This window comes from Parasteatoda tepidariorum, chromosome 9 (assembly GCF_982258835.1).
Source record: "Parasteatoda tepidariorum strain Cologne lab strain chromosome 9, Ptep-v5.0, whole genome shotgun sequence".
In the NCBI taxonomy this organism is placed as follows: domain Eukaryota; kingdom Metazoa; phylum Arthropoda; class Arachnida; order Araneae; family Theridiidae; genus Parasteatoda; species Parasteatoda tepidariorum.
In genome coordinates, this window is record NC_141763.1 from 84,460,609 (window position 1) to 84,572,057 (window position 111,449).

Here is a 111,449-nt window from a genome sequence, read left to right on the forward strand (position 1 = left end):
ATCTAATTGAATTAATTTGATTTGAAAAAAGAAAATTATAAAATCTGATTCTTTAAAATTATTCTTAAAAATTACATTTAAATTGAAAGACTAAATTATGTTTTCGATAAGAAGATAGTGATTATAGAAATCTGATTTGCAAAGAATACATTAGTAAGTTTCGAAATAATGGATAAGTAAAAATGGGCATATGGCTTATATTTCGGCTTAATTTAATAGAATTAATAGAATGATTATCAGAAATCAAAATTTATTAATTCGATTTAAGGGAAAGAGTTCTGATAATCATATTAAATCAAGTTGTTGAAGGAACAAGTATGTTGTTTAATAAATATGTCTAATAATTCAAAGTGTGTGTTTCTGTTAAAAAGTTTTCTGTTCAAATTATTTAGTCAGAATACATAAATATATGGTAAATTCGTTTTCTTTAATTTATGAAACTTCAAATATTCTTAAACGTGTGATAGAATTCATTTCAAAATCTCAAGTTTTCCGAAAAAATGAAATTAACATATCTCACTTTCAATTACATGCTTTTTTAAAAACACAAAAAATATATATTTATAATATTAAATAATAAATAAATCTAATCTCTAAATAAAGCCTCCAAATAAAGTATGTTAATTTTAAAACCCATAATTTTGCTTTAAAAAACAATATGATTTTAGTGTTTTTACCTTTAATAATAAAATATTATTCTTAAATTATTAAATCAAACAAAGGAAAATAATCCTGATATTTTATGCTTTTACTTTATAATTTCCATCTGAGATTTTATGTCTTTCCTTATAAAAAGATGATTTTGAAATTAATGAATCAAAGCAAAATATGTAGTGTTTGTCTTATGTGTATTATTTGAGCTATGTATGATTTTTTATAGGGTTTTAAGTGTTTTATGATTGATATTATGCCTTTAAATGATTAATTGTGATTGCATATTTAGCAATATTATAATTATAATTTCATTATAATTTGTTATTATTTCATAATTTTTTTTATTCTTTGCATTTTTATAGTTGTTAATGAGAAATTTAAACAAGCCAAATAAATATGCATGCTAATTTAACTGAATTTCTGTTAAAGATTTATTTTCTAATTTTAAATTTTATTACCGAAAATCTTCTTAAACAACTAAAATAAAGAAAAAAAATTATTTTAAGACTGAGTTTGTTCTTTGAAAAATAAAACAAATATATTTTACTTATTGAAACTAACATTATTTTTAAAATCACTAATTAAAAAAATATGTCTACATTTAAGAAGATTATTTTAATTGGCTTGTCATTCTTATCATTAAATGTCATCATTTTTAGCATGCTAAAATTTATTAATAACTCTTAAGTGCTTGAATGATTAATGTTTTGTGAGTACTATTGTTGATCTTTCATTTCACTATATTATTGTAATTACATAAAATAACTGTTATAATGTTTCACTCCTTGTATTGTTTCTTTAAAAATTGTAAGCATATTTTTTTGTAAACCTGTTAAATATTTATACTTTATTTTAAACTGATTCAATAAATAAAGACAATTATGATATCATGTAAAGAAATATGTTTTCTTGAAAATTAAAAAATAAAACTCGAATTTTTATGTTTTTTCATTGCTGAAAATTACTGAATAAATATGCTTCATTTTAATGTAACGGGGTTTATTTTATTTGACATATTATTATTCTTTGCAGGTCAAGAAAATTAATATCGTAGCTTTATGGTGAAATTGATGTTGTGTATAATGATATGTAAATTGTGTTTTATATAAATGTGTTCAATTGCTTCATCATTATTTTTATTTACTTATACAATAAAATTTTCACTTATCTATTAGAATTTTAACAAGTAAAGAAATAAGTTTTTTTTAGCTCAATTATTTTAGAACTTTAAATAGTATTAGATACACCGAAAAGCCATTACATTATGACCACCCTGCTAATGACATGTAGGACCACCTTTGGCTCTCAAACCTGCTAGCACCCGCCGTGGCATTGATTCCACAAGGTGCTGATAGGTAGTCTGAGGTATCTGATACCAAGCGCTCACATTGCGAGGGGGTAGCGTGGTAGCACGAATTTGGTTTCAAGAGAAATAAGCAGCACGTAGTAATTAAATGTGCTCTTTCTATGTCAAAGCTAAATCAAAACTTTTATAAAGTTGAATTCTAAGTTCAATGTTTCTCTATTAAGTAATAAATTATTTAAAATGATGTTTGTTTGAATTCACAAATCATTACTTTTAGTGTGCTAAAATTGTTAGTTAATTAGTTTTATTACTATTAAATTCATAGTTTATTTATTTTGTAATAGATGATTTGCTTTTGTTTTGTATTACTGTGATTTTTCATTAATCATGAAATGTTATTTTTATAATTGCAGAATCATTATTTCTTGTTTTTCACACAGCTTTATTATTAAATTTTTCTCATACCAGACCTATATATTCATTAGTTATCATTTCTCTAACTTTGAAAAAAAAAGTTTACTCATATAACATTATAAATTCCTTCAAAATTCTTAATTTGAATAGTGATTTGGTTTCAATGGCACACTTAAATGTCACTTTAGTTATTAGTAAACTGGGATAAATTATTAATTTTAATATACTAAAATCCCTTATTTGAAATTAACATTTTGTTAATTGCAAAAAGTAATTAAATTAATTTTTAAATATAATAATTCTTTCAAAGCCGCTAATTTTGTAATGTTTTTTTTACAAAGTGTATTAAATTTTTTTAGGGATGAAAAAATATATTTTGTCTAAAAAAAGAAACCAATTTTTTTATCAAATTTTTAGATTAAACTTATCGGTCTCAACCGTTGTAAGCATGGGTACGGAGTTAGGGTTTATATTTCAGCTTAGAAAAAGGAGGAGGTCAAAAATCACCCCAGTGAAGTAATTTATGTCCCTCATTGATCGGTTTCCATTGGATTATAATATTGATACAAATATGTACCCTTTTTTTTTATTTTGTGCAGTCTTTCAGTTTTTTTTAATTTTATTTGTATTATTGTAACAAATTAAACAATATTGATTATCGCTGTTTATGACAAGTTTATCAACATCCTCTGTGTTAAGTTATAAGGAGGACATTTAAAGAAATGAAATTTCAAAATTTAGTTCATGAGAACTGAAAATGGATGTCATTCGCGTTTCCGACGAAAATAAAACTTACAATTCTCTAAAAAAAAATCTTTTTTTCATTAATTGTTTAACTATTTGTGGAAATACTAAGCTCAAATTCGAAAAATATTAAATCTGTCGCCTTATTGTCCATTATTTTGCTTGGATGTTTAAATACACTTATATTAGAAATAAGAAATATAATTATTAGGAAATCTGATATCAGAGTAAATTTTGCTTACTTCTTAGGAATGTTATTTCACATTTTCTCGTGGCTTTCATTTAGAAGAAAAAGTGAAATTTTTTTTTTGCTTTTAAAACAATGTGAGAAATTACGCAAACTATTTCATCAGACGCTTAAAAAGAACCATCAGAAAATGTATTAATTATTTTACCTATTCTTTCACCTCTTTTATTCTATGCATCTTTTCAAATATTATTCAATACCATATACAATTACGATTATGACTCTTGCTTTATATATAATCTAAAGATGAATGATGAGCTAGTTTCCAAGTTCTTGGTTTGCTTAGATATGTTAATAAGTTTATTTTGCCAATGATCATCTTCGGTCTGATGTTGGTGTTAATCCTTAAACTCCACCATTCCGCTTCGTTGTTGTTAACAAAGTTCCTGTTTGATTTTCAAAAATCATCAACAACACCAACTTTTTTTCTCTGATGAAAAGCCGTATGGACTTATTAGAAGATACGCTGCCGTTGCGTCTTTCATAAAAGAAGGTCAAGCAACTCTCTCACAAATTTCATGCTTTATCTGTTTCAATTGCATTTGTCAACTGTCTGTGGCTGTTTTTCTCGCTGGTCCTCAACAGTTATTTTCTAACGTAAACTGGATTTTGGCACCTGAATCATGTTTTTTTTTATCGTTTACTACTCGGTGTCACTATTTTTAATTTACAACATTGCAAGTGAAATTCCAATTCAAATGAAAAAAATTAGAGACAACTTTTACACTCAATACATAGATTTGCGATTGTCATCACCATGAAAAGCGCATTTTCTAAAGAAATCTCCTTTAAAAGGCATCGTGGATATGCCTGAAATAACACTGACTGGTTCTTCAGTTTTATTTTACACAAAATCAAATCTTCTAAATTTAATCGGGGCTTTTGTTTCATTCAGCGTAGTCATTGTAAGCTTACAAAAATAAATAGTTATTTTAAAAACAATCAGCTATTTTGATAACTTTTTTTTAAAAAATATGATGCATACCTTTATAAATATTGTTATTATGTATATTTATAAGAAACCCTATTCTTTAAGATAATCATCCCTGTGAAGTTGTGGAAAAACTTTCTTTTTCCACTGATTTAAACATTAAGCACATATTGATACTAGGAAAAACGTAAATGTCACACAAAATAAATTGCTTCCAACAGTGGAAGACCTATTTTGGTTTACAGTTCAAGTTTATCAAGACAGTTACTTTATGACACTCAGCAGAGCTAGATCAAATTTTTTTTGAAGACAATACACTGAATGGATGGAACTGGCCAGGACAGTCACCAGACCTTAATACAATACGATGCAAAAACTGTGCATTAATAACTCCTCGAAAATGAATACAGTTAATATGCGGAACTAGCCAGGACAGTCGTCGTATCTTAATACATTACGATGTAAAAACTGTGCTTTAATGTCTCTTTGAATATGAATACAGTGAATAGAACGAAATGGCCACGACAGTCACCGAATTTAATACAATACAATGTGAAAACTGTGCTGTAGTTTCTCATCGAATATGAATACAGTGAATAGACGGTACTAGCCAGGACAGTATTGGGATCTTAATATAATACAATGTATGTGCTGTGGAATATCCTCGAATATGATGTAGAGCAACCTAAAATATTGCGTGACAGAACAATTTAAACCGGATTCGCATTCAATCGAGCACTCAGATGCGATATTTAAAGGGTGTAATTTAAATCAAAATGCTTGCTATTGAATAATCTTACTCCAAACTGTCGCGCTTTCAAACCATACGAGAATTACTTTTACTTCCGAAAACACCAATGTTGGCGTGCTTTGAATATCAAAAAATCAAGAAACGCCATGTGGAGTATTGCTAGCTTGCTTACGATCTGAAATGAGCTGGCTATAGTTTGCTTTTGCTTTCAAAGGCTGATATTCATCAGTTGGAACGAAAATTCTCCGTTAAAAATGTATGTTTTGCTTTGCGTTAAAAGGATTAACATATATTTTAATTTTTAAACCTCTGAGAACTGTATTAAATGTATTGTATATAAAAATTTTAATTCCTATCTGCTTCCACTCTGTCACGCCTAGTTCAAATTCGTTGTAATATTCTCTCTGTGCTACGTGTATATGTTTGATTTAAAGACTAATTTTATTTTAAGACTTAGCGTATACATGCATTCTAAAGTGACGATTATGCTTTATTGTAAAAATAACTTTACCGACTCAGATTTTCTTTATCTTATTCTACTATAATATATATCTTACCATAATTGAATAACAAAAATGTTGGAGACAACTACTTTACTCCAGTGTGTTTAGTGAAACGTCATACGTAACTCTTGAATTTAGTGTTTCACTACACTGATGTTCTTTTACAAAGCAATGGAACAAAAATATAAAACTTTTAAACAATGTTTCAAATATAAGACTTTCAAACATACAAGAGTTAATTGAAGCTTTGGTTTTTTTTTTGTCTGCAACCGCGTTGCCTAAAAAGGAATTGCTTTTAAATTTGAGGTTTTCTATGCAAGAAATATTTCGAGTCTATAGTAAAGCGAAGTGATGGCCCATGGACAAAAATATTTAACAATGGTATAAACAAGCATTTTTTTTAAAAAAAGCATTGTATTAGTAAATTGTAGTGTTAATATTACAACGTATACCTTTAAATAAATATTGAATGAATAACTTCGTACTACTGCTTACAGATACAGTGGTACCCATCAAGCCCTTAACGGAGATATAAACCCAGGACTTTACAGTGGCAATTCAGAGCCTTAACCACTGAGTATCGAGTCAATAGCTGACTGTTTTTCCCATTTAAAATTTTAGCAGATGGACAAAAGTGTGTTAAGTGACAAATTACAAGCAAGGTGGGAAAGTATATGACTTCTAAATTTGTTTTTTTATTTGCTCATTTAGACATTTTTTATTGGTTAATCTAAAATAATAAAAGATATGATATTATAGATTAATATATTTCAATAATATCATAACTGTCATTTTAGTTTTGCGATATTTTTAATTAACCAACATAAAAAGAAATAATGGCATGAGGCTCCCGTGATTACATGATTGGGGGAGGCTACTAAGGATAAATCTATGTGAAGCATTCTGAGATAATGTGGGTAACATATCACTTATTTGGACATTTATTTAATTTGAAGGATTTCGTAAAATAATTAATTCATCCACACGCATTCTCTAACAATTTAAACGCTAAATTTTTATATTCAATTTGTTCATGTACAGTGAAAGAATGATATAAAGCTAATGCTCAAAGGTGGTTTATGACTTGTTTTTCTCAAAAAGCTAAAGAATATATTCCTACTTTTTTTAAAATAAAGGAAGTAAGCTGGGTTCTTCCAAAACTTTTTTAGCAGTTCGTTAACATGATCGAAATGTCATTTAATATTTATTAGTAAGGGTACTTTATAAAATAAAATACCTAATTAATTTAAATTTAATTAATGTTTTTTATGACATAAATATTAAAAATTAATATGCAGTATTACTTAGAATATAGTTTAATATTAACAAATTGTGATTTATTTTGAACGAAAATATCACTCCTTTACTCTCGTCTTTAACATTTTTTCATTTTTTTAAATAATTTAAATTTACATAAATGATAAATTTTTCTTTAATATGTAAACCAGAATATAATAAGGATTTTCTACTTGCTGGAGATAAAAGATTTAATATGCATTCCAAATTTCTAGTTGTTGTTGTTAATTTACGTCGCACTAGAGCTGCACAATGGGCTATTGGCGACGGTCTGGGAAACATCCTGGAGGATGATCTGAAGACATGCCATCACAATTTTGATCCTCTCCGGAGGGGATGGCACCCCCGCTTCGGTAATCCGACGACCTGCGCGTGAAGTCGAGCACATTACGGTAGCACAGTTTAACGAGGACCAACACCGCACACCCTCGGTCCTTACGCAGACTGATCCAAGTGGTCACCCACCCGCACACTGACCGTAGCCAGTGATACTTGACTTCGGTGATCTGCTGGGAACCGTGTCTTAGCGATCAGTCCAAGATACTATTTCATTTGGTGTTTGAAAAAAATATGAGAATAAAAAAATATATATAAGATAATCAATCTAAAATATAGTAAGTATTCCAAATTATTAAAAGTTTTCAATTTTAGCTAATAAGAAACTGAATGATTTAAAAGTTAAAAAGTATGGTTTAAAAAAATGATGTTTGTGAAATAATTAATATAAAATATGAAACGCTTTCCAAAACAATAATTTTTTGCTAAGAGAGTATAAATTAAAAAAAAGTGTCTTTTTAAGTTAATAAGATGCTGTATCATTCATAAGCTGAAAAAAAGATTAAACTATCAATTTCAATTGTTATATGTATTTAAAACTTCTAGAAATAATCAATTTTATTAATTGATATACTTAAATGCTTAAAAATTGAAAAAAATATTTAAAATAAAGTAAAAAAGTATTTAAATTTGCAGCATCATCTAAAGTGGGAGGGGGGGCAAATATAAGTTTTATCTTGAGTTCTAATTAAGACACACACATTATTCCCCCCCCCCTTGAGAAGGGTTTGTATACTACGCTCAAAACATCCCTTGTTGACTATCCCTCCAACCATCATCCAGTAAAACATTTTCTGATAAAATCGTGATCTCTCCAATAATGTTCGCCAGAAGCAAGTGTTCAGTGGGGAGGGGGGGATAGTCAATTAGTATTCCTTCATTTTTTGGTCAATTTTCATTTGATAGTATTTTTTTATCCTTAATACAGAGTTTTTCTATTTCTATAATTATAAATTCCAAACTGCATTTACATTTTAAACTATATTCAAATATCACTGTATTAATTTTTTGTTGTTGTTAATTTTAAGGTGAGAAAGTGGAATTCAAAGTCTTGAAAATCTGTCTAAAATGTGATTATTCACAGCTTAATAACCTTTATTATGACCTTAACTATATTATAACCTTTTCATGTCGTGGGCCTCTTTTAAAGTACATAGCCTGCAAGAAGCAAGTATTTGAGAAATTTAGGTGTGCGAACGTTTGAAAAATTCGGCCTTATGTTATATTATTGAGAAGAATAAAGCTATTCGAAAATATTTGGATAATTTTATTTTTTAATTTTAGGAAACACTGCACCAATTTGCTAACCGTAATATTATTGTAGTTTATTATTTTATTAGTTCTTACGAAGCTGTGGATAAATAGTTAAATATGAGTAATTTTGTGAGATTATATTGCAGATTATTTGATCTGTATTCTGCACACATTCACTACATAAAACCAAAAAAAGGAACATGTGGTGACGAAATGTGCCTCATTTCTTAAGATTTCTGCTGAAATATATAATTTCTTTTGTAGATTTTTTTATCATTTGTAGTTGTGGGATATTTATTATAAATACGAAAAGCCTATGACTAAATTCGACACTTAAATTGATGATATTCGAAGAAGCGGAAATAATTGATTTATGAAGCGAGTTGGTTATATATTAATTGGGATTTACGTCAAATAAAAATTTACCTAACATATATTGTTCAACTTAACTCCAGTTTTTAGTCATCGTAAACATGCTTCAATATGAATAAAAACAAAATGGAGTTGAAACACAGGTTAATTAACTCATTAACTTTATAAACTATCTGTGTTAAGAAAGTGTTATAGCTGTATTGCGTGCTTAAAAGAAAGATAACTGGAAGAATATTAGCTCCATTACGAAAAGTTTATTCTGAAATGAGACTTTTGAAATATGAGGCTTTATATTATTATGCAAAAGAATTTAACATTCACCATTGTTTATTCTGTAGTCAATTTTATCTGATACTCAATATTAATTTGTTGACAACAATATTGTGCTATTACTTTAGCTAGAAGAATGCAGGCTCGATGATGAGAATCTGTAGTGCGGATTTTAAAATATGAGGTTTTGCATTATTATGTTAAAGAATAAGACTTTACATTCAACATTAGTTATTCTGTAGTCAATCTTATCTGATACACAATATGAATTTGTCGACAGCAATATTGTGCTATTACTGTAACTAGAAGAATGCAGGCTCGATGATGAGAATCTGTAGCGCGGATTTTAAAATATGAGGTTTTGCATTATTATGTTAAAGAATAAGACTTTACATTCAACATTGGTTATTCTGTAGTCAATCTTATCTGATACACAATATTAATTTGTTGACAACAATATTGTGCTATTACTTTAGCTAGAAGAATGCAGGCTCGATGATGAGAATCTGTAGTGCGGATTTTAAAATATGAGGTTTTGCATTATTATGTTAAAGAATAAGACTTTACATTCAACATTAGTTATTCTGTAGTCAATCTTATCTGATACACAATATGAATTTGTCGACAGCAATATTGTGCTATTACTGTAACTAGAAGAATGCAGGCTCGATGATGAGAATCTGTAGTGCGGATTTTAAAATATGAGGTTTTGCATTATTATGTTAAAGAATAAGACTTTACATTCAACATTGGTTATTGTGTAGTCAATCTTATCTGATACACAATATTAATTTGTTGACAACAATATTGTGCTATTACTTTAGCTAGAAGAATGCAGGTACGATGATGAGAATCTGTAGTGCGGATTTTAAAATATGAGGTTTTGCATTATAAAATAATAATAATAATTTGCATTATAAATGTTAAAGAATAAGACTTTACATTCAACATTGGTTATTCTGTAGTCAATCTTATCTGATACACAATATTAATTTGTTGACAACAATATTGTGCTATTACTTTAGCTAGAAGAATGCAGGCACGATGATGAGAATCTGTAGTGCGGATTTTAAAATATGAGGTTTTGCATTATAAAATAATAATAATAATTTGCATTATAAATGTTAAAGAATAAGACTTTACATTCAACATTGGTTATTCTGTAGTCAATCTTATCTGATACACAATATTAATTTGTTGACAACAATATTGTGCTATTACTTTAGCTAGAAGAATGCAGGCTCGATGATGAGAATCTGTAGTGCGGATTTTAAAATATGAGGTTTTGCATTATTATGTTAAAGAATAAGACTTTACATTCAACATTAGCTATTCTGTAGTCAATCTTATCTGATACACAATATGAATTTGTCGACAGCAATATTGTGCTATTACTGTAACTAGAAGAATGCAGGCTCGATGATGAGAATCTGTAGTGCGGATTTTAAAATATGAGGTTTTGCATTATTATGTTAAAGAATAAGACTTTACATTCAACATTGGTTATTCTGTAGTCAATCTTATCTGATACACAATATTAATTTGTTGACAACAATATTGTGCTATTACTTTAGCTAGAAGAATGCAGGCACGATGATGAGAATCTGTAGTGCGGATTTTAAAATGTGAGGTTTTGCATTATAAAATAATAATAATAATAATAATTTGCATTATAAATGTTAAAGAATAAGACTTTACATTCAACATTGGTTATTCTGTAGTCAATCTTATCTGATACACAATATTAATTTGTTGACAACAATATTGTGCTATTACTTTAGCTAGAAGAATGCAGGCACGATGATGAGAATCTGTATTGGTTATTCTGTAAAGAATAAGTGCTATTACTTTAGCTAGAAGAATGCAGGCTCGATGATGAGAATCTGTAGTGCGGATTTTAAAATATGAGGTTTTGCATTATTATGTTAATGAATAAGACTTTACATTCACCATTGGTTATTCCGTATTCAATCTTATCTGATACACAATATGAATTTGTCGACAACAATATTGTGCTATTACTGTAACTGGAAGAATGCAGGCTCGATGATGAGAATCTGTAGTGCGGATTTTAAAATATGAGGTTTTGCATTATTATGTTAAAGAATAAGACTTTACATTCAACATTGGTTATTCTGTAGTCAATCTTATCTGATGCACAATATTAATTTGTTGACAACAATATTGTGCTAATACTGTAGCTAGAAGAATGCAGGCTCGATGATGAGAATCTGTAGTGCGGATTTTAAAATATGAGGTTTTGCATTATTATGTTAAAGAATAAGACTTTACATTCAACATTGGTTATTCTGTAGTCAATCTTATCTGATACACAATATTAATTTGTTGACAACAATATTGTGCTATTACTTTAGCTAGAAGAATGCAGGCACGATGATGAGAATCTGTAGTGCGGATTTTAAAATATGAGGTTTTGCATTATAAAATAATAATAATAATAATAATTTGCATTATAAATGTTAAAGAATAAGACTTTACATTCAACATTGGTTATTCTGTAGTCAATCTTATCTGATACACAATATTAATTTGTTGACAACAATATTGTTCTATTACTTTAGCTAGAAGAATGCAGGTACGATGATGAGAATCTGTAGTGCGGATTTTAAAATATGAGGTTTTGCATTATAAAATAATAATAATAATAATAATTTGCATTATAAATGTTAAAGAATAAGACTTTACATTCAACATTGGTTATTCTGTAGTCAATCTTATCTGATACACAATATTAATTTGTTGACAACAATATTGTGCTATTACTTTAGCTAGAAGAATGCAGGCTCGATGATGAGAATCTGTAGTGCGGATTTTAAAATATGAGGTTTTGCATTATTATGTTAAAGAATAAGACTTTACATTCAACATTAGTTATTCTGTAGTCAATCTTATCTGATACACAATATGAATTTGTCGACAGCAATATTGTGCTATTACTGTAACTGGAAGAATGCAGGCTCGATGATGAGAATCTGTAGTGCGGATTTTAAAATATGAGGTTTTGCATTATTATGTTAAAGAATAAGACTTTACATTCAACATTGGTTATTCTGTAGTCAATCTTATCTGATACACAATATTAATTTGTTGACAACAATATTGTGCTATTACTTTAGCTAGAAGAATGCAGGCACGATGATGAGAATCTGTAGTGCGGATTTTAAAATGTGAGGTTTTGCATTATAAAATAATAATAATAATAATAATTTGCATTATAAATGTTAAAGAATAAGACTTTACATTCAACATTGGTTATTCTGTAGTCAATCTTATCTGATACACAATATTAATTTGTTGACAACAATATTGTGCTATTACTTTAGCTAGAAGAATGCAGGCACGATGATGAGAATCTGTATTGGTTATTCTGTAAAGAATAAGTGCTATTACTTTAGCTAGAAGAATGCAGGCTCGATGATGAGAATCTGTAGTGCGGATTTTAAAATATGAGGTTTTGCATTATTATGTTAATGAATAAGACTTTACATTCACCATTGGTTATTCCGTATTCAATCTTATCTGATACACAATATGAATTTGTCGACAACAATATTGTGCTATTACTGTAACTGGAAGAATGCAGGCTCGATGATGAGAATCTGTAGTGCGGATTTTAAAATATGAGGTTTTGCATTATTATGTTAAAGAATAAGACTTTACATTCAACATTGGTTATTCTGTAGTCAATCTTATCTGATGCACAATATTAATTTGTTGACAACAATATTGTGCTAATACTGTAGCTAGAAGAATGCAGGCTCGATGATGAGAATCTGTAGTGCGGATTTTAAAATATGAGGTTTTGCATTATTATGTTAAAGAATAAGACTTTACATTCAACATTGGTTATTCTGTAGTCAATCTTATCTGATACACAATATTAATTTGTTGACAACAATATTGTGCTATTACTTTAGCTAGAAGAATGCAGGCACGATGATGAGAATCTGTAGTGCGGATTTTAAAATATGAGGTTTTGCATTATAAAATAATAATAATAATAATAATTTGCATTATAAATGTTAAAGAATAAGACTTTACATTCAACATTGGTTATTCTGTAGTCAATCTTATCTGATACACAATATTAATTTGTTGACAACAATATTGTTCTATTACTTTAGCTAGAAGAATGCAGGTACGATGATGAGAATCTGTAGTGCGGATTTTAAAATATGAGGTTTTGCATTATAAAATAATAATAATAATAATAATTTGCATTATAAATGTTAAAGAATAAGACTTTACATTCAACATTGGTTATTCTGTAGTCAATCTTATCTGATACACAATATTAATTTGTTGACAACAATATTGTGCTATTACTTTAGCTAGAAGAATGCAGGCTCGATGATGAGAATCTGTAGTGCGGATTTTAAAATATGAGGTTTTGCATTATTATGTTAAAGAATAAGACTTTACATTCAACATTAGTTATTCTGTAGTCAATCTTATCTGATACACAATATGAATTTGTCGACAGCAATATTGTGCTATTACTGTAACTGGAAGAATGCAGGCTCGATGATGAGAATCTGTAGTGCGGATTTTAAAATATGAGGTTTTGCATTATTATGTTAAAGAATAAGACTTTACATTCAACATTGGTTATTCTGTAGTCAATCTTATCTGATGCACAATATTAATTTGTTGACAACAATATTGTGCTAATACTGTAGCTAAAAAAATGCAGGCTCGATGATGAAAATCTGTAAGGCGGATTTTAAAATATGAGGTTTTGCATTATTATGATAAAGAATAAGATTTTACATTCACCATTGGTTATTCCGTATTCAATCTTATCTGATACACAATATGAATTTGTCGACAACAATATTGTGCTATTACTGTAACTAGAAGAATGCAGGCTCGATGATGAGAATGTAAAGTTTTTGAAATATGAGATTTTGCATTATTATGTTAAGGATTTTACATTCAAAATTGGTACACAATATCTGGTACACAATATTAAGTTGTTGAATACAATATTATTACTGTATGACAGGATCTTATGTAATGAAGAAATATAGCAAATCCTTATAATGTTCAATTCATATCTAACGAAATTATAATAATATGAATACCAAAATTCTAACGGGATTAAAAAAATTATTTTGAAAGATTACATTATAACTAATATAATAAATGCAACTTTTTTTGTGAAAATTTAGTTCATTTTACTCCTACAAATAATTATAACATTGAAATATCATCGTAAATTGAAAATAAACAGAGCGATTTAAAAGAACATCTGACTTCGAAACAAATAATAATAATGTGCTTGGAAAAAACTGATAGTGAAGGTTGTATAATCAAAAAGATAATTACATATCGTATGTCTTAGGTTTGAGATTTTCTGAGCACAACCATCGGCTAAAGGTGATTTCCAGTATCAAAGCTAAAATCGTTGCTGCACAGTCTACACCGAAAACAAAAAACATTCCATTTGAATCTGATAACCCTAAAACTGATGCTGGTGTACTATGAAAAAAATCAATGTTTGAAGTTTTCTTTAAATCTAATTTAATGAATACATCGCTCATGAATTCATTTTATAAGCACCCCTTAAATTTCGATCCATGCTTGTATTGAAACGCTTTTTGCAGCAACTCCGAATGGAAAATATCCAAAAAGTTTCCTTCGAATGAAACTTGGTTTAAAGGGACTAAGCGAAACAGAAAGGGTGATAAAAGCATTGCTGCGTGTTTCGGTATACTTTAGTTGGTAAAAGATGAGCAGTACCATTTATTTTTTATAATATAATCACCTTGTCCTTTGAAATGAGATGTATTATTTTTCTACAAATACTCTACCTCCCCAGTAGGCAATACTGCTCGGCACTCTGATTGCTACGTAGTAGTTCCTTGAAATCTTTAATTTGTTTTATTCTGATAGGGCATGGTAAAAACGAAAAGATGTCTGAGCTGTAACTCAGTGTTATCACATATGATTATAAATGAACCAAATTCCAAGTGGTATCCACCTGCACTATGAACATGTTGCTGTTCGTCCCTTATCCGAAAAAAGATCCCCACAAACTGAGGAAAATGGAACATACAGAAGATTTAGGTGAAACCAAAGTTCGAAATAGCACTGTCACTAAGAGCAGCATTATAAAGAATATAAACCATGTGAATGTGCTGAAGGAATACAAGAATACTGACGTTTATGGAAAAAATGAAGCATGATGCACCAGTAATGTTTTTTCGAGATAAATGTAAGGTACGCTGAAATCCACTATAGTTAATCTCTCCGGTGGTACCTACCATGCTAAATGTCATGTCAGCTTTATTCCTTGCAAGCAATCCAAGAATTCATGTTCCATTTTCCTAATTTATCCTCTAAAGTGTTCATAATTCAATATTATTTTTGTGAAAATATTCAGTGTTGGTAAAATTTTGAAAATTTACGATTCAAGCAATCTACCTCAAATAAATTAAATCTGGTCGTAGTGTTAAAATACGATTTAGTAACATCTAGTTTAAAAACTTATAATATAATTCATCTAGTTTAAAAACTTATAATATAATTCATCTAATTTCAAACCTAATATTGTGCTTGGAAAAAGATGATAATGCAGCGAAATGCCATATGCATATCTGGTTTAGTGATGTTTTGAACGTAACCATCGACTGTAGATGATTTCCATTATTAAAACTATAATACCTGCTGTCCAGCCAATGCCAATTATAATAAACACTCCATTTAAATTTGATAACCCTAAAGGTGATATTAATGTGCTCTGAGAATAGTCTGTGTTCAAATTCCTTGTTAAATCTTTTTTAAAGAAGAAATCTTCTCTGAATTTATTATATAGGCCACCACTTAAAATTCGTAGTACGATTGTATTGAAGCGCTCTTTGCAGCAAAATGTTTTCCTAATTGCAACCCCGATATGAATATATGCGAAAGTATCCTTCGAATAAAAGTACTTTTCAGGTGGCCCAATAGCCACACGAAATAGATCAGGTGTACCAAGTATTGCTACATGTTCCGGAACTTTGACTTCTTCAGGGAGATAGTAAAACCAGTGATTCTTTTTAATGTATTCCCCTAATCCTCTTAAATGAGGCACTTGGCTTTTCAACAAATTATCTAGTTCCTTAGATTGCGCCGCTGATCGACACTCCATTTCCCCCTCTCTGACTGCGAGATAGAGATCCTTGAAGTCTTTAATTTGTTTCATTTTGATGGGAGCTGTCAAAAATGATAGCAAGACTGAACTGTAACATAAAATTAGCACGTATGAATAAAGGAGCCAAATTCCAAGTGGTATCCGCCTGGACAGTGAGCGAGGGTTGTAGTTCATTCCTTGTCCGAAAGAAGATCCCCACAAATTGAAGAAAACAGAAATAACAGAATCTTTTGGCGAAATCAAGGCATGAAATAGCAATGACACAGAGAGCAGTACGATAAAGAATAAAATCCACGTAAGTGTACCGAACGGATACATGAATGCTGATGTTTTTGACAAGAACGGAGCTTGATTCATCATAAATGTTTTTTCAAGTTGGTAGTAAGGTACACTGGAGTCCACAACTTTCGAACGCTCATAGGTGACATCCAAATAGGTGAATCCCATATCAACTTCATTTCTTTGCAGCATTCCCATCATTCCAGTGTAGTTTCCGGATGCATCCATGTCACCGTAAAAATCTGGGGGAATAAAAATCTCATATTCGAAATTTAATGCGCGTGCCAATAGTTTTATAAATTCTCCTTCAAGTCCTGAAATAATGGTAGTGTTGTCGATTCTTGTAACTTCTATGCCTTTGGTCCCGGGTAGAACTGCTAGTCTAAGTTTCGAGGGAAAATATGCCACCATCTTTAAAAAAATCCTATTAGGTTAAGTGTCAGATGAAGTTTGTTTATTTAAACCAGTTCTTGAAACTTTTCAGAGTATGGAGATGTTGCGTTGGCAAGAAAAGTTCAGAGTTCTTCACAAGATGAACGAATTTTATGTGGAAGTATTTTTCTATTTGGTATGAGTTTTCGGATTTTACCTTTGTATATAAATTATCATGTTGATTTGAAAAAATTTGTCTGGAGTCGTTAAGATGCAATTCTTAAAAGCTAACACAGAACAAAGCATCTGAGTGACAGGAAAAAATTTTCATTCCTCATGAACGAGTTTTTTCTTTCTTTTAAATATTTTTATGGAATTATTAAATTCGAAATAGCTTGGAAATTTTTAATCTATGTAAAAATCAGCGTAAATTTCTAGGATAATATTAATTACTTGGATACTATTAATATAATTATGGATATAATTACTAGGATAATATTAATCACCAGGAATATTAATCACCACGTTAGACCAGGAAAAGTACCAGGGCTAAATCTGAATCTGAATTTTTTTTATGATTGTAAAAATTAAAGTTAATTTTTAAGCAAATACAATCTGAGTGCATTCGTATGCATTTTAGATATTCGCTCTTAACGATTTATATATATATATATTTGTATAAAACGTCCTTGAAATACTTTAAGGGTGTGTGAAATACTTTAAGCCATTAAATAAAATTTGGGTGTCAGAGTTTATTGTTGTGTTTTCTAACTTTTAATCGATATTTTTGTTTAATTATAGATAGGATAAGAGTGTGCGTGGTTATTTAATGATAGATTAATAGTGGACGGAGAGATAAATAATATCATCATGATTCATTAATGAAAGTTTCAAGATCATTAAAAACGACTTGTTATTGATTTTTAAACATTTAAGACTAGTTATAATGACATATGGATAATGATATATAGATCTGCATATAAACATAATTATTAACTCATTAAAGCCAGTTATATGTTTATTCAAGCATAAAAGTATTCGATCTACTGCTATTTGTTTTGGTACTAATGCTTATACTTTTACAATATCATAGATATTACATGAAGATTTCTTTTTTATATACTTTAGAAAAACATTATTTGATTAAATTTATGAGTTTCTACACTTAAAAAGAAAAAACTTCTTTTATTAAAGAGTGCTCTTTAGCCATCCCTATGTCTTTGATAAAATATATTTTAACAACGGAATTCAAAAGGCGATGTGTTCTTCTGTCAAATACTCTTGCAATTTTATTAATTTATTTTTGCACTTGTATATCGTTACGTCTGCGTAAACACCCAGTAGGGTCTTTTACTGGAATGGAAACTTGCTGTTATATGTAATGAGTAATAACAATGAATAATAATAATAAGCACAGCAAGAGAAAAACAATTATTTAAAGTGGTAAGATTTTAAAAATGCTGATCTCTTGTCAAAGATTAATAAACAGTAATTCTCTTAGAAAACTAAGAGACTAAACTAATATCATTTCTTATCTATTGATTTATGTTCTTATTGCTCAATTTTCTTTTGATTAGTTCTAGCTTTTACTGAGATAAATACTGTCAAACCTTGTTAACGTCAACTAGAAGGGGGACGAAGAATTTTTTCAAATTAAATATTGTTCACGAATTTCATGTGAATTCACGAATTTATTGTTCAGAATGATTTTGATGAAAATCGTACAATACACAGACATTATTTAAATCTGTTATCTATTTGCCAAATTCATTGCCAAATTTGTCAAATTCGTTTTGATTTCGTCATTATGGATAATACAAGGAAAAGAAGCTCCTATTATTTTTCGAATTCTTGCAATTTGCAACAACAACGCTTACGAATAATATAAAGATACACTGATTGCATCACAAATATTTTGACCCTGATACTAAAGATGGTGAACAGTAAATAATGTTTTACTTTCGTCAGAGATATACAGTCATTGTTTTAGAAAATTAATATTCAATCATTTTTTTTTACTACAGATTTTTATTTTTGTTCTTAAAATTTCCTTTGATCAATTTTCATGTTAACTAAGATGGATATAATCACATAAATTCCAGTTATAATCAAACATTTATCAATTTAATGTTATCATTACTATAACTATTACTTAATCAAGAATTAGTAATAAATATCCAATTTATTTCATAAAGATTTTTCTACCTCATAGTTTCTAAATTATTGTTTTGTAAGCTATTATTAACCTTAAGCTAGGAGCTAATTACAATATAAATTACTATAGAAAAGTCTTCTTCTTCTTCTTTTTGGGCACTACAGCCTATGACAGGCCAAGGTCGCACCAATAAATTTTTAAATATAATAAATGGCTTATAAAATTGCTATAAATAGCAGATAAAATTGCTATATAAATTTACTATACCTTATTTCCATACGTCTTATTACTATATAAAATCTTCTGGAAAAGAAATTCTTGAAATATATTAGATCAAGTTTCATTTTTCCCTGGAAGATATTCAGATCAGAAAAAAAGTCACTTTCCTTACATTTCTTATAGAGGAAAAAAAAGGAGGATTAAGAGCCAGATTTTTAGAGTGAGGCAAGTTTGGATAGTTGACATTTCTTTACTTTGTTAAAATTTTACAACGTTCGCACTAACTATTAATACTTAAATACTTTTAGTGGACCATACCATCAAAAATCAAAGGTGATTCAAAATTTTTAAAATAAGGACACCTTTGATTTTCATTGTCAATATCTACTTGTGCCAAAATTGAGCCACAAAGAAATATATTTCTGTGAATACATACTAATGACCTAAAAATGAGCATATTTGTGGTGTTTAATATTTGGCGTGACCTTAATTTTTCTTAATAATTGAAGGTCATTAAATTAATTATGGTCATTAACCATTTAATCTCTGAATAAAGAAGAAGTAAACCAAATAACTTGAAATTTGATAAATGCACTACTAAAAGTATCTTAAGACAGTAAAAATAATGAAAAAATTGAATGAAAAAAAGATTAACTGCTTTTTTAGCGATGTTCCATTTTTGAAAGATTGGGGCTTGTCTGGTTAATATTGTTCCAAATGCGTTCCAGTACATATCTGGTCTCAATCTGGAACAAAATGGTCTCCACCTAGAAAACCATGAAGCCGAAAAATATTATTTTAAAAAACATATTAATGATTGAAACTTTTTATAAAACTTAAAATGATATCGAGCATAAAGATTTTCAAAGCATAAATAATATACATTCTTCTTAAATTAATAGAGAATGCAATATCAAACATGTAGAATATATCAAAATATTCTACATATTCTCTAAGAACAGATCACTTCATGCGCTCATGATATTTTTTTACAAAATGGCTTCCTACTTTTTAAAATAAGTTGGTCCATCAAATTTCACTTTCTTATTCAATTTTATAAATTGGATTTCACTTTTTTGCTTCTTATTTGCACTTGACTCTAGGTTTCAATTTTCAACGTTATCTTATAAAATATTAGTTTTGAAAACAAAATTCTACAGATATAAAATGAAATAATGGGATTTAAGCTATTTTTATGTATATTTTATGCATCAATGAAAACCCCTGGTTCATGATTTAATAGATTAACAAAATCTAGATCTTCCTTCCAATGAGGTGGTACGAATCCCAGTCTTAGCTGATGGATACAAATTCCGCACCCGGCTTGCCCGACCACAGTGCTGATACGGAATATCCTCAGTAGTACACGGATCGTGGGTTAGAGCCCCTTGCCGTCAGGCTAACCGTGGGAGGTTCTCGTGGTCTTCCTCTTCCTGTAACACAAATGTGGATTAGTTTTAAAAAAAGTCCTGAACGAAGGCAAATTTATCTTAATACTTCCTCCAGATGTTCCATTGTCTTCTGTATTGGGGTATTGGGTTAAAAATTACAACGTTACGTAGTTGAATATATGTATTGAATGTATATATATATATATATATATATATATATATATATATATATATATATATATATATATATATATATATATATATATATATATATATATATATATATATATATATATATATATATATATATATATATATATATATATATATATATATATATATATATATATATATATATATATATATATATATATATATATATATATATATATATACACGCGGAGCTGAGAACGAGCAAAATTTGCAAATGAGAGAAATAAGAGAATGGCACACTTTCCTTTAGCTCACTCTGCAATAAAATATTTATCAAGGAAGTAAAATAAATCACAAGAATCTCAAAAGAAAAACTATCAATATCAAAAATCTATTCAATACTATTGTTGGGCACACATTGAAGAAACGGATTTGATGTTAATGTTGAGTCTATCATTGTCAAAAAAAAAAAAAGGTAAACATGCATAACAGCTTCTCAATGACTCTTCATAGACGAATTTTTTTTAATAGTTAATGTTTAAGTAAAAGAGAAAAGCACTAATGAGTGCACATCTTATATTACGCATTTCAAAAGTTTAAAATTATAGAAATGTATACATTAAAATATTATTGAATAATAGCTATTTTAAATGTTAATTCTCGACTCTTAAATCTTTCTTAATACAAGTGAAAAATAGGGTATTTTAATAATACGATTTAATATAAAAATTAAATTTAATATTTTTTTTCTTTTGGCTCCATCAAAAATATTGGATTCTCCCAATAGATTAGGATCAATATCTGAAACATAAGTGTACCTTTTTTTATTTTGCGCATATTAATTATATATATATATATATATATATATATATATATATATATATATATATATATATATATATATATATATATATATATATATATATATATATATATATATATATATATATATATATATATATATATATATATATATATATATATATATATATATATATATATATATATATATGTTTATATAATTGGAAGCTTTTTTTCATGTGGAGATTCAGACAAAACAATAAAGTCACTGTGTACATGCGTTAAGTTTTTATATAAGTCTATTGAGTTTTCAAGTTTTCAATGATATTTTGGAACATCCTGTGTAAAGATATCGCAGATCTGTTGTTGTGGGCAAATTATTAAATGGACCAGATAATTTTTAATTTATTCTGCTATTGTTCTAAGTTCTGTTTGTTTTATTGCCAACCAACTATTGCTTGAGGTTAGGAATAACGCTTTGTTTAAAAAGTGACATAGTTGCCTAAATTGTACCTCTTATATTCTCTTCAATCGTACAGATACGCTGGCAATTCCAAGGTTCATATTTACCAGATAAGTTTAGCATCTTTCAGGATTAGATTAATTTATTCCAACAATTTGGCCAGCAATAAAAAAGTCACATCGTTTTCACATGATTAAAATTCATGAAATCAAATAGCGCTCATTTGATGAAATGCAAGTTTTTCCACCTGTTCTAGTATAATGCAAGTTATATTTCATTGAGATGGTTATTTGGTTTATTCAAAAAATCTAGACACCTTGGAGTTGTTCAGAAATCTAATGATTGAAGTTAGAAATGAGGCAGCAACAATTGAAAGTTCGGTTCAAGGCTTTAAGTATTCTGGTGCGGTGCCCATTGATAAACCAGATTTTATTGAAACTTACTTTTAGCCAGCTGGAATTATAATCATGGAGATGAATCAATCGGTACCAAGTGATGAAACTCCTCGTGATGCAAATAACCGCAAGTCTACTAGAACAGACCACTTCAATTAATTCATCTGCACTGAGATTTTCAGTGCAATCAATGTTATGACAGATGATTTCAAGACCTAAGGGGAAGAAATTGCTTCTGAATCACTAAGAGCGATAGTTTCAATAAGCGGACCTTATACAAATAAACTGGATCTAACGATTAAACTTAACGAACGATAAAATTCGCCAAAAGAAAAAATTCAAAAGATGGAATGTATAAACAATTAGAGAAGTTTGATCAACATCTCTCAAATTCAGATTCAAGAATCCGAAACAGTAAAAAAAAAGAAAAATTAAAAAAAAAATCTTCTTATAGCAGGGACTACGAAACTAATCGGGTGTAGTAATTAAATAATCTAAAGTAACATCATGACACAAAATATCATGACATAGTCACAATGAACACTACGGGAGCATTTCTTTAGACTTTTAACTATTTTAGCTGCATATGTTTTAATTAGTCTTTTAATTCCTTTAGATCGAACTTCCACCATATTGTGCCTAAGTAATCTGAATGTGTGAAACTTCATCCAATCTAAAAAGGGCACAATATGGAAAACAATAACTTTTGCTTCAATGGTTTGCTTTTAACAAACTGAGTGCCAATATTAATGGTTCAAAAGAGTGATCTCAAAAGTGCCAATTAATTAGGAATTAACTATTACAAAAGATAAACTTAAATACTAAAGTCACAAAACCTTCTATCTCTGAATAAACCTTTTCTACACACATAGCAATTTTACATAGCAACACATAGCAATTGCACACATAGCATCAAAATATTTAGAGGATAAGAGATAATATTGTACCAATAATTTCGGCAAAAGAGATGTCGAAAATCTCTTATTCACTTTCTGCGTATTTCACCACACCTAAGTTGCTAATTATTTCTTTATTATTTTATCTTAAAAGGGTAATAAAAAATATTGAATTATGAAGAATTATGAAAAAAATGTTGACTTACGTACAAATCAAACTTTTTTTGAACTCTTCCTAAATAAAATAATAAAGAATAATCAAAAACTATTAAAAGTAATTTTATTAACATGGAATTATAAAAGGAACTAAAAGTATAATTGTGTGAAAAAAGTAAATTGCTTTAATATATTTGGAAATATTCTCGAGATGTGGGGAAACGCTCAGAAATCAAAATTAACGTTTAAAAAACTAACCTAACTCTTACCTGTATGTTTAAAATATTCTGGTCTAGATTTTTCAGTTTCTTGGATGAAAGGAATGTTTATTCAAAGAAAGTTTATTTTAGTGTCTGATTTTAGTGTCTGAAAAAAAAAACTAACTTTCCTCTTCATTTCTATAAATCTCAAATACACTACTTAATCTCAGTAATCACTATTCTTTCTAGTACATACCTTACAACAACTTTTTTTTTCACAAAATAATCAATTTTAGTACTCATTCCACATCCAATATTCATTTTTTTGTACTCATTTCCACAAACAACATTCATTTTTCAGTACTCATTTTCGCTAACAACATTCATTTTTTAGTACTCATTTTCACTAACAACATTCATTTTTAGGCCTAAAATTTAAAAACTCAATTTCTTAAACATTTTTGGCATCGTTGCCACTTCTCATTCTTTGTGACTGCATGTCACTGTATAAAGTATAAACACCTTCATAAAATACAAACATCAAAATATAAAGTAAAGAAAAATACAATTCCAAACATAATTTCCAGTTATGGAAGATCCTGGCAACCTTAAGTGTGTCATCATCAATTATATGCATTTGTGGTTTAATATTTCCACAAAGACAAAAGAAAAGATAAAGCTTCGTCCACATAACCTGTTATCTCAGGTATGGGTAAACACTACGCTGGTTTTCACTAATTAAGGGTCGGATCTTCCAGAAAAGGGGTAATATTTCTTCTCATCATCATCAATATATATGACAGTTCAAACTTAGTCTTAATGTATAACAAAATTCATAATTTTTCCTTCAATAATTCTTCTTATTAATATTATTGATAACAGTTCAGTATCATTTTTAATAAATTACAAAATTCGAATTTTCCTTATAGCAAAATTAAAAAAATATCATAACAGAAATCGACTAAAATTTACATAAAATGTACTCTTAATTTTCACCTTCTGGTGTTAAATGAAATTCTTCAGCTGGATAAAAATATCTTAATTTGGAAGAGTGAACGATTTCAGTTTGATTATTATATTTATCTATCTCAAAGTTTACATTAGAAAGTTTCCTTAATATAGTATAAGGGCCTGAATAAGGAGAAGTTAATTTTCTAGTGTTAGGGTATTTATATTCTTCCATTATTACCAAATCTCCTTCTTTAAAATTTGCATTTTTAAATTTTAAATCATATCTAAGTTTATTTTTTAAATGACGTTCCTTGGTTTTTTCGAAAGCTATTTCTCTGGCTTTCTCGACTGGGGGGTATAAAGGTTGATCAATAGGGGAATCAAAAGGCAAGGAGCCAAACAATAAATAAGCAGGTGGAAAAGTTGTAACAGCATGAGGAGTATTATTATATTCAGACACAACTTGATCAAGAAATTTAGTCCAAGGAATCTTTTTAGAAAAGTTATTTACTTTACATTTTAATCTAGTAACTATTGATTGTCCTACCCTTTCTGATTTTCCATTACATTGTGGATGGTGACTAGTTGTCAGCAACTGTTTTACATTATGATTTCTCAAAAATTTCTTAAATCGACTAGAAGTAAAGGCTGGGTTCCTATCAGTTAATAAAGCCTTTGGGGCATAAGATGTAAATAAAGGCTTCAACAAATTCGAGTACACTTCTGATGTAATATTTTTGCTACAAAAAGCCCAGATATATCTGGTACAATGTTCAATTACAATGTTCAAATATTTTTTAGAAGAGTTATAATAGTTGAAACCACCTACAGAATCCAGTGATATTAACTCAAAAGGTTCTTTGCAGGGTGGCATTGACTGTAACAAACCATATTTTTTCAAGTGTGAGATCTTATTAAACTGACAAGTTTCACAGTGCTTAACATAATTACTAATGTCCTTAATAATATCTGACCAATAATAGTATGGGGAAATAATGCTTAACATTTTCTTTACACCTGGGTGACCATATTCTTCATGTACTTTTGAAATTGATTCTTCTCTTAAGGAAAAGGGGACTACAATTTTAATTAAACCCTTTTTACTAACAGTTAAAACATCATTAATTTTCTTAAAATTAGGATTATTTACATTATCAAGCCTTTGATGTTCAATTAATTTTTCTTTTTGAATTAAATGAGTTGGATAGCAATTATGGTGAGAAATTTTATTTCTAGAGAGCATATCTGCCTCATAATTAGTACTTCCTTTTTTATATTTTATCTCATATTCATACATTGATAACTTTAAAGACCATCTAAATAATCTACCGGTCAGATGTTTCACATTTCTCAACCAAACTAGAGCTGCGTGGTCTGTATGTATGGTGAAAGGTGTTCCATGAAGATAATGTTGATATTTATCAAGAGCATCTACTATTGCTAAACATTCTAATTCAGTAATTGAATAATTTTTCTCATAAGTTCTTAATTGCCTCGAATGGAAAGATATTGGATGTTGTGTTCCATCCGGGTGCTCTTGTTTAAGGACTGCACCTATAGCCTCACCAGAAGCATCTACATACAAATGACATTTTCTTTGTGGGTTGAAAAGACATAAAACTGGTTTGGAAATTAACGCGTTTTTTAACTCTTCGAATGATTTTTAACAGTCTTCAGACCAAACAAACTTAGCATCTTTTTTAAGTAATTTATTTAACGGCAATCTTAACTTTGCGTAATTTTGAATAAAACGATGATAAACATTAATCGAACCTAAAAACCTTTGTAATGACTTGACGTTATGAGAAGGAAGAAGTTTTTTAATTGTCTCAATATTTGCATCATTAGGAGAACATTTACCTTCGGAAATTTCATAACCCAAAAACTTAATACTTGTTTTACAAAAATCACACTTAGAACCTTTCAATTTGATATTTTCTAACCTACAAATTTCGAAACTTTTTCCTAAATGAGCTAAATGCTCTTCAAGAGAATTACTATAAATTATAATATCATCAAAGAAATTTTTAGCAAATTTAATATTATGTTTTTGTAGTATTTGGCGGATAGCTCGCTGAAATATACTTGGGCTGTTCTTCCAACCAAAAGGGAGTCTTACCCACTCATATAAGCCAAAATTAGTGGCCATCGCAAATTTTTCAGTGTCACAATCTCTAATTTTTAAATGCCAAAAACCTGAACATAAATCCACTTTAGAATAATATTTTGCATTCGTTAAGTCATCAAGAACATCATCAATTCGAGGAATCGGTTCAGCATCTGATTTTGTTACTAAATTTAATCGCCTAAAATCTATACAAAGTCTATTTCTTTTTCCCTCATCTTTTCTAGTAACCATCGTTACAGGGGCTGAATAGGGACTATGTGAAGGTTTAATAATATCATTTTCTAACAACTTTTTAATTTGCGTCTCAATTTCTATATTATCTTGAGGAGAGCAACGATATGGACGTAAAGATATTGGCAATTCAGAAGTAAGAATAACCTTCTGAGGCTCTAATCTTATGAGTCCAACATCATATCTATCCTCACTAAAAATATCATTATATTTTTCTCTTAATAAGGATAGTCTCTTATCTACTGTTTCCTGTGGTGAATTACAATCCATAGATTCAAGTGATTTAGAATATTTACTCGTTGGTGATGAGCAAAGACTATCCTTAACTACACTGAGACAACACTTTGAATGAGTTACAATATTTTTAGAGCATTTTAGTTCATTTTCACCTTGAATAACAATTCTTTTATCAAAATCTAATTTAATATTAAATACGTACATGTCAGGTAGTAATAGCAAACAATAATTCAAATTCGTATTAATACTATACATTTTAATTTTATTTGTCAATTTACCGATACAAACATCTATTTCAATTAAATCAAAATCATTAATTGTGCCTTGCGTTTGTTGCAATGGCACCTTATCTCTTTCTTCAATTTTTCTATAGTTAATATTTTTTAATAATTTTGAGGGAACAATTGATATTGTTCCTCCAGTATCACAAAGGGCCGGAATTTCAATTTTTGTGCCATCACTTCTCGACATAATCATATCACAAAAATATAAAGAATTTAATTGTCATTGATCATTAATACCATTTTCAACACCATTTCTAACATTTTTGTTACATTTGTTTTGAGAAGACTTATCATTATAATTTTTACTCTTTTTGTCATATTTGTTTCGGGAAGATTTATCAGAAACAGTTCCGTGGTGAGTTTTTTCAGTTGATCGTTTCATTTCATTACTATTATATTTAGACTGATTACTATACTGATTGAAACCAGCCCTATATGGGTAATTATAATTTCGTCCCATATAATGCTGTTGATCAGTCTGGTATCTGAACTGTCCGGGACCACTCTGATAATTATTTGAAAAATTTCTTTTTACTTGTGGTGCATTATTTGTAGCGCGTCTCTGCAAAGTATGAGAAAATTGTTTTGGTTTCGTACCTGTCTGTTTATTTATACCGATTCTTAAAGATTCAAATTCATCTAGTTTTTCTGCCAAATTTAAAGAACTATTCATAGAATTCCATGTATCAAGAAAATGCTGCTTTACTTCATTTGGTACTCTAGTTTTGATTTGGTTAGCAATAATTAATTCCTTTAATTCTTCAAATGATTCTATCTTAAGCTCAGCTAGCCAATCATTAAAGTAAGCAGATATTTCATTGCAAAAATCGCGCCAAGAATCTTGAGATTTCTTATGAGTTGAAAAGAATTTAAATTTTAATTGCTCTGGATTAAGTTTATACCTTTTTAATAATAAGGTTTTTATATGTGAATAATCATGAGCCAATTCACCCGGTTCCCGCGTTAGTTGGTTAACAATATCATGGGGTAACATATTCAATAAATAAACAACATATTCGGTTTCGGGAATGTTAGCCAATTTGGCCTTAGTTTCGAAATTTTTTAAATACAAAAATATCTCATCTTTATGGGGGTCAAACGGTTGCGACAATCTCATTAAGGAAATATTTACATTAGATGAATTTACACTTGAGCGTGTTTCCTTATCATTACTTTGAAAACTTAATTTATAAAGTTCAAGTTCTTGATTTTTAGCCTTTAAAATTTGTAATTCTTGTATTTCTTTCTTTTCTTCTAGCATACGACTTACAATTTCTTTGGTTAACCCCTCATTGTAATTCTCATCTGATATTATTTTTTTCCTGATTTCGGAAACTGGTTCGGTATCACTTACTAATATTCCTAACTCATCTGCCAAAACAATTAAATCAGCTTTTACTAGTTTACCTAAATAGGATATATCTTTGTCATTATTTTCTAGACTTAAAACCTTTTCTCTTAAAAGTTGCAATTCTGATTTCTCCCGTTTTTCTTCTAAAATTCTATTAACTATTTCTTTAGTTATAGATTCGTCATAATTATCTTGCGTTACAATTTTATTTCTTATCTCTGGAACTGTGTTATTTTCATTTACATCTAATTCTAATTCATTCGCTAAAATTACAAGTTCCGATTTAACTAATTTCCATAAATATGCCATTTTTCACAACAATAATTATCAATAACTTAAAATAAGATACTTATATTTGCAATAAGAGAAATGAAATTCAAAATCAATTGGAAATAAAAATCAAAGTATTACATTTTCAAAATACCAATACACTCTATATACTTTTTAAAATTGCAACACACTCCATAATATAAAATATAATTTCCATTTATAACTATCTTCAGTATTGTAATAAAACTATCATTTTTAGTTCAACAAAATTATTTTCAAAACTTACCGATCTTCATCTGTTCAACAACGCGAGTGTACAGTATAAAAAAAACAATAAACAGTCCCTTTCCTCCTTCACTCTTCAATATTTTTCTCCTGCGAGAGTCAGTCTTTTTCCTAGGGCGCATCTAGAACAGGGGCGGCGAAAATCACTTAGCGAGCATACAGGGAGGAAGTAGGGTCATCCCTCCTTCGACGAAGTTCACCCTCGGATCTCCATCGGGCTTCAGGGGGGCAAAAGGAACCTCCGACTTTCCGTCCCAAGCAGAGAAGGGGCCAATAACGGGAGTTCATCAAACTTTTAATGTTGCATCTCTTAATTCCAGTTCATTCATTCAAAGCATAAATTCTTTGCAATAATCTTTAAATTCGCTTGCCATTCCATTGGGTTCCGGGCAGAGAGAAATCCTGTCGACTTTGATGTAGTGCCCGTTCTCGTTCTTTCTCGTTAACTCTTTAGCCGTGGCTTTTTATTCATGAATCATTATTTTGTTGATTCCAATTTTCGCAGTCATATTTTAATATTTTTAATATCCTTTATATAAGGATGACAACATAATGCATTTTCTATGCTTTTATTGAGATTAAGAATAAGGAATCTATTTACAAATTATATATACACGGAGCAGAGCTCCTGGATAGATGCTTACAGTTTCATTTCTAAAAGATAAGTGTACACTTTTTTACATGTTACATATAATTTCCTTCATGTCATGTGACCCAAATAATCCAGACCATTTTTTATATCTTCTTTGTTAGGACCGGCGTTCTGTAACATCTGAAGACCAGATGGAGATGAATTAATATCTCAACAGTCTTGATTTTTATGGGAAATTGGCTTCTTTGAGATATTTTATTGCGCGGGTGGATTCATTTTACAAATAAAGATTTCATCGCTATTCAACGGGACTAAATGTATACGCGAAGAGCCAAGTTAAGTATGTGAAAGAGAAATTTAATGTTCTCAGAGACCAGATAAGCTTATCTGCAGATAGATATAATTCTTTTTGAGTTTAGTCTCAAAAGATCCTTTTAATTTTATTAAGCTAGTATTTTAGATACTATATATATCTATACTATATAGATACTATATATATATATTATATATATAATTATAATACCCTATATTTGAATTGCAACATATTGACTACCAAATAATGCTAACAAAAAATAAAGTGAGGTAGTAATTATAATTAATATTATAATTGTTATAATTGTTTTTCTCTTGTAATAACTGTTCATTATTATTTATCACTATCACACTATACATTTAACAAAGAGATTCTATTACAGAAAATGACCTTACTGGTAATTTAATAACGTAATAACATACGTAGTAACATATAAGTGCAAAAATAAATGAATAAAATAGCAGGAGAGTGTTTAAAACCCTGACAGAAACACGTATTGGCATCGCATTTTGAAATGAGCTGCCCTTAAAATAGTGATTAATCAGTTATTATTTCTTTTAAAATATCCTTGATTATACAATACACTGGCATAACAATAATTTTCTGAAAAACGCTCTTCATTAAAGGGTAAATTTTATTTTATTTGAAACAAGCCATAAAATTTTAATCAAATTTTGATGAGCATATTTCAATCAAACTAAAAAAATAAGAAAGAACCTTTTATTTAAAATCTACGATGCTGCGTGAGTTCAATTATTGGTACAAATGCAAATTGCACAATATCGAATACTTTTAACAGTCATGGAACTAGCTTTAGGCAAAAAAAACTAAACTGTTATTTTCTCCAATAGTTTAAATGCGTTAAAAATCAGCATAATGGTATTGTTTTTGCCGATATTTTTGGTTATAATAGTATTGTTTTTACTAGTAATAACTAAATAATCACGCACTTTATTTCTCCATCAATATATACAAATTAGCATCGATTAATAAGTGAGAAAAACAAAAATTAAAACTAACGACATTATTTCATTTAATAACGTTTGAATTTAAACTATTTCAAGTACACTTTTCACGATCTATTAACTATTAAGAGCAAACAACTTAATGCTGTTTTTCGAAGTTCTGTCACCAAGGAAAATAAAAAAGCCATAATTTAAGTGCTCTACACTCGAAGCAATGCGATTATTTTAAACGATACATATAAATTTAATCTGGCCGTGAAGAATTATCTGTGCTTTAGAACAGACAAAAAACATAAATATTTTAAAAGATATTAAACCTTTTTAAATATCGCCAATTTGGCGACATTTTTCCATCTAGATGAAAATTGTCAAAATCACTGCCAAACAACTAATAGGCAGAACTTGACTTAACACAGTCATGAGTAGCGGTTGCAAACTCACAGCAGTAAAAGCATCTTTTCATGTAACGATATATATATATATATATATATATATATATATATATATATATATATATATATATATATATATATATATATATATATATATATATATATATATATATATATATATATATATATATATATATATATATATATATATATAAAATAAATAAATAAATAAATACAAGAAAACACTAAAAAAGTTAAGAAAAACAATAAGTATCATTTATTGCGCTTAAGCTGCAAGTAAACAGCACTCATTAGATAAGTTCAAATTGAAGAATAAAACAAAGAAAAATTATAGACATATGAAAAAAAGGGGGTGGGAAATAATAAGTAAAAAAATAACAAACAACATTTTATTAAAAAAAAAAAGGAAATGCTACCGGAAAAAAAGCCGGAAAGAAAAAGATATAGTCTTTTCTTCAGCCCACACGATTATATCCGCAAAGCAGAGTGCTTTCTGATATTGTATCAATAAAGCCGAAGCAAAATATATTAATATAATAGTGTGAGGAGCACTCAAAATTTTTTTTTATAAAATAACTACAAAAAAATAGATCATAAAAAGTAAAAATAACATGTAAAAACAGATAATAAAATAAAATAAAAAGAAAAAACATTAAAAATTGGGGACTATAAAACGAGTAGCAAAATCATAACAACTTACATGGACGGATATTTTTCAAGAATGATTTAAAAATGTTTTTGCAGAAAGATTGCCAGATTACAAAATATGAAAACAAAAGATGAAAACAAAAGCGCAAATTGAGTGTAACAAGAGGGTTTTAAAGTGTCGTTCTTACTGCACTGCTGAAGTGATTTGTTATTCTGTGTTTTGATTTGTTAGTTACCATGGATGGGCCCGAAATGGATGTGCGCAAGGTAATATTATACTGGATAATTTTAAAAATTGATCATAAATAGTTTTAGAAGATAGATATTTATTTAAGAAAAAATATAAAATAGAAAAGAGAAACATAAATTGCCTGCTTTTCAAATAATTTTAGCCGCGGATTCGCACGATAGGATATATATATATATATATATATATATATATATATATATATATATATATATATATATATATATATATATATATATATATATATATATATATATATATATATAGTAAAATGAAATGTTCGATGAATGAATTGAGAAATTTGCACCTTTTTTGTGACAAAATTGATACCAGTATTTAATTTTTTCCAGGTGCTTACGAACCTTACTAAAGTTTTTTTTATATATGTATAAAAAGGTGGTACCAACCCCTTATATAATGTTCTTTTATTTTAAATTCTATTGATGGAAATAATTGAATTATAAAGCTCTGAAATAATAAAGAGATAAATACGTATAGAGCGACAAAAAAAAATTGACCACCGCGAATAACTTTCGATCTAATGATTAGATTTTCACGTTCTAGGACTCAATGGCACGTGGGAGTTGCCTTAAATAGGTTAATTAATAAGTGCAGATGATATTTCAAGTTACGATATCAGACACAAAAACGCACTTTCTCTAAATAAACATACCTTTTATTCGACGGATTTGGATTTCTGACCCTCAAAATATGCGGGAAAGCAGCAATCTGGGAAATGGGTGATTCTTTGTAAGCATGACAATACGGGGGGGGGGAATTTCTTCAAATTTAAAGTCTTCAAAATAATATAATTTCTTTTTGTGTACTTCTTTAGTTACATTTATTAATATCTTACAGACAGCAGTGTAGTTTATTGACATTTGCTCGAGAAAAAATTTAGAAATTCACCAAATCTTGAATGTCAGGCAAATGACATACTAGCTTAGAAGTTTAAAAAACAGTCATTTTAAGGTAATAGTAAGTAACTCAATTTAAGCCTTTATGTTAGATGGACCATAAATTGCGTAAATTAATTCGTTTTATCCACTGTAGAAGGAATCAAAAAAAGTTTTGTTGCTGATATGTACAAAATAAAATTGTGTATAATAATCAATCATTAAATAAATAAATAGCTTTGATTACATCCAAGCATATTATAATCATACATAAACTTGGTATTTGGTTAATATTTGCCTTCCCTCTTTACAATATACTGTTTAAAAAGTTTTCTGGTAAAACGTCCTTTCATTCATAAGCCAGGAAAACGACATCCAAAATAATGACAAATTTGCCCTTTTATAGCATTTATCTTTACTTTAATTTAACACTTTCGCCTAAGACGTTTATATTCTGCAGTAAACAACAGGATTTTTTGAAATAACTCAGATACATTTATGTAGTTTATGTTACTAATGATTTCAAGAAGGCAGGAAAATGACAACATAAAAACATACTCACCTTGAAAGCATTTTTGAAACAGATTTTGAACTAGAAAGTTGGTTCCTTACTCATGCAACAAGGGATGATTCAAATAGGATGGTATCTAATCAATCTATTAACATAAGATAGCTATTATTGGAAATGTTTTTTGTGACAAACCTGGAAAATGACATTTTAAAATTCAATTAAACAATTAAACAATTAAACAATAACTATACAATTCATTTCGGGCCCATCCTTGGTAACTAACAAATCAATGCACAAAATAACAAATCTCTTCAGCAGTGCAGTAAGAACGGCACTTTAAAACCCTCTATTTTCTGCATTCAATTTGCGCTTTTGTTTTCATAATTTGTAATCTGGCAATCTTTCTGCGAAAACATTTTTAAATCATTCTTGAAAAATTTCCCGTCCATGTAAGTAGATCTGATTTCGCTACTCGCTTTATAGTCCATTTTTTATACTGCTTTTTCTTTTTCTTTTATTCTATTTTCTGTTTTTACATGTTATTTTTACTTATTTTTACTTTTTGTGTTGTATTTTATTTGTTGTTTTTGAGTGCTTTTCCGGTTTTTTAAATAAAATTTAATCGTTTTTTTTAAATTTATGTTTGTTATTTTTTTACTTATTATCCCCCCCCCTTTTTTTTTCCATATGTCTATAATTTTTCTTTGTTTTATCTTCATTTTGAACTTATCTAATGAGTTCTGTTTACTTGCAGCTCAAGCGCAATAAATGAAACTTATTGTTTTTCTTAACTTCTTCTTCGTGTTTTCTTGTATATATTTATTTATATATATATATATATATATATATATATATATATATATATATATATATATATATATATATATATATATATATATATATATATATATATATATATATATATATATAGAGAGAGAGAGAGAGAGAGAGAGAGAGAGAGAGAGAGAGAGAGAGAGATGTAATTCCTTATGAAACTGCAATTTTGTGCATTTGTTAGAATTTTAATTGTAATTTTGTGCTTTAAATACAGTATTTTATTTTCTTAATTTTCTTATAGAAGAAATAAAAGTTTTGTTGTAGCTTCATTTTTTCAAAAAACTCTGGTTTTCCCTCTTTTTGAAACTGAAGCTTTGCTTGTAACAGTTTATGATGAAAATAACTTTCTTAATTAAAATAAGAAAAAAATAAATAACTTTAGCTTTTGACTTTCTTAAAATCTAAAAATCATAAAAAAAATACATATTTTAAAAGACAATTATGTTGAATGTTACTTAAAAATTTATAATACAACGTATGGAATTTATTAAAATTTTTACATGAAAATAAAATAACATTTTTCATGAAAATAAAATAAAAAAACACACTAATGCATAATAGAAAACTATTTTGCTCTAGACAATATAGTCTCTAATGTATAAATACTATATCAAAACAGTGTGGATATTGATATGTGATTCATTTTTATAATACCAATTCTTATAAGTATGAAAATTGAACTAAAACAAATTACTAGCATTAGATTATAATAATGAACAGAATATGACTGTTATACGAGGGTTGCTATTTATATTTCTGGCCTTGGCAACAGTAATTGTTGCTAGGCGACCGCAGACGATTTTAATCGAAAGTTTGATATTTTTGAACATAAATTCAGCAGACGATTTACCATTACAGCTTCATTTGTGTTGTTGACAGTAAATTGAAAAGTTCTTCTCTTTCAAAAAATGGAATTGAATCGTGAACATTTTCGTGCCATTATTTTTCATAACTTTCGACGTGGATTGTCAAGACAAGAGTGCTTCGATGAACTTAATTTTTTATTCAGCGATAAAGCGCTATCCTACAGCACTGTAAAAAAATTGGTATAACGAATTTAATCATGGTCGATGTTCGATCCAGGACGAATCCCGTGCAGGTCGTCCAAAATCCGTTGTTGTGCCAGAAAAGATCGATGCTGTGCGTGAACTGATAAAGCAAGATCGTCATGTGACATACCGTGAGATAGACGCGTCTTTGGACATTAGTATGACTAGCATCAATAAAATATTGCATGAACATTTAAGCGTAAAAAAAATTTGTTCGCGTTGGATCCCGCATAATCTGACAAACGCTCAAAAAAAGCCTCGTGTCGATTGGTGCAAGGAAATGTTGGAAAAATAAGTTCAAGGTACATCAAAGGCTGTGTAGAATATCTACACAGGTGGCGAATCATGGATCTATGCATATGAGCCGGAAACAATACAGCAATCAACTGTATGGATCTTCCAAGACGTGGCAAAACCAACAAAAGTTGTTCGAGGAAGAAGCACATAGAAACAAATGATTGCCTGTTTCTTTGGCATTAACGGTCATGTGGCAACAGTGGCGTTAGAGCAACGCAGGACGGTCAATTCTGAATGGTACACGACCATTTGTTTGCCAGAAGTCATCGGAGAAATTCGAAAAAAGTAGAAGAACAGGCGAATCATTCTTCATCGTGACAATGCGAGCTCTCACACATCGACTCAAACAAAGGCATTTCTGACGGAGCGAAAGATCGAACTGATGGGTCATCAGCCGTACAGCCCTGATTTGGCACCCAATGACTTCCTCTTATTCCCACACATCAAAAATAAATTACGTGGACAACGATTTTCGACCCCCGAAGAAGCGGTTGATGCACTCAAAACGTATGTTTTGGAGTTACCTCAATCGGACTGGAAAAAGTGCTTTGAAAATTGGTTCAAACGCATGCAAAAGTGTATTGATCATCATGGAGAATATTTTGAAAAACAATAAAACCAATTTCGATCCTACATGTTTGTTTTTTCATTAGTAGGCCAGAAATATAAATAGCAACCCTCGTAATAGGAATTTCAAATGTAAATAAAAAATATCTAAACAATTTAAAATGCATTCCCAGAAAATGAACAATTTATCTCACTGCATACAAAGCATTGCACGTCTGCACTTTCTGAGATATGAATGAGAACCTGATTGGTGAAATATTCTTTTCTAAGATAAGTAATTTTGATAGCGTAACTACTTTAATAAGAGGCATTTAATACTCAGTTAGAAATGAATTATTAAAAATGTTTAGAAGTTATCAAATAATCAACTTTTTTAAGTAATTAATAGCAATTTTAATTAATTAATAATTTTTCGATACGAAACAAAAAATATTATGATTTTTAATGTGTACTCGACGCTATTTAGATCGATAGTTTGTTAAATATTTCTAAGTAATGAACTCCCTTAAAATACTCATAATCTTGCTAACGCCCCCCTAAAGGTCTCCACCTCCGATTGGGGGCCAATCGAGCCCACATTAAAAACTTGTAACATAAAGGTTTCATCAAAAATTTAAAAAAAAACAGGTTCTGCGTAATTTTTGTGATATCTTAAATAATTTAAACGCTTAAAGGGAATTTAACGCTTATTACTAATTGTTTTAAAGTTGAAAAGTTAAAAAATGCATCATAAATTTGAAAGAAAAAATAAATAAATAAGCGCATTTCTCTTTATTGCACAGAAACTGTTCTATATGTAGTGCGATTATGAAACGATGCGTAAAGAATATCTTATGAAAATATTTTACAAGTAAATAAATTTTTTGAAAAGGATATCTTTTAACATTATTTTAATGTTGATATCTAGAATAGAATTCTTATAATTAATGCATAGCTGCGTGTTTTGAAATGAAAGTTTACAAACTAAATTCTTTTCGATGATTATAGATTTCTAAATATCTGACATAAATAAATAGAAATAATAGTTCCAAATTGACGGTTATTTCATATAAAAAAATATTTATTCCAATAGCATGAAATAAACGAACGCCTGTTAAAATAATGATTTTTTATATGCCTTGTAGAGATGGAGGTAGTAAAAGATTAAAAAAAAGTAAATGAGGTAATTAGAATCGATTATTGAGTAATAATTTGTTTGCAATTGAAAAGATAAATGTTGAGTACTTTTGTTAATGAAGAAGAAGGCTCCTTTTGTTGGTTTTAAATATTATCTCACAAAAATCGAATCGTTGATTTTCGTCAACGACTTGTTTCGAAAAAGGTTATTTTATTGCAGTTGATTTTACGAGTAAAAGCATTCATTGAAACATCGATGATCGCTTATGTCACATTGAGATATCTTACGAAACAAAATGTGCTTAAAAATTTATCTAATTCAAGAAATATATGACTTATTTCAGTGTTTATTCACGCTGCTATTAAACTCCATAAAATTATATTTAGCATTACGAGAAATTGGTCAGTAATTGCATTTGCGGACTATAAAATTAACCATAGATAATAAGAGTTTTTTTTTCTTTTGGATTTTCTTTAAAAACACACTTTTTCATGCAAACCCAAACTGCCATCGTAGCATTAAAGAATAAAAATAATAAGTTTTATCGCATTCTTCTAATGTTTATACAAACTTGAATACTAAAACGACTTTGGCCTTAAAATGTTAGCTAAAAATATAGAATTGGATAACGACTTTGAACATGAAAAATTTATAAGAGAATCCAAGGAATGGTCGTATGCCATTTACTTCTTAAAAATGTTTGGACTTTTTGAAGTGAATGGCGAAAATAAATTGACCTCAAAAGCCCGAAAATGTGGTTGCCAAAAAGTTATTTACTATGTCTGGTTTAGTGTTTCATCGTATATTGTCGCATTATACACCTTTGGCTCATTTAATGTAAAAAACGTTGCCGATTTTTCACTTGAAGTGGTACATAACATAAATTTATCGTGGATTATATTTCTCAGTTTTGTTCTACGCTCTATACTTAGAAAATTGTTGAAAGCTGTGGGTCAAGTTTATCAGTTGAAAAGATACGTCGGTATTAAATGCACAAATAAATGTTCAAAGACATTTTATTTGCTTTTAGTTATCAGCACTTTCATTTTGCTGGCTATCAATATTTACAGAACATTTTCACGCAGAAATAATAATTACATTCTTTCTGCAACTTTCGGATTGACAGGAGATGGCGAATTTTTATCTCAATCCCAATGGAAAGCACTAACGATTATTGTCAAGATGTTGATGTCTCTGGCATATGTATTCTTCGATATTATTCCATCTTTGTTGGCAATCATCATCTATTTGGCTCAGAAAGAAAATTACCGTCTCATTTACGTATGTAATTTGATGGTAAGATCAACCATAAGGACAGAAATAACAACGCGGAAGCTGACCAAAGTAATTGATAGATATTCTACAATAACAGCTGCTGTAAAAGAAGTGAATGATGTCCTATCTTCTATGATATTTCTAATGTGCGGTTTTTTATTGGTGAGTGTGTGTTATTCTCTGAGCGTTATGATGAAAGTGAAAAAAGAAGACGTCTTCAGATTGCTTGCATACGCTCTTTGTATAGCGATGTTTACCTGTGAGTTAATCATTGTGATTAATTCTCCTGTAAAGGCAGGTAAAGAAATGGAAGAAGTCAAGAAACGATTGTCTCTTAGAATAGAACTCGAGAGTTCTCAAAAAAGTGAATCCGAAACGGCTGCCAATCTTTTATTGGTGCAGTCATCCTTTAAACGCTTCATTCAAGACATTGCTGTTGTTCCGATGGGGATGTTTAAATTGGAGAAAAAGCTGTTTCTTTCCATTATTGGTTTAATTGTGACCTATGAAGTTATTATTTTGCAATTTAACTCAGCAAATTTGTAAATAAAGGCATTGTGATTAATTTTTAAAACTGATCGTTTTCTAATATAGATTGTTTCATAACCATCGAATTTAATTTATCTATCTAGAATAGCTGTATTTATTTATTTTAGTGTTACTCGTACATATGTAAGCTTTTTTTCTCAGTTACACATAAGTACGGCTTAAAAGCCTTTGTCAAATCGAAGAAAAGATAGCACAATTCACAGAAAGTCAGCACGAAGATACATCCTGAAATACTGCGGGATTCTATGCTATAATCTACTACGCTACGGAACGTTTGGCGGACGGTACATCACGGCCAGGGTATAGCCACTAAAATTTTGGACAAAAATGTATTTAAAAAGCACACAAATTAGGTACCGGTAAAAAATGTTCAAGCTTAAGTTGGGAAAATAACAAGTTATCGAAACCTAAAGAAGCACCTGGCTTCATCTTCTGTAAGTTTTCGATGACAATCAAATTGGTTTTGATATTTTAATGCTTCTTTTTTCATTAGAGATTTGGTACAGTTTTTGTATTTTTCTCGACGAACTATTAATCTGAGGCTCCTTATAAAATGATCATTTATTTGTTTAATTTTTTTTGACAAGGTGTCTAAAAACATACTTTTGGAACAACGAAACAGCTAATATAAATATGTTTGCAATATGTTCTGATCCGATTAGAAGTCTCACACACTTACTTGATACGTAGATTTAATTATTAACTGTCTGCTCATGTTAGTGAATTTACAGCATTTACTAACACGTTATAATTAGAACTCAGCTAATGCAAAAGATTATTATGAAACAATAGTGGTCCCCACAATCCATATTTATGATGAATTCGAATAAATATATTCGAATATATTCATTAGAATTCTAAAATACATCCACAGTGGAATAGAACAAATATTTTGACTGTTACATAAGTCATCAAAAAGAAGTCTCTTTGTCAACGGTGTGAAAAAAGTCAAAAGAAATCGTTGCTAATAGTAGTTTGATTTATTTAAGAATGACCAGAAGAGGTCAATTAATTGTATTGGTGAAAGAAGTTGGAGATCAAACTGAGTCTATGTAGGGAATATAAAAACTAATGTGTTTTCTTTTAATAAGATGTTTATTAATAGAGGTTTAACCCATCACACCGAATGAAAGATTTTAAAAGCTACCCTGTCTATGAAAAAAAAAGACAAAGCAAGAAAAAAGAAATAAATTTCATAAAATAGAGCGAGAAATCCAAGAAAGAGTGCGAATTGTATTGTCTTCAGATAGTTTATTCTACTAACTGATACAAACTAAATTCGTTATCACAACAGGTTTTCATTTTTCTTAAGAAAAGAAAAGGTGGGTTCCTATTTGGAGAAAAGTTAGTGTGGACAATTTTTATAAATTAACCAATTGTCATCTTGAACATAATTAATTTTTCGATTTAAAATGTGAACATTTGTCTTCATTTTAAATGATAAACTAATTTGAATGCATATATTTTAATAATATTATTTTAGTAATAATTTTTAATAAATTTGTGTTTATTTCATACAAAATAGGAATCATTAATTTCAGTTCAAAATTTGTGTGTGTGTGTGTTCAATACAATATAAATTCAATAAAAATTGTTTTAGTTCAATATAAAAAAATCCTAAAATTATAATGCATATATGCACATATCATTAAAACAAAATTAGTTTGTAAATCAAACATATGTGTAAGACGAAGATAATAATAAATAGGAATTCGAAATAGTCTCACCACAACAGAAGAAGATAGAAATTATATATCATAAAATCACTTAGTACAGTTTACGGAGATTGAAAAATTTAAAATATAGTTACCCTTATTAAAAAACTAAGAACACTCAAACATATTTTAACGGTGAATTTTGTTTTGGTTCATGTATAGCTGCGCCCGAACTCACGTCAATGTTGATTTCAAGCGTAATCACTCTGCAGACGATATTCAAAGCTCACCAATAAAGCTCGGTGTTTTCGGAAGTAAAAATAATTCTCCTTTGGCGCGAATGAACGAGTGTTTAAAGTAAGCATATTCCGTTATAAACTTAAATTACACCATTTAAATTCAATATGATAGTTTGATTAGGTGTCAATCTGAAATAAAGTGATTCTTATTACCGCATAGGTTTTGATACTGTTAAGTATTAGAGTAAGAGTACAGTTAATTATTTCAGCATAGGTTTTGATAACTTTTTTAATTCTCTTATTAAACCTCCCTCATAATAGGTCAAATCACTTTTAAAGTGTGAAGCTGTCTCTTTACAAATTTTTGGGTTAGTCAACATCACAGCATCATATTTGTAGTAATATTACACCATAGTTTTTCAGTATGTGCCTATTTTATTATCGTAATTACATTTTGGTAACACTATTGACTAATTAATGCAAATGTTCTCTTCAGGATGTATTCGTATATGAAACAGTTATTTCGAAATAAAGAATAGTTATCCTAAGATAAAAATGCATCCTTTATAATGCAAAAATGTGATAACAAAAATTTTTATATATCTATAAATTTATAATAAAATGAGTTTAAAATGAAAGAAGAAACAAAATAATTGAGCTTTTAGCTGTCATCCTATAGCATAATTGGTAAAAATATAGTCTTTGCGCAGTTAATTATTACCGCAGACGTTTTTATAACTTTTTTATTCCTCTTATGAAACTTCCCTTATAATAGGTTAAAACACCGTTAAAGTGTGAAGCTTGATCCAATTTCCCCAGAGCGTAAAATAAAAATAAAACATATTGAATGACTTATGCTCCAATGACAAAATTTTCACAAACTAAGTGCAAATTTAAATGGATAAAAGAGTAACATAGAATATGGTTTTTAATTATGTTTTTTAATTAGGATTAATTATGAATTAAGTCACAAAAACCGACACAAAAAAGCACTTTCTTTGAATAAACATACGTCTTTTTTCAAAGAATTTTTAATATTTCACTATTAAAATATGGAATGGGGTAGCAGTAATCTGGAAAATAATCACAATCATCAAGAAACGCAACCATTCCTTGTTCCTTGCTTTATTTTATTTTCTCAACTTACAGTATCTATACATTACATATTTGTGTCCCTGACACTTTCACTCATCCGCATATTTTATTTAGAATTTATTTTTATATTCAGAATTGCTAAAAAATGCAAATTAACTCGAATTTCAAACCCTTTCAAAGTAAAATTGGTAAATAATTTAATTCTTCTAAATTACAATCGTTATCTAAAAAACTCTTTTATTCAACAGATGGATATGATTTTCAATAAGGGTTGGAGGAAGATAAAAAAAATATGCGCAAAACATATAATTCCTATTCATTTTAAACTTGTGATAGTTATACTAGAATTTGTTTATCACTTTTTATTCCGATCATCTGAATACAATTCAAATTCCCAATAGTAATTTCCGTACATATGGAAATTCATGAGAATAGATTAATATAATATTTCCATGCATAATTATGTAAATCGTGTTATAGTTTAAGACATGAGTGGTTATTTATCCTACCACCCTGAATTAACATATAAATGCATTCTTTAAAATTCTGAAACTGCCTTTTCGTTAAAATAATTTTTTTACTTAATTTCAATAAATTGCAGAAGGGATAACATTTGTAAAAAAAGTTTTTTTCTGTATTTCTTTGGAAGGTTAAAAAAATAATTCAACTATATATATATATATATATATATATATATATATATATATATATATATATATATATATATATATATATATATATATATATATATATATATATATATATATATATATATATATATATATATAGTTCAAAATGAAGAATAAAACAAAGAAAAATTATAGACATATGAAAAAAAGTGGGGGTGGGAAATAATAAGTAAAAAAAATAACAAACAACATTTTATTTAAAAAAAAAATGAAATGTTAATTAAAAAACCGGAAAAAAAGATATAATCTTTTCTTCAGCTCACACGATTATATCCGCAAAACAGAGTGCTTTCTGATATTGTATCAATAAAGCCAAAGCAAAATATATTAATACAATAGTGTGAGGAGCACTCAATGACACTTTAACTTTCTTAGTGTTTTCTTGTATTTATTTATTTATTATATATATATATATATATATATATATATATATATATATATATATATATATATATATATATATATATATATATATATATATATATATATATATATATATATATATATATATATATATATATATATATATATATATATATATATATCAAAATGTAAAGGTATACAGAAATTTATAATCACATACAAGAATAAAATAAAAATAACTTTTTATCAACCTTTAATTTAAAATATATGGACATTTTTTCAAAATAAATAAAAAGAGACATTACGAATAACTTTAATAAAATCAGAAATAAAACAAATCTCACAAAATGTTGAAAGAATATCCAAACATTTGGTTAGATATTGATTGTCAGATCTAAGAAACAGAAAATTGAAAAATAAGAATTTTTTTAAGGAACTCGGAACAATTTCATGAAATGGTTTTTATGAACCTCACGAACTATAAAAGTGTAAAATGATTCATGAATGAACAAATATGGTATATCATATACTCCACTGTAAAATATTTAGATGAGTATGCAGTATAAATATAAACTATACACTTCAAACTGTCACAGAAAATAAAGCCTAGGATCTTCATGATTATAGTAAATTGCCTTAACCGTTGTGCCATAGACTGACTCAATATTTAAACTATGAATAATGTAATCATAGGCACAGAGAAGCCTAGCATTTTTGTATTAATATAGTATTATACACAGAACATTATCCATAATTAACGTAGAAACTCGGTATTTTAATGATGGAAAATATAATCAGAGACACAGAGAAGCTTAGCATTTCTGTTTCACTATTGTAAGAAAGTACACAGGAAAAATAAATATCAACAAATTTTTTACTTGAGATGGAAAATATAATCAGAGACACAGAGAAGCTTAGCATTTCTGTTTCAATATTGTAAGAAAGTACACAGGAAAAATAAAATATCAACAAATTTTATACTTGAGGATTTTCAAAATGACTCTAAATAGTAGAAAACTGGTCATAATAAATAAACCTTTGTAAATATTATGGTTGGGATTGTCCATATTTTATTATTATACAATGCATATGGTATAAAAATAATCATGATATTGATGAAATTAAATATATTTATTATTAAAATTATTAAAAATAAGTAAAATGTTTTTCTTAAAAAAGAAAGAAATTGAAATAAAAATGAAGTTTAAGCCATAAAAATTTAAAATGAGATGTCGAAAAAAAAAATACATATAAACAGTCATAATATATTTAAAATTTTAACAAATTGTTCAGTCATTTTGAAGGACATTACACCAATAATTATTTTAATTTCACCAATAAATAGCTCATTTTTAAATATAATATGATATTGCAATGTTGTATCTATAAACTAACAATATTGAGCAAAATTGTGACATTTTGCTACTTGCCATTGGCCAATTGTATAATTTTTATCAGTGGCCACTTAAAAAGTTCAATAATAAAAAAAGGCCTGATATTAATAATGTAATGTATTTTTTTGGATCATTTTTTTTAAAAATAAGGTAAGCATTATGAGTTTCATTTCTAAAATGAAGAAAGTTTTAAGAAATGGAAGTGAAATAAAGTAATTCTCAGAATTTTATAAAATATTCATATTAATTAGATTTTATTTAAAAAAGAAGAAACAATAAAATTCCAATGAGGTGTGTTTTGACGATAAAAGTAGCGAATGGATGGCAACTGGCAGACTATTTTTTGATCGTCATTTGATATAATTAGTCGCCCTGTGGCTAGTGGCTACCCTTAATTTCGCCCTATAGCTATTACTTTCCATATACAGAAACTTTATGGAAAAGATATAGCATTCTTCAGGATATTTTTTATTTCTGGAGAAAGTTCTTTACAAGAGGTAGGAGTCATAAATTCAAAGGTATATGTGCAAGGAGAAATTTCGATAACAGAAGTTATTTTATTCTCAACACCACACTTTAGAACGACCTAGAAAATGAAGAACTACAGCAACAGCACATTCATTATAGTTGAAAATGACAACATCAAATTTGCAGAAGTTTATATTATAAAAATTCATACAAATATGCTTAATTGTACGCAATATGTCTGTACATATATTACACTTTCGGGAAGAAACTAGTTTAGGCTGCAGCAGAAACCTAATGTTACATTACACTGAGTGAATTTAAATAAAAATTAAGCTTTCTTCTTAAAAAATTTTTTTCTCCTTTGCTTACAATGAGCACAAATTTGTTTTGGCTGCAGAAAGCTAACATTTTTGGATTAATTTAAACGTAAGTTAATTTAGGCTGGAGAAAGCCAACGTTATACTACATCAAGTGAGTTGAGACTAAATTCAAGGTTTCTTCTTTAGGTAATTTCTCTTTCTTTATTTACTTTGTTAATATTTATCAGAGATCAGTTTAGACTGCAAAAAGCTTATGTTATATTTACATTAAGTGAATAGAAGAAAAATTTAAAGGTTCCTTCTATGGACACTTTTTTCCCTTTCGCATTGAGCAGAAATTAGTTTAGACTGCAAAAAGCCAATGTTGTACTACATTGAGTAAATTGAGTTAAAAATGAAACGTTTTCCTTTTTGGCAATTTCTTTTATTAATTTGTTTGTATTTAAAAATCAGTTAATGTATGTTAAGCTGTTGCTTATTTTTTTAAGTTTTTCTAACAGATAAAACTATTGTATCTGGACAAATATAGGTCACTCAAGAGCACTGTGGTTGTGTGTTTCCTCTTAATATATTGTGTATAATACGTTCAGAGAACTTTTTTTGAAGTTATACTTCTTATGCGACTTCCAACAAGGTTGCGTTAAACGTTTAACGCTACATTTTTATTGGCCGGGAAATCACGCGGTAGGATCCAGTTTTCCCTCATTCATTTCCATATTGTTCTGGTTCTCACTAGCATAAAAGTCATAAAAGTATTGTTTTACTATTAATATTTTTTTAGTTTGTTTTGATACGCATATAATTTAATAGGGTAGTATTTTTTATTTTCAAACTTAGTGGATAACAATTGTAAAAAATGAGTGAAAACAATCCCACGATCAACGCGACGGATTTAAGGTTATGTCAAGGTACGTCTCTTGTGAATATCAATTGATTGTTAGGTTTTCTCTTTTGAAATTGCATTATGACGCATTCCCATACATTATTAATACATTTTCCAGGGCGAGACGATGAGGCAACCACAAGCACTGGTTCAAGAGGTCGACGAGGGAAAAATGCACACTATTACCGCGATTACAGAGCACAGAAGCGAGCGGAGCAGGAAAAAGAGTCGTTGAATAGAACTAGTGATCCTTCTACGACTGCTGATTCTTCTACAATTAACGTCGCAGGTTGCGAAGTTTAACTTCTTCCGCGTGGAGGGACTCCACGCAATATTTTTTCTTCTTTCTCCATATTTGAGTAACTACCCTGAATTATATTCGTTTTTACACCGGTCTATCTGACTACGTATGTGTATATTACTTCGTTTTGATAAGAATTCCTAAAGTATATAAACCAGAAATGGTGAACATATGGCGTGCATTCCACTTTATGTTATTCAAAAAATACATATTAAATTACTTTAATTTACTGGCATGCAATGACAATAGTTAAAATAAAACCTTAAATACTGGAGGCCTGCATGATCGTATTTAAAAAAGATAATGAATCGGGATGGCATTGCGGCATTTTCCAGGAAGTTTGGCCTACTATAGTACCTAAACCACTATGGCAGTCCAAATTGTAGAAAAAAAATCGCTATACTATTAATAATATCTAACACTTATTTCCGCATTTTCATTTTATTGCTTACTGCAAGGGTGTATTTTATTTTATAACCGTCTTCGAATAGCCGATCTCATTTTGGGCTTACGACTACTAATGTTCAACTCCGTAGCCTTGTAATTTTGAACCCAATCCAGAAGACAAGGGAACTCTTGGATCACGTATTGGGAAAATATTCCTTCCTGGAGAGCTTTTTGATGAAACTAACCCGCATTAGCGTTACATGGGGAGGGAAACCACCCACGGTTAGTCTGACGACAATGGGACTTTAACCCATGATCCCTTTACCATTGAGGATATTTTACGTCAGCACTGTGGTCGGTGCAAGCCGCTTGCGGAATTCTTCTCGACTAGTCATCACTGGAATTCGAACCCGGTTCACCTCATTGAAAGGCGAACGCTCTATCCCCTGAGCCACCACAGCTCAAAGGGTGTACTAATAAGGGGGTACTGGGATCAAAATTATGATTGCTTGTCTTAGGATAATCATGGGGATGCTTCCTAGACCACCGCCTATAGCCCAATGTGCAGCTCTAGTACGACGTAAATGAACTACAACACATATATAGGGATAAAATATACTACCTTAGTATATTTTACCTCAGCTGAAAATGAAATAAGACACTGTTCATCCGCTTTCCATTTAAAAATAGTAAATATAGTTACACAATGTGATTACATAGTTTAAATTGAAAGTATAATGGTTTAAAGATTGTTTGTTGAGAAGAAAGTTGTTCCCAATTGGGTTTCCGTGGAAGTAACAGAGGAATCGAGAGTTTAAATTTTTTAAACCAGTAATGATTTTTGAAATCTGCCGTTATCCAAACATTAAACCATCATTTTTTTAATATTTTCTTAAAAGAAAAAGTAAATATTATAATATATTGGATAAATTATGATGAGTCTGAATTTGCATTTTTATTTCTGGTGGAACTTTTCTGTAAAACAATGTAAAAGGATTAAATATTAGAATAAAGAATTGGAAACTTGCACTGCAAGAAGAAGAGGATCACGGATACCCATATATGTGTGTGGACGTATGACGTCAGCACCAGCTGATCGCTTTATAAGCAAAATGGCATGCTTCAGTTGAGCCAAGTGTCTCCACATAAATTACGCCGAATCGTTACATTTAATGATTAATTTAAAATTAATTAATTCTATATTAATTGATTTTTTTCTAAGAAATCGCTAATCACTTTTAAGAAATATAATTGCATAGTTTTTTTTCCGTGATTCGTTACGTAACAAATGCAAAAAAACTGTTAGAGACTAAACTTGCTTAAACTCTCAGGGCCGCTGCTGTTAAAATAGACAAACATAAACGGCCTTATCAAAACTAAAAACATAAATTCCCTTATCATTTTCTAATTTTCACGCTTTCCTCATATCACCGTGCAACATACTCGCATTAGTGTAAGGAAGAAAATTAATCTTATCGAAAAGATAAGAAAACTCAATATAAGAAATTTATTGGGGCGATATCTTTATTCCGTGTTATATAATCACTTCAAAAGACATACCCTGGCCATCAATTACTGGTTTATTTAACGTAAGTATTTATTTCCTACTAAAAATCTCAAGTACTGAGTAGCTGTTTTTACGAAAATGGGAGGCGTTAAGAGCTTTCATATATCAAGTGCAAGAAATACAATAAGAGTAAAACGAATACAAAGAAAACCAGAAAAAAAATTTTAAAGGAGAAAGAGAAAAACTACCAAGAATAACAAATTAATTTTAAAAATTCTTTTAAATATTAAGAAAAATCAGAAAAACAAAAAGGCTAAAATAAAAAACCTTTACCTCTATCTTATTATATCTTATATCATTTTGTTTTCTGGCTTTTTAACTTTTATGAAAAAATTTTATAAAAAATTTTTAAGTTTTGGTAGCTTTTCTTTTTCTCTTTTAAAAAATGGTTTTCCTTTTTATTTCTTACATTGATTTTCTTTATATTTTTTATTTATTATAGGCTCTATTTTAAATTTATTATTAGGTTCTATGTACTTGCAGATTATACGCAGTTTTTAGTTTTAACTAGACTTCTAAAACTTTTTAGTTTTCTTAATTCTCTTGGTAAATTTCCCTTTTTCTTGAAGCTATATTTCTTATGCGACTTCCAACAAGGTTACGTTAAACGTTTAACGCTACATTTTTATTGGCCGGGAAATCACGCGGTAAGATCCAGTTTTCCCTCATTCATTTCCATATTGTTTTGGTTCTTACTAGCATAAAAATAATGAAAGTCATAAAAGTATTGTTTTTCTAAAAATATTTTTTTGTTTGATTTGATACACACATAATTTAATAAGATAGTATTTTTTATTTTCGAATTTAGTGGATTACAATTGTAAAAAATGAGGGAAAACAATCCCACGGACAATGCGACGGATTTAAGGTTATGTCAAGGTACGTCTCTTGTGAATATCAATTGATTGTTAGGTTTTCTCTTTTGAAATTACATTGTGACGCATTAAAAGTAGTTAATACAAATACATTTTCCATGGCGAGACGATGAGGCAACCGCAAGCACTTCTACTGGTTCAAGAGGTCCACGAGGGAAAAATGCACAATATTACCGTTATTACAGAGCACAGAAGCGAGCGGAGCAGGAAAAAGAGTCGTTGAACAGAACTAGTGATCCTTCTACGACTGCTGATTCTTCTACAATTAACGTCGCAGGTTACGAAGTTTAATTTCTTCCGCGCGAAGGGACTCCACGCGCTACTTTTTAGTTCATTTTTGTCTCTTTATAAATCTATCTATTTACACATTTATTTTTCTCTCCTTCTCTGTTTATATATAGGAAATGCTACCGAAGTGTATAAATTCAAATGAACGAAGAACCAAATTCAAATGAACTTACGCCCACCGGAATTTTTCAAGAATGATTTAAAATTATTAAAATTTAAAATCATGGTCCCAATAGTTAAATATGATCCAAATAGTTAATTCAAGAGAGTAGTTGAAAGCTATGGTCTCTTAAGGGTAATTTCACTTTTTGCATATTTCCCATATTTTTGAAACTTTTTTTAGCTAATCAAAAACTTGTTTATTTATCTAAAGATATTCAACAAAACAAATTTCTGTTTTTATTGTATAATTCATTTATGGAAGAAATCTAGTACATTTAAAACCATACAGATTTTGAAATCATATTAAAATATTTCATTCTTAATGACACAAGGAAAATTTTCAGTAAAATTAATCAAATAGTTCCGAATATTTTTTTTCTAAGCTATTTGATCCATTGTGTTAAAGTGTTTGCTTTTTTCATTTCATAATAATATAGTTCATAATGATATCAAAAATTATGCTCCGCATAAATCAAACATTTTCCTACAGTTAATTTTCCTTTATGAAATTATAAAAAATAATAAATAATTGTTTACAAAAATCTTTTGTCACATAACTTTTACAACTGTACTCAAAATTCTTTCGAATCGATTAAATAGCTTCCAAAACATGGTGAAATACACTAAAAGAAAAACAAACATTTAAAGGTCCCAAGCGTTCGTCAGCTCACCCATAAGATCCCACTTCAACAGTTTAAATTCCAAATATTCAGAGAAAGTAAGTTTTTGTGGTTGTTTTCGCAACTTAACTAATAATAGCACTAATTAATTACTAAATTTAAGGTAACTAACTATTTGAACCATATTTTTTTTAATTTTTAATAGCTATTTTAAGGGACACACAAATTCACTTCAAAAAAGGCATGTTAACACAGAGAAAGTACATTTTTGTGTTCAAACTAAAAATAAACAAAAAATGCTTGCTCTAATGAATTAGCATATTTAAAATTTTGAGCCACGATGCATTAACATTGCATCTTAGTTTGTGATAATTCTATCATTAGATCAAAAGTTGTTCAAGTACTTTGAGTTTGTGCATCGTATTTTATTTTGCATCATGCATAATAAATAAATGCCTTGTAAAATACTTGCATCATGCTCACCTTATTTGGACGTCATCAGACTTTTCAACTGTGTTCAAGAGTAATAGTAAATAGTGCGCATGCGTCGTCTTTGCATGCGTTGCTATGGCGACCGCTGCTGTTTGATAATTTTTTTCACTTTTAATTTTGTTATGAATTAAGTTGGTCAGTAAATTTTTGAGATATGGGACCAGAGAGATCCAACAATACTTCTTGGGTTGTGGATAAAAGAGAACTTTAACATTTGAACGATATTTTTGTTTTTATCGTTTTAATTAAGAATCAAAAATTTTAACCTACAGTTCAAATTGGATCGCTTTCAATACGAATTCAGCTGAATGTCACAAATAAAGAGGGTAAAAAAAATTCGACAACAACCATTTTGCCAAAGGGTAACATGTGATCGCCTTTCGACGATCAAAAAAAAAATTTTTTTTTTAGTTAGTCTTTATTTATGATTTTATGGGTCTGTCAGTTTATTTATGTCTGATGTTTACTGGTGATAAAAATTGAGGTTTACTTTCACCATAGAGAAAATTTTTTTCTTTCATACTGATATCAGGCACAGAGCTCTAGTTTAATTTTGAGCGCCCTAGTGAATCAGAAAGTAGTCGGAAATTTTACTGACGGGAAATTCCATTGGACTATAGATTTTGCTTTTAGTGATCAGAAAAAGATTGAAATATGCCATGTCATCAAGCAGAGTTCAAGTTAAGATTTAAATGCAATAGCTAATCAGAAAATGGTCAGGATCTTAAAAATTGATTACTTGCTTTTATCAATGGCGATAGTATGAATTTATATCTTTCTTGTTATGAGATCAAATAATGATTGAAGCTTGTAATTTCATTGATTACGTTTTGTGATAAAGAATGCTGCTACATTAAAATCTACCTTACAATGCTATCTGGGATTATACCAGTGTTTCCCAACGTGGGGCCCACGCCCCACCGGGGGGCAATTTGATTGTAAAGGGGGGGGGAATTCAAAAATGGACTCGACATGAGTTTACCCCTTGATCTGGGCCATTTAAATGCAATGCATGATTTCGGTGACAAAATCGAAGGAAAAAAAGCAAATTCTTAAATAATTGCGGTCAATAAATATTATGTGACTTAGGGATTTCTTAAGCGACAAACCTGAAATGAAGTATCTGTTTACAGTCGAGATTAATGCATTTGTGAGTTATTTAGCCAATATCTTTGAAAAACCGAATATATTAAATAAGAAACTTCAATGAACAAATAAAACTCTTGTTGATGCAAAAACGAAGATATTTGGCTTCATTACCCTTATTGAGTTATGTCAGAAATATATTAACAACAAAAACTTTGAACAGTTTCATTGGCTCCAAAAATGTGAAGTAAATGCTTTACTTGTTATTGTCGATCATCTGAAAACTCTATCGGCTGATTTAAAAGAAAGATTCTCTGATTTAAAACAAATTTATTTTCCAACATGGATGTTGCTGTCCATATTAGTGGATTTGTCTGATATATCAAATATATCAAGAAGAACTTGCAGTAATGCAAAATGATGAGTCAGTTAAAACTTTATTTAATATGAAAGGAGTGATGTCATGGCTTCGTTAGGAAACAGAAAACAAATACCCAAATTCAATCAAATGTGCGAGACAACTATTGTTACCGATTCCATCTTCATATTTAGCTGAATGTGGATTTAGTGCTGTAAATGATTTTATTGGTAAAAAAAAAACAAATCGTCTGGATATAACACAACGGGGAGACTTGAGACTGAAGCTAACCAAATTGGAACCTAAGATAAAATCTACGTGCATCAAGGGCAAGAACCTCACTAAATTAAAATATTAAATTATTATAGAAAAATCTTTATTAAAATTATTTCGAATTTGAATTTTAGTTCTTCATTATATGTTCTGAAAATTTGCTTACTTTGTTTCGCCAACAATTTCCTAAGTTTCTTAAGCGAACAATTCGATTTTCTAATATTAAAAATTATGTATATGTTACATGGGGGGGGGGGCATAAGAATTTTGGAAAGGCTTAGGTGGAGCATGGTACAAAAAAGGTTGGGAAACACTGGATTATACCCTTTCTGGATTTTTGAATGGTTTACAATCTTTGGATTTTTTACTATCAAAATTTTGGAGGAAAGCCACAATCTGGAAATCCTCATAGTCAGAAAAGCGATCCAAATTTTAGACCTCTTAATGTTATTGATGTGAGTCGTATCATAATTATACTGTTATTAATAATTATATTTTATTATTATTAATAATTATTATTCTTTACGCTCTAAGCACTCGTACCACAAAAAGTCTCATTGAAACATTTTTCACTTCGAAGTATTATTGAAAAAAATCAAAATCAGAAATTTATTCAAGTGTAATTAATTTAGCCCTGATTTGAGAAAGGAAGATGATACAGGAAATTGATAATCAACTATTTGAATAAAGCGTTTTACAACAGCTAACTCAATATAATTCCAAGCAGACTGATTGTCACAATCAAACATTTTTCATTAAAATCTGCTACTTTAGAAAAACATGTACTAGTGCTACATTAAATGCCAAAATTTAGTGATCTTTAAACTTATGAAGAAAAGTATTGATAGTTTCGGTAAGTCTAAAACTATTTAAATTTTTTCAGTAAAGAGAAGTTGAGTTGAAGGTTAGATATCATATTTATTCAATATTTATTTCAAATTTTTATTTCAATTTCGATTGGTATCAGTATTAATGATGATTTTACTTTATTTTAAATATGCTTATTCGACAAAGATTTTGCTTTATTATAAGGTAATTCTGTTTCCTAATGCTTTTTTAATATTTCTTATGACAACAAATATGCTTTGAAACTGTTATGATTAAATCCAGAACTACATGTTTTGAGAAATATATGTATTCTGATAACATGTAGTTCTGGATTTCCAGTATATTTTCTTAAAAACGGAATGCATTCGAAGATTATGGGGGATGAATTCGAAGATTTGAATTCGAATAATTAGAAGGCAATCAACCATCTAACCGTAAGCAGCCATAATCCTAAGCAGCAGGAAAAAATAATAGCTTCCCTAAAAATAAAAATTAAAAAAATGAAGTGCTGATCATAGTATTCAAATTAGAGTCAACTCAATTTTTAAAAAAAAATGTTCATCAATTATAAATCAATAACTCAAGAATGATCTGTTTAATGTTTCAAACAAAAAAATTATAATATATAATTAATGATAAAATTTCTATAAATTATTAATTTTATGAGTAAAGTAAAAGGACAAAAATTCCGGCACTATTTTCTTATTACTTTTAACAAATTTAGAACCTAAGTGTCTACGCAAAAAACTAACGAGCCATTTGGTCTCCCATAGAGCCAAAAACGCAGTAAATGTTTTCCATATTTTGATAATTTTGACCATACCTTTTTCTCAGTGTATTATATGAAATTCAGAAGTTACAAGTAATATTATGGGTTAAAAAACTGTTTTTAATTTAAGGTAAAAATAGAGCGAAATAAACTGCGCTAAGGACATTAAATTGTTTATTTCATAGATTACAAATTAGCAATTAAAAGTTAATAAGCCGTTAAATTTAGGGCTTATAAATTGTTAAATTTAAGTGGGCATAAGAATTTAAATCATATTTTTTTTTAAAAAAATTATTATTGCCGGAAATGTAAAGAGCATTTTGGTTTGTAATTGGATACTGACATTTCTATCAGAAAAATAATTTTTTGAAGTTATTATGATAATTTTACTGAAAATTTTGTGTTAATTTGCGCATAAGTAAATCTCAATGAAATATCCTTTTCTCTTTCTCTTTATTTAACACTTTAGGTATCAACATCATTTTTTTTACTAATTTTATTATAAAAATTTAATTTCAACTAACAATAATAATTTTTTTTATAACACAGCCTACATAATTCTGAGTAATTGTAATTTTATAATCACTTGTAATTTTGAATCCAATCCAGAAGACTAGGAAACTCCTAGGGCAAATATTGGGAGAAATATTGCCTTTGTGGAGGACTTTTTGGTGGAACTAACCCGAATTTGCGTGACATGGAGAGGAAAACCATGAAAACCTCCCATGGTCAGGCCAGCGGGAAGGGAATTCCAACCCATGAGGATATTTTATGCCAGCAGGATATTACGATTTATTATTACGATTAACTCAGTTGGATATTCAATATAAGTACAGTAACTGAGGATATTCTATGCCATTATGGTCGATGCGAGTTGAGAGCAGAACTCGCATCGACCAGTCAAAGCTGGGATTCGAACCTTTGTCACCTCAACATAAGGTGAGAGCTCCATCATCTGAGCCACAGTGATTCGCATATAATGTCTTAAAAAATTGCTAAGAATTGTTTTGTTGAACAAATCACAAAAACTTTTTCACTGTAGTTTGAGTTATTGGACAAAATTAACTCTTGTTCCTGACACAGAAAGACTAAACATAAAAAAATAGCGATTAAAAATGTGCAGGGGTCAAAGAACTGACCTTGCATCAGAAAGGTTCTGGGTTTGAATTCCAGGCAAGGCATGGATGTTCTATCATTCTACGTGCTATCTGTCCTTACTGTGGGAGCAACGTTGGCCCACCTAATATGGTGCCCCTGAAAAAGTGGCCAGCAATCAGATGCCTATGACGAAAGGTCATTCCCCAGACGGGCATTAGAAAAAAAAATGAATAATTTGTTTGTTAATCAACACCCAAACGACACTTTTTTCCACAAAAATGCACCTTATGTTCTTTGAAACCCGTGCTCTTAGCTTCTCGTGTAAGTTATTTAACTGGAAAGCTGTTATCTACCTTGAAACGTTAAGGTTATTTTATGTTGGCTGAAACTTTTTGGTGCATTGAATATGGTTAAAAGCTTCTCTTAAATTAATTTCATATTACTTTTCTTCTTTTTTTAATGTTGGGATGATAATATTCCAAATTAATGTAACTAATTTTAGTTTTTAATTATGATTACAATTATTTCAGATTTATTTTCTAAGGAATGAATTTTTCATTTCTTAAATAAACATAAATTTAATGTTGAATTATTACTTCAAAAAATCAAACCTTAAATTTTAGTAGTTGAAAACTTTATAAGCAATACTTGAATTATCCCTAAACCTACTTGGAGAGATTAAGAAATCGAGAACTAACATTTTATTTCAGATGGAGGCTGACAGAAGTGATCCCCCACTAGTCTGGACACCGAAAGAAAATTCTGGATATGAAATGAAAAGATTTAAGAAAAGAATTGAACAGAAATATTCTCTGAAATTTAGTAAGTTATATTAAATACATTCTAACCAAAGTAATAAACTTTCGGAATTTAATATTTTTAACTGCATTTTTAGAGGTACCGACTCCTAACTCTACCATTTTGAAAATGCATAATAGCTTTATCATCTATTATATCAGAGGTTTCCAACTTACATGAGGCCGGGGGTCACAATTAAAAACACAAATCAAATGGCGGGCCGCAACTGTATCAAAATTTTATATAGGACTCTTTTATGTTTGAAAGAACATTAAATATTACTGTCAGATTTTTACCAAGTTGTGCAAAACAAAAGTATTGAATCACAAATTAAAATAAGAAGTAGATTTTTTAAAAATATTTAATTGCATATTAAAAAATTCGGGGTACAATGACTTCAATGTGCACCCATGTATTAAACAATTAATGTGCACTCATGTATAAAACAATTAATGTGCAACAGATATCTAATTTTTAAGATATAAAACTTTAAAAAGGTTGGTATTGAAACTTACATAGTGGCACACAAAATGTTCAATGACAAAATTGAGGTTTGTCTGCTGCAACCACAAGATAATAGATATTTACATTTTAAATTTAAAATTTACAAATGTGTGTGTAAATATTTTTGTCCAGAATGAGTGGTTTCAGAAAGCTAAATTATACATGCTAAATTATATTCACAAAATACAAAAAAATGAAATAAAAAAGAGCAACATACACGATTATTTTTGTATTTGAATAAATATTTTTTGGACGCTAAACCTGAGAAATAATTTTTTTTGCACCGTTGGTATGATAAATTTTACAGAAACGAAGAAATTAGGATTTTATTAACGAGAAAAGTATTTTAAATCCATGTAGATTTTTTACGAAAATTGTCCGCAAAAAAATAACAACTAATATATTTTAGTTCGCGGGCCACAAAAAAGGCCTTCGCCGGCCGGATGCGGCCCCCGGGCCGCCAGTTGGAAACCACTGATCTATATATTATAAGTTTTTATACAGGGAGGCTCCGTTTACCAACCCGCAAAAATAAGAACCTTTTTATTAACGAAGTACACAAATATTCTAGTTTGATCTAAGAACATTTCGTCAATTTGTAAATCGCAAAGGCATGAACGATAACTTGGACCTAAAAATAATCATCAGTACTTTTAAAAAAAGAAGTTTGACTAAACACAGATTGTATGATTCATGATTCATCATTATCATCATAGTTGGTCAAACAGCCCAATGTGGGCCAATGCCTGCCTCGGAAGATTTCTCCATAACGACTTCAGATTTATCTTTGACGTCCAATTTTTTAAATTAATTTCAAGAAAATCAGACTCCACTGAGTCATCCCATCTTAACCGCAGCTTGCCCCGCTTTCTTGTTCCAGTGCGTCTAAAAAGCAGTATCTTTTTTTTATTGTATTGATATCACTCATTCGAATCATGTGGGACATCCAATTCATACTATTTATTTTTATGTATTTATGATTCAATAAGAAGAAATAAATTAGAAGTATTTTTAGTCGTTAAAGGGGCTTATACTGTTCAAATGGGCAACCGTTTTTGTTCATCTCATTAAATTGTTTTCTTCTATATAATTAAGGCATAAAAATCTTCCTTTCATTGGAATTTTGGAAAATAAAATTTTATACAGAGTTTATAAAAAAAACTAGGAAGCTTCGCCCCCTGCTCGCTGGCGCTCGTCAACCCCCGAAACTGCTTTCGCAGTTCATTTCGGATTGCTTCGCAATCCGATGCTCGCTTTGCTCGCTCATTGGATACGTTCTAAACGTTTAGCTTTTGTAAACTTTTTTGAACACTGAAGTTCCGAAAACTTTTCACTGTAGAAAATTCTAAACCTGTGCATTTCAATATTAATTTGAAATTGCAAACAGTTCGCATATTTTTCTTAATCACACTATTCTAAATTTCAGTTGTTGAGAAAAGTAACTGTTGTAAGTTTTGTTTTAAAGTTTTTCCCACCAGAGGACTAAAACCATGTGTTGTAAAACAATATAAAATAGTACTGAACTCCGGATGTAAAACATCGGCTTCGATGATATTGAATTATTATTTTCGATGATATTGAATTATAATTTTGTGAGAATTTTTTTGATAATTCGGTGAGAATTCACCCGATTAGGCATATGATGCTCACTACGTGCTCTTGTGCGCCGAAGCCTATCAATTAAAACGTATTAGCGTTTTATATAATATAGATTAGCCATATGATGATCACTACGTGCTCTTGCGCGCCGAATCCTCTCAATTAAAAATGAAAACTGTTGCCAACGCGAGAAAAGAAATATCATCGGTTTTATTGATACATACGTATTAGCGTTTTATATAATATAGATAGATATGGTTCTTCAGCACGTTACGTTTTAACACTGAAATGTTATTATTGCGATCTATAAAGCCTCCCGCTTGGTATTTTTACTGAAAATTTAACAGCTTATATAATTCTCGAATCTTAAATATTTTTATTCCATCATACTTCCTGTATATTTTTCTAAACTGCATTTTCAAAATTCTCAGTCTAATAGGTTTTTCACGGGAAAACAAAGAGTAACGCAAAGTTAAACACCCAAAGCAGCGGCGGCATCGTTAGCGAAGTTTTAATATAGAAAGATGTCTGTTCCTTATTGAAGTAAAGCGCCATCTACAGTTAGCATTTTAAACTATCTTTCTTATGCCAAATCCTTTCGCTCCTTTTTTTTTATTTTTAATATTTACTCATTCTCTGATTTTAATACTTCATTATATTCTTTCGTTCCTTTATAATAGTTATTTGAAAGTAGGTCAATACATTTTAAATATGGTACTGATTTCGTTAATATTCAGTTAGTTTGGTAGCATTTAATGTTAAAAATTTCATTTCATTGCAGATGGATATTGGGATTTTCATAGGTGGTCAGTTGAAAACATCATTGAGTTTTGGTCCGAAATGTGGGATTACACTGGAATCGTATGCACAAAAACATATGACAAAGTAAGGTGCAAACTATGCATGGTGTTATACGAATATTTTCAGAATCAGATTCAAAACATAACACCATTCTAACGTCATATTATTTGTTTAGTATACGACTGGATAAAAATCAGTAATTGCGATTTTTTTAAAAATATTTTTATTATTATCTATATTTTATAACCGCCGTTGAGCAGCCATCCCAATCTTTTGGGTTTACGACAATTAATGTTCAACTCCATAGCCTTGTTATTTTGAACAAAATCCAGAAGACAAGGGAACTCCTGGATCAAGAATTAGGAGAAATTTTCCTTCATGGAGGACTTTTTGATGGAACAAACCCTCATTTGCGTTACATGGAGAGGAAAACCAGGAAAAACCTCCTACGGTTAGCCTGATGGCAAGGGGACTCTAACCCATGATCCGTATACTACTGAGAGTATTTTATGCCAGCACTGTGGTAGGTGCGAGCCGGTTGCGGCATTTGTATTGACCACATCCATCGCTGGGATACGAACCCGGTTGAACCCAATGGAAGGCAGGCGCTGTATCGCCTGAATCACCACGACTCTATGATCTATATTGGAATTTCAGTTCATTACCTTTCCAAAACCCCTTAAATTTTTTATCTCTGATCTTGATAAATAAAGTTATACCTTCTATTCGTATGCTGACCGACGAAACCGAAACCGGAAGGAAACTCCCAAAAACGAGACTAAAAGGTTTTTTGTTATGTTTTGCACTTTTTTTCATTTGAATAAATTCCAATTTTAAAACAAATAAAATTCATTTTCAGAAAAAATAATTTTTAAATTATTACTTTTTTTTGCTGTCAGAATATGCTAACAAACATTATAAAAAAGTTTATTGTAGAATTCTTCGAAATTTTGTATGTAGATTTTGTATCATGTTAGCAATATTTTGAAGTAAAAGCGAATGTATAAGCGTGAATTTGTTATTTTTATTCAATTTTAAAGTAAAAGTGCTAAAATTTTGTCATTAAATACAATATTTAACAATATATTTTGTTCTACTTCATTGAATTTTTGAATTTTTTGTTAAATGTTAGTTCAAAACACAAGTAATTACATTATTGACATAGGAAAAAAATTATGCATTATAATTTTTTTGTAGAGCTGCTTGCGTGGCATAAAAAATTTGAAGATCTTAAAGCTCAGATTAGATATTCTGAAAAATACTTTACAGATTTTTAAATTTATAGAGATTTACAAATTTATTTATAATTTTCTGGTCCCTGCTTACCAAACGCATAATTAAAAGTTAATTAGGCTTTTTTTTTAAAAAAAAAATGTGTTGAAACTAGTTGGATACTTCAAGTTTAAAACACGTTATCGTTCATTTTCGAGATCAACCACAGTGTGAATTGAATTCACAATGTCAAAACCAGTTTGATTTTTGAGGGAACCAGAACACTGAAAAAAGAGTGAAAGGTTCTTATTAACAATCCTTATAATTTCATTCAGCAAATAATTCACTTATTAAAATATTTTAAAATTAAACATTAAATAAAAAATGTGCATTATTAATTTCTTAATTTAGGGAGTTAATCAGGTTGATCATTGTACAGCACAAGATTATTAATTACATTTTAACATTTACTGCAGGAACCCTTAACTAGATGAAATAAAACACGCAAGAAAATCATGCATTGCTATATTCAGTAACATATAAAAACAAAAAATCTGAAGGGAAATAATTATTTATTTATTTTATTAGGTAGTAGATCTAACTGTTCCAATGGAAGAATGCCCTAAATGGTTTGAAGGAGCCAGATTGAACTACACGGAAAACATACTAAGGCACAGAGAAACCAGAGTTGCCTTCATATTTGCTGGTTGTTCCACCTTTTTATTTTACCTACTTATTGTTTATTTATTTATTTATGCACTTGTTTGTTTATTTTTGTTTCATTCAGAAGGTATACAGAATAAAATAAACTCTTTTCAGATATCTATTCAAGAGTTTAAAAACAAGCTTTTCTGAAGAAAAGTTATCATGCGTTCTAAACGTTTAAAAACAGATTCTTAGAGAGGCTTTGACTATTGTATATGGATCTTAATTTTTTAATAAAGATATATAGGTGTTCCGTATTATTCACCCTTATATACAGTGGTTGACAAAAAAAATGCATCAATTTTTAAAAAGGGAGGAAATATTGTTTTTCATGAATTGAAATTCTGTTTAAAGGTGACACATGTATTATTATGTCAGGGCGGACTTTGATTGTAACCGTTTGCATACAGATTTGCTACTTACCTAAATTTAAGAGAGAGTTTCTTTTAAAGAGTCAGTATGCGATGTCAATATTCTGTATTAAAACATGGTCCTATATCTATTCTTAATATTAATCCATAATATTCAAACTGGATCACGTATTATATTACCAGGTACTAGTGTACCCTAGCAGAAAATATAATAGGCTTATTAGGGGGCCCTCAATATGGCCCTATAGGTTACTATGTGTATATATAAGAATATTCAGGTTGACATTTTTGATTTTGTTGAAATTTTCAGGAAACGTTCTTCGTCTAAAACTGTTGGACATATGTTATTTTTATTATTATTGTTATTTTAGCGAAAAGAAATTCTGAAATTCCTCCGGAATTTTGAGAGAAAAAAGCATAGGTTTAGATGCGTCCAAGCTTTTTTCAAAATGAGTGAACCATGGCACTAACCATTATTACTTTCACACTATTGATTTAGCAATAAATTCTTTTGGCGACAAGTATATATGACTTAATAATTAGAATGAAAGCATTAGAACATAAAATAACGTCAGAGCTATAATCTCCTCATTTCGAAAAAAAATATAGCCTCATATTTAATTGATGTGTTTTTCTTAAAATTCCAAAAGATCATCAGTTTCTTTTTTTTTTTTTTTTTTTTTTGAAAAAATAAAAAATGAACATTGTAGTATTATAACAGAAAAGTATAGATGAATAATTAATTGTTATGAACAACTCTAGCTTTTGAAAATATGAATAGTTTAGATTTCGAATTCTCCTGGGCGTTTTATAGCTAATTTGAAAGCATTAATAGTTTTTAAGCATGATGATTCCTAATATAGGTTTTAAATCAGTTATATCACTTCCAGATGTAACTAGATATATTGCAAATGTGTGCTCGCCAGACATAACTAGTCATTCATTTAGTACCCAAGTATGCTTGGTACTGACAACCAACAGTTTAAAGAAAATTAGTCTCCACAAATTTTGAAACTGACATACCTTTCATTTAAATCTTTAAAAAAATCATTAAAAAAGTGACGGTATTCTTATACACAAAAGAAATTATAGTTTGCTAAAAGAAAACCCTTACAAAAAAATAAGATGTTTGACAGGTGTTAAAAAAAACCTAAAAAAAAAATAAGGTTATTTTTTGCACCAAGAATAACCTCAACAATAAACCTCAATTTAAACATCGATTTACAACTCATAAAATCAACCTCATACATAGAGCAACAGTAGGGGAGAGTGGGGTCAATTGTAACATTTTTTACTTAACTATTTTTAACTAACAAAAAATCCAATATATTATTAGTATTTATTGACAGACGTGTAAAGTAGACTATCCTCTACTAGAAGAAAAATAAATACCTGATTTTAAATATTATTATATTAGTTATTAACAATTTTTGACAGTCGTGCACTTGTTACAATTGTCCCCACTTGTTACAATTGTAACAGTTCATAAATTCAACTGAAACATAGTTAATTATACATATTATCATAGTTGTGATATATTTTTTTATTGATCAAAATAGTAGTGATATTTTAGGAGTAAAAATAATAATGAACGGAGACCTAAAGGGTTAAACTTTTAACTTTAAGGGGTTAAAAATTTTAATTTATGCTGTGAAAGGTGACAAATAAAATAATGCACATGCAACATAATATAAATGCTATAGGAAACTATTGGTGGTTCTTAAAGAGTTAAGTAATGGTTTGTAAACATAAGATTATTTATTTTCAACTGTTACAATCGTCCCTTTACTTATTGTTACAATTGTCCCCAAGATGCCATTTCAGCTTCATTTGTTAAAAACAATGCTAATTAATTAGCAAAACTAATCTTTTTTTTATTGAAATGTTAATTAAGGTGTCCACTTACATATTCGGTTACTAATTTTTATTTGTTTAAACAAAATTACTTGTGCGCCACCTAGGAACCAAATCTAGAACCCGATACTCGAAATTTTTGCTCTGTTGCAATCGTACCCTGTTACAATTGACCCCACTCTCCCCTACTTATAGTTGAAATCGGGTGGAAGTATTCACACCTCGAATCTACTTAGTTGCTTGAAGTTTAGAAAAAATGGCCCCTGAACCTTAAAATCAACCTCTCTCGGCTGGTTGCTCTAAGGTAAATTTCTATCGATTGCAAAACAACCTAAAGTATGAAGAAAACAGCATCATATACCTTAATTTTGAACCATCGAAAATTTATTATTTTCTTTTTAAGTAAACTTCAAATGAATTTCAAATCCGCCTTAACACCTCAAAACAACAACGTACTTTTTTTCCGTTCTTTTTAAATACTAAGTTAGATACATAATAAATGAGCTGCTTTATATTGTATACTCATTATTTAAACCACTGTGGTTATTTAGGTGAGGAACAAGAAACTGAGAAGGTAACATTCAATCAATTATTTGATGAAGTATCGCTGTATGCAGCTGCTCTGAGAAAGATTGGATTCAAAAAAGGAGACGTAGCGGCAAGTAAGTTAATACTAAAATAGTCTTTACAATAACAGAAAGTACTATTGTATTGCATGAATTAATACCAAGAAACTTAAACGGAAAGATCTACTTGATAGTGTTAAAACTTCCTTTTCTTCATAAATTGTAAATATGAAAAAATTAATATATATATATATATATATATATATATATATATATATATATATATATATATATATATATATATATATATATATATATATATATATATATATATATATATATATATATATATATATATATATATATATATATATGATTATTCCTGTTATAAATTTAAAATTTAAAATACCAGATGAGTTACTAAATAAGCATTAACTTGCCGATAGTCTCAAAAATGACCAATAATTTAAAAAAATAAAAGAAAATGGAAAGAGATTGAAACGTTTCGTTTGCTGCGTTCTGTTTCGGTAAACCCAAGAATTTTTATTCATCAAGCTTCAAGTTTAGTTACAAGTTTTGTTAAAAGGTGGCGGTATTAACAGAGAAAACTATAAGCAATGTTTTAAAAATAACCACCATTTTCAGCAATAACGTCTCGCAGTCCGCGGAAATTTAACAAGCAGTACAAATATTTCAGTTGAAATAGTTTAACATGAGCAGTAAACATTATTTTTTAATTTTTCTAATCATCTGTTGTCGAATATTTAATTAATTTTGAAATTTGGTGCGAAAATAAATATTCAGTTTCCTAAATAGAACGCAGCAAACCGTACATTTATATCTCCTTTAATTACTCTAAAATCGATGTACTGCTCAGTTTTCGAAAAAATGATATATTTTAAGTAAATTATTCTAAGAAACTGAAGTGGTAATATATTACTTGATAAAAATACTTTATTCACTTAAAAACTATACAGATTGGAAATACAATCATCATGTTTCAAGCATTCAAAAATAGGAGTCTAGCAGGTCTTGAAAATGGGCGCCTATTTTTGAGCAATTGAAACATGTTGACTGTTATCTTCAATCTATATATTTTTGAAGTGAATGAAAATTCTTAATTAAAATAATAACTGACATATCTATTAATAGATTTCAATAAATTTCAACTCAATATGTCTATGTAATAATGTCTAATATACGTTATCGTGAAATGTTCTTCAAAGCATTAAAACGGTTTGAAGGCTAATACACTTTGTTTAAACTACAGATAACAATCCTTTTAAAATATTAACAAATATTTCTTAAAATAAATTGCCTAAATTAATTAAAAATAATTACTCATTTGCTGTCCAATACTTTTGTTAAAAGAACTCAGTTCAAACTCCATTATACTTATGTAACTTAAAACGAGGTTTGAGAACTTACTTTTAACTCACATCTTTAATTTTATAAATCAACTTTGTCATTATTTTAAATTTTTTGGTGAAACTATTATATGATCATAACTTATAACGTAAATAAAAGAAAAATGATTTAACTGTAAAAGTTGCAATATTTTTTTTCCTTAAATCTTGATTTCTGGCTTTCGTACGCTCTCCCCACCCCCACCTCCAAAAAAAAAAACATTTTACTAAAAAAAAAATTTTTTTAAAACTTAACTTAATCAAACAGTAATTTGATTTTTAAGTCTTACTGCTAAAAATTACTTTGAGAATCCCAAAATATTTAAATTTTATGTAATTTATCTTGCTTATAAAATTTTAGTGAGAATTTTAATACTTTAGGTTACATTTCGAACAAAAAGGAAGCAATTTTTACAATGTATGCTGTGGTCAGTATTGGGGGTATTTGGACAGGAGCTTTACCCCAACTTGGTTCTAAGGTAAGATACCCATCTATGATACATATTTTTAATAATATTATTTCATAATTGGATATAACGAAAACGTTTTTCAATTCCTAATTCTGAAATGTTCAAATGCAGTAGTCCTATAGCAAAAAGGACTAAAATAAGTCGTTTTTTGCTATAAGACTACTGCAGTTCAAACCTCTTAAGATAAAAAATTTCAAGGTTTTATAATATGCCAAGTATGTACTGCATTATGCAATGCCAAGCCACAGTTACAAATTATTCAAAAGAGAAAAACACAGCGATTAAAAACAATAGTGCTGGATGGTATCGGAATTTTTATTATCTTCATATATCGATAAAATATCAATATTTCACGATATATCACAAATTTTCCAATGTAACTGTATTATTTTTAAAGTAGGGCAAAGTTTTGTTGCTCAAATAAAGAAAAAAAGTGTTCTAATCACTATTATTAATATTAAATTAAGATTAAAAATAACAGACTAATTATAAAACTTTAGCAATGTATAAGATAATAGATAAAAATTACATTATTTTTGTGTTTAAGTTTTAACCTATATTTTTCCATATTTGTTAATGCTTCAAAAAGTATAAATGAATATTTTTGGTTTAAAAAAAAATGCAATTTCTAGTAATAGATTCAATAATTTTTAAATGTAACGATAAACATTAGTGCAAAAATGCTGATAAAGTGAAATGATATTTTAAAAAAAAAGTAAAAAAGTGTCGAATGGATTTCAATTAAATTTCAAAATTAAATGGATTTCAATTCAATAAATTGTATCTATATAAATAAAGCAGAATATTCATATGCATGCTACGTTCCGTATACACAAACAATCCGCGCCTAATTTGGAGTAAATAAAAGTTTTGAGAAGTCAATGGCGGACTAAACCAATACCTCCTAGAGGAATCAAGCCCCACAACGGGTTACTATAGGCGATGATGACGTAGTAGAGTTAGGCCCAGAGGAAAACCAGTCAGGGTAGCTATTTTTTCGAAAAAATCCGAATCTGATCAAACGAGACATTGGCGATATTCTGAAGTATTGTAACCTGTGTACGCATTCAGCCAATTGGCGAATATTTTTAATTAAAATTTGTAAACAACCGTCGGTGTTCTGTTGTAAACGTTCTTCGTAAAATTTATATTTATTCTACAAATGTTATAAATTTCAGCATTAATTTAATTCTTAGTGTTATGAATAATGGTATTTAAATGCTGTGTACCAAACTGTAGAGGAAATTACAAAGTTGATGGTACAAAAGTATCTGTTTTCGGATTTCCCAAAGATGAAGAATTACGTAAGAAATGGCTTGCCGCCATACCAAGAGATTTTGAAGTTACAAAGAATTCTAAAGTGAGTAATATTTGTTTTTATTTTTAAAAATGTAATTATGATTCTTTATTATATTTTTACTTAGAGTAAATTATTTTAAATTGTGGATAAATTAATCGTAATAATTAAGTTGTTCTTATCAATCATATCGAAACTATTGTAATAAATTTTGTGTATAATGACAAAATAACTATATAGCTATTTTTATATATATACTAGCCGCCTAAGGCGACCAGCTGTCCGCCAAGCTGAAGGTTTTCACAAATAAAGTTTTTTAAAACATAGCAGGAAATCTGAAGATTAGTGGACAATTAAAGTGTTCCTGTCCTGCAATTTTGTCTTCATATCCAGTTCTGCTGCAGATGTGTTATAGCTCTTTAGGATGTTTGAAATTATATAGCTACAACGCTTAAGAAAAAAAAAACTAAAATGCCAAATGCATGAAAAGAACACGAAAACGAATAAATTTTTTATGGTATCAATTTTTATTTCTATATAATTTTTTATGGTATCAAATTCTATTTCTATATCTGCTACGTCAAGCACTCAGGTATTATAATTTGATCTAGTTGTGCTTGTATAATTTTGATCTAGTTGCGCTTTCTACGTCATTTTGTTAACATCGTTTGGTTTGTTATTTAACATCGTTTGGTTTGTTATTTCTAAGTTAACTTTCAAAAAATTGGCTGGTATCAGCATTTTTATTCTTTAAGTTGTTTATTTTTTCTTTTGGAATTCGTTCCTTTTTAGCGAAATGTTTTTCAACCTAATCGAATTCTTTGCCGACTGTTCTCTGTATATATAAAGAAAATAAAGTAAATATTTTTAAAGTGTTATGAAAAGAATTTTTAGTTGTACAAAGTACTACAATATCGCTACAAAAATTATCGTCTTCGCTTAAGAAAAAAATAGAGCGTGGAAAGAAGAAGAAAAACTTATTATAACAATTATGAACAGCGACAAATATATCAAAGCGACGCGTTCTATTTACGTATCGAATATGTTGCCACATTTTTAATACAAAAGTTAAACTTTTCTCCACTTTAATAAATGTAAACTAATGCGAACTTTACAATTAAATTATTAATTCCTTCGTATATTATTGGTTTAAGTTGTCGAAAATTAATATTTCAATTGTAAGGTTCGCATTAGCATACATTTATAAGAGTGGGGAAAAGTATATGCATTTTTTAATAGTTTTTTGAATATGGCTCTTTGAAGACGAAAAAGCAGACGAAAAGCATAGACTTACAAAATGACTGATAACTAAATAACTAATCCAAATTTTTGAAAAAGAAAAAAAATACTTCTTCATTATGTCAAAACACAATTATGTGCCGAGTTTCGTGCCTGGGCGAGGCTTCTGGGGCGATATATTGTGATTACAGACACACACACACAGCCGCTTTTATTATTATGTATAGATGTATAGATATAGTTATTTTTATAGAGTTTTATTTTATAAAAATATTAATAATTTTAGTATTTTATTAAATTTTTGCTCAAACTTTAAAACATTTTTGTTTGACCGTAATATAATGTAACTGCTTAAAGCAAATTTTTTTTTATTTGATTTTGAAATTTAAATCTCTTAATTTTTCTACAAAAATCTATTAATTTTTCATGCATGAATATAGTATATAATAGTTATTTTAAATGCACATATAAATAATGTATTCATTTTGTTATAGGTATGTGAGATGCATTTCAAGGAAAATGACATTAGGAAAGCTGTGGAATTTGTTTGTGAAAAAACTGGAAAGAAAACTGTTGCGCCCTATGAACAACCAAGGTTAACAAAGGAGGCTATTCCATCTATATTTCCTGGATGTCCAGAATATATGACCAAAAATGAGCCAATTCGAGAAGAGCCAGAGGCAAAGAGAAAAAGAATAGAAATGTGCCAGTTGGAAAGCGTCCTTGCTGAAAGTTTAGAACTTTATGAACAGCATAATGTAAAATTTAAAGTAGATACTCTAATTGAACTGATAGAAAAATCTAGTTTAGTGGATTTAAATGGTGTTTTCAATCCGGTAAGTATTGAAAATAGTTTTTCTTTTGTGAAAATCAAATTTGTTGATCAGGTTCCCACATATATTACTGTAATAGTTGATCAAAATCTATCTTTAAGTGTTTTTATTGATAATGTAAAGATTAAGAAACTTCATGATTTAACATTTCCTCTAATCATCAGTAATGTTCAGCAAATTTCAAATGTTTTATGTTATTTAAATAAGTCTAATGATCTAAAGTTTGATAATATTCCAAATCTTATTAACTCTATAACTGTCCAACTTACAGAATTAGAAAACTTAAGCTCAGATAATCAAAAATTAGGTATTAACTTTCTAAAAGAGCAGCTATCTTTACTTTTTACTCAAAAAAATCAAAACCGATACTCTACAGACTTTCTCATTTTTTCTTCATTGTTTTTATCTATATCTCCTCATGCATATAATTTTTTGAGAAGCAGTGGTTTGTTATTATGTGGTTACTTATTAAATAACTATTGTAAATTGAAAAATGATAGCATTTGTTATGCCTCCCATTCAAAAGCAAAAGAAAGAAAATTAAAAACACTTATGAAATCCATTAAAAATCTAAGTTGATAGGTAAAAATTATACTTTTTTAAATGTTACTCAAAGTTTAACATAATTCAGTAAAATTTGTGTTTACATTTTATTTATCATTTTTTGAATTTGCTACTTAATAAAATATCTGTTATGTAAGGTTGTGATGGGTAAAAAATATTCTTTTTTAAATGTTACTCTAAGTTTAACATATTTCGGTAAAATTTGTGTTTACATTTTATTAATCATTTTTTGAATTTGCTACTTAATAAAATATTTGTTATCTAAGGTTGTGATGGGTAAAAATTATACTTTTTTAAATGTTACTCAAAGTTTAACATATTTCAGTAAAATTTGTGTTTACATTTTATTTATCATTTTTTGAATTTGCTATTTAATAAAATATTTGTTATCTAAGGTTGTGATGGGTAAAAATTATACTTTTTTAAATGTTACTCCAAGTTTAACATATTTCAGTAAAATTTGTGTTTACATTTTATTAATCATTTTTTGAATTTGCTACTTAATAAAATATTTGTCAAAGGTTGCTTACTTTATTTTAATTTATTAGTGTGATGGGTAAAAATTATACTTTTTTTAAATGTTACTCAAAGTTTAACATATTTCAGTAAAATTTGTGTTTACATTTTTATTTATGATTTTTGAATTTGCTATTTAATAAAATATTTGTTATCTAAGGTTGCTTACTTTATTTTAATTTATCACTTCTAACAATCACACTTCCACAGGAAAAAAATACAAATTATAATCATGCTTTTGATATGTTTTTTTTTCTATCTAAACCTTGTTTGAAGACTGCATTTGATTTTCTAAATTTTCCTAAGCTCATTTTATGTCATTGTTTAGATACAATTTCTAGTTCTAATAACATGCAAAACATAATCATTAAAATCCGAAATAATCATCTACTAAAAATTTAAGTATCGTATTATAAAAAATAGATCCCTTCTTAGTTTTATGTCAAAACTATAATAATAATAAATGTGCAAAATCCCTTGAAAAATATATTTCTTTGTTTTTAATCCATATAATTTTTAAAACAAAAAGCTAGATAAAATTTTCCAATTTATAAAATAAAACTGGTATTTAATGCTTAAAAATATATTTTTTTCATTCACACATCAGTTATTTTTGTTAGAGTTGCTTTATTTTTATTGTTAATCATTTCTGAAAACAAATAAATTAAGCATTTTTACACAATTTAAGAACATTTAACCTAGACAAAAAAAATATATATAATAATTTGTAGCAAGTAAAAATTAGTAGAAGAGTAACGAAAAAGTGTCGAGAAACGGAAGAAAAAAAAACCCGTCATCGTCAGAAGTGATCAGCGAATCTGGGCCTAACTGTATGAGTCATCGTTTTGCGTCCTTCGGCTTTCTTCCTATCTAGGAGGTATTGACTAAACTGTCTATTTTAAAACTACCTCCGATCATCAGTTCTCGCGCTACATTCCAAAGAGAGAGTTTTCCATGAGATTTTCTCTTGAATAAAATACACAATAAACGCTTCCAAAAAATAAAAAATAATGAAAATACTGTTGATTTTTGCTGGCCACCAGATAACAAAAATGTTCCATACGTCCATAATTATTGAAATGCTCAATAGAAATAAGAACTAATGCATATCTCAATTTCAAATTTAATCCTTGATAATAATAAATACAGAAGTCCAGCCATTAGATACAGGCTATAAATAGACTTTCCAACTAAGTAATTTGCGTATGAGTCACAAATTAATATTTAAATAAAAATAATATAATAATAATAATAATTTCAAACTTTTTTTAACCATTTTTGAGGTCGGGAAAAACAAGGCTGGGATTGCGGAATACATTCGCTTCTCGCTAGGAGCCGTCTTTAAGCTTTATTCTTCAAAAAGAAATGGTTTAAGATGGATTTAATCCCTACTTCACTTTTTCGTTCCACAGGTCAGAAAAGTAATTGGTCAAAGTGTAGAAACCTTTTGATTTACTTAGTTTAATATTAATTTGCGACTCCAAATGTGCATAGTTGTTTTTATTATATTTTACTCAAATGTTCCAAAAACCCAAGTACAAGGTGGACATTATAGCGCTCATTATAGACATTATAGCATTATACGCTGTTAGACATTATATAGACATATATAATGTAATATATAGACGCTATATAGACATTATAGCATTATACGCCGAATTTACGGTTAAAATACGTAAAGTCACCAAAATAAAGAGTGGATTCTTGCGAAAGTGGTGCATGGTATACAAAAGATAATTACTTATTCTTTTTTTTTCATCCGAAAATATTCAAAAAACTCATATTTTCATTTAAATAACATTATCTATGCTGTAGAATGTTAATAGAAAGATTTTACTTCCAAAAATTTCTGATTTGTGTTTTTAAGTTTTCGGAATAACACATTTTCTTATTTATTTAGAGTAAGTCATGTAATTTGTCTCATTATCATTTTAATTTCCAGGCTGTGTTGAGTAGATTTTCTCAGATTGAACCTAAGATCCTTCTTACGACAGATCGGTTTTCTTACGGCGGAGAAGAGTTTCAGCTGATGCAAAACATTCAAGAAATAGTAAATGGTATGAAAAACATAGTTCACAGAACTGTCTTTTGCCTAACTGGCTCAATGTTAAAATTTGTATAATAAGTGCCCATTCTTCGTCACACTGCACAAAAATAAATGTTGCTCCGAAGAAGTAAGTATTAAAAATGTCGTTTGCACGAAGCTTAATTTAAAATTTGTGAAATCTTATCTCTTTTACATGTGAGCGAATGAATGATGCATGCTGAAAAGCAATTTATGTTTTTAGTCAATGTCAATTTTTATTTTAAGACTTGTCAAAATGTGCAGAAAAATAAAAGAAGCTAATTTTAAAATAAAATGATCCCACTGCCATAGAATATCACTGATGCATAGACACTATCTGACCTTAAGTGACCAGAAACTCAGTGGCGCTGATTCGAAAAGTCCTGATGCCTTTCTTATTTGCATCAGTGACAGCGTGTACGCGCTTGATACTTCCCACCTATTTCTGATAGGAGATCATAGGAATTGACTTTTTAGCGTCCACAGCTGAAGTGAATGCTGGATGTGAGAATTTTATTTTACAACCGTCGTTGAGCAGTTTTCCGGTTTATGACTACTAATGTTCAACACCGTAGCCTTGTAATTTTGAACCCAATCCAGAACACAAGGGATCAAGTATTGGGAGAAATTTGCCTTCGTGGAGGACTTTTTGATGGAACTAACCCGTATTTGCGTTACATGGAGAGGAAAACTTACGAAAACCTCCCACGGTTAACCTGACGGCAAGAGGACTCTAACCCATGATCAGTTTACCACTTAAAATATTTTAGGTCAGCACTGTGCGAGCGGGGCGTGGAATCGTATCGGCGAGCCACCGGTTTGATTCTAACCCGATTCACCTCATTGGAAAGCGAACACTCTATCCCCTAAGCTACGACGGCTCTGGTAGTGAGGATGGACCATTTGGTCGGTTACATTAGTGGTCTCTAATCCTCGGGAGTGCAGGCCGGTACCCGTCCATGAATCAAATAATACTGTGTGGCCCAAGGAGCATTAAATTACGTATTTCCCTGTTATTTATTGTGGTGTATTTCTCTCGAATTTCTACGATTTTCTTTGGAAAAAAGTATAACCGGGAGCTTAGATATGCTACCTAAACTCGAATTTTATTTTGAAGGCATATTCAAATACAATGAAATTAAAATAATTAAATCAAAACAATCTCAATATAAACAATCAAGTCCTTCCCCCAATCCTTCGGTGACCCGCGGTAAAATTATCAAATGTTGTTCAGTCCCCAAAGCGATAAAAGGGTTGGGGAGCATGGGAGGGGGGAGATTTTGTTCTAGTATATTCTTCTGGCTACTTCGTCCCAAAAGTCCCCTAAGGGATTTAGATTGGGGTTGTGAAAATGGCCAATCCAGTTTTTGAACATCCATTTCGTCAAACATTGGCTGCTCAAGTTTTGATGTATAAATGGAGCAGTTATCCAGCTGGAAGAGATATGAGCCATTCTTTTGCCAAAGAGTTGGGAGAGTAATATCATCCAGAATGTATACTTATATCTCAGAGTTCATGTTTCTAATCACGGGAACTAAAGGACCCAGACCAAAATATGAAAATGACCCTTTCACCATGATGCTTTAGATGTGTGTTGGCATACTTTTGGCTAGATAATGAATCTGTTGCTGCCTTCCTAATTGAAGAACTTCTCCAACACAATGATAACATAGAACAATGGCATTAAATTTTTTAGCATAATGAAATAAAAATTCATTTGACTGAAATTGTTTGAAATTTGCAATCATGTCAAAGATAGCATTTTGAGAAAATTGATATTTCTCTACATTTTATTCCATTTTAGGGTTACCGTCATTAGAAAAAGTTATCATCGTACCCTCTAGAATATCGTCCAAGTTGATTGACACACAAAAAATACGAAACAGGTGATGAATTATAAATTTTGTTACTTTTTTAATACGTTGTAGATAAAAACTTGAAGTATTTTTAAGTAAAAGAAAAAAAAATCTTTGAAGTATAAAATATAGCACAATCAGAGAAGACAACCTTTTTAAAAGCTGTTGTTTGGAATTTCTATTGTATTTTATTTTTCTTTAATAATATAATCGAAATTCTAACGATCTAAGTTTTCAATATGATTGGTTTATTTGCATTTGATACAAAAAAAGTGCATCTTATATTTATAACGAAATATTTCAAACATGTATTAGAAGTTTAAAAGATCAAAAATCAAAATTTTTATTTTGCTTACTCATTACCGAGAGTTTAATCAGTAAATAATTCAAATAAACTGATAACACTTCTTGCTTACTGAAACTGATATATAAACTGATATGATTGCTTATAAACTGATTACATTCTGTTTTATGATTTCGATATCACATTTATCTGATTGATGTATTCAAAAAATGACCGACAATTTAAAAAATTATTTTGGAAAAAATTAAAATAGAAAAACCAACAGAATTTTGTTTAGATGGTTTCTTCACCAAATTTCGAACTCATTCACGAATTTCGCCAACGGATGGCGTTACAATTGAAATCGAATAACCGCCATTTGCAATTACAGTCGCGGTTTAAGGACAAAATTAACTGACTCTCAAACAAATATTCCAATTAAATTGGTCTGACATGCTGTAGAAAACATTGTTTTATGATTTCTCTTGCTAGGAGCACCATCTGTTGATGAACTTTATTACTATTTTTAAAATTTAGTGAGAATAAATAATAAGATTTCCTATACAAAAGGCAATAAATCGTACATTCACTCCTTTTGTTTTCATTATTTGAATTATGGATGCTTTTAAAGAGTTCAGTATATAAGAAGTAAGCTGATGTTGCATTATGTTTCTTTTTTTTTAGTTGTCTTTTAGATGACTTTTTGGAGAAAGGGAAAGAGGTTGATGGCACAGTTCCGCCTATCATATTCGAGCAAGTGTCACTATCACACCCTATTTTCATCAATTTCACTTCCGGAACGACTGGCTTGCCTAAACCTTTGATACATGGAAGTGGAGTAAGTGCTGTGTTTCTGATTTATTACCTACAAATAATTGCTTAATTAAACTTTTCCACTATATACTCCAAACCATAGATATGATTAAACACTTACCAAGGTTCGACTAGCCATTGCCAAGCCTATGACTAATAATTTATCAATATTTAGTTTGGTCACTTATCAAAACTTTTATCAAGATTTAAAAATACGCGAAGAGAGCTGTGCTATATAGTGATGGATTATAAATCATCGATAATTCTTAAACTTCGAGTTTATTTTCACAATATATCATGATATTGTTTTAAGATAAATATTGAATGTAAGATTCTCATCTAATAAAAAATGAATCGAATGTAAGATATGATAATATCGTGAGTGTTTTCAACAACGATAATTATCTAATACGATAACATTTTCAGAAACGATAAATATTATTAAAATATCGAGAGTATTATTTTAACGATAGTCATTGAATAATATATATCACAAATAATTCTGAAAACGATATGTATCAAACATGATAATATCGTATTATCGATAACAGTAATTATCGAATACGATGTTAGAGAAAAAAATTGGATAAATTTACTTTGAGTAACAAAAATATTGACCATAGTAATAATAATCTAAGTCATTAAATCAGAAAAATATCGCATATATTTTTGATTCATTGCGTGATAATGTCCTATATGTAGTCTGTATACGCCAGCTCTTTTAGACGCCTTCCACGATCTAACGCACGATTTCTAGTTTTCTTCTCTATACTATATTCAACCGTATACTGTATTCAAGTATGTTCATTTAGAATGAGATGGTTACTAACTACACATTCATATTTATAATTTTTGCTTCATTTTTTTTCTCATAAAACTATCATACTCATCTTGAATTTGTATCCGTTAAAATTTCAATGAAAGATTTTAATTTGTAACCTTTTCCATGATTTTTTAAGGGATGCCTTTCGTCCTTTTTTATTTTACATTAAAGGGATATGTTTTTGAAGCTATAGTATAATAAATTAATTTCTTTATTCATATAGATATTTTTTTGTAGAAATGAATGGTTTTTTGATGATGTATAGAGGAAAAGGCGATATCTTGGAGATGTCTTTTTATTAATTACATTTTTAAAGCTCAAAAATTATGGGGAGAAATCGGACAAAACCGGTTACTTAAGGGTACTTTTTTTCCTAAGAAATTTCATAAATAAAATTGCTTACATTTTTATTTGTATCATAAAATATTTTCTAAAATTAAAAAATATTCAATGAAAGGAAAAAAGCTATACTTCTAGAACAAGTTAACTGTTTTTTGGAAGTATGCAAAAACATCTGCTATGTATAGAAATAATAGAAGAAACTTTCTTTCCAACTAAAATACTAATTTATGGCAACAAATTAATAATATTACCCTAATGCACTGAGAAATTTAAAATCAGGAAATTTAAAATCAACACAGGAAATTTAATACATGAAATTTAACACCAAGAAACATAAAGGATGTTATTAATTCTCGTAAACGTAATTAAAACACAACTTCAGTATATTTTGAAAAAGAACAACATCTACCTTTATTTACAAACGACTACTAACTAAAGTGTTGCCATGCAGAGACAACTAAGTTCTTTTACTTAATCTCGTTACTAGGTAATTACAGGCGTGCAACATCCTCCCCGCCCTGGTCGACCTCCAGGGGGATGACCAGCTGCACGGGTCGGGAAATTGTCCCTCCATTTACACGCAGTATGCATGTACGGGCTTTGTTGTCACGGCCTAAGATTACTGACTCGACGCGTGCTTTCCTCCAGGTGTGCCGAGGTCTGACGTCCTCCTGCAACAAGACCACATCTCCGACCCGGATTACAGTACCTATAGATGGGTTCCTCACATGGTGAAATGTTCTCAAGTCCATCAAATACTCCTTCTGCCATCTTTTCCAAAAGGAGTCCATTAATTGTTGACGACTTCTCCATATGCGTGTTAAATCAGAGTCTGAACTCGATGGGCCAGAAGGGATAGTTGTGAGTCGTTTTCCTATCAGAAAGTGAGAGGGTGTCAGTGCTTCGTCCGGATCATCTGTAATACCATATTCATGAACAATTGGTCTGCTGTTCACGGCGGCTTCGATATCACATAGAACCGTGACCAGACTGGTAGTGTCTAAGCAAGCTTTACCAAGGGTCTTCCGCAGACACTGTTTGATAGTACCAATCATTCTCTCCCAAAACCCTTCCCACCAAGCCGCACGTGGGGCGATGAATTTCCATGTCATGTTGTGATGAGCATAAAACTGGTGTACCTTGGAAGAGGATATGATGTTCCACAAGGACCTCAACCCCTTGTCTGCAGCGCCGAATGTTGTGGCGTTATCTGTGTACACAGTATGAGGAAGGGAACGTCGAGATACGAACCGTTGTAGCGCAAGTAAGAAAACATCGGTGCTTAAATTAGACACTACTTCCAAGTGGATGGCTCGAGTTACAGCACACGTAAATATGACTATGTAGGCCTTTGTAACCAATTTTTCGTTTTTAACATAGAGGGGTCCGGCAAAGTCAATTCCAGTTGTTTCAAATGGGGTCGACTTTTGAATTCTTTCAGCGGGTAATGGAGCTTCTATCTGTTCACCACGCTTTTGCTTCAGTATCTTGCAAGGAAGGCAAGTGTGTATGACCTTTTTAATGGCTTGTCTTGCTCTTAATATCCACCATTTAGAACGAAGCTGAGAAAGCACAATCCTAATTCCTAGATGGTGCATTTTTAAGTGTGTGTGGCGTATGAGCAGGCTTGTAAAAGGGTGAGAACCTTCCAATAAGATGGGATGTTTTTCCGATTCTGATAAGTCAGAAAATTGCAGTCTGCCTCCAAGACGTATTATGTTGTTGTCAAAAAGTGGGTTGAGTTTTTCTATTTTTGAGTTCTTAGGAAGTGACTTTGATTTCGACAGGGCTTCATATTCTAAAGGAAAAGATTCCTTCTGAACGGCTTGTATCCAATAGTTGCAAGCTTGATTCAGTTCCGTGGCATTCAATTCACCAACCATCTTTTCTTGTGTTTTGCAGTTGTGAATAAAGCGAAAAATCCAAGATGTCACGCGTAACAATTTAAAGTAAGAGCTGTAGTTTCCAGCATTGATAATTGGCAGAGTAGAGACAGTGTAAAGAGTCTGCACTTTCTTCTTCTTTAATTCTAAGTTGTGAGTGTAATCTTCATAAGTGTTTTTAGAATCAGGCCAGTTTTCAGGTTTGATTAACCACTTAGGACCGTGCCACCAGATTTCTAGATGTCTTAGCGTTGATGGTGAAGTACCTCTTGATAATATATCACCAGGATTGTCCTTTCCAGGGCAATGTCTCCATTGGGAAGGATTAGTATGAGAAACAATTTCCGTTACTCGATTGCAAACAAATGTCTTCCATTTATTTGGGTCACTGCGAATCCAACCCAAAACTACTTGGGAATCACTCCACAATATTGCATTGGAAATAGGAATATTAGTTTCAGCACAGAAGTATCGCAACAATCGAGCTCCCATCAGAGCCGCTAGCAGTTCCAAGCGGGGCAAGGTGACTTTCTTGATAGGTGCAAGTCTGTTGCGACTACACACTAAATGCACGTTTGCTTGATCACCATGAGAACTAACTGTGTATAAAACTGCTCCATAGGCTCGTTCAGATGCGTCGCAAAACACATGAATAGTAAAGGGAACGTGTGATGAAACGCCTATAAATCGAGGAATTTGAAAGGAGCAAACGTCATCAAGTTCTCCAATAGCAGCATTCCATGAAGTTGCCAAATTAGAGGGCAGTATTTCGTCCCATTTAATTCCTAGAATCCATGTGTCTTGAAACAGAATTTTTCCAAAAATTACAAATGGAGAAAACAGTCCTAAAGGATCGTAGAAGCTAGCAATACAGTGGAGTAGCCATCTCTTTGTAAGTGGTTTGTCTTGAACAGCGCAGAGAGAGGTTTTGAAAGTATTTCCGAGGGTGTCAGTTTCTGTATTCCACTCTATGCCTAAAACTTTAACAGTTGTTTTGAATCCTTCATCTTGATCTCGTAATTGGTTCTGAAGCAATGTTGAGTTTGTAGTCCATTTCTCCATTGGAATTTCAATCAATTGCATCAATTCTTTGACTTCTTTATGCAGTGTGGTGATTTCAGATTCTGTTTCAACACTAGCAACAAAATCGTCCATGTAAAGATGTTTATCGATCATGGGAGCAGCAATCGGGAATTCATTCACGTGCTTTGAAGCCACTTCACGTGTTGCAGCACATAACAAAAAGGGGCTGCATGCTAGTCCGAAAGGTAGACGAGTAAATCTGTAAGTAATTATTTCGTCCGTGAAAGATGGGTTAGTTTTGTCCTGTGCTAGTCTGTACCAGAAAAATCTTGTGGAATCTCTATCTCTTTCATGTAGGCTTAGTTGTAGAAAGGCCTTTTTTCCGTCACCTGTGACTGCAAATTTGTGCATTCGCAGTCTGAGTAGACAACCAATCGTTTCAGGTAAAAGATTTGGACCGATTTCTAAAGTATCATTCAGTGAAGGCATTCCTGGATCATGTGATGATGCATCGAAAACAATCCTCCATTTGGTCTCGTTAAGTTTCACTTTTTTGACAGCATGATGGGGTAGGTAAAATACAGTGTTTGAATTTGAAGGTTCTAGCTCACAAACTTCAACGTGTCCTTCTACAATGTAGTTTAGCATACAACTATCGTATTCTTTCTTCATAGCATCATTAGATGCAAGTCGCTTCTGGAGAGACTTCAAACGTTTTTCGGTAGTAGCTATGTTAGTAGACAAAATTGATTTTGTAGGCTTCCTAGGCAGAGACACAACTCTACGATTTCCCTCAGTTTGGTAGTTTTCGTGAAATTCTCTCATAATTTCATTTTCTCGAACAGTTTTGTTCCTGATTTGAGTGTCTTTGATACCAATACTATCCAACTCCCACAAGCAACGCACTTCGTCATCCAAACAATCATCAGAAATTTGAACAGAAACATGGTGAACTGATGAATCATGTTTGATGGTTGTGTGTGTTCGTGACCCATTAAGGATCCATCCAAAAATAGAGGGTACTATGGCAAGAGATTCTGTAACTTTAATCGGGGGTTCCGTAGTGACCACATGCCAATAATAATCACCACCAATGAGCAATTCGATGGGTAAGTTGTCGTCTCCTGGAGGGTCTGCAAGTGTTAGTTTTCGGCTTCGAGCAAATCGAACAACGTCCACAGGGGCAGCAGGGTGTGAGGTATATCTGTTGGAACTTTCGAAAGCTGTTATAGAAACAGAGTTTTTGTTCCATAAACTTGAAAGTGAAAGTTGCACACATCTTCGCATGTTTCGTGAAGTACTGGGAGATTCAAAAACATGTACATTTAGTTGCTCAGTGCTTACAATTGGGAGTTTCAGTTTGTCAATGAGGTTTGCATCGACAAAGCTTGTCTGGCTACCTCCATCCAAAATGCATCGGGTTAACTTCGTAAGACCTGTGGGTCCAGTAACATACACGCGTGCAGTTTGTAAATGGGTAAAGCTAGTTTTAGGTATGTTGATGTGATGAACCTCACTATTTTGGATCGCAGTGTTTAGTGCAGATGAACAAATGGATACGTGGTGTTTCTTCTTGCATTTTGTACAGCGAGCAGTATCTTTTCGAGGGCAATTTGTCATTCTGTGTCCTCTATTAGTACATAAGAAACAACGGTTAGAGCCTTTTAACTTTTGTATGCGAGTGTCATAGTCAGTTATGGTTTCGCATTTCTGAGCCCAATGACCAGAAGATTCACAAAAGGCACAAAATGGGGTATAATTCTTTTTCTTGTGTACAGAAGTGGACTTATTATTTACGTTAAAGGCAGTAGTTGGAGTAAACGGTTCAATAACGTCACCTTTTATTTTTGACGTAGTTAATGCTCCTTGCACTTCTTGTGATAAGAACTCCATCATTTTCGTAATGTTTCCTTCGGCCAATTTTTCTCTTTGGGCATGAATGATCCACTGTTTACAAATGTCGTCTGGAAACGCTCGTAGTAATTTTGGAGCTAATACACGACCGTAACTGTCAATGTCTTCACCAAGTGCGCGTAAGGCCTGCAGTCTTCTATTACATTCAATGTAGGTTTCATTTAAGGCTGTTGCCGATGAGTTGCGTACTGGTGTTAGATTTTCCAGAAAGTCCAAATGTGCTTGGATAATTCTATTTTTGTCCCCATATCTATCCATTAGTAGCTTTTTAGTGGTTTCATATGTGGCAGCAACAATACTGATACCATCAACTAAACGTCTTGGTTCGTCTTGCAAATAACCTCTTAAGAACACATGTTTGTCAATAGTTGAAAGGTTTGGATTGGAGTCTACAGAAGATTGGAATTGTTCCCAAAAACTTTGCCAATTTTCAATTTCACCGCCAAATGGTTCTAATTTAATCGTCGGTAGTTTCACTGTGTACGTTGGGCTAACAGGTGTTATCTGACCAGCAAGTGATGGATTAGTAACCGAATTAGTCGCCAAATTGACATTTTCAGTGCCCAAATTAAGATTATAGCTAGCGTTAATAGTTGGCGATAGTTTATTTTGGATGTATTTTCGGGCTTTAAAAATTGCGCGCTCAGCATTTTCTGTATAAGTTTCACATTGAGTAATGTCATTTTCATATTCGTCATCCGTAAAAAGAACATGGATTTCATTATCAATCGTTTTCATTTCATTTAAAATAGTTGTTAAACGACTTACCGCATATTCCATATCTTCATTCAAAGTATCGTCTGTCATGTTGTCAATCTCAGTTGAGACACGAGTTATGTTGCTTCGAATAGTTTTTCGTTTCCGCTTCAATTGCGACACTTGTTCTTCTTTCGTCGCCATTTTTCTTTCGTGGAGATCAAAATTCGCAATAGTAAAAGTTCGCAATAGTAATAGTTTCGTAAAAAACCTTTGGCGTAATTCGTAATAAATTTTGGCGTAGTTCCAAGTCGCTGATTCGTATGAGTATTTCGGCACCAGATATTAATTCTCGTAAACGTAATTAAAACACAACTTCAGTATATTTTGAAAAAGAACAACATCTACCTTTATTTACAAACGACTACTAACTAAAGTGTTGCCATGCAGAGACAACTAAGTTCTTTTACTTAATCTCGTTACTAGGTAATTACAGGCGTGCAACAGATGTATTTATCATGTTTGTAAATTAAGTTAGTTGATCAGATTTAGGATTAGCAATTATAAATCAACCTTTGATCATGTTTCAATGAAAATAAAAGGCTTCATGTTCCCATCGATTACACTTGAGGCATTGTATTTAATTAATTTATTTATTTATTATAACCGTCATTAAACAGCGGACCCAATTTTTGGATTTTCGATTACTAATGTTCAACTCCGTTGACTTGCAATTTTGAACCCAAGCCAGAAGACAAGGGAATTCCTGGATCAAGTATTAAGAGAAATATACCTTCGTGGAGGACTTTTGATGGAACTAACCCGCATTTGCTTTACATGGAAAGGAAGACCACGAGAACCTCCCATTGTTTGCCTTACGGCAAGGGGACTCTAACCCATGATCCGTCTACCACTGAGGATATTTCACGTCAGCACTGTGATTGGTGCAAGCCGGATGCGGAATTCGTATTGCGTTGGTGTCTACAAGCAAATAGCTTACTCTTTTTTTTTCATTCCTAAATTGCAAGATGCCTCTCTGATACTATTACCAGGCAAATTCTTGTAAATCGCAGCAATAGTTTTGTCAATCTCTCCCGTATACTAATTATAAATACAAACTTTATTTTTTAAAGCTGAAAAAACTAATTGCATATTATTTCTCTGGTTTTTAACAAACTATAAGACAAGTTTTCCATTTTTTAACAAAAATTATTTGTTAAATTACTTCTAGATCCTCATATCCGTCGTTAAAGATCTTGCTATTAACTAATTCCATATTATTTCTCTTGTTTTTAACAAACTATAAGACAAGTTTTCAATTTTTTAACAAAAATTATTTGTTAAATTATTTCTAGATCGTCCTATCCGTTGTTAAAGATCCTGCTATTAACTAATTCCATATTATTTCTCTTGTTTTTAACAAACTATAAGACAAGTTTTCAATTTTTTAACAAAAATTATTTGTTAAATTATTTCTAGATCCTTCTATCCGTCGTTAAAGATTACTTCATTCAATGTGATTCAGGACCGGGCAGTGTTTGGCTTGGCACATCACCGGTAAGTGATTGATATTTTATTCCTTGGATGAATACAGAGCGGGTAAATACAACTAATACTTCAAACGTTAAGGAGATCTAGAGAAAGAAAAATGGATACCGTTGTAATAGAACGGTAAGCATGAAAACAATCCTTACTCCTATTCAATGTGAAGAGAGACTTTGATCTGATCAAACCTTTCATTACGTCGTCTATGACGTATTACTGTTTCTTTATGCCGAAATTTTTGGTATTAAACGAATTCAAAATTATTTTCAGTAAAAGTTTAAGAGTCTATTACTGATTTTCGTTGTAACAAATTTTGCAGAAATGATTAATAGGCTATAAATAAAGACATAATGGACTGACTTTGGCGGAACAAGCATCGGGAGGGCTCAAAATTTTCTTTATATTGAATATTGGTAAGAATTGTTTTTATTCAAACAGAAACCATATCAGTTTTTTCAAGTTATGAATATTAAGTTCAAATAACTATTCACCATTTATCATTGTTGTTTATAAATTAAATAGTTACTTAGCATCTAACTTCAACTGTCGCTATTTTCCTATTTTAGATTCCTCTCAATTTATGAAGTAAACTATCATTCATTTAATTCTCAATGTCCCGTTTTCTTTTTAAAAAAGTAAAGCAACAAATTTGAATAACTGCTTAACAATCATTAGAGCGTCAATTATTAATAAGAGTAATTATTATAGAGTATTTTTATAGTGTAGTAATTAAAATTACTAACTACTCGTGTACCAATTTAAAACGGTTTTTATCTCTCTTATATTAAATTTTTAATGACTTAGGTACACAGGTGCCCACTGGGTAGCGTTAAATGTGCAACAATTCCGGTATCTTTCGAGGTGAAGAACGAATGTTCAGTACCTGCTATTAAAAACAAAAATAATAAGTTTTCATATTTTCAAAAATTTCAACACAAAGAGTCAGGCATCATCGAATCTATCTAACTCCGTGTCTTGGGATATTCAGTCACTTTTAGATGCACGTAAAAAAAAAATTTTAAATTTTTTTCCGCACATGCGCTGTATAAAGCAACTACTTCAATTACTCTTATTTGGCGCAGTTTTTATTATTATTTTTTTAATTTTAAAGCAATAATTTTATTATGAGTTTAAAATTTATTCAAACGCTTTGTTTAGTTTTTTTTTTAATATTTAAGCTATAGCAAAAGTGGCACTTGACCTAGTATATATTTCGGACATTTACCAAAGGTCTAGTCATACTAGGTCTGGTTAAGTGCCATTGCCCGGTACACATTTGCCCGGTATATCCTACACTGATGTTTTTTTATGGTCAAGTGCTACTGCCCGGTATGCCCTACACTGATATTTTTTTATGGTCAAGTGCCACTGCCCGGTATACATTTGCCCGGTATACCCTTCACTGATGTTTTTTTAAAGTCAAGTGCCATTGCCCGGTATATATTTGCCCGATACTCCAAACACTGATGTTTGTTCTAATCTATCTTCAGTAAGTATTAAAATATCGAATAAATGTAATTATATCCACGAATAAATTAATATCAAATTGGGTGTAATAAATATTTCGGACATTGACCAAAGCGACTAATTTGATTGTCAACATTCACCGGGGAAAGTCAACAACCACCGATTTCGGTCATTCACAGTAACATGCACATTATTTACATAATAACCTCATCAGGACGATTATTTCATATTTTGCCTAAATAGCATCCGGCATTTCAAAAAATAAAAATAATTGGTTTTGTTGGCGATGATCTCGTAAGGCGATAAAGAATCATGCGTAGTACAGGTAAGGAAGATATTAACCTCGAAGGAAAAGTGCATGAATAACCTAAGGAACCATGTATCTCTTTCTTCCATCTGTTTAATTGTTTTTTTCCTCATCGACTCTAGCGCAAAATTCAAAAATGAAAATCTCGAGACAGATAAATAATTTTCTTCACAACAATGAATAAATAGCCATTGCCTAAACCAAAAAGTCAGAATTATAAAAAATTCGCGAAATAAAACCCTTAAAACTGCAGTAAGTTTCTGAAAAAGAAAATCCTGGCATTAAAATCATAATTAAAAATGGCTCCTTCAGCGCGTCAACTTTCCTTCTATAGTTACATATCCGTGGGTCCACATTGTATTTTTTACTATAAATTTAACTGTTAATGAATCGCAAATTAATTTTCTTATGGTATTTTTTAATCCTTTCGCCGTAAATGAGACGCTGGTGTCCAATTTATATATTTTTTGACTCTCTAATTTCTAGCAAAAATATATTTTGGTACTTTTTCATTATAAAAGACAGTAACAGTTACTTAAAAAATCTTTGTATTATGTAATATATTTGTACTAAATTATAATATAAATTATATTTGTACTAAATTATAAAATCCAAAAAGAACAGTTTGAAAAACAGAATTTCATTCATATTCAAAAATTTATCAATAATTGAGTTTGCAAATTAAAGAAAAAAAAATTCAGTAGTGAATAACTGTTTTTTTTAATCTAAATAACTACAATAAGTGCAATAACTAAATAAGTGCAAAATTGAAAAATTAGTGTTAGGAAGATTTTACCTTTAACGCAGAAAAAGACACCAATGTTTCATCCTGTATTTCATAACTATAAATTTTTTTTTTTAATGGCGGGCACTTGGAACTATTGTCCATTGGCCACGGAAAGTGCCAGAACTGCTAACTCTCTTTTCGTTACCCAGTGGACACCTGTGGCGAAACCACGGCGGTGGGGCAGCGTCACCCACGTCACACTACCACAACCCGTTTATAGGGCGGGTCACATTCACACATGCACACACAAAGGAGAAAGGACATAGAACACAGATAGAGAGAAAGAAGCATCCATGCCTTGCCCAGGATTCGAACCCAGAATGCAAGGACATTCTGATGCAAGGACATTCTGGTGCAATGACAGTTCCCTGCCCCCTACACAGGCCAGTCGGCACTATAAATTGTTAAAATGCTAAAATATAACATTGTTCGCTTATTTTTTTAAGTTATTTGTCCGTTCTAAGGCCTAGATAATTCTTCACGGCATTATGGTACGCATCGATAAAATTAGAACTTTTCTTTAAATGAAAGGTACTTAATAGTAGCCTTGGCAAAAGAGCTTCGGAAAACCATGTTATGTCCTGAGATCTTCGATGCTAGTAATTCCACACTGTAATTCCAGGTGGGATGGGTCACGTGGAACATCTTCGTTTCATTGGCAACGTTCGGAAGTACTGTACTGATCTACGATGGCTTTCCCTTCTTTCTGAGTCCCACTACCTTATGGGATATGGTGGATGAATACAGAATCACCCATATCTTTATCGCCACAAGTATCATTGAAGAGCTGATCAAAAGGAACCACATGCCTAGTAAGTAAACTATGAAGACACTTCTTTACGGTTGTTTTTCAATGGCGCTTTTTTGTTCATAATATACTATTCTCTGCAACCGTTTGTTTTTTAAGAATTATTCGCGGTTGTTTGGCTAAGTTCAGCCAATATTTAACCTGAGCTTCTCCATACTTATACTGAAAATGGCTCAAAAAGTCAATATGTAGAAAAGCTACCGTTCGTCGAAAATGAAAAACGTTTGTGGTCTAACTAAAGACCTAACTCCAATGATGCATTATCTAGGTTCATAAAAATTTTAAAAACTGAGAATTATTCCTTAATTTTGATACTTCCTTAAAATGCAACAGATGGCGATTCAATCATCATTTTGTGAAAATGGACAGAAATCGTCTTCTCCTTCAATTCAAATTTTGGGTCACTTTAGCTCATTTGTTGCATTTTATTTTATTTTTTTCATAACCGTCGTTGAACAACCAACCCAATCTTTTGGGTTTAGGACTACTCCATAACCTTGTTATTTTGAACCCAATCCAGAAGACAAGGGAGCTCCTGGATCAATATTAGGAAAAATTTTCCATCGTGGAGGACTTTTTGATGGAACAAACCAGCATTTGCGTTACATGGAGAGGAAAACCAGGAAAACCCTCCCACGGTGAGCCTGAGGGCAAGAGGACTTTAATCCATGATCCGTTTACCACTGAGTATATTTTACGTCAGCACTGTGGTCGGTGCAAGCCGAATGTGGAATTCGTATCGACCAGCCATCCCTGGGATTTGAACCCGGTTCACCTCATTGGAAGACGAGCGCTCTATCCCCTCAGCCTTCAAGGCTCTGGGTTAGTGTATTTGTAATTTATTTACATCACACTAGATCTACACTATAGGCTTTTGGCGACTGATTGGCAAAAGTTTGGAACATCCCTGAGAATGATCCGAAGACATGTTACCACAATTTTGATCCTCTGCAGAGGAGATGGCACCCCTGTTTCGGTAGCCCGTCAACCTGAGAGCGAAATTGAGCGTTTTACGGTTTAGCAGTTTAGCGAGGACCAATACCGCACACTCTCGGTCCCATCGCAGGCTCATGAAAGTGGTCTCCCACCCGCAAACTGACCGCAGCCAATCATTTTTGACTTCAGTGATCTGTTGGTAACCGTGTAAATCTTTGGTCACAGGAGAGTAAAGCGACAGGTTGAAAGATCTTCGGGAAAGAAAATAGTGCCTGGAGTCCCTCCGCGCCGAAGAAGTTAAACTTCGCAACCTGCGACGTTAATTGTAGAAGAATCAGCAGTCGTAGAAGGATCACTAGTTCTATTCAACGACTCTTTTTACTGCTCCGCTCGCTTCCGTGATCTGTAACGGTAATATTGTGCATTTCTCTCTCGTGGACCTCTTGAACCAATGGAAGTGCTTGTGGTTGCCTCATCGTCTCGCCATAGAAAATGTATTTGTATTAATAATGTATGTGAATGCGTCATAATGTAATTTCAAAAGAGAAAACCTAACAATCAATTGATATTCACAAGAGACGTACCTTGACATAACCTTAAATCCGTCACATTGTCCGTGGGATTGTTTTCACTCATTTTTTACAATTGTTATCCACTAAATTTGAAAATAAAAAATACTACCCTATTAAATTATATGTATATCAAAACAAACTAAAAAAATATTTATAGAAAAACAATACTTTTATTATTTTTATGCTAGTGAGAACCAAAACAATATGGAAATAAATGAGGGAAAACTGGATCCTACCATGTGATTTCCTGGCCAATAAAAATGTAGCGTTAAACGTTTAACGCAACCTTGTTGGAAGTCGCATAAGAAGTATAACTTCAAAAACTCTTAACGATTTCATATAAACTAATATTAACAGTAATATTTTTTTTATTCTTACACAAATTAAGATTTCAATAATTTTTTGATGTTTTTCTTTTTATTCCTAAATATTTTAGGAGGTTTAAACTTTTTTAATTAAAACAAAATGTTTTCCAACAGAATAAAGTATAATTTGTTATTGTGCGTTAAATAAGTTTTGTTATCATGTTATCATTCGTTAAAACTAACCAAAATTAATTAATATAGATTTTGATCATAAAAAAATTGACGAAGGGTGTCATGCCTCCATGTTGCGATGGCGCTGTCAGCAAATGTAGATGTTGTAAATAAAGGTCGAGAGTTCGCACGTAGCGGCTGGAAAGAAAAGACGTTCTTTTGTTGGTCTAATTATTTATTTGGACAGTATGATATCACAGCACGCTCTCATACGAGAATTAGAGCCAAAACATGGCCAGTAGACCTAGAGATGATTTATGTAAAGTTATGGATTACAATATTTAATTCTGTGTCTTGAGCGATAGTTTTGGTTTCGTTGGACAACGATCCCGATACAGCGGAAGTGCAATGGCGTTCCCCTTTTGAATAATAATAATTGAGTATGATTTAAGTTGTAGGGGTAAGTGGAATCTTCGATTAATTGTAATTTGTGATGCTTTTAGTTTACTATGTGTATTGCTTTAGAGGAGTTAGTTTACTTTGTTAATTAGTGTTTAGTGAAGAGAATTGCTTTCGATGAAAGCGTAGTGATTAGTTGATTGAGTTACTGATATTAAAGTGTAGTTCTTTTAATAACTAAATATAAAAATGGCACTTAAGTTGAACCTTAAAAAGGATGAGTTAATTACGATTGCAGAAGAATTGGGTTTAATAATTCCCGAAAATGCTAAAATAGTGGATTTAAAGCGCTTAATTGAATCTAGCGATGAATTTAAAAATGATATTGAGTTTTTACGTGATCTAATTGAGAATGTTTTGGAAGAAAAAAGGGAAAGGTTAGAAAAAGCAAAACGGGAATCAGAACAGGAAATAGAGTTAGAAAAGTTAAAATTAGCTCAATTAGAAAAGCAGTTAGAAATTGCGAATATTAGAGGTAACCTAGTTGACACGTCTAAGACTACAGTGACCAGTGAAACGGATTGCGATAATTTAGAAAATTTAATAAAAAGTGTGAGAACATTAACAATTCGAGTGCCGAGTAAGTCGGAAGGGTGGGGCTTTTTTTTTTACTTCCTTAGAAAGAGCCTTTAACACAAAAAATATATCCGAGAAATATAAAGCAGAGATTTTACTAAACTTGTTAGAGGAAAAGGCGTCTAATATTTTAACTTATATAACAGAGAAAGATCTAAACAATTATGAGGTGATTAAATCAATTGTTTTGAGAGAATTTGAACCCACAGCGCAGGCAGTATTAGAGAATTTTAGAAGGGCATCAAGAGAAAACGAAACACATATACAATTTGCTTCGCGCTTAACTACGAGTTTCGATTACTATTTAAATTTGAGAGGAGTAAAGGATTTTGAAACTTTAAAGCAATTGATAGTGTCAGACAAACTGTTTCGAACACTAGATCGAGATACAGCCTCACATATTAACGTTAGGCAGGGCGAAAAATGGTTTAAGCCACTTGAGTTAGCAAAAGAATGTGACTTATATTTTACATCTCGAGGAAAAATTATAACTGAAAAGAGAACCGAATTAAGGGCTTATAACAACAATCACAATTCGAATGGAAACCATAAGTATGTTCCGCCTCCTTTCAGAAACTCCCCATTTACTAGAGAAAACAAATATTTTCCCTACATACGCGAATGTTATATCTGTTCTAGTAACTCACATATGGCTAAGAGTTGCCCAAATAGAAGAAATAAATACTATGAGCAATCAAATAAAGCCAGTAATGATATTCAAAACAAAACACGAAGTAACACACAAACGTCTATAAATAAATCCAGTGATAACACTGCAGTGGTTACAAATGTAAATTCGAAACATTTGCAGAGTTCTAAAACTTTAAATGAAATTAATTTGTACCCTTTACAAAAAGTCTCTATTTCTATTGCAAGTAGACAAATAGACGCAATCATCGATAGCGGGGCTGAGATCTCTATTTTGAATACGACCCTACTTCCGTCTTTAGAAATAGAAGCTAAGGGAAAAATAATTTTACAATCCGCACTTAAAGAACAAGTCGAGGCGAAATTAGCAGTATTGCCAGTTTATTATAAAAACCCTGACGATTGTCTATTTTATAGTTCAAATATTTTGTTTGCTTTAACAGATAAATTAAACATCCCTTGCTTAATTACACCGGACGCTTATAATTCTTTGATTTGTCAAAATGATGATTCAGCTGAAATCGAAAACACTTTAGTTTTAGAATTCGACCCGTCAGTAGACGTGGGGGAAGAAATGAATATAAGTTCACCAAGGTCAGAGAATTCATTTTCTCAATCGAAAGAAAGTGAAACAGGGTGCGTTGTTTATTTAATGTCGGATACTAATAAATTATGCAGTTCTAGTGATGAATATTCGGAGGCTAACAAATTTCGAGAAATGCAGAAAGATTGTTTAACTTTAAAGAATTCTTTTCAAGATGCTAGTTTGAAAAAGAATAATTTCTTTTTGCGGGATGATTTATTATTTCATAAAGATAAAATTAGTGGCGATACAATATATCAGTTAGTATTACCTAAAATTTATAGGGATAAAGTTCTTCAATTAGCTCATAATGAGAATCATTTAGGAATACGGAAAACTAAAGAACGCATAAAATTATCCTTTTATTGGCCTAATGTTTCAAAAGATGTTGAAAATTATTGTAAAACCTGCAAAAATTGTCAATTAAAGAGCCCGGAGCGAAAATCTGATAAAATTCCTATAACCCCTGTTGTTAGAGCTCCATATCCTTTTCACACGGTAAATATAGATTTAATTGGAGAAATTGTTCCACCCTCAGGTAGAAAACACAAATATTGTTTATGTTTAATTGATCAAAATTCTAGATGGCCTGAAGTCGTCCCACTAAAAAATTTGTCTGCTAAGACAACATGCGACGCCCTTTTAGAGATATTCATGCGTACCGGAATTCCAGAAGTAATTTGCAGTGACCAGGGTACTAATTTTACGTCGCAATTGACGAAAGAATTTGAAAATAGGTTAGGAGCAAGTCCTCGATTTTCCACTCCGTCTTACCCAGCCTCCAATGGTTTAGTAGAAAAATGGAATAGGGTATTTAAACAGATGTTGCACCATGTTATCCGTTCAGATCCTACCGATTGGGATAAACATATTCCATATTTACTTTTTGCGTACCGCGAAGTACCAAATTGTACGACGGGCATATCTCCTTTTAAACTTATGTATGGACGCGAAGCTAGAGGTCCCTTGTCAGTTTTAAAATCTTCTTGGTCGGGTGAGATTCCACTACCCCTAAATCTTAGCAATTCGGCAGTAGATTATTTACAGGAATTAAAAATAAATTTGGAAAAGGCCGCAGATCTCGCTTCTTTGACTACAACTAAAAAACAAAATTCTTATGCTCATTATTTTAATCGAAGTACAAGAATGAAAGAGTTTAAGAAAGGTGAATTAGTTTATTTACTCATTCCGGATTCTTCGAATAAACTATACGCAAGATGGACGGGACCAGGCGAAATAATAGAACGAGTTAATCCTAATTCATATAAGGTTAAATTACCAGATGGCAATGTGCGACATATTCATGCTAACAAAATAAGACATTTTCATGCTAGAGCACAAACTGTGGGTGTTATATTTGAAGACGATGTTGAATTTGGTGAAATTCATCCTACACCGATTATAACACCTTCGTTAAGAAAAGATGACATTGAGGTAGATGTTAGTCATTTAGAAGAAAGTAAACAAACCGAGTTGCTTGAACTTTTGCACAAGCATGCATCATTATTCTCTGGTAAAGTACAAGTAGCTAATGTAGGTGAACATAAAATTCGATTAATACCAGGTGCTGAGAGGAAGAAACCCTACATTTACAAAATTCCCGAATCTTTAAAGACTGAAGTCGACAAACAAATTTCGGAATTAGAGAATCTAGGTCTTATCGAACACAGCGAAGCAGACATTGCTTACCCAGTTGTCTGCGTGGCAAAGAAGGATGGCAGTATGCGATTATGCATCGATTTCAGACAGTTAAATGCCGTAACAAAACCCTTTGATTACCCAATGGAAAATTCAGCGGACCTCATTAACCAAATTGGGCATGCTAAAATTATATCTTGCCTAGATGTCTTAAAAGGGTACTGGGAAATTCCTTTAGAAGAGGAAAGCCGTGATCTTACTTCATTTAAAACTCATCAAGCCCAATATAGATGGAAGGTAATGCCATTTGGCCTCCGCAACGCAGCAGCTTCTTTTCAGAAAGTGATGAACAGTGCTTTAAGCGAATATCGTGAATTCTGCAAAGCATATCTCGATGATATAGCTATATTTTCTTGTGACTGGGATACGCATCTTAAACAGTTAGATATGGTACTGACCAAATTAACTGATCTGAAATTCACCGTTAATGTCAAGAAATGCGTTTTCGCAAAAACACAAATCAAGTATCTAGGTCATATTATAGGAGATGGTAGACATGAACCAGATCCTGAAAAGCTTCTTGCTATTGAAATTATCGAAACACCTAAAACCAAGACAGCTTTAAAAAGTGCGTTAGGTCTCTTCAATTATTACAGAAATTATATAAAAAACTATGCTGAGATAGCAAAACCATTGACGGATTTAACCAAAAAGAAAGTTCCAGAGCTTATTCCTTGGACTGACATAGAGGAATTATCATTCCAAAAACTAAAGAAAAAGTTGAGTGAAGCTCCTTCCCTTTATACTCCAGATCCAAAAAAACCTTATGTTATACAGTGTGATGCAAGTTCCTATGGTGTTGGTGCTTGTTTATCCCAAAGAGATGATAACGGTCAACTTTGCCCAATCAGTTTTGCTAGCCAAAAACTGAACAAAGTGCAGCAAAACTGGGCTACTATTGAACGTGAAGCGTATGCTGTAGTATGGTCGATCAAAAAGTTTGAAAATTACGTGTTTGGTGCGAATATTGATATTATAACTGATCATAATCCTCTAATATTTTTACAGAAGTCAGCACCACAATCTGCTAAGTTGCAACGGTGGGCTTTAGCTCTCCAAAGGTACAATATTCACATCACACACTGCCCAGGTGCTCAATTAAAAAATGCTGATGGTCTATCAAGACTAGTAAGTGATTGAATGTTGGTGTGTTTATTAGAAAACAAACTAACATATATAATAATCTGTTTTATAACTAGGCTTCTTTTCATCTGTAAATATACATAATTCAATTGAAATTTAATTTTCATGGTAATATCGAATCTATTGTATCAAGGTTTCTTTTCATCTGTAGTTATATAGAAATATATACCAGTTTTATATAAATTTGATTTGTACATAGTAATTGTATATATGATGCGTTATAACCAAGCAACTATACATCTGTCGTATTTCTACTATTTTCATCTGCGTTTTGCATATTTTATGTGTAAGTAATTGTAACAAGTGTTCTATTCATCTGTTTTATTTATAATTAAGTGTTAAATATATTTTTGTATATATATATATATATTATCCTATAGTGTGGATCAGATTTCGCTATACCAGGTGTAGCGCAATCTTGTCGGGGGGGTGTCATGCCTCCATGTTGCGATGGCGCTGTCAGCAAATGTAGATGTTGTAAATAAAGGTCGAGAGTTCGCACGTAGCGGCTGGAAAGAAAAGACGTTCTTTTGTTGGTCTAATTATTTATTTGGACAGTATGATATCACAAAGGGATTTTTCGTATGCATTTTTAGGTGAAAGACATTCATTAAAATCCCTGAAAGCATTTTATCTCGGAGGAAGCATTGTGAAGCCATATACTTATGACTACATGTATGATAGATTTAAGGGAAAATTTCTCTTTTCGTCTGGATTTGGTAAGTAAAACCTCAGTGTTCAATATATTATGAGTCCAATTAGTTTTAAATCTCATTAAACTTTAAAAACTGATCGAGAATGTGTGCATTTAAGTAAAGATAGTAACGTAATTTGGTTAAACGTGCGAGGTTTTATCAATTTTCCCTGAAAAACAAAAATGCGCCAACCCAACTTGGAATAACGAGGTTGAAAGTACAGTTCGAAGTTATACAGAGTATCCTGAATAACTTTTGATCTAATGATCTGATTTTCACGAAATAGGACACTATAATAATGGTTTTAGGGGGTGTCCTCAAATTTGAGAATTAATTAGTACAGACGATATTTTAAGTTTAGAAATCAAACACAAAACCTTACTTACTAAACACTTAGCTTAATAAACATAATTTTTTTTCGGCAAATTCGGAATCCTGACCCTTAAAATATAAGGAGTAATATGGGACGTAATAGTCTAGAAAATATAGTCCCAATAGTTTGGCCAGGGTCAGGAGAGCGGACCCTTCATGTTCATTTTACTTTATTTATGTATTTTTTCTCACTGTTAAGGTATATTGCCATATATGGAGAAATTTTTTCGGAGAATCGAAAAAAAATTTCATACAATTTTTAAAATTACCTTTCTAGAAATAATTGTATGCAAAACATAATATATTTTTTTCATTTTTTCTCGTTTTATTTAATAATTGTCAAAAATTTTGAATTGCAAATTTTTTTTATCATTTTCAAAGACTTAATATGGCAAAATACGAAAGTTGAACGAAATCTGTAGAATAGTTCCTAAAAAATAGGGTTTTTAAGAAGTCATATGTTTGAAATTCGTTTTCTCAGAAACTATTTAACCAATTTTGCTCGTATTTAATATTTTGCTTCATAAAACTAAATTCTTTTAAAATAATTAAAGTCTTTTTTACCTAACAATTTCAAATTTTTTAAACTACTATTAAATAAATGATAAAAAAAGCGTTATTTTAGCGTTAATTAAATGTAACTAAACATTGCATTGACATTTATTTTCTTCCTGAGGAATTATTTTCTGTTAATTCAACTAATTTACCGATTACAATAATACGCAATATCTGGATTCCATGCAATTTTGATTAATTTGTATAATTGGAATTCTACTTAATGTGTCTATTAATTCAACGTTAATGAAAGTTATTAATAAGAGCAATTGTTTTTATATTTTTAGGATCTACAGAAACTGTAGGATCGTGTTTTTTAAGTGATATGACCTTGCCTTTGCACCGAGGAGAAATAAGTGCTATAACATTAGGTTATAACTATGAATGCCTAAATGATGAAGGTTTGTAGCTACAATTTCAAAAGAGGACATACAAGGTGTTGCGAAACTAATTGTCAAAACTGTAAAGAAAAGTAAAGCACGTTATTATGATTGAGAATTACTTAATGACCCATAACTGAAAATACCATTTTGCGTAGCTGGGGAAGCTTCCCCGTGCTGTTCGTGCAAATTTGAAACGATACTTTTACCTAAATTATCTTAATTTTTACCTTTCAAATGATCCTTAAAAATATATTTATGTAAATCTAATGATTTAGCGACCGCTTTGCTGAGTTCGCAAAATATTAGATTGCAACGAAGCAGCTATTTCTGGACCTATTTGAATGTAATTTTCAATAATTATCAAATAATCTTAACTTAATCCTAATAATCCTGATCCTTATTCCTAAATATTAATAATCCTTAGTTCTAACAATCCTTAATCCTAATAGCCTGAACAGTAAATTATCTTAATTTTTGCCTTCCGAATGATCACGAGAAACATACACTGGTGTGCAAAACTTAAGCAACAAGTGCGTTTTTTGTCATAACTCTACAAGAAATCATCCGATTGACATGAAATTTGAATATGATGTACATTATTTTGTACTTAAACGATGGTCAAAGAATAATGGCGCAGAAATGAATACAAAGCTTAAAGTAGGGTATGGAACAAAAAAAGGCTTTATTTGACAAATAGTGGCGTTACACATGATTGCCTGAAAAAGCGTAAGTACAACTGACAGATGTTCCCTAGTATGGGATATGCCCTCCCCTTACTGTAATTGTTGCTTGGCATCGTCTCTCCATGCTGAGCACCAGATTATCCAGTGTTCTTGGGGTAAACGTCTCCATTCCTCCTTTAACGCATCTTTCAGCTGATGGGTGTTACCAGGAGAATACTGTCGCAAGACATCTCCCTAATGCATTCCACACATGCTCTATGGGATTTAGATCTGGAGAATAAGCTGGCCAATCCATTCGTGTGTTATCTTCCCTTTCCAGTAGCTCTTGAACATTAGCAGTACGTTGTGGCCGGGCATTGTCATCCATAAAAATGAAGTCTGGTCCAATGGCCCCTCGGAACAGACGCACATGGGGTAGGATTATCTCATTGCAGTAGCGGTCTCCAGTTACGGAACCTCGGTCGAAGATCTGAAGCTCAGTCCGCCTGTTCAACATAATGCCATGAAGTGAAACTTTTAATGCGACTTCCAACAAGGTTGCGTTAAACGTTTAACGCTACCATCGGTGGCGTAACTAGATCAATTAAAAAATACAACAGTACGCCTTCGTTATTGTTGTATTTTTTAATTGATCTAGTTACGCCAGTGATGTTTTTCAGTTTTGATTTGTTCCTGAGTATGATTTTTTTTTCCATTTCCTCATTATGAAGTTTCACTTCTTCCGCGCGGATGGACTCCACGCACTGTTTTTTATTGATATCTATCAATTTAGCGACCGATTTGCTGAGTTTGCCATTTATTAAATTGCAACGATACAGCTATTTATGGGCCTATTTATATGTAATTTTCAATAATTATCAAATAATCTTAATCCTAATCCTGTTAATCCCGATTCTTAATCCCAATAATCCTTAATCCTAATAACCTTAATCCTTAGGATTATCTAAATTTTTGCTTTTCAAATGATCATTGGAAACATATTTTATTGATATCTAACGATTTAATGACCAATTTGATGAGATCGACAAATATTAGATTGCAACGAAACATCTATTCCGTGTCCTATTTGAATGCAATTTTCAATAATTATTAAATGATCTTAATCCTAATAACTTTAATCCTAAATTATCTTAATTTTTGCCTTCCAAATGATCATTAGAAACATATTTTACTGATATCTAACGATTTAGCGACCGATTTGCCTAGTTTACCATACATTAGATTGCAACGATGCAGCTATTTCTGAACCAATTTTAATGCAATTTTCAATAATCATCAGAAAGTATAAAATTGGATATATTATGAAAAAAAAACACAACTACTTCCACTTTAAGAATTTCACTAAAAATAACATTAACCTCTTAGTTTAATTAATAAACAGAGTTTAAATATGTTTATCAATTACGTAAACTTTGATAAAACAACAAAATCAATTATTTCAAAAAGGACTAGACTAATACAATTCCAACCTAGCGAGCTCCGACTTATAACAACACAATTCGTTTAATGTTTATTTTTTGATTGAAATCATGCTTGCAGAAAATACCATTTACTGGTTAAATTTTGTAAGTATAACACGACTGGTGGTCAGCTGACAGTAAATTGTTCTTATAACTTCTAGACAGAGTTCCATAAAATATTTCTGCAGGATATCATTTACCTTTGTGTTAATTTGATTTAATTTATTATTTTTACGGAGCAGTTTAGTTTTAAACCTGATTTTATTAAAATTGCAACTTTTTTACTATAGGATTCTGGTGCGAGATATTATTATAATTATTTTATTTATTTATTTATTTATTTATTTAATTTTTTTTTTTTTTGTACAGGCAAACATGTTTTAGGTGAAATAGGAGAACTAGCTATAGTAAGCCCATTGCCCAACTTACCATTAGGATTAATTAACGACCAGGATGGTACAAAATATAGAGAAAAATATTTTCATAAATATCCAGGTACTTATATCCAGGTTTATTTCAGGTACATTTTCTTCTTTTTTTGTGTTGATTTATATGAAATTACCATAATTTCCGCTTAAGAGGAATTTTCCTCCGCCTTCTTGGACTTAAAATAAAATTTTTGATTTCAGTTTTTTAGATTTGTTTCCTTGATTTTCACAAATCTTTGATGAAAAAGTATTATTTGATAACATCTATTCATTCTATTAAGAGAAATAGAACGCTTAAACGGTTTAAAACTTATATAGAATTTTTCTAGACTTCAGTGGATAAAAATAGCAAGAGACAATTTTGAGATATAATAATAATTTTTAAAGTTAAAGAGGAAAGAAAGTTCTAAGTATATTTGACAAAAAATCTTAGGAAATGGTTTTTTTTTCTATCCTCAAATTAAAATGCTAAGTGTGCAAACGCTAATAAGCGGACAATTTAAATAAGTGTTGCGATTTTGGTTACTGTAAATTACAAGAATTGGAATTTTCAAGAAATAAAAGTAAAATACAACTGCATAATACAACTTTCTGTACACGGAGAAAGAAATTTTGATAAAATTGCCGTAAAGACAGAGTAATTTCTGATAAAATATTTTTAAAAAAAACTTTATTCTGGTAATAAAACTAAAATGCACCAAATCATTCATAATTGATAATTTTTCCATTCGTATTGTAAAGTTTTTCCGGAATTTCTGCTTTTCAAAATTATAGTTCGTATTAAATACATAAATACACAAGTGGGCGACCTTTGTGCTAAAATACAAACTAAGGTAAATAACGTTTAAGAGCACAAAAAATGTTTATAAATGCAGACAGCTGTTTCGGATGCTCAAAGGGCAACCTTCATCAGTGACAACAGAAAGAAATGAGAGAGAACAGATGAACTCTTTCATTTCTTTCTGTTGTCACTGATGAAGGTTGCCCTTTGAGCATCCGAAACAGCTGTCTGCATTTATAAATATTTCTTGTTCTCTTAAATGTTGTTTATCTTAGTTTGTATAGCTCTTATTATCGCATATTTAGTAAAAAATACAAAACTGTAAAGTAAATTTAACATAATAAATGGTTTTATGCCATGCTCTTGGGTATCATGATAAAATTACCCACTTTTACCACATTTACCAAATTTTACAACATATTATGAAACCATATTTTATTCTTAGTTTTACCAAAATTAATACCGAAGAACTTCATTAAAAACTACCGTGCTCTTTAGTGTTCCCATGGAGCCAGAAACACGGTAAATTTTACCATATTCTGATAGTTTTTATCATACTTTTTCTCAATGTAGTAAACGTAACTTTTCAAATTCCCTAAAATGTCAATTCGTTTCGTTATCCACTAAATTTCACAATTTTGGCATCCTTATTTGGGCATTAATTTGAGCATTAAAAAACTTTTTATTTCAGGTAAATTTCTGATTGGTGATAAAGGTATAATTAATCCTAAGACTAAAGGCATTACACTCTGTGGAAGAAGGTAAAAGTATATTTCTTGATTTTCTTACACTTTTAGAAAATTTAAATCATGTTGCTAAGATCGTTCAAATTTGTTTTAACTTTAGTATACGGTCAATTGAACCGTAGTATTGCACTTATTAAACCGTCTGAAATTTAAGAGTTAACCATCTCAAAATGATGATATACATAAAATATTGAAGAAAAAAAACAAGAGAAAAAAAATGTACAATGTGAACCATAGTATTGCGTAATAAAGTTCAAGATTTTACCTGATTAAAAACTTTTCTCGCTTCGAAAATATATAAGTAGCAAATAACAATTTACATGTTCAAAACAGGCATCCATTTTCAAGACTTGCCAGATGTGAATGAGAAGAAACAAAAGTGATTTGAAATAAAATAACGTTAAGTTTTTCCAGTGAAAATTGGAAAATAAAAGTGGAAACAAAACTAGAAAAACCACACAAACTGAGAGATAAAAGAGATGAAAAACCGAACAAAAAAACCACAGTAATGCGAGAGAGGAAAATCAGGGTAAAATGCATTTCCATCCGATATCTAGAGAATATGAGGAGCAGCTTTACCTCTTCATAGCGCGTCACTACCCCCCCCCCCCCACATTACTTCATCATTACACGCCATTACTTCATCACCACATATGCCTATAATGCATGGAAATGCATTTTACCCTGACATCATGTCCTCGTCATTTTTATTATATGATTACACATCATTACCTTATTACCAACTCTCCGAAGCGTTTGTATTTTTCCCTGATTTGTCCTTCTCGGATACTGTGGTTTTTCATTTTTTTTCTCTCTCAACTACTGTGATTTTTCTAGTTTTGGTTCTTATCTTTACTTTTCCATTTTTCGTTGGAAACTTTATATTTTTTATTTCAAATCATTTTTGTTTCATTTAATTCCCGTCTGGCAAATTTCGAAATTGGGCGCCTGCTTTTGAAGAGCTTGAAACATGACGATTCTTACTTGCCATTCATATATTTTTGAAGCGAATGAAATTTTTAATCAGGTTGAATAGTTCCTAAGAAATTGAATTTTAAAAAAGCCGTACTAGCATGTTTGAAGTTACTCCTTTTAACCATTAAAATTGAAACTTTAAATGTAAAGATCCAATCATTAGATTGAAAGTAATTCAGTATAATCCATTTTTGTTTTGCGCTCTGTACATTTCAACCAAATTCATTCCCTGACAAAGTAACAAATTATGTCGGGAGATATTCTTTTCAAATGTAATATATGTTCTTTTTGGAATTCCACCACAAATTTTCAAAGAAAATCATTTTAAAAATTATATGGACGCGTACAAGGATTACTTCTATATATATTTCTCCTGAATGTTGTACACTGTATTAAAAACCACACCCAATGTACTGAAAAAGTACCTAAAAAAATAGTGATATTTTTGAGTGACCGATTTTAATGGAGTTTAAAATTGTTTTAGTGACGAGACGCTGAAACAACGAGGATGCCGATTTGGAAGCTCAGAGATTTATAACATAGGTAAGTTAGATTCTACGTGTCTTTGATGTGGTTGAAGGGTCTAGTGCAGGGATGGCGAACCAATGGCACGAGTGCCATTTAATGCATGCGACACAATATTTCAGGCGCTCTACCGATCACAATTGTTATTGCACTATGAATTGTTATTACACAAATGTCGCACACTATGAAAAGCATATGTAACAATTAAATTAAAATTCACAAAAAACAAACAAAATAATAAACAATTAATAAAAAAATTAACAATTAATGCTAAAAGAACAATTAATAACCATAAAAAAAAGCTAACAATAAATAACTAGGAAAATAATCAACAGCCCTGCTTAAACTAATATCTTACAACCTAATATAAGTTATTTGTCATTTAATCTGCAATAACAGAAGTCCCACTGATGCTACTTTAAGTTGAATTACGCGTTTAACTGAGACATTGCAAAATGTATTTTCTTTTCAATGTAAATAAAGAGTTTTAAGTTGATAGTATTTAGTATTATAATTTTCCCAATAATCATGAGGTCAAAATTATTTGACGGCACGTCTGTGATTTCATTAAACAATTTTTTAGAAAAAATGGCACGTTGGTGTATAAAGGTTCGCCACCCCTGGTCTAGTGGGTAAAGATTCTAAATTATAACTATTAGTGCAAAATTATTAGTTAAAATTGCAAGCATATCTGAGTAAAGTAGCCTGGAAATATAAACGTTGCTCCCTCTCTTTATTTCGTTTTTAATTTTTACTGGTTTTTTTGTGTTGCACTTGAGAAAGTTATTCGTGATTCAGGCATCAATACCAGTGGTCACATTTTTACTAGATCCGTACAACTATTTGCCTATTCTGATGATGTTGATATAATAGCTCGTTCCCTTCCTACCCTGAAAGAGGCATTTCTTTGCCCTTGAGTTGACTGCAAGGCAAATGGGCTTGGTCATAAATGTAAATAAAACAAAATACATATTATTCTCAAGAAACAGAGTCCCAGACTCCTATCTCGAAATAAATTCTTATAGATTTGAAACAGTGGAGAGTTTTACTTACTTAGGATCAATTGTTACCATTGACAACAGAATGACTCCTGAAATAAAAAACCGACTCTATTTGGCAAATAGGGCTGTCTGGGCTGAGAAAATTTATTAAATCTAGGTTTCTTTCTAGAAAAACAAAGTTCTTAATCTACAAAACTCTTGTCCGGTCAGTCTTGACATACGCCTCTGAAGCTTGGACAATGACAAAACTGGAGGAAAATTGTATCGCATTATTTGAGAGAAAGATTTTGCGAGGTATACTTGGTGGTGTAAATGAAAACAATAACTGGAGAAGGAGATTTAACTTTGAACTGTACAAGATTTATAAACAACCTGATATTATTAAATACATAAAAATAAATAGAAGGAATTGGATCGCCCACGTTATTCGTATGAGTGACGACAACACAATAAAAAAGATGCTGCTTTTTAGACCCACTGGAAAAAGAAAGCGGGGAAGGCCGCGGTTGAGATGGGCTGACTCAGTGGAGTCTGATTTTCTCGCAATTAATGAAAAAAATTGGAGATCAAAGATATATCGGAAGTCGTCGTGGAGAAATCTTCAGAGGAATGCATTGGCTCACATTGGGCTATCGGGCCAACTATGATGATCATGGTTTTTAGTGTTTTTAGCTCATTAGTGAAAGAATAACACAATTCGATTATTTCTTGAGGGAATGAATATTAACTGAACGCGGCAAAGCTAATACTACGATATGTTCTTGTGTATACTATGTTGGTCTGGCATGTCCTAATATACTGCAATATGTAAATGTAATGCTTTTGGTTTAATTACGATATGCAATATTCCGCCACTAGAGAATATATCATTACCCGATTATACATTTTTTAGAAAGTATCTTCAATTTATTAAACTTATTTCCTTAAGTGGAGAAAGGTGTGGTCGATGACTTCGATGGAACGATCGGATTTTCAAGTACTACTTGTAGCATTTGACGTAGTGAGGTGCCTTTATTAAATATTTGCTAGACATTAAATACTGATCTAAAGAAATCAGATACAAAATCATATTTTTTTGAAACTTACGATAGCTTACGCCTCAAATCATGCCTCAAATCATGTTAACCAGCATATATGCAATGATTAACCCATTACATAACATAATTATGTTAAACTAGGGTCCCTTGTTCACTGCCGCAGACCAACCGATGATTGCTTCGCAATAATTGTTGCTTTTTTTGGCATTAAACAGGTTTTTTTTTCTACAAAGTTGACAGTATTCGCTAAAAATTTATAAATACTAAAAAGAATTCTGTTTGCTTATGTTTACATCCCCACTTCCTACGTTCAAATATTGCACAAATAATAATCGTAAAACGGTTGGTAAGCTTAGACACCTATTTAATTAAGTTCGAGTACTTAAAATCAAGCGTAATAAGGTAATATCCTAGAATCACGTTATAATAAAGAAACAATTCTTTTAATATTTAACCATTAATTGAGAAAACAATCAAAATCAAAAACGTAATAATAGATGGGAAGAATAAGTAAAATAGTAATAATTTGACGATCTGTTTCAGAGCTCTAGTATTCATAAATGTGCTTTTAACTCTCATAGAATGAGAGAAACGAAATTGGAGACAGGGAAGCTCAGATGCACTTAATCAATAGCAAAGAGGACATTACGTTAGATGATTTTTTTAAGTAAAATAAATATGATATATAATTAAGCAAAATAATATTTTTAAGTAGAACTAATATTAAATCAAAACTATACCTTATATGACTTTTAATAATTTTATGCTGATTACAACCAAAAAATATGGAAATTGTGGGGAAACTGAATCATACCGTGTGATTTTCCGGCCATTTCCAATTTTGTCAGTGCATTTTATATCTGCATCAACAATGGAAAACTGTATTAGAACGGACCATTGTATTTTAATACTATATAGAGAAATACCATTACTTTTTAAAATGTAGCAATATCTTGAAATTCATATGATAGCTTGTCTATTTAATTAGAATGATCAAATCAACGTTTCACCAGTTATCATAACCAGTTAAGGCTGATGAAATGAATGCTAAAAAATCTATTACTTCTTACAGTGGAACAATTTTCTGAAGTTCGTGATAGCTTATGTGTGTCTCATTACAATCAGCAAATGGATGAAAGAGCTGTTCTCTTTTTGAAAATGAAAGAAGACCATCAGTTCAGTAAAGATCTGACCAACAGAATACGGGTAGCCATCACAAAGGAGTTAACTGCTAGACACGTTCCTGATGTCATAATCGAAGCTCAAGATATACCAGTTCGTATGAATTTTATGTTACAAGGCATCCAAAAGAGATGACAGATTTGAAAAATTCATTTAACAAATGGGAAGAAACTAAAATTAATGGTTTACTGCATTCAACTTAGGAAGCATATTTATTCTCATCAAATTTCTAAATTAATTAATAACTTCGTTTACAGATGGCGCTGCTATCAAGCTATGCTTACTGTTTCACATCTGGCAATTCAAACTAAAATATTTATGCAGAGGTGAGTTAATTTTTTACCCATGGCAGGTTGACTATGTTAATTTACTGCAACAACTATGGCACGTAGAAACAGCGAATGATAGTTTATTGAAAAACATTTTCTATTAAAACTTTCGGTTAACAGCGCCATCTGTTGATGAATAGTGTAACTAAATTTGAAAATCAGAAGAAAAAAATTTCGCGTTTGTCAAAAAGAACGCTACTAACTGTATAGTTTTTCTTCAAGTGATTTTCTCCAATTATTGGCCATTTTTGAAAACCTGTGATCAATCATCGAAATTATAAACTTATTATAATCAGTTCATACATTTTTTTACATATTACACACTGTGCAATTACTAAAATTAACAAAACAAAAATCTTAAAATAATTATACTGAAAAGCTTTCAAACGTTTTGCTTTAGAAACTTGATTTTCAATCGCATACATCTAACTTTGTTGCCAAGTTCATCAACAGCTGGCACTGTCAACTAAAAACTATTAAAACAATGTTTTAAAAATAAACACAATTTGCAGCAACAATGAGCATAATTTTACTTGCCTGAGCAAATATTTTAGCTATAATGGTCTGACATGAAGCAGAAAACTTATTTAATAATTTCGTTTAATCAATTGCACCATCAGTTAGCAAACTTCGTGACTAATTTTACAACTTAGGCAGAATAATTTACCAGGATTCTTAAGTAGAATGCAGCAAGCTGTTCATTTTAATATCTTTCCTATTTCCTTATACATTTTTTTTAAATCTGCGATATTTTTTAGAAATTCTGTATTAATTCAGGCAATAGAGCTCGAAAGTGGACGTTGACAGGTAAAATTTGGAGATAGTTGTTATTATGGTTTTCAGGTTTATTTATTGGTTTCGGGGCTCTGAAAACGAATAAGCATTTTGTGACTAAAATTTTTCCGTAAAATATTTTTCCAGAAAAAAAACGGTATAAAGTAGTTTTTTACATGAAACTTTCTTTTTGAACATAGGAAATTTCTGATGGCATATTTGAAAACTAGAGACAATTACCTGCTAATGCTATATCTAAAATGTTTCTGTCGAGTAATAAATCAAAAAATTATAAGTATTGGAACAATGACTACTGCATTACAATGTTGTCCCCCTCATTACTGCAACGGAGAAAACTACAGGAGAATAATTATTAAAAGTTTGAAATTTATGAATCCTTTCCACAGTAATCTAGTAATATATAATAAAAAAATATTTCTGCCCCCTGAGGGGACGACACCCCCAGTATCCATAATTTTTCCTTCTTTTCAGTGGCGCAACAGTCCATAGAGGGCCAAGGCCTAATGTGCCATCTCAGTTTTCTTGACCATAGGCTCTAGGGTGCAAGAGCAGATGCTCCAGTCCGGTGATCAGCCGAACGCGGGATCCCCAGTGTTTAGTTCCGAAGCATGCTTGGTATTCATTTATCAATGTACTGAAGGGATTAAAGGCTGAGTCAACCTTGCCCGGCCCAAGGATCGAACCCAGGACCTGTGGCACGGTAGCGCGAAGCAACCGGGCGTCAAGCAACACATCAACTTAATTGTTATAAGTTACACTCAATATTATACTTTTTACTTTTTCATATAAAACCCTTTAGAACCATTCATAGAAAAATTATTTCCTTTTTCTTTAACATTCCCTAAAATTATAATTTCTAAAGGGTCCTTTTTCATTTTTAACTTTTTGCCTATCTTTCTAAATTTTTACTCAATTTAGACTTCGAATAACACTCACGTGAGTTCTCCCCTCCCCCTCATTAATTTATTTCCAGCTCCTGAGAAGACTCTTGAGCAAACATTTATGAACGAACATTATTGAACAAATTGAGTTCCGGCTTCACGAATTTAAGCACCGTTTTTCGCTTGGCGAAACTCAGGTCGGGCATTCCAAAATTGGAACATTTGCGTTCCCCGAACTGAATTAATCGATGCTACATTGAAGTTTATATATAAAAAAAAATAGTGCGTGGAGTCCCTCCGCGAGGAAGAAGTTAAACTTCGCAACCTGCGACGTTAATTGTTGAAGAATCAGCAGTCGTAGAAGGATCAGTAGTTCTATTCAACGACTCTTTTTCCTGCTCCGCTCGCTTCCGTGCTCTGTAATAACGGTAATATTGTGCATTTTTCCCTCGTGGACCTCTTGAACCAGTGTAAGTGCTTGTGGTTGCCTCATCGTCTCGCCCTGGAAAATGTATTTGTATTAATAATGTATGTGAATGCGTCATAATGTAATTTCAGAAGAGAAACAATCAATTGATATTTACAAGAGACGTACCTTGACATAACCTTAAATCCGTCGCATTGTTTTTACTCATTTTTTTACAATTGTTATCCACTAAGTTTGAAAATAAAAAAATACTACCCTATTAACTTATATGTGTATCAAAACAAATTAAAAAATATTTGTAGAAAAACAATACTTTTATGACTTTTATTATTTTTATGCTAGTGAGAACCAAAACAATATGGAAATGAATGAGGGAAAACTGGATCCTACCACGTGATTTCCCGGCCAATAAAAATGTAGCGTTAAACGTTTAACGCAACCTTGTTGGAAGTCGCATAAGAAGTATAACTTCAATAAAAATAACAATCAAACGAAAATAAAAAATGGAAACAAAAAAAGTTATTTGCCAAATTTAGTATAAAAATTACTCTTTTCTGACAATAATAAGATGTAAGGTATCCTAGGTTAGTTACAATAATTATCAATATGTTGCCCCCTGCTATTATGTTTTCAAGGACATTCAAAGTAAATTCATTGCGTAAAAATAATAAATATGCTAGTAATCTTCCTTCATTTTCACGTTTCTTCAATAAATGATCCATGGAATTGTCATAATGTAAAGCAACTATCATTCCTGCTCTAATATTCAATAAATGTGAAATCAACGACCTAATGAAAAAGTGTTATATTATGCCCCTTCCTCTCTCTCTTTTTCGTTATTTGTTTATTATTTTTTAAACTGAAACTCGGGAATCGTATGGAAAACAGTAAGGAAGGTAAAAACACAAGATTATAATCTAAATAAACTTAAAACAAAATATACAAAATTGAACTAGTTTGTAGTAATTGTTTACAAGGGATTTGTTCTTAAAACTTTAATATAGTGACTCAGAGAGAGTATAATTTTGCTTCGTTAGAAACCTTAAATTATAGATTTCTTTTTTAAAAAATAATAATGAATGATGTCATTCTTATCAAAGTGAAAAATAAAGGACATTAACCCTAAGAAAATAAATCTGATTGTGACATCACCATAGAGGAAACTTCGGATATACTTAGTAGAAAAGGGGGTCAACTTTGTACTAAATAAAATTGTCTATTTCATTGTTTCCAATTTTATTTCTTTGTTAGATTATTATTTTTGCTTCATATCATTTGGTTAATATATTTTCTTATCATTCGCATCATTAAAATTGATTTTCTAAATTTTGATCGAAAGAAAAAAACACATTTCCCGGGGAAGTTCTTGAACACAAAATGCGGATTAGTATTCAGCACCCCAAGTGTAAAAAAAGTAAAAACTCTCGGCAATTTTTGTAGGTTAAATCTTCTATTGCCTGGACTAGTGTGATTTACAGTTCACAAAAACATAGACGGACCACACTAAATAACTTGGTCCTACTGATCGGATCTTCACGTTCTAGGACTCAATCTTTATGACTTGAGGGGGTGACTTCAAAAATGCTAATTAATTTGGACTGGACGATATCTTAAGTTACGAAATCACACACAAAAACATACTTTCTTTGAATAAACATTCCTTTTTTTTTCAACGGAAACAGATTTCTGACCCTCAAAATATAGGAAGTAGCCGAAATTTGGGAAATATAGTCACAATAGTTTGGTCAGGAGAATCCAAAGTTTGGATCTCATAATGCTAATTTTACTCTTTGCGTATTTCGCCATATCTTTTTAAGCGAATTCAAATGGATCTCTTTAAGTACACAATTATAAAGCTCGTTTATTTAAAGATAATGTATTGCAAAACATAACCTTCAGAAAATATTTATTATTTTTTGTTATTTTATTTTATAATAGCCCAAAAATTTTAGAATTGTTAAGTATAAAATTTTAAAGAACAAAACTTTTTATGGCAGAATACAAAATTGAAGCGAAATCAGCGGAATAGTTCCTGAGAAATCGGATTTTAAAAATACGACTTTTTCAAAATTCGATTTTTTGGGAACTATTCGTCAAATTTCATATTTTGCCATTTAAAATTGCATTCTTTAAAATGATGCAAAAATTGTACACCTCACAATTCAAAATGCTTTCGACTATTAAATAAAATAATAAACATTTTCTAAAAGTTATATTTTGCATGGAATTACCGTTTTATAAACGAATTAAACATTTTCAATTTGCTTAAAAAGTTCTCAAGATATAGTGAAATATGCAAAAAGTAAAATTAACATTAAGGGGTCCAAACTTCGGACCCATCTTCTGACTTAACTGCTGCTACCACTATACTGTGGGGTTTAGAAATCCGTATCTGTCTAAAAAAGGCATGTTTATTCTGAGAAAGTACTTTTTTGTGTCTGATTTCATAATGGCATATTTAAGATTGAGTCCTAAAACGTGAAGATCCGATTATTAGATCAAAAGTTATTCAGGGTGATCAATTTTTTTATTTTGTGCACAGAACTGTTATCATAGATATGGGTATATTTTAGAAATATGAACACAATTTAATTACTATTATTATTCTTTTTTTCTTGCAGTACAACGTCAATGGAAAGAAAATGGAATTGCTAGTAAAGAGTATCATCAATAATAAGTCGTATATAACTGATTTCGTTAGTAATCCGGACTCCCTGAAGTACTACATTAATAGAAAAGAACTTTGTACAAACTAAATATTAATTAAATAAACTGCTTTCTTTTTTCCATTTTAAAATAAATACATAAAATAATTGTTATTAAAATAATTTAGGCTTAGAGTCTAGTGAAATTTATATTTGCTGCTTAATTTCCTATTTTACAAGATATACTGTTCTAAATATGTAGAATGTGGGTGCTAAGCAATCATTTTTCTAATTATATATTTTTTAGAAACCTTGCCAAAAATTAACTTAAAACTGCATGAATTATGGATATTAAAATTTAGACGAGAAAAACAGAAAAAACCGTTTTAACTCCATAACGAGGAAAGCTGGATTAAATTCATCAGAACCTATTTCATTTCCGAAGAAATTGAGAGAAAGGAAAAAAAACATTTTTTAGAAACACAAGATTAATCTGGCAAACAAATAAAAAGTAAAGACGTGTGCTGATAAACTTTTATTTAAACAAACATCTTTAAAATTCTATTCATACAAAATATGAATTCTAGCGAACAATCTTAATATAAATAATTCTCTCTCATAGTGAGAACAGCCAGCTATAACTCTTAAGAAATATGCAAAGTAACAATTATTGCGCTATATGGAGAAAAAAACTGATAACTAACTTGGCAGTACTACATGAACTCTTAATGCAGGGCCCGTTGAGATTTGTTCCTTTTCAGAGAAAATGTCAAAAAACAGCATTACATATCTATTGACATTGCCATCCTATTCTCCAGATTTCAACTAACTCTTTAGAACAATCACTTAACTTGAAACTGCTATGCGGATTGAGCTACTTGTTTGCTCCACATCACAGACATGAATAGCAAGCATATAAAATAAGCCATGAAGTCAATCTAAACATTAGTTACATTTAAAGTTTGCATAAAATGATTAAACTCATTATTTTTTGAAAATTTCTTTTTTATTTCATATAGCTCAATAATTGTCATTTTTTGATTATTAAGTAATTTTATCACTGAGATCATAAATATAGTGATATTATATTCATTTACATAGAATCTATAAATATTACATTCAACAAGTTGCATGAAAAGACAAAGAATCAAACACATCTACTTGCCGAAATCAG

At 30.4% G+C, this 111,449-nt stretch overlaps 1 protein-coding gene across 5 annotated transcripts; it reads left to right on the forward strand.

Annotated features, from left to right (window-relative positions):
- The first annotated feature begins 48,936 nt into the window (after window positions 1-48,936).
- Window positions 48,937-110,431, forward strand: LOC107439983 (acetoacetyl-CoA synthetase). 5 transcript variants are annotated; one of them, XM_087152280.1, is made up of 18 exons: window positions 48,937-49,110; window positions 56,648-56,759; window positions 59,620-59,723; window positions 61,440-61,557; window positions 64,333-64,443; window positions 66,135-66,232; window positions 72,615-72,729; window positions 74,542-74,623; window positions 75,561-75,714; window positions 83,850-83,927; window positions 87,099-87,288; window positions 94,972-95,094; window positions 96,285-96,398; window positions 98,893-99,018; window positions 100,424-100,493; window positions 101,938-101,996; window positions 105,089-105,291; window positions 110,252-110,431. In XM_087152280.1, the coding sequence occupies exons 2-18, from the start codon at window positions 56,648-56,650 to the stop codon at window positions 110,384-110,386; spliced, it is 1,992 nt and encodes a 663-aa protein (XP_087008406.1). In that variant the 5' UTR covers window positions 48,937-49,110; the 3' UTR covers window positions 110,387-110,431. The 5 variants fall into 5 exon arrangements, 4 of the variants coding, with proteins under 4 accessions (XP_087008406.1, XP_087008408.1, XP_087008407.1 ...); XR_015429380.1 differs by having other exon boundaries at window positions 48,980-49,110; window positions 98,893-99,728; window positions 100,017-100,493; XM_087152281.1 differs by lacking the exon at window positions 48,937-49,110 and adding an exon at window positions 53,947-54,095.
- The last annotated feature ends 1,018 nt before the right edge of the window (window positions 110,432-111,449 follow it).

What these genes read in the sequence shown, in the direction of transcription:
- LOC107439983 (XM_087152280.1), top strand. Translation starts at nt 56,648, where the DNA reads ATGGAGGCTGACAGAAGTGATCCCCCACTAGTCTGGACACCGAAAGAA. An exon ending in TACCCCAACTTGGTTCTAAG is followed by an intron (nt 66,233 to 72,614) that starts GTAAGATACCCA and finishes TTTAATTTCCAG; the next exon opens with GCTGTGTTGAGTAGATTTTC. An exon ending in CTCAGAGATTTATAACATAG is followed by an intron (nt 101,997 to 105,088) that starts GTAAGTTAGATT and finishes TACTTCTTACAG; the next exon opens with TGGAACAATTTTCTGAAGTT.